Source organism: Lissotriton vulgaris, chromosome 9, assembly GCF_964263255.1.
Source record: "Lissotriton vulgaris chromosome 9, aLisVul1.2, whole genome shotgun sequence".
Lineage (NCBI taxonomy): Eukaryota > Metazoa > Chordata > Amphibia > Caudata > Salamandridae > Lissotriton > Lissotriton vulgaris.
The window spans coordinates 871,513,069-871,657,247 of NC_141697.1; the positions used below are offsets into that span (position 1 = coordinate 871,513,069).

At 46.3% G+C, this 144,179-nt stretch overlaps 1 protein-coding gene across 1 annotated transcript; it reads right to left on the reverse strand.

Annotated features, from left to right (window-relative positions):
* Positions 1-51,296: 51,296 nt before the first annotated feature.
* On the reverse strand, positions 51,297-105,223 carry LOC147692404 (olfactomedin-4-like). Its single transcript, XM_086938618.1, has 5 exons — positions 105,131-105,223; positions 99,487-99,639; positions 57,506-57,718; positions 55,544-55,694; positions 51,297-53,105 (listed from the first exon to the last, which is right to left on the reverse strand). Exons 1-5 carry the CDS (start codon positions 105,221-105,223, stop codon positions 52,267-52,269), a joined length of 1,449 nt encoding a protein of 482 aa, XP_086794744.1. The 3' UTR covers positions 51,297-52,266.
* Positions 105,224-144,179: the final 38,956 nt, after the last annotated feature.

Sequence of the window (144,179 nt, forward strand, 5' to 3'; positions counted from 1 at the left end):
CGCTCTCTCCAAGTAACCTCTCACTGTCTCTCTGGTCCTCTCTCTGCCCATCGCTGGCAGGGGTATAGTAACTCCCGGTTGACTCTGTAGTTTGTGTTTCTCTTTCTCCACCTTCTCCTCTGTCTTCAGAGGGTTCACTCATGCTTTCCCCACAGGTGGGCATTTCTACTTCTGCCCCTATGGGCATCTCCTCCTCCTCTGACTTGGGCCACTTGACAATCCTGTTGACACGTGCCATGCGGTCTTGGGACCACACCTTACCGTCGCTGAGGAGAGCAGCTCTGCCTCGAACTTCTTTGACTTGTAAGGGTTGGCTATACTTGCTCTCTCCTTTCTTTTGCAGTGTGGGAAGCTTGACTCGGACCCATTCTCCTTCTTCCAGCACAGTTTCTTTAGTGTTGCGTCGTCTGTCGTAATGGGCTGCATATATCCTTTGGGCCTTCTCTAGGTTGTGCTGGACCACAGCAGGGGACCACTTGCTGGTTATCGTTTTTTCTCTCCACACCACGTTGTCTCTGGTGAACGGGAGTCGGCCTCTCAACACTTGGAAGGGGCTGTACCCCACCACCGTGGGGGTGATCCTATACGCCCACAGCATGCTAGTGTATTTCGGCTTCCCAATCTTTTCCCTGCGTGATGGCCGCCTGTATGGAACCCATTAGCACACGGTTGAACCGCTCCACTTGGCCGTTACACGCCGGGTGGTAGATGGCCGTGTGTTTCGACTCTATCCCATTCCTCTTCATCAATCGTGTCCATTTGTCTGAGACGAACTGCGGTCCGTTGTCACTAAGTATTGTTTTGGGTATTCCTTCCCTTAAGAACAAAGAAGTCAGGAACTTCAGCACCGTTTCAGTGTCCATAGATTCTTGTACGTCGACTTCCGGCCATTTCGAATATTTGTCTATGACCACACACAAAGATTTATTTACTCCTCTGTTATCAAGCACTGGTCCTAGGAGGTCAATAGCTAAATTTTCCCAAGGGTTTTGAGGGTTCTCGAACTTTCCTAAAGCTGGTCTGAGAGGTCGGAGTATTTTGTCCGCTCCTTGGCATTGTTCACACTCTCTCACTTGCCTTTCTATTTGGGCATCCATGCCAGGCCACCAATACATTAGCTTCACTCGTGCTTTGGTCTTTACAATGCCCAAATGTCTTCGTGCAGTTGTTTCAATAACGTAGGCACGAGGGCTTCCGGTGGGACCACTCTTTCTTCTCTGTATAGAAAGACCCCCGAATCGCTCAGGGACAGCTCTTCCCTCATTTCGTAGAACTTCCGTACTCCCGCTGTGAGCCTCCTTTTGTCAGGCCATCCTGAGGTGAGGTGCCGTTTAACTTCCGATTTCTCCGCATCTTGTTCATATGCTGCTGCCCATTCTTGTCTGCTAATGGTCATCTCATTGTCAGCCATGCTTGCTACCATCTCCTCTTTGTCCGGTGCACTCTCCGGAGCGTCCTCCATGGCAGATGCTCTGCTGAGGTAATCGGCCACCCTGTTTTGAGTTCCTGGTAGATATTCCACATCATACGTGTAGTCTAATAACTTGAGCGTCATTTTTGCTATGCATGGGGTCGCAGTGTCGTGACCAGAAGACGTCAGGACCTTGACTAGGGGTTTGTGATCCGTTTGGAGCTTAAACCTGGTGCCCCAGATGAACTGTCGGAACTTGCCCATTGCCCAGGTGACCGCCAGCATCTCTTTTTCAATGACGCTGAATCTTTGTTCCGTCGGGGAGAGAGCGCGTGAAGCAAAACTGATGGTTTCAACTGACCCATCCGCCCTTTCCTGTGCTAACACTGCCCCTAGGCCTTTGTCGCTTGCGTCTGTCGTCAAGATGGTGTTGCCTGAGGGGACGTAACCTTGCAAAGGAATGGCTTCGCTGGTGCAGTTCTTTACTGTTTCGAATTCGCTTTGGGCTTCAGTGTCCCACTCGAACTTCGACTTGTCTCTGATGAGCTGTCGCATCCTGTAAGTTTTGGTGGCAAAGTGTCTCACAAATTTTCTATAGTACTCGGCCATTCCAAGGAATGACCGTACTTCTTCCTTGGTACTCGGGCCTTGGCCTCCTTGATGGCTCTCACGTTCTGTTCCTTTGGAGATATGCCATGTGTACCGATCTCGTGTCCCAAGTATGTGACTGAGGACATCCCTATTTTGCATTTGCTCCATTCTGCCGTGAGGCCTTTGTCTTGTAACACCTTGAGGACTTTGGTTAGCTTACTGTCATGATCTTCCCTGGTGGACCCCATCACCAGGATGTCGTCCTGGAAATACTGGACTCCTGGTATGTCTTTGAACAATCGATGCATCAACTTTTGAAAGACCGCGGCTGCTGATGCTAGACCAAAGGGCATGCGGCGGAATTGATAGCACCCAAAGGGTGTGATGAAGGAGGTGTACTTTCTACTTGTAGGATGCAGGTCGATTTGGTGGTACGCTGACGTGAGATCTATGGTTGAGAAAGGGGTAATTCCTTTAGTTCTCGCAAGCATCTCCTCGATTCTAGGTAGGGGGAACTTCTCGATGATGAGGCATTTGCTGAGTTCGCGGAGGTCCACGCAGAGACGGACTTTCCCATTTGGTTTCTTGGCTACTACTAGGGGAGACAACCACTCTGAACTGTCCACAGGTTCTATGATGCCTTGTTTTTCCAGTCTCTGGAGTTCCTGTTGTACGGCTTCACTGGTGGATATGGGGATTCTCCTGACCTTGTGGGTCACCGGTATCGCCCCCTCCTTGAGCATCATCTTTTGGACAAATTTGTCTAGTTTCCCTACTGTTCCTCCGAATACCTTGGGGTAGGCAGATTTCCATTCTTCTCCGTTGGTGATAGGCCATTCGTCCGTCAAAAGGATTTGTTCTTTGCCCCCAGGGTTTAGTACTATTCCTAGGTCTCCTGCATCTCTCCATCCGAGCACAGAAGGACCCTTCTCTGCTACGTACAATGTGCAGGTGGCTGATCTCCTTCTGAACTCGAACTTGAAATTTCGACAGCCCACCATGGGAATGGCGTTCTCGGTGTATGAGATTGCACGAATGTCCGGTGGCCATAGATCAGGCCCTACCACGGGTGCGAAATCTTCTTCCCATATGGATCTTTGCACTATCGTCCAGGGGGAACCTGAGTCAACAGCCACATGTACTTTTACTCCCCCGATGAGCATATCCGTGCGAGGTTTATCCCTGCGTTTACCTGCCACATCCAGTACTTGATCTTCAATACACAGTACCATTTCGCCATCCTCCTGATCGTCTTCCTCACTGATTTCAGACGTCGCTGATTCCACGCACTTGACCGTGGACTTCTTCCCCTTCTTGCGGCATACTTTCTCAAAATGGCCGACCAGGCCGCAGAACGCGCATCTGGCGCGAAATGCCGGACAACGTTTATCCTGAGCTGAGTGCGCTGCGCTGCCACACCTATAACATGAGAATTTGTTTTCTGCAGCAGGGCGCCCCGTTTGTTTCCCTGTCCATTTTGTTTCCCGCTTCTGTTCTCCATATAAACCTTTTTGTTTGTTGGTGGTCGAGGCCTCATCGATCTTGTTAACCATCTGCTTCTGAGTGCTTTCTCGTTTGGCTGCATCTGCACAGCGCTTCGACATCTCAGCTTTTTTCACCATGTCTATGACGTCCTTGAGCGATGTTTCATTCTGTGCCCACAGTTTGTCCTGGACCGATCTGTTGGTAGTATGCATAACTATCTGGTCCTTTATGTACTCATCTTGCAGTGCTCCATATTGGCACGTGATGGCCAGGCGTCGTAGTGCGGCCACGTAGTCATCTATGGATTCACCAGTTTCCTGTTTCCTTTGCTGGAAATTGTAACGGTCTATGGAAACACACACTGCTGGGCGAAAATGGTTGTCTAGGTCTTCTAGTGCATTTTTGAAGACATCGGTCTCTGTTGCACCCCGTTCCTTGGGCACGATGTTTGTGAACACCCTCACCCCTTCGGGACCTAGGTTGTGGAGCAATAACCTCTTTTTCCTCGCTGGTGCGTATGCTTCTCCATTTTCGTCCTCTAGTGCTTCTATGTAGTTCCTGAAGTACTCCCTCCAATCCTCCCATTTCATTTGGGGTTCCCCTGGTCTGGGTAGGAATGGGATGGGGGCCATCAGAGCTGAGGACTGGTTTGCCATCTTGGCTTCACCTCTAGGAGCTTCTGCTTGGGCTCTGGGGTTGTTGGGTGCCCCGGACGCTCCTGCTCCACCTGCGGTGTCTCCTTGACTTCTGGGGCTACCTGGAGCGTTATCCCCTATCCCTTGCGTTGGGTTGGTGGACTGTACCCCCTCCTCTGGCTTTTGGATGGCGCCTTTAGTTGCCAGCGTGCTGGGTTATAGGCTCCTTGCCCCGGGGACAGCACTGACCTGAGGATTGCTTATGGTCTGCCTCCTGCCGAGTGGTATGGGTGCGCTGCTGCCACGCTCTATGCTTCTGCGTCGTTGCTGCTTCGATGCTCTGTTCTCTGGGACTGGGGTGGTACTTGGTTCCCGGATCAGTACCCAGTTTGACTGTGCATGGACGATGGGGTGGTCCCAGCCTCGTCGCCAATATAATGTTCTCTCTTTCGTCCCCCACACAGTGCTCAGAGCCTCTATTGCTTTGGAACAGGTTTATTCCACAGTGAACAATAACTGCAAATCACATAGAGCGCCGAGCGTCTGTTTAGCTAAAGCTCAGGTCGCCAACTGCCGTACGTCGTTTCGCGCTCTTCTGTTTTCCCTCCTGCGCATGCGTGCCGGTCTCGCTCTCGTCTACAGCGTGACGCGTCATCGCGTTCACGCTCGTAGACTAGAGCGCAACACCACAATAGACACTTTCTTTTTAACAATACTCGTCTTTTTTGTCAGAACAAAGTGAAGAGAGGTCAGATCTGGATAGAGGTGTGTCCAGGATTGCTGTGGATAGATGTTCACCTTAACTCGCTGAATGTTGTTGCTATTAACTATTTTTTGGACACGTATGAGTGAGTCATCCTGGTGATGGTGAACACTTAAAAAATACTGCTTCTGACTTTCCAAGCTAAACCTGTTAACTGCACCAGCCACCATTGAAGTTCAGCAATGCAAATTGCTAACCACTAGTACTGCAACACCCTCCGATCGAAAATAATCGAGGTAGGGAATACAAATAAAACCCCAAGGGAAATAATGTTAGATTAAATTAAACGCTTTAAAATAGTTATAAACATAAATAAATATACATTCATGTAAAAAAAAGTTGCACATTTGCTATTTAATTCGAAAATAGTTTAATAACCAATTTTGAATGTAAAAATGTATGCCAAAATATATTTTCTTGAAAATAATTTAATTCATTTCAATGAATCCTATACATCGCATTCAATAAATATTATTTATGTTACATATTTTTTCTTAAAGTGTGAATAAAGGTTTTTATTTAAACTTCAGTGTAAATCATGCCCCTAGTGGTCTATATTCCATACAGTGTAACAAATCCACCAGTCTATAGCGGAGAAAGATTTGTTAGTGGTGTTTTCTTTGTTTTCAAATGCGGGATGCGAATTTTGGCACACATGGTGGTGCGTAGTTTGCCGACATCAAGCTAGCTATTTCTTTTAGTGGTTCTGGGTGAGGATGAGTGTGGTGATTATTATGACCCATTAGCTTATGTGTCTCACTGTAGCTTAGCTGTAAATTGTGCTGCGGAGTGCAAGATAAAGTGCAGATACAATTCCCAATTTTCTGCTGTGTTGGCAATGTATAGGAAACTAGGGAGAGTGGTAGCTGCCAGCGATTCTGACCAGGAGCAGCAGGTGAGACATGCATTCGCCCCTGCTGCACTGTTGGCCTCCACCTCCCGTGATCCTTTTGGGAGAAGAGATGCGCTCCAAGGCGCAAAGCAGTCCTGCAGCCTGCGTAGCAGCCAACGATTCTGACCAGGAGCAGAGGGTGAGACCTGCATTCGCCCTTGCGCTCAATGGTGCGACACAGCCCAGTGGCGCAGGACGGGACTGGGTCTGGCCACGCCTGTCGGAGCCCAGAAGAGGCTGCGCTGGGCCACCCTATGACAAGTAGCCCTCTTTAAGGACTCATCGCTCTGGACATCGGAAAGCACACCTGGTTTTGAAAATGGGTAAGCTAAGCAAAAAGCCCCAACTAATCATTCGGGGGGGGGGGTCAATAGTGAAGACATTAGATGCATTTCTTTCTAGGCCACTAATGTTCTCTCTCAGGAGATAGAGCTTACAGAGCAACGCCTTTCTCTGGAGCCCTCTCTTTCCCTGCACCAACACTTCCTGGAGGAGGGTAGATGGAGCTCTGACCTAATGCAAACTTCCCTTGACGCTCCCTCTGAAGCATCCATAACCGTTGGATTTGAACTCCCTTTTGACCCAACAAATAGCTTCATTGTGATTTCAAGTGAAGCTGAGCTTCATTGTTCATCTGAAACAATAAATCAACCATTGGCGAAGAGGAAAAAGGCTGGTAAGAGTCAAAAGCAAAAGCCTAAGAGAACCACTAGAGTGACAAAAGTGGAGCACCAATAGCACCCATAGAATTGGAAAACAGTGCGGGGCAACTTCCTCCCATTAATCCTCCACATTTGTTGAAAGATGAGGACATGTGCAAAAATTAGAAAACATGGTCACCCTCCTACTTGAGCCACTACTCCACAAACTAACGAAGCTAGAGGAAAGACTAGCCCTCCTGGACAAAACAGGAGTAAATGGTTCAGCCATTGTGGCATAATTTGCCTTGGGAGTGACCAGCAAGTGCAAGCGAGCCCCCCAGTTGACCCAAATGTAATTTACTTTCCAAATCCTGTGGTCTATACAATGTATGCTGTTTCTTATGTGCAGCCCCGACAGTCCCAGTAGTAGCTTAAGCCCCCACACAGTTAGAGAAACCAGCAGAGGACCCAAAGAGATTCCATCTAGAACAATTGTTTCTCAGAGACTGATTGATTTTAGAGGGGGGGTGGTGCAATGAAGGGCCTGGTTCAGAAGCCAGATGAAGATAGGTTGGGACCCAAAAACCAGTCACACCGGACATTGGACCTTCACCCCAGTAGCTTTCCTGCTTGTTGTAGTCTTGGCAAATGTACTGGTCTTAAGAGTGGGGCAAGGGGAATCAACGGCCCAGCGTATGGCTAAAAGTCTACATTGGTTCTCCACCCAAGTCAGCAATTTTGAAGGAAGAGGCGATAGCTTGTCAAACCACATCATTATGGCCTGGAGAGTGGGGTGGGTGGGCCCCGGGTGGGCCCCCTAAGGAAAATGTTGTTGGGGAGCTGTGTGGTAGTAAATTGTAACGATAAATATGTAGTTAGGTTTCTTTTAGCCCAGCTTCAGGAAGTTGTTTTCCCCAGGAACCAGATATCGGGCCTATCATTGGAGCACTTTTCTGGCCACACTTATACTTCTTAACAATGGGCCTAGGAAAGATTTGTTGTAGGGTTGGCTGTAAATGGAAACTTTGGAAGCATGAGTGGATGCGAGCTATGAGTAGAAAATAGATTTGACTCCCTCACAGATTTAGAGGCCTGTGATTGACTACCCATGGCTGCTCACAACTACTACGGGGGCGGTTCGAACCAATGTTACTGCTCAAGGGAGCTTAAAATCCCTAGACTGGCAGATAAGGGAGCAACAGGAAAATATAAAATTAGTCTCCTGGAACATCGCAGGCATTGGCTCAAACTTGGGAAATCCACACTCGCTAGTCTACTTGCAAAACCAAGACATTATATGCCTTCAGGAGACTTGGGCCACTGACCATGTATTTTTAGATGGGCATCACTCGTTTCAAACAGAAGCAACCACATCTCTCTCAGGAAGAGCCAGAGGGAGTTTACTATCTTTTATCTCAAACACTCTGTCAATAAAAATAAAGAAATTTGAGAACCAGAGTCCCCACTTACATCTCCTCCTAGCCGAGAGAGATAGTGATCAGGATTGGCTTTTGATAAATTACTATAATAACAACTTTGGGGGAATATGCAAACAGTGGTGGATTCACTAGATAAAGAGATTGCCAAAATTAGTAGACCCTCTGGTAAAAAAGGCTTCAAAATTATCTGGGTAAGTGATTTTAATGCACAGCTATGCAAATACAAACAGAATAAGGTCTGTGGCTTAGAACACACCTCGGGCAACCCAATTTACCACTTCACTCACCATGCATATAGAAACATCTTAAACAGGGTGCTATATGCTAGAAATTTTGAAATAATCAATAGAGCAGGTACATTAACTGGAGATCTTGAAAAGACTGCAAATCTACAGTTGACTTTGTATTAGCGTCTAATTCCCTTCACGAAAGGTGTATTCAAGTGGATACACAATTTTCCAAGTTTTAGCTATCACACAATTCTGTTTATTCAAGTTTCAAGTTTAAGTTTATTTGATTTAGTTCTCTGTTGAGAACAACAAATACTTGATACATGATATAAAAAGTTTAGACAGTAAGATGATAAAAAGTTTTCATTCTAATACAAAGTTACAAAGGATTTTAAAAATTTAAATAAATTGTAACATGCAAATTCATTTGGCGGAACCTTACAAAGCGAGATCAAGTCCTGAACTGAATTAATTCTACATTTTATATAAATTGGTTGTAGAAACCATTTTCTTGCTTTTACAACTGTCTCATTTGGGCAAGTAAACAACAAATGTTCCAAGTCTTGCTCCCCACCATTACATAAGTTACAGAGACTACTAGATGTTTCTTTTGGTAGCCACTTGTAAGTAAAATATTTTAGAGGAAGTGTCTCAAATCGGAGTAATATAATCGATCTCCCAACTCCATGCTTTAAGTTAAAATTAATATACTGCTGTGTTTTCCTGTAGACCGTAGTTTCAACATATTATTTATATGACAGTATGGCGCAGTGCTGAGAGTCAAGGTCAAAGCTTAGTCTTGGAGCAAGTTTTTTAGGAAAAGCTTCAGCTCAGCAGGAGTCCATGATTGTAGCAGATTAATGTTGACGTTAGATAATTTAAAAGCAGTTGAGACGTTCCTACAGAATACATATTTCAAAGTTCCTTGGTCAAATGTCTCTGTTTTGAGTAGGGATCGTAGCATTCCTTGTTCCGCATGGAGGAGGTAATATGCCAATCTGATAACATTACTAATTCCTCTGGCGTAGGAACTGACTGATGAGAATTCGAGGCCACTAGCTTGTACCGCGTCTGCTTGAGACATCTTTGTGAGTTTCCGTAGAATCTTCCCTTCTTTTAGATCTAGGTGTTTCCATTGACTTAATGTGATGTATTCAAGAGCGTATGAGGGTAAAATACCATCACTCCGCATTTTTTACTCCACATACTTTCACTCCTTATACCATTAGTCCGCAGGTACCTTTACTCCGCATTTTTTCATTCCGCATGCCTTCATATATTATATGCTTTTATCTCGCATGCTTTTATGACGAAAATCATTTTAAAAGCATGATTGGTAAAAGTATATGTTTTAAGGTAAGTTGTAAGGTAAGTATATGGGTTTAGGTTATGGGGTGCAGGGGTATTTAAGGGTTAAGGGGTACAGGGGTATTTTTAGGGTTCAGGGGTAGGTTTGCGTTTTGGGGTACAGGGGTATTTGTAGGGTTCAGGGGTAGGTTTGCGTTTTGGGGTACAGGGGTATTTTTAGGGTTCAGAGGTAGGTTTCCGTTTTGGGGTACAGGGGTATTATTAGGGTTCAGGGGTTATTTTGCGTTTTGGGGTACAGGGGTATTTTTAGGGTTCAGGGGTTGTTTTGGGTTTTGGGGTACTGGGGTATTTTTAGGGTTCAGGGGTTGTTTTGGGTTTTGGGGTACAGGGGTATTTTTAGGGTTCAGGGGTTGTTTTGGGTTTTGGGGTACAGGGGCATTTTTAGGGTTCAGGGGTTGTTTTGGGTTTTGGAGTACAGGTGTTTTTTTAGGGTTCAGAGGTTGTTTTGGGTTTTGGGGTACAGGGGTATTTTTAGGGTTCAGGGGTTGTTTTGGGTTTTGAGGTACAGGGGTATTTTTAGGGTTCAGGGGTTGTTTTGGGTTTTGGGGTACAGGTGTATTTTTAGGGTTCAGGGGTAGGTTTGGGTTTTGGGGTACAGGGGTATTTTTAGGGTTCAGGGGTAGGTTTGGGTTTTGGGGTACAGGGGTATTTTTAGGGTTCAGGGGTAGGTTTGGGTTTCGGGGTACAGGGGTATTTTTAGGGTTCAGGGGTAGGTTTGGGTTTTGGGGTACAGGGTTTTTTTAGGGTCCAGGGGTTGTTTTGGGTTTTGGGGTACAGGGGTATTTTTAGGGTTCAGGGGTAGGTTTGGGTTTTGGGGTACAGGGTATTTTTAGGGTTCAGGGGTTGTTTTGGGTTTTGGGGTACAGGGTTATTTTTAGGGTTCAGGGGTATGTTTGGGTTTTGGGGTACAGGGGTATTTTTAGGGTTCAGGGGTATGTTTGGGTTTTGGGGTACAGGGGTATTTTTAGGGTTCAGGGGTAGGTTTGGGTTTTGGGGTACAGGGGTATTTTTAGGGTCAGGATGGGTTAGTGTTTAAGGGTGCAGGGGTATTTAAAGGAACTAGGGTGGGATTAGTTTTTAGGGTGTATAGGGTAATTATTAATTTTAAAAAATTAAATATATCTATATTTATATATATATATATATATATATATATATATATATATATATATATATATATATATTTATATATATATATATGTATATATATGTGTAATATTAAAATAGTTCTAAATATAATGTAATTTAAAAGAAATAATGTTTCATTTTAATTAAAAATATATTTGTGTATATTTTTTTTATATATATATATATATATATATATATATATATTTATATATATATTTTTAAAAATAAAGTACTTTACAAAGCTATGACTTCACCACACATGCATTTGTGAAGTAATTGCATGCGGAGTGAAGTCATATGCGGTATCAAAATTTGAGGAATTATGGCTTGCGGAGTGATGGTATTTGCGTCCTAAAAAATGCGGAGTGATGGTATGCGGGATTTTTGTTTGCGGAATGGGATCACATATTCGCGTATGAGAGCACTGGCGGAATCTTGGCACATTATACCTGGAGTGGCGAAGAAAAATGTTGTTGACCGGACAAGGCCAATAAACGTGTAAGTGCCCCCCACATGAACGTCGACTTTTCGGTTTAGATTCTGTATATGGTGCACTTTTTGTAGGGACTTTGTAAAGATTCGGCCTAGATAGGTGTACTCGTTTGTCACTTCCAATGATTTGCCCCCTAGAGTCCAGTTGCATTTGACACTCCGTTTCCTTCCAGAGATTGGAACTATTTTTGTTTTTGTAATATTCGGTATTAGATCATTTTCCTCTGTGTAATTGTGGATGCTTGCAGACTTACGTCATCAGCATACATCATGGAATTAATTTAGTGAAGAGCAATTTTAGGTGGAAAGTTGCCAATCTGTTGAAAACATTCAGGAAGATCGCTGAGGTATAGGGAAAACAAAAAGGGAGCAAGGAGGCATTCCTGTCTAAGGCCATTTGGGGTCGAGTTTGGGCTTGTGAGACCCTTATCCCTCCCCATTTGGACCTGCCACCAAGTCCCAGTATGTAGTGATGTTATTTCATGGAGTAAGTGATCCGGGATTCCCATTTTGCTGAGTTTTCTCCTGGGCGTTCCTCTGTCTACCCTGTTGAATGCCGTGGTAAAGTCGACAAAAGCAGCATGCACAACCTGAGATTTTGAGGACACATATTTGCCTAGTATGGTTTGCAACACAGCAATGTTATCGGTGACCTAGTGCTTTGGTCTGAATCCGGCTTGATATAAAGGAATTAGACCGGATGAAAAGGCCGAGTCTTTAAGATGGTCTAATACTGCTGCTGCGAAAATCTTTCCTGTTGCGTCCAGGAGAACTATCTGCCTGTAGTTGCCGGGAGCAGCCCTGAACCCTTCTTGTTTATTGGGATAACAATGCACCCCTTCCAAGATTTAGGGATTTCCCCTGTTGTAAGTATATGGCAAAAGAGGGGAGATAAGAACTTGCTCCATGCTTTGGGATTGCTTTGGAGGACCTTGATCGGAATTTGGTCCGGACCCATTGCTCCCGATGTTTTTACCTTTTTTATGTATAACCCAATTGAGAAGGGACTTGGTGCTCCGATATCCAATGTATTTGCTCCAGGAGTTCTAGCCGGGCTATTAGTCTTTTCTGAGGTTGGATTTAATTTCCATAGATTGGCCTATTTCTTTAGCGATTATGTTCCAATATGCACGTTGGTTATTCTGTTTTGCAGCTATCTGGATGTCAACACAGTTTTTATCCTGGGTTATTTCCTTATTTTTAACTTTCTCTCTCCTGCACTTGTTTTTCAATTTGTTGATTTCTAGTTGTTTTGATACAGAGTACTCAAGAAACTGAGACCTTATCAGTCTATTTAATTGCTTTATATTAGTTTTTGAGTTCGTTTTTTGATTTGGTTCTTTTTTGGGCCCCGTTGATATAGTTTTTCCTGTAATTTTTGTACCAGTTTTTTTTATAACTATTTCGATGTTTTTAATTGGATTGGTAGAGTGAATTGTCAGTAATGGTTGTGTTGTGTCTATTACTTTAATAATTTTGTTGAGTGTCAATGAATTCCACTGAATCCGTCCTTGTGCCTGATTCACCATAACTGTACTATGAGTGTACATGATATGATGTGGTGATTCAAGTTGTGTCTTCTACTCTGTATCTGCTCGCAGGATTGCATGATCGCTTTCCTGTGTAAAGTTAATCTTGAGTTGTGAAACAGTACCGAACAAATCCGAGCTACAGATCATATAGTCCAGGATTGAGGCGCAGCAGTTCCCATGTCTTGGGGGTGATGCGGGGATATCTCCTTCTACATTGCCATTTAATATTAATCTGTTTAACATCGGTAGTGAGGCTAGTAGGATTTTTCCTCTTTTGTCAGCTTTGTTTTCTTTGGGAAATAGAGGAGTGGAAATTGCCAGAGATTCTTCTTTGTCCCAGTTTGCCCATTTTTCGAGTAACTCGTTTGATATTTTTCCATTGAAGTCGCCTGTGATAAAGAGTGACGGGTGGCCTTGTCCAACTACTATTTTTTCGATATCCTCGAGAATTTCTATTGCAAGTGCATCCTTTTTTGCTATGGGGGGATATAAACATTGAAGATAAGGAGATCTTTTGTGGTTTCTAGTAGGTCGTTCCCAGTTTTAATCTGATGCATTGAAAATTCTTTTCAATAGTTGGGATTGTTTCTTGGGCCCACTTGTAGTCTTCGTTAAGAAGAATTGCTATCCCTCCTTTCGCGTGTCCCCGGTCGACCTGCTCACCGGGGATATCGTATACGTAGTATTCTTCTTGGTCAAAATTTGCTATAGACCAGGTTTCTTGTAAATCCACAATCCCTGGTCAGTCTTTTGTTATTACAGCTAATTTTCCTTGTGTTTTCCAGCAAACCGGTGTTAAATAGGGTGTTTATTTTCCTTGTCCTGTTTATTGCTATTCAGATTCTCCATGATCCAGGCCCATGAGGAAACCCTCGTTGTTATTTCCGTCTTTGGAGTATTTTTTCTCCAGCTTCTCTTTTCTCCATTCTTTATGGAAACAAATATGTTTCCCCATAGGGATTTGGAGGATTATTCATGGCGTTGAGCTTTTGATTTGATTGCTGAGTTTTGACAGATTCTTCTGATATTTCCGACTTTAGGAATTCTCAATTTTGCACTGGTGTTAAATCATAACCGTATTTGTAGAAAGTCTCACTTTCCTTTAATATTATTCCTGGTATTACTGGAGACCAGAATTCAGCAGTTGCTGTTGTGGTTTAAAATTTTTCAGGTAACGTTACTACTTTTATTTCATTTCTAGCTAAGGAATGTACCGCCTGTTTCTTCTGTAGCAGATTGATGATTCGGTCGCGGTTAAGCGGAGCGTCCCCTAAAGGGAATAGGTCTGTGATTTCCAAATGGCTTGATGTGATCTTCTCTGCTTGTGTGTGCATCTTCCAAATGGTGTAGGTGCTTTGTGGGATATCCTTTAGTGCCGGCGTCTTTGGTCCATGATCCGCTACTGAGAAACTTGTCGCCTTTGGGTTAGGTTGGTTAGAGTTTACCCTTTGTATTTTGACTGGTGATTTCTGCTATTTTATCTTCGGGTTCTGCGCCATTTCTGATTTTACCTCTTGTTCTAGTGGTCGAATCGGAGTGGGGAGAATGTTCCGGAACCTTGTTCTCCGGACTTTCTTTTTCTCAATCCTTCTTAGTGCCCTTCTCTTTGTTTTTTTCTGGTTGGTCTTTTTTTGTTTACTTTCGTTGTTTGGAGTTTTTGGGCCGGGAGAGACAGCTGTCCCTAATCCAGTGGTATCTATTGCTTTTCGATGTGGTATTACTGGGACACTCATATTTGTTTGCGATTTAGCTTTATTTTTGGTGAGGATTGTGTAATATGCTATGAGCGATAGATGAATGACCGACTTATTATTCTCCTTGAAAATGTTTCTAAGGGAATAGATCTGGTTGAGATCTTGTTTATCCTTTCTTTCTTTAGGTGGATTCCGACTAGTTTGAGTTGCTATTTCTTTCTTCTGTGGAGAAAGTGCTTTCGTAATTTCACCTTTTGGCTTAAGGAAGTTTTCCATGTAATGTTTTTCACAGAATTCTGTTGTTGATGTTGATTTTAATTGGTCTTTCTTCCTTTTTTCTCCACCAGGTATTTTAACATTCCTAATTGAGTGTCATGCTTCTGGTCAGAGTCTTTCAATATTTTCCCTAAATGAGTAAGAGCTGATTCCAAGATATTTTGTAAGGTGAACAAAGATTAGGATACCGGGGTATATTCGTTAGAGAGTCCTGTAATCTTCAAGAGTCAAAAATCTGGTGATTGATTGAGAGATCCGTCTGGGTCGGTTAATTTTTGTCGAGTACTGTTCGGAATGTTCTGTGACTCCTTTTGAGGTCCCTCATAGAAGATCAGATCCTTAATGTTAATGTCTGGGCAAGTGATGTCGTGATCTTGAGTTTGTTGTAATTGAAGTGAATCTGGTATTATTGATTCCGAAATTGTGAGGTTAGTGGTTGGTTCGTCCAGGAGTCTTGGGGTACTTTTTTGGGTGCCTCTGGTGTTTCTTGGTTTTGATTTTAAGTTTCGTTGTTGGATTGTGCTCCGTTGTTTTTAACTTCGTTATTCCCCTTATTTTGATGGTCTTTTTATCGATCTTTTTGTGTTCTGCCCCTGTTTGTCTGCACCTGGTTTGATGAAGTATTTGCAATTCCGGAGATCGATGAAGACTAAATCGACTTCCCAGCGATCCTTCTGGTTGCCTGTTCCGTTCCCATTCTTTTCATAAAGATAGTTCTTGATCTTAATTTTTTTTAAGCCATTTTATAGTGTGGGAGATGACTTGATATATTTTTAATCAGTGAAAGAGGTTTTTCGCACCACAAGTCGGGCACCAGACGAGCTGTGGCGGATGCTGGAAAAATCATGAATTGACTGCTGCTGGCGGGTGAAATCAGATAGGTGGCGGTAGCCTGGATGTAACGCTCGTCAAATATTGGACACGGAAAGAGTTGTTCGCTATATCCTAACTGGCGGGCCTTGTCTGTCGGCTTGTCTGGATGCTGTCTCTCTTGCTGGGTTGGAGAGTATCCCTAGAGTTTCTTTTTCTTAGTGAGCGGGAGTGTCTTACTGGTTGTGTCCCCGCGATAGTTCTTCTGCTCCTGAGGATAGTTTCTACTACGCCCTTACTGGCCAAATCAGTCTGTGTCCCTCAGTGCTTCAGTTTCAGTGGAGTCTAGGAAAACAATGACAATACAAAAATAAAGCCAACCCTGATTAGGAAGAATGGCTATAAATTAAAGTGGAGTAAAATTGATAAGAAAAAAATGACCCCGCAAATTTTATCTAACATTATGGGGAATGTTATAAATTGCCTAGAGTCTGAGACCCCTCCTGTCCAACTGCTATTGCAGTTTGTGGACTTGCTTGGAAAAGGGAAACTGGCTCTGACCCGATGTAAATCGGTGTATGAAGCATCAGTGAGCCACTGGTTTGACCACGTTTGTACAATCAATCAATCAATCAATCAATCATGGATTTATAGAGCGCACTACTCACCTGTGAGGGTCTCAAGGTGATGGGGGGAGGGGGTTCAGGCAGCTCTGAGTTCATCCCAAGAGCCTGATCTTGAAGTCATTTCCAAAGGCAAGCAATGTTGGGCTTCATCTGATGCTGAGGGGGAGTTTGTTCCAGGTCTTAACCGCAATATAGGAGAAGGATCTGCCTCCCGTTCTGGCTCTATGGATGTGGGGGATTTTGGCCAGGGTTAGGTTAGCAGAGTGGAGGTTTCACTTGGGGACGTGGTAGTAGTTGAGGTATTGGGGTCCGGTGTTGTGGAGGGCTTTGTAGGCATGTGTGAGCAGCTTGAAGGTCACTCTCTTTTTGACGGGGAGCCAATGGAGGTCTAGAAGGTGCTGAGTGATGTGGTTGTTTCGTGGGATGCTGAAGACGAGTCTGGCTTCAGTATTCTGGACGGTCGAGAGTTTGTGAAGGAGAGATTTGTTGATTCCTGTGTAGAGAGCATTGCTATAGTCCAGCCTGCTGGTGATGAGTGGGTGGGAGAAGGTCTTCCTGGCTTCAGGGGGATCCATTTGAAGGTCTTGCGGAGTAACGGAGGATGTTGAAGCATGTATAGGATACAGCGTTGATCTGTCGGTTCATGGTGAGAGAGGAGTCGAGTATGATGCTGAGGTTGCAAGTCAAGTCAAGTCAAGTCATAAAATTTGTATAGCGCACTACATACCCGGAGGGTTTCAAGGCGCTTAGGAAGGGGAGGAAGATTATTTGTCAAATATCCACGTTTTAAGCTGCTTTCTGAACGCTAGGTGGTTCTGGGTGAGGCGAAGGTAAGCGGGGAGTGAGTTCCATGTTTTAGCAGCTAGGTATGAGAAGGATCTGCCTCCCATGGTGGTCTTGTTGATGCGAGGTACAGTGGCGAGGGCTTGGCTGGAAGAGCGTAGTTGGCGGGATGGGGTGTAGAAGGACAGTCGAGAGTTGAGGCAATCTGGTCCGATGTCGTAGAGAGATTTGTGTGCGTGGGTAAGCAGCCGGAAAGTGATCCTCTTATTGACGGGTAGCCAGTGGAGGTCTTTAAGGTGACCAGAGATGTGTTCATTGCGTGGGATGTCTAATATGAGTCTGGCTGAGGCGTTTTGGATTCGTTGGAGTTTCTTCTGGAGTTTTGCGGTAGTGCCCGCGTAGAGGGTATTTCCGTAGTCCAGTCGGCTCGTGACCAGAGCGTGGGTGACTGTCTTCCTTGTTTCGGAGGGGATCCAGCGAAATGTTTTTCTGAGCTTGCGAAGGATGTTGAAGCAGGAAGAGGATACGGCGCTGACTTGTCTGTTCATTGAGAGTGAAGAATCCAGGATGACGCCGAGGTTCCGTGCGTGGTCTGTCGGGATGGGTGCTTTTCCGAGGGCTTCCGGCCACCAGGAATCGTCCCATGCAGAGGGGGATGTACCTAAGATGAGGACTTCTGTTTTGTCTGAGTTCAGTTTCAGACGGCTTTGTTTCATCCATTCGGCAACTTCTTTCATTCCTTCGTGTAGGTTAGTTTTGGCGGTGCTGGGGTCATTGGTGAGAGAAAGGATTAGTTGAGTGTCGTCCGCGTAAGAGATGATGTTGAGGTTGTGTTGGCGTGCGATGGCCGCGAGGGGGCTCATGTATATGTTGAAGAGGGTGGGACTGAGTGAGGAACCTTGGGGTACGCCGCAGATGACTTCAGAGGCCTCGGACTTGAAAGGAGGAAGGCGGACTCTCTGGGTTCTTCCGGTGAGGAACGAGGTGATCCAATCAAGTGCTTTTCCTTGGATTCCGATGTTGTTGAGGCGTTGTAGAAGGGTGCTGTGGCAGACTGTATCGAATGCTGCAGAGAGGTCGAGGAGGATGAGGGCGACTGTGTCTCCATTGTCCAGTAGAGTTCGAATGTCGTCTGTTGCTGCGATGAGGGCGGTCTCAGTGCTGTGTTTTGCTCGGAAGCCAGATTGAGAGGGGTCGAGGGATTTGTTGGCTTCGAGGAAGGCGGCGAGCTGGTTGTTGACTGCTTTCTCGATGACTTTGGCCGGGAATGGAAGAAGCGAGATGGGGCGGTAATTTTTGAGTTCGGTGGGGTCCGCTGTTGGTTTTTTCAGAAGGGCGGTGAGTTTGGCGTGTTTCCAGTCTTCTGGGAAGGTAGCGGAGTTGAAGGAGCAGTTGATGACGTCTCAGAGGTGCGGTGCTATGACGGAGTCTGCTTTGTTGAAGATGTGGTGAGGGCAAGGGTCTCTGGGGGATCCTGAGTGGATGGAATTCATCAGGTGGATGGTGTCCTCAGTGGAGATTGGGTTCCAGGCGTTAAGGGTGTTCATGGGGGGAAGATGGTCAGCAGATGGTAGGGTGGGTTGGTTTCCGGGTTGGTTGTCAAAGCTGTTGTGGATGTCTGCAATCTTGTTGTGGAAAAAAGAGGCTAGGGAGTCGCAGAGGGTTTGAGAGGGGGTGATGTCGTTGGAGTTGGCCGAGGGATTGGAAAATTCCTTGACGATGTTGAAAAGTTCTTTGCTGTTGTGGGCGTTGTTGTCAAGTCGATCCTTGAATGCTGTTTTCTTGGCTTTTCGGATCAGTTGGTGGTGAGTGCGGGTGGCGCTTTTGAAGGCATTCTTGGTGCTGGTGGTTGGGTCTTTTTTCCAGGCCTTTTCAAGGGAGCGGCAGAGTTTCTTGGACTTCTTGAGATCATCGTTGAACCATGAGGCTTTCTTGCTGCCAGGTTTGCTTTGACGTTTTTTCAGTGGAGCTAAAGTGTCGGCGGTGTTGGATAACCATAGGGTGAGGTTGGCGGCGGCTTCGTTGGCGTTAGAAGAGAGGGCTGGGGAGTTTCGAAGGAGCGATGCAGAGATTTGGTCCGTGGTGATTTTGTTCCAGTTTCTTTGCAGGGTGGGTTGGGAGTGGTTGATGGGTTTCGGCTTGTTGTAGGTAAAGTGAACGCAGCTGTGGTCGGTCCAGAGGAGATCCGTAGTGTGGCTGAAGGAGACATGATTGCTGGATGTGAAGATGGGGTCGAGTGTGTGACCAGCGATGTGGGTGGGGGAAGTGACTAGTTGTGTAAGTCCGAGGTTGGCGAGGTTGTCCAAGAGGGTGGTGGTGTTGCGGTCGTTGGTCTTTTCAAGATGAAAGTTGAGGTCTCCCAGAAGGATGTAATCATTGGAGGGGAGCGTGTGTGGGGTGATAAAGTCCGTAATGTCTTCACTGAATTTTGCGCGGGGTCCTGGTGGTCTGTAGAGGAGGGTGCCTCTGAGTGTGGTCTTGGGGTCGATGTGGATCTGGAAGTGAAGGTGTTCGGAGTTGGCGAGATTGACGTCTGAGCTGGTTGAGATGCGAATAGATTTCTTATGGACGATAGCGATTCCTCCTCCTGTGTGGTTGGTTCGGTCTTTGCGAGTGATCTTATAGTCTTCAGGGATGGCAATGGTGATGTCTGGGGCGGAGGAAGCATTCATCCATGTTTCCGTAAGGAAGGCGATGTCCAGAGAGATGGTGTCTAGAAGATTCCATAGGTCAATGGCGTGCCTGTGGACCGATCGGGTGTTGAGAAGGAGGCATCGTAGGTGGTTGGGGTCGGGGATCTGTGGTGTGGTCGTAGCAGAGATGTGGTCGGTGCCGCTGAATTTGCAGGAGTAGCAGGAGAAAGGTCTATGGGTGTGTCCAGGAGCGGCTTGGACGCAGTTGGGAGCGCGACCGGGGTTGAGGGCTAGGAGGGTGGCGGCATCGTAGGTAACGTGGGGGGGCTGGGAGGGACGGGGGCCAGGGGGTCTGGCGCTGGGCGCGGTCCAGGCGCGGACGGGCGTAGACGGGCTTACCTTTGGCGCACCTTCGGCGCGGTTTGGGCACGGTCGCTGCGCGTGAACGCTGCGCGCGGGAACTCCTGTCATATATGGATAGTGGAAGGGGAGGGGCGAGGGCGGTTCAGCTGGGAGGCGGGTCGGGCTCACGAGGGCAACAATAATAAACAAAATGGAGGCGGAGGGGGGAGCACAGCCGAGCGCTAGAGGTAAACGCGCTAACAAAGTGAAAAACAGCGCAAAATTCACAATTCGAGTCTAAATCAAGCCAAGCGGCACACAGGCAGACAGCAGGCAATGTTATTCAGCAGTTCAAAAGCAAGGCAGCAGAAACGATACCATATGTCTCCAGGGGACACTGGGAGCGACCACCCTGCTCGAGGGAGAGGAGCGAGTCACGCTGTATGCAGGTAGGGGAGCGCTGTTTACGGTCAGTGGGAGGGCGGTTCAGCTGGGAGGCGGGTCGGTCTCACGAGGGCAACAATAATAAACAAAATGGAGGCGGAGGGGGGAGCACAGCCGAGCGCTAGAGGTAAACGCGCTAACAAAGAGAAAAACAGCGCAAAATTCACAATTCGAGTCTAAATCAAGCCAAGCCGCACACAGGCAGACAGCAGGCAATGTTATTCAGCAGTTCAAAAGCAAGGCAGCAGAAACGATACCATATGTCTCCAGGGGACACTGGGAGCGACCACCCTGCTCGAGGGAGTGGTCCGTGGGGGTGGGATGGTTTCCAAGGGCAGGGGCCAGCATGTATCGTCCCACGCAGTGGGGGTGGATCTGAGGATGAGGACTTCCATTTTCTCTGAGTTGAGGTTCAGGCAGCTGCTGCTCATCCAGGATGTGACATCCTTCATTCCTTCCTGGAAGCTGTGCCTGGTGATGTGAGGTTCCTTGGTGAGGGAGAGGATGAGCTGGGTGTCGTCGGCATAGATGCAATTCTGAGTCCTTGTTTTCTGATGATGGTTGCATAGGGCCAATGTAGATATTAAAGAGCCTGGGGCTGAGGGAGGATCCTTGGGGTACTCCACATCTAATCTCTGTGGATGTACAAAATCCCTAAAAGCTCTTCATTAAGCCCTGAAAATACAGCCCAGGGATAGTGTCCTGATAAAGTCCTTACGAAAGGAGCGCTGGTCCATTTGCTGCCCCTACCTCACCTTCCCTTTGACCCTCCATTTTGTCTGTAGCAGCTCCCTGACCCGCCCCTCCTCCCCGCTACCGCCTCCCAGCTACTGCCCCTCCCACGCTCCGCCCCCTCCACTCTCCATTTATGTCGAATGTCCACACGCGCAGCGTCCACGCACTACGGACACGCCGAAGGTGCGCCAAAGGTAAGCCCGTCTACGCCCGTCCGCGCCTGGACCGCGCCCAGCGCCAGACCCCCTGCCCCTCGCGCTCCCCAGCCCCCCGCATTACCTATGATGCCACCTCCCTCCTAGCCCTTGACCCCGGTCGCGCCCCCACCTGCGTCCAAGCCGCTCCTGGACACACCCATGGACCTTTCTCCTGCTACTCCTGCAGATTCAGCGGCACCGACAACATCTCCGCCACGACCACACCACAGAATCCCGATCCCAACCACCTACAATGCATCCTTCTCAACACTCGATCGGTGCACAGGCACGCCATTGACCTATGGAACCTACTAGACACCTTCTCTCCAGACGTCGCCTTCCTTACGGAAACATGGATGAATGCCTCCTCCGCACCAGACATTACCATTGCCATCCCTGAAGACTACAAAATCACCCGCAAAGACCGTACCAGCCACACAGGAGGAGGAATCGCTATCGTCCATAAGAAATCAATCCGCATCTCAACCAGCTCTGACGCCAACCTCGCCAACTCCGAACACCTTCACTTCCAGATCCACATCGACCCCAAGACCACACTCAGAGGCACCCTCCTCTACAGACCACCAGGACCCCGCGCAAAATTCAGTGAAGACATCGCGGACTTCGTCACTCCACACGCGCTCCCCTCCAAAGACTACATCCTTCTGGGAGACCTCAACTTTCACCTTGAAAAGATCAACGACCGCAACACCACCACCCTCTTGGACAACCTCGCCAACCTAGGACTTAAACAACTAGTCACTTCCCCCACCCACATCGCAGGTCACACACTAGACCCCATCTTCACATCCAGCAATCATGTCTCCTTCAGCCACACTACGGATCTCCTATGGACCGACCACAGCTGCGTTCACTTCACCTACAACAAGCCGAAACCCATCAACCACTCTCAACCTATCCTGCAAAGAAACTGGAAGAAAATCACCACGGACCAAATCTCCGCATCGCTCCTTCGAAACTCCCCAGCCCTCTCTTCTAACGCCAACGAAGCCGCCGCCAACCTCACCCTATGGTTATCCAACACCGCCGACACCTTAGCTCCACTGAAAAAACGTCAAAGCAAACCTGGCAGCAAGAAGGCCTCATGGTTCAACGACGATCTCAAGAAGTCCAAGAAACTCTGCCGCTCCCTCGAAAAGGCCTGGAAAAAAGACCCAACCACCAGCACCAAGGACGCCTTCAAAAGCGCCACCCGCACTCACCACCAACTAATCCGAAAAGCCAAGAAAACAGCATTCAAGGATCGACTTGACAACAACGCCCACAACAGCAAGGAACTTTTCAACATCGTCAAGGAATTTTCCAATCCCTCAGCCAACTCCAACGACATCACCCCCTCTCAAACCCTCTGCGACTCCCTAGCCTCTTTTTTCCACAACAAGATTGCAGACATCCACAACAGCTTTGACAACCAACCCGGAAACCAACCCACCCTACCATCTGCCGACCCTCTTCCCCCGCGAACACCCTTAACGCTTGGAACCCAATCTCCACTGAGGACACCATCCGCCTGATGAACTCCATCCACTCAGGATCCCCCACAGACCCATGCCCTCACCACATCTTCAACAAAGCAGACTCCGTCATAGCACCGCACCTCCGAGACGTCATCAACTGCTCCTTCAACTCCGCTACCTTTCCTGAAGACTGGAAACACGCTGAACTCACCGCCCTTCTGAAAAAACCAACAGCGGACCCCACCGAACTCAAAAATTACCGCCCCATCTCGCTTCTTCCATTCCCGGCCAAAGTCATCGAGAAAGCCGTCAACAACCAGCTCGCCGCCTTCCTCGAAACCAACAAATCCCTCGACCCCTCACAATCTGGCTTCCGAGCAAAACACAGCACTGAGACCGCCCTCATCGCAGCAACAGACGACATTCGAACTCTACTGGACAATGGAGACACAGTCGCCCTCATCCTCCTCGACCTCTCGGCAGCATTCGATACAGTCTGCCACAGCACCCTTCTACAACGCCTCAATAACATCGGAATTCAAGGAAAAGCACTTGAATGGATCACCTCGTTCCTCACCGGAAGAACCCAGAAAGTCCGCCTTCCTCCATTCAAGTCCGAGGCCTCTGAAGTCATTTGCGGCGTACCCCAAGGATCCTCACTCAGTCCCACCCTCTTCAACGTATACATGAGCCCCCTCGCGGCCATCGCACGCCAACACAACCTCAACATCATCTCTTACGCGGACGACACCCAACTGATCCTTTCTCTCACCAAGGACCCCAGCACCGCCAAAACTAACCTACACGAAGGAATGAAAGAAGTTGCTGAATGGATGAAACAAAGCTGTCTGAAACTGAACTCAGACAAAACAGAAGTCCTCATCTTAGGTACATCCCCCTCTGCATGGGACGACTCTTGGTGGCCGGAAGCCCTTGGAAAAGCACCCATCCCGACAGACCACGCACGGAACCTTGGCGTCATCCTGGACTCCTCACTCTCAATGAACAGACAAGTCAGCGCCGTATCCTCTTCCTGCTTCAACATTCTTCGCATGCTCAGAAAAACATTTCGCTGGATCCCCTCCGAAACAAGGAAAACAGTCACCCACGCTCTGGTCACGAGCCGACTGGACTACGGAAACACCCTCTACGCAGGCACCACCGCTAAACTCCAGAAGAAACTCCAACGAATCCAAAACGCCTCAGCCAGGCTCATATTAGACATCCCACGCAACGAACACATCTCTGGTCACCTTAAAGACCTCCACTGGCTACCCGTCAATAAGAGGATCACTTTCCGTCTGCTTACCCACGCACACAAATCACTCTACGACATCGGACCTGATTGCCTCAACTCTCGACTGTCCTTCTACACCCCCTCCCGCCAACTACGTTCTTCCGGCCAAGCCCTCGCCACGGTACCTCGCATTAACAAGACCACCATGGGAGGCAGATCCTTTTCATACCTGGCTGCTAAGACATGGAACTCACTCCCCGCTTACCTTCGCCTTACCCAGAACCACCTAGCGTTCAGAAAGCAGCTTAAAACGTGGATATTTGACAAATAATCCTCCTCCCCTCCTAAGCGCCTTGAAACCCTCTGGGTATGTAGTGCGCTATACAAATTTTTATGACTTGACTTGACTTGACAAAACAGCTAGGAAGACAAGAGAAAGGTGCTTGAAGGAGGTGGCCTGTTAAAATCTCAAACAAGCAGCTAGTACTAAAAATAGCAGAGATTTCTGGATGTTTATAAATGCCCCATTCTTCAAAATCCCAGCAACCCCACTCTGGACACTCGTGTTGGCAAAGAAGCATGGGTGGCCCACTTTGAGCAGATTTTTGTTTCAAATGATATTGCTCTGAATGATCCCCCTGCCCGCGAAGGAATATTTAACATTCTCTCTAGCAGAAGTAAGGAGTGGCTTGGGCACTTGTAACTCTGGGAAGGCTCCGGGCCCCGATGTGGTCCATATTGATTTCTTCTTAGAGCACCAAGATTTGTGGTCCCCCTTACTAACTAATGCATTTAATGCGATAGATAAAGCTGGTCCCTAGCTTTGTGAAGGACCAGTGTAATTGTAACAAAACACAAAAAAGGTGACAAAGAGAACCCTCAGAACTATCAACCGATCTCCCTGCTGGACACTATTGCAAAGCTTATGGGCTATCTGTTGTTACACAGGATGGAAGAGTGGGCAAAGGAGGAGAATATTCTGGTGCAGGGGCAGTATGGCTTCCAAAAAGGTAGGTGTACAAAAGACCAGTGTCTAAATTTAACCTTGACCATAGATACATTTACTAGAGTTAAGGGTGGCCAGACTCTGCTGGCTTTTATGGATATATCAGCAGCATTTGACTGCGTGACCCACTCCAGAATGGAATAATATGAAGTTAATGGGGATTGACCCAATAATACTTAATTTCATTCACCAATTGTACTCCCACTCAATAGTCTGTGTCCATTATGGCAAACATGGAAAGTGTACTCGTCCGTTTAAGATCACTAGGGGAGTCAGACAAGGGTGTGTCCTCGCCCTTCCTTATTTTCCATCACCCATAAAAGAACATCACACTTTCACACAGGATCATGTAAATTAGAGGTGGTAGATAACTTTCCATACCTAGGGGTGCTATTTGACAAAAACCAAACCTGGGCAAGCATAGTGAACTACAGGGTACTAGTGATGGAGAGGTGTATGGCAGTCATTATGTCGTTTACAAGGAATTTGGACACAATACCTGTAGACCCAATAAAAAAGATATACCAGGCAAATACACTATTGACTAAAACTTACGAGGCAGGTGTGTGGGGTATGGCTTCTATAACTTCTCTTCAAATTCTCGAGAACAGATTTTTCAAGGGACTTGTTTCCCTCCCCTACTCCTGCTCAAACTACTTCTTTCAATCCAAATTGGGGTTAACCTATGTGTCAGACAGCATTAGGTTAGCGCCGATTTTGTTATGGCACTTAATTTTGGCGAAGGGGCACGGTAAACATAACACAAACCATCATAAAAAATGTCTAAGACTGGATAATGTATATAAAAGCATGTGGCTGCAGTATGTAAGGTCAATTCTAACCGCTCTCGGGCTAGTGGATTTATTCAAGGACCCAAGTGCGTGTAAGAAGATCATGAAGCAGAAACTAAATGCTATCTACCTATCTAAGGCCGCCTATGACCGACAGGAAAGTAATTGTGCAAAAGAAACAGTCCTCTTATACAAGCTGACGCCCCCCACCCTAGAGGAAGTACTCCTATTTAGAGAGTATTGGATCATTACAGCGTAGATACATTCTGCTGAGATTCCGATGGAACTTAATCCCCCTGTTGTTGGATTTTCCAAGAAGGAGGTTTAGGCATACTGAATTGACACTGTGCCCTTGCGATAACAGCACATCGCAGTCTGGCCTACATATAATTTTCTTTTGTGGGCTTTAGAAGAAATAACGAGATAATTGTATCCTTCCGATTTTAAGACGGCATCAAATTTGGAAGTGCAGATAGCTTTATATTTTTTAAAGAACCTTACTGACCCTTTTATTTGTTTTTCGATAGTCACTTTCTTTTGGGCCTGCGTAAGGAGGAGGAAGTTCTTGGGATCTTAGGGGCATATTAGCAAGAACCTCCTTAAAATTATTGACGTTTTAGCGGCAGGAAACTACCGCTAAAACGGAGATAATGGGCTTGCTAATATGCGTTATAGAATTCCAATAGAAGCCCAGGTAAGATGTCCTGCACATCTAACCTGGGCTTCTATTGGAATTCTATAACGCATATTAGCAAGCCCATTATCGCCGTTTAAGCAGCAGTTTCCTGCCGCTAAAACGGCGATAGTTTTAGCGAGGTTCTTGCTAATATGCCCTAACGACTTATGTAAGATAACTACCAAGTAATCGAGCTGAATCCCAAGGATCCCAAGGATTGTCATATACTGTTACTATTTATCTTCAGAGAATGTTTTTTTAAATGGGTTGATTTTATTGTTTTTAAAGGTTTTATGGATGTAATTTTTATGTCTACTTGATTTTTTTATTGCACAAAAACCATGAATTGTCTGTGTACTGTTTTGCACATATGGGCAAAATGTAAGCGTTTCACAAGAGGTCTGTTATGTAAAGGAATTTGGGCCTAACATGTCCTATCATTGCTTTCTTTTTTGTACTTGTTCTTTTTATGATCTGTATTTTAAATTGATCGAATAAAATAATTGATTGATTGATTGAGTAGTGTTGTGCTGTTGTGCTTGTGTGTACCAAGTCAAGTTGTGAATATAAGTACATGTTCTATTGTACCGTTGTTGGGTGTGAGAGACAGCATTGTGTAAGACACACGTTGGTGGTGGCAACAGGATAAAAGTGAATCAACTGATTGGGCCCGTGACAGTTGTGGTTATAAAGGTGTTATATATGTTCAGACAGGATTGACTGGCTTTGTGCCACTGAAAGCAGCAAGAAGAGTCAGCTTTTAACGGATGTTGGGTTGAGGCCTTATAGGTTTCTATTGTTATTGTTTGTTCTGGCAAGTGAGAGTGATTACTGTGTAGCTGGTCATTGTAACATGAGTGATCACTGTACAATTGTAGGGCAGGGACAGGGAGACTGCTATTTATTTGTGGTTATGATAGGTGAGGGGACTCTTTTCTATTGGTGGTCATAGGAAAGGGGGTGTTAAATTGGGTTGGTCTAAACATTTTGCTTAGTTTGTTTGAGTTTGGAAGTAGATAGTGATATAATGCTAATCTGTGAGTGTTGAAAAAGTGGGTAGGGTTTGAGTGAGATATTGATGTGCATTTAGAATGTTCTATATGAGTTGTAGATGAAGTTGGCTGAATTGTTTTGCGTAACATCAGTCATTCAAACTGGCTTGCTTATACCCCCTCAGATAGATGAAATAGCAAGCTAACTCCAACTGAGGTTCAAACCCAAGATTTTCAGGTTATAAACAGTTCCTCAGAGATTCTATATTAACACCCTAAGCTATTTTATTAGCAAAAGCAAAAACACACACTCATCATCATCACATTTTCTTTATTCGACTAAAATGAATCATAAAAGATTATTAAACAAACGCAGCACAATACCAAATTTCATCCCAGAAAATTCAGATCTGTGTGACATCCATAAAAACCGGATTAACAACGTTCTGAGGATTACCTTCAATGGTGTCAAAGTGCAAATATTAAATTTAGGGCAAATTGCATAATTCACGTAAAATTCTCAGAAAAGGAAAACTGCAAAGGCATCCGTAAGAGCTCAATTAAAACAATTTTAAAATGACCTCCAATAATACATAAACATGATAGAACAGTTTAGTACAATATGCAAAGGTCACAAAAATGCAGACAAATTCTATAGCATCAGTACTGAAATGCTTTCCTCAATTTGATCACACACGGTATGAAATTAAGCACTGCCACACATGTAGGGGCTGAGGATAATGATTGAATAAATAGCAGAGCAGGTCTGGATTGCATATAAGTAGCTTGCTTAAGGAAAGGTATCAGATGTTTTTTTTATAAGAAATAAAGGTTCAAATCCACCAGATATTTTTCAAACCTTTTAATATATAGCAAATAAATATAAATGTGCCTGCTCATAGCTCTGCCTTAATCCCCTCGCAATTGTAAATGAATTACTGATTCTACCTCTAGAGATGTATCTTATGCTCACTGTCCCCTCACTGTGAGGCTGCCTTAAAAAAATAGATGACCTTATCCTTAGACCCTAGTAATGGACATAATGTTCAACAGTTTTGAATAATTTACTAAGTTGAAAGCAGAACTTAAGCCCATGAATGACAAGTATATATTGCCCTGCTTTGCCACTGTATACGTATTTATCAACAGGTAGAGGTTAAGGCACTGATCTAGGGTTCCAAGACCTACACAAAATTTAAGTAGAAGATCTGAAACGATGTGATTATCCTAGGTCCACTCCACACCTCCAAAGGATCTAAGAGTGCCCTGTCCATTATGTTTGCTGTGAAATGAATAAGTGATATTTGGCATAGCAGTACTGCTCACTTTTGCTGGCCTTCTTGGAAGTTATCACTATAACAGCATGGGGCCAAGACTGAGGAAGTTCACACTTGCCTACACTTCTCAAAACATTGGTCAATAAAGAAGCCCATAGAGATATATTATATTTAAATAAGTGTATTGGGACTCCGTCAGGACCAGGGCCTCAAACGTAGATCACCTGGTAATGGCCACCACCACAAGTTCTTTGTCTATTCCTGCAGGATGTGTCATGTTATGCTCCCCAGTCACTTTATCTTGTTCATTATTGATCAATGGTTGGTACATAGACTACTCATAAAATGACTCCCCCACTTTTCAGGGGGGGAAACAGCATCGAGGCCAGGCACCCCAACTTCTTTAAAATAGGGTAGATTTACAAACCACCAAAATGTGCAACTCTTTTCGTTTTGGCACTAGCTGCTAGTGCTGAATAACAAGCGTCCTCCCTTATGATGTTATTTCTATTTTCTAGCACCCTTTTAGGCCCTGTTGTACAAATGGGCCAATTCCATGCTCCTTGGTGCTGTTTTTAGAGCAGTGAGCAAGTCTCTACGAGTCTTAGAACAGTGTGAACCAAGCAATCTAATTAGCCTGGGCCTATGGTTCTTGAGATACTGTTTGAAACTCCCTAATTAACTCACATAGGGACCATAATAACTGCCAATATCTCCTTCATCTGCCTCTTCATTCAGTCAGCTAAATAACTCTGCCTTTTTATATGTCAGCTCATCAGTCAGTAAGCATGTTGTGTCATTATCATCACACTTCATTGAAATTTCTTTGTTTTTCCAAACACCAAGGCAAGTGGGGTAGGTTTTGGGTTCTTAGAGAGATGGCCCGTGGAAAAGGAAATCAACAATAAATTATGACCGCAAAAATTATTGTCGAGAACTTGAAAATCTGAAAAGTGCCCATTCATATCAGATGAAAACCACACATAATCAAAGTACTAGAACAACCCAAGCCAATGTGCTAAAGCAATAAAAACTGCTATGTATTAGGAACAGTTTTCATTTTTATTATTCAAGAAAAGGCAGTTACCTGTACATATTGTCCCCCCCTGTTCCCACCCACTTGTCTGCTCCATGGTACACATTACCAGAACCAGGGAAGTGCACAACTTTCGCTGGGAGGGGACATCAGTGGGGCTTCACAGTTGAAGAGACATTAAGTTAGGTACTGCAGTGCTTCTAACTTAGCACAGTAGGCTGCAGCTTATACATTCAAGTGGCAACTGGGGGATTTCCATCTTTAGCACCAGCAACTGCTCACATGGTTAGCTGTAAGCTTCCTTTTTTTTCTCGCCCGGGATTGGGGCTGGCCATGTCATTCAAAATTTGCAGCCAGAAACAGAAAAGGCAAAGACATATCTGTGATTGTGCAAAACGCACTCAGCAGTAAAGCAAGAAAAGTTTCAGCGTATCCTGTACACCGTCAGTGAAAAACGTAGGGTTATGGGCTAAACACGAATAGGCACAAAGTGGGTGCGGTTTGCCTTGATAGTGCTGAAATGGAAGGGATGGAGCACTAATACGACAACTACCAGAGACATTTTGCAGTCATAGTTAAGAGGGTGCAGATACATTACTCATAGGTTTACTCTGTGTCCTCTGATCCAAATAGATTCCATGTTACCAGTTGCTTCCGTTAAGCGATTTATCTTTGGGAGTTGTCAGCTAACATTGGGACTACTGTCCCAGTTTGTGGCCCAGGCTTTCCCAAAGCTTGCACCGGTTGTGGTTTCCGCAGAGTTTGGGGACAGGTTAGCGGGCCTCATCTTGTCGCTGCGGGTTGGAGGTGTCTGGCGGGTCATTTTACCAAGTACGAATAGGCTCTATTCAGTCAGCGGGGTATGAGTTTGCCATTGCCAAAAGGGTGATGTTACCCCATTATTGCGGAAATAGAGGATTAAGACCATTAAGACGGACAACTTTCAGAGCACATTTTGATTCTGAAGTTAAGAATGGTCTTTTAGATTGAGTACAAATAGGCTCTATCTTGTCAGCTGGAGTGCGAGTTTGCCATTCCCAATAGGGTGCTGGTACCCTAATATTGTTGGAATAGAGGGTTAGGATCACAAAAACTGACTACTATCAGAGCACATTTTGCTTTATAGTTAAGAAGGTACAGGTACACTGACCATAGGTTTACTCCATGTCTTCAGATCCACAGCGGCATGATACAGGTTGTTTCAGTTAAGCAAAATATCCTTGGGAGCGGTCAGCCAACAAGGGGACTAATGTCCCAATTTTGGCCTAAGAAGACAGATGGGTGTGGTGCTCCCTTACAAGGGGTAGGGAGAAGGGCACATTCCGACCAGGCTTGGCTGAAGGGTTTTCTGTTACACCCAGCTGGGAGATAGATTTATGGGCCAGTGTGTCTGGTCGCCCCTTACCTGACCCTTCAGCAGAGGGGTACTCTGGTTCATGCTGACAGCATGCCCCTTACCATTTTGGGGTTGAACGGGTAGGGAAGGCATGGTTAAATGTCAGGCTTGCGGGTCCTGGCAGGCAACTTTGTAAGCACTCTTTTGAAGGGTCAGCAAGCCCAGCGTTCTGGGCAGGCTTGTCAGTGGAGCGCATCATGCAGGCGGAATGAGGTGAAGCCTAAGGTTTTAAGAGGTACATCCTCCAACAGCCACCCAGGGGAGTGGCCGGATGACAGGTTTAGTGTTTTAAGTACAGGCGAATGGTGAATATACCATAGTTGCCTGAGGTTTGTGGGGGTGCAGTGTTATTAGGCAATTATGAGCAAGCCTTGGCCAGTTAGCTCAGTCGGTTGGAGCGTTGTGCTTATAATGTCAAAGTAGTGGGACCGATCCCCGTACGGGCCAGAATTTTGGATTAGTTGTATAGAATAGTGTGCAGTGCTCAACAAAGGGGGTTTTGCAACCTAACATTTCTTCAAGTTGCCCAGACCAATGGTCTGGGGGGAGGGCTTTCTGGGCGTCCTATGAGTGGGGGATGCAGGCATGCGCTGAAACAGCTTGCTGTAGAGGCTGCGACACAGACTAAGGGGGAGTGTCTTCCCTCCCAACAATTTTGGCCATACACCTGGGAGGCAATGACCTGACTTTCCTGGGTAGGAGGGCAATCAGGGGAAGCCATGGAGACCTTGCGCAGGAGGGTTAACGGCGCCATTGGTAAATTCACCAAACAAAGAGGTTTTGGCTTCATCCGGCAAGGGTTACTGCACACAAAGTCCATAGGGTGTTTTGATTAAGATGGGATACACCTGTCCAGAGAGGGAATGGACCTGTTCTTGCTTGATCTGGGGGAGGCCTTGGAATCAGTAGGGAGTAGGTAACTAGGCCTATCGTGGTGGGGGGCCTTGGGGTGACGGTGGCCACACCCAGTTCTGTGGCGGAATTACAGGGCGATCCAGAGGCTGTAAGGTACAGAGGGGTACCTTCTACACGAGCATCACAAGAGTGCAAAGGCCAAATATCCCCAAGGAGGTCCTCGCGTTGGACCCTGGAGGAGCAACGGCGCCCCGTTAGTCCTACGGGCGATTGAGGACCTGAGCAACCGGGGGTTGCCTGCAATGCTCTGCCCCCTTTCTGGGGGCGTGAGTAAAGGCGTGGAATGACAGTCCACCGGAGGGAGGGGCTATCCCCTCCCCCAAATTTAGCAAACACCGGTTGGCTAGGGCCACAGTGTAATTCAGCTCATCAGGTGGACAGGAGGTGAGGGGCTGCCTGCCCTGGGATCGCCCGTAAGATAACCCACCATGTTGGCATATTTGTTATGCAAATACACCTGCAGCAATTTTCTCCACAAAGAAGGTGTCTTGTCTGTTTATTTCTCCAGGATATGGCTGTGGGAGGGAAGGGGAGTGTTGCCTATATTGGCACTATGCTTTGAAGCAGCTGTAATTCGGTACGGTCCCTCTCCAGCCAAAGCGAGTCCCCCGCAGCAAACGCCGGTGCCCAGGCATGGTTCAGGGCTCAGCAGCAGAGCTCAGCTCTAAAGTGGGTGCTCTGGGCTCCAGCGGCCGATGCGGTCCGTGGGATTGAGTCCGCTGGTCATGGTGATCATAGTATTTAAAATTATTACCATGGTGCGAACAGTGCTTAGACAGTCCCACTGAAGCCTCTCACAATTACTTTATCTCAGGAATTGCAGCCACCCTCTCACACTGCCGCGTGTGCTGCAAGCTGGTGGCCCATTAAAGTCTGTGTCACAAGATCACCTGCTGATGTCTTGGTAGTAGCCATTTGGCACTGCCTCTCCTGATGTCACGGTCATGTATGTGTAACCAATCAGTTATGCCGCTCTGCGGTGTAGGGAATCGAATGAGATTGTTACATTGTAGCAACTGAGTTAGAGCTGCAGAGCAGCTCAGCCGGAGCCCCAAAGCAGTGCATATGGCTCGCTGACACTCCAGTTTCAGTTTAGCATTCCGATGGGGCATGATTAATAGCAGCGCTAGCACGACTTGACAGCCAAGGAGGCACTATGCTTATTATGCGTGGCTTTGCAATTCAGTGTGGTGATGCGGACCACCATACTCAAATGCATTAGCCTTATGCCTGATGCATGGTACTTGGCAGGCCTGGGCTGGGAGTGCCACAGTTTGCGGTTCCTTGGGTGGCCCCTCAGCTGTGGAGGAGCAGGGTGCAATCCAAGATCAAAGGGCGTAAATGAAAGCCACAACTTAGAGCTGCCCTAGTTCTAGGTTCCCCTTTCACCTGTAACTTTAAAGTGGTGCTGCAGCACCCTTCCTCAAGATCAGCTCGACTCCAGTCCATGTCTAGCCACATGGCAGTCAGGCTGTGTACAGCACTCTCTGGCCTCTGCTACAGTCAGCTGTCTCAGTCTGCACGCACTCATGTCATCTGCTTTCTATATATTTTAATTCATTAAATATTTATTTGATGATTTTGTAGATTTTGTTACTTTTTCTCTAAAGTTCATGAATGCCCTAAGGATACTTAGAACCACACTAACATACATAGATAATCTGTATTTTAATTACCTTGTGATAGGAGCAGTAAGAATATGTAGTAATGCTTGTTCCTCTGCAACGTACTCAAGTGCTTGAATTGTGTATCACAAAAGACAGTAGGCACTTCACATCTCTACCCTGCACAGTGCTTCTAGTTGTCATGCTAATGCAGGGATTCTGTCAATAATAGTAGGTAATAAACAAGCATTTGCAATGCAATCGGTCTCGCATTTGTGAGAGTTATTAGCGCTGTAAATGACAATGTCTTTTACCCCTGTGTTTTGATTTGGAGTGAAGTGGATGTATGTGGTGTGGAATTATGTGGGTTGGATTGGAATTGTTAGTTGTGGAATTGTGTGGCATGGAATGGATTTTTGTAAAGGAATTATGTGGCATGTTGTGCAGTGGAATTATGTGGTATTGAATGGACTGAAATTATATGGAGGGGGATTGTGTTGCATGGAGTGGAATTATGTGGAATGGTAGTTTGTGTTGTGGAGTAGTATGTAGTGGAGTTTAATTATGTGGTGTGCTGTTGACTTTTGTAGCATGATTTTGAATTATGTGCTGTGAATTGGATGTATGTTGGGTGTTGTGTAATTGTGTTGTGAGTTGAAATATGTGGTGTGTTGTTGAATTATGTGCTGTGGAATGGAAATGTGTGGAGTTGAATTGTGTGGTGTGGAAGTGTATGGCGGTGAACGAAAATATTCTGATTTGAATTATGTGGCATGGTGTGGAGTGCATTTGTGTGGATTGTGTTAACAAGTTTAAAAACGAAGAAACATACGTAAAAAGAAAGGCAGCCTACCATTGCACAAAAATTCCCCAAAATAAAACATGTTGCTTCCAACAAAAAAGTTCAGAAATGCACCTCGATCATCTGTGAGATATAAGAGACTCAGATGGGCTCTTTACATTCTGGGAAGCAGAGGAAGGAGCATAATTTGCATTTCGCCCACTGTGCTAAAACCTCAACTAAAACTTAATAAGCGCATGAAAGACCCTTAATTCCCTGTTTCTTTGTAAATGCTGGTTGCCTGTGAAACTGGATGTGTTGCTGTATCTCGAGGTATTTCAACAGTTTTCCTCACAACACTGAAAGCGGATGGACTTTGGCGATCTGTTTTTTCACAGCAACTTTAACAAGCAATGGCATAGCCAATAGGTCTCGCCTTTGGGACCTTATAAGTGTTTAGCCATGCAACAGTTTATGTTGTTGCACCAAGGATATTGTACTGCATAACTAAATACTTATAAGGTTCCAAAGGCGAGACCTATCGGCTATGCCAATGCTCGGCACACTAGTCCAAGCATCTCATGACATTCAGACTGAATGCGGACCACTTCTCTATTCCTCTTGAAGGTCCTGACTGCAGAATGTTTTGTGCTACTACAAGAAGACGTTTCTGATAGAAGCCTTTGATCTCCATTAGCTATGTAAAAACATGTGGTTCCCAAAATAAATTACCTACATTGATACAAGTTTAATTTAACGGAAGCACTGATGATTTTAGTGAATGTTTTTCTCAGAGTGTAGCCAAAGGTGTGCTTAAATATCGGTCCTATTTTATAGGTCTTCCATAGTACATTGCATATGAGCTTTAGGATAGGAGTGCCTTGTCAAAATTATGAAAATCATAAAGTAACAAAACAAGTTATGTAACCCGAAAATGTACAGGTCATAGAAAGTAAATGCTATAGAAGGAAACAAAAAGGGGAAGGGCACCGTTAGCACTCGAAATGAGAGACAAAAAATAGGTATTGTTTTGAGGGTGTGTGAAAGAACAACAGATCGTGTTCCTCAGGAGAACACCCCATTGTCTCGTAACAAATCAGTAGGCAGTCCGACTAGAGATTCTCATCGTTTTTGTTTGAGGTATTCAAACAATTAGTTTTGGTTCATTTTCTTGTGAAAGAAGCACTTTCATTGAGGAGACAGGGGGCTTACTCAACTTGAAGGACTTTGAAAATGATGCAATAATTTTAAATGTAATTCGAGCATCTAACTGGATCCAGTGGAGACCAAGGAGTATTGAGCAGACGTGATTTGAATACTTATCGCAAGACATGAGTCATGACAATTCCTTGCTGATCAATATGATTGTGATAGAACTGCCATCAACACTGTTCTCGATCTGCCTCTAAACACTGGTGCTAGAATGAAATCATTGAAATCTATAAGCTGCAAGCCTGTGTTCTTTACACCATGATCCTTACTCGGAGAGATGTGGTGCTTGGATGCTCGGAGGATTGTTGACATCTCTAACTTAGGAAGCATCAAGATTACATTACTGCTCGCTCGTAAATCATGGGGAGGCCATGCAAGTGAATGTCTGTGGTGTATGTTGGTTTACACAAACTGTAAAAGACAAAATTCCGACCAAAATGAAATTTATTCTTGGCAATTACTGCAAAATTTGCTAAGGAGACGGATAAGGTGGTTTTATTTAGCGTAATAATAGTTCATCCTCTTGGTTTTTTGGGACACAATGAAACTCAAGCATATTTAGAAATATCATTGAGATGAACTCAGCACAAACGGAATGCTTTTTAGGGGAGGCTGGGAGCATGGGAGACGTGCCACAGAGGGTGAGGCTATGTCAGATATGCTGAAAAATGCCTTATATTATGGCTGTGCAGTCTGTCCAAGCCTGAAAGCAAAACAGTGTATGAGTCTAATACTCTTAATAGACAAAGTGTGGGATGAAGCAGATGTGGAACGATGTGTAAACAATATTTATAGCTGTAAATTCAAGTTGTACACAAGATTAGCGCGACGTAACTGCTTTAGGAAATGGGTGTCCAGTGTAGTTAAAGGACGACCAGATACATGCCTGGTTTTCAAGTATTGACTAGTTTCAAGTTGGATGAAAAATATAGGTAGCAGCAGAGAAGCCAGTCCACAATCAGCGAACCTCTACCCTGAAGTATCTTTAAATTTTAAGTGGAAACGGCGCTGTTAAAAAAAAAGAAATAAATGCGCCTGGACAAAAGTGAAAGCTGTGGTATTATTGAATAAATAAATAAAGGTTTACCGTAAAAAGTGAAAGTGGCGGTATTACTAAATAAATAAAGGCAACAGGCGAAGCCCGATGTGGGTGCACCCGTGAGTGGTGCGCATGTGCTGGGGAGAGCTCCTTTTCAAAGCACATACTCGTGCATGTGGCGCGCCGCTGCGCACTCCCGCAAGCTGTATGCCGTCACAAGCACAAGTATGTGCTTTAAAAAAGAGCTGCACGACGGCTAAAGGTCTCCTATGCAACGCATGGGCACGGCATAGGCGAGACCAAAAAAAGGATGGAACGTTTTCAGTTTTTTAAGTGAGAAATTACATGTAGAAACTTTCAGAAATATGGTGGATTGTCATCTTGTTATTTGCGAGAACTAATGGAAAGGGGCGACCACTCGGTCCCCCCGAACGTATGGTGGAGTACCTCGATCCCCCCGGGAAGCCATCTTGGGCGGGAGGCGAGTCTCGGCTGGTATGCCCAAAGCGGCGTAGCCGGGGCGCGCTTTTTCCCGCCCAAGAGTGGGTTGTCCTAGACACTGAAGCCGCCAGCCACGCCCCCGGAGGCGGGCGGAGGCAGGTTTACGCCCGCCCGAAGAAGGATAAGAGGAGCGACAAGCCATGGAAGCATCCTCTTGTTCCTGTGCTCTGAAGCTGCACCTCCCCGCTGCACGTGAGCTCGAGACGGAACGAAGAGCCAATTTTGAGCGTTTTAATTCTTGTCTTTGTTTTTCCAGGAAACCAGCGTTGGAGAATGCCGGGCAAGAAGGCCGGAAAGCGGGTCGGAACCGATCAGATGCTCTGCATGCTCGTAAAAGACATGGCCGAGATGAAGAATCAGATGGCGGCAATGAACGGTGTAGGGGGCCCTAAGCGAGTCGTCGGACCAGCATTGCCGGTAGTAGTCCCTAACGGGAGAAGTAGAAGGGCCAAGAAGGGAGCAAATGGGGAAGAGGCCCCGGTTCCCGAGGCGCCGCCGGCGCACCCTGATGCACCGACTGAGGCGCCGATCCCGGTCCCGAAGGAGGGGCAACCAATCCCCATTGTAGTCACCCCGGTGAACGGGGAGGATATGCCTCCCGAGTTGGCTGCACAGCTGGCAGCGTGGTTGGGGAAAGGGAGTGAGGGGGCTACGGCAGATGACGCCAGGGCAGTAATGAGGCAGTTGCGGCAATCAAGAGAGGCCGCAAAGGCCCCATCTCCTTTTGTTCCCCTGCAGGCTCCAGTGGGTCAACCCGCAGCGGGCGGGAGTTCGGCGGCGACTACGGTTACAGCTTCTGGTACAGGTAAGCAGCTACTGCCGATTGCGGGGGAGGGGTCAGTACCCTCGCGAAGGGAGAAAGTGGCTCAGCATATTCCGATTGAAATCAAAGAGAGGATATGGGCTGAGAAATATGTAAACATGTTTTCGTTACTAACTGATCATTACGAGATTGAGCACGTGAAAGCTCAGAAAGAGTTTATGCACCCGAGTGTTTGGCGCGCCAAGATGGCCGCTTTTAGAGTCGATGAGACGATAGGAAATTGGGGCAGAGCGTTTGGCATATTCACTTCAATTATGGGGGAACGGAGGCCTGAACTGTTGGCCGAGTTACCCGTGTACCAGACACGTATTATGGAGTTTTCTCAGACATATGAGGGCAATCAGTGGTTTTGTTATGATATTATTTTTCGTAAGGCCAAAGAGTTCGACACATCTCTGACGTGGGATTGTTACGACTCCATTTCCTGGCAAAAAATGGAGAAATCAGGCATGACAAAGGCGCCATTGTTGGGGGGAAACGGGGGCGATTTTTCCCGCCATGCATCTGGGGCGCCCTTTCGGGCGGGTTCAAGTAACGAGCATCACTCAAGGCCGAATGGCAGTACAGGTAAAAAAGGGGTCTGCTGGAATTTTAACAGGGGAAAGTGTACAAGGCCCCAGGGGTCATGCAAGTTTAGGCACGACTGTGGGGGGTGTGGACAGTCCTCGCATCCCGAGACCATGTGCAGAGCCAAAACGGGTGATAACGGAAGTAGGGGAAGCGCCAAACAGGTCTGAAACAGTCCGAGGGGCGCCTTTACCTACCCCGGTTGATACCATGGCAATGATTCCTTGGCTCAATGAATACCCGGATCATGTCTCCGCTGGGGTGTTGCGAGACGGTTTTTCGTATGGTTTCCGCATCCCAGTGTGGAATTTTCAGGGTAAAGCACAATGTAGGAACCAACTGTCGGTCCTGCAGAATACGGCGGTGGTACAAGCGAAGATTGGGAAGGAGGTGACCCGGGGTCGGGTTGCCGGACCATTCGACATGCCACCAGTTGCTAATTTTGCTTGTTCACCCTTGGGAGTGGTCCCTAAGAAGGACCCGGGTGAGTTTAGATTGATACATAACTTGTCAGCCCCGAGAGGTCTTTCAGTGAACGATGCGATAGACCCGGAGGTGTGTTCGTGCGGTACGCATCTTTCGATGATGCCGTCGCCATGTTGAATCGCCTGGGGCCCGGAGCGCTGATGGCCAAATCAGACATCGAGTCAGCGTTCCGGTTGCTCCCGGTACACTCAGATGATCAGCGTCTCCTTGGTTTTATGTTTCAGGGACGTTATTACATGGATAAATGTATGCCAATGGGATGCTCTATATCTTGTGCTTATTTTGAGAAATTCAGTTGTTTTTTGCAATGGGCATTCACAAGAATGACGGGGTTTCAGCATGTTATGCATTATCTTGACGATTTTCTGTTCCTGGGGGCAGCCGGGGACACGGAATGTGCACAGGCTTTAAAAGAATTTTGTGGTCTGATGAGTCAGTTTGGTGTGCCATTGGCGCCAGGTAAGACTGTGGGGCCATCAACTTCGCTCGAGTTTCTTGGAATTGAGCTCGATTCCGAAGAGGGTTGCTTCCGGTTGCCCAAAGAAAAGGTGAGGAAATTCAGGGCCTCGCTTGAAACATGTATGAGGGAGACTAAGGTGAATTTGCATCAATTGCAGCACACTGTGGGTCAGTTGAATTTTGCCCTTAGAGTAATGCCAATGGCCCGCCCTTTTTCCCGCTCGATTGCACAAGCCATGGTCGGTCTTAAAGAGGGGCACCACCGCACGAGGCTCTCGGTAGAGATTCGCCAGGATATGCGCATTTGGTTGGCATTCCTGGCGGATTTCAATGGTTGGGTTGTCTGGAACAAGCCGGCGGTGTCCTCCGAGGAGTTGGGGCTGTGGACAGATTCGGCGGGGAGTATAGGCTTTGGCGCCATATTTGGTAATCACTGGTCGGCTCAAACGTGGCCGTCATGGTGGCACGAGTGTGGGCTTACAAGTAACATTGCTTTTCTTGAACTGTTCCCTATTCTGGTGGCCTTGAAAACATGGCCTGAGGGGTTTCGGGATCACTCTGTGGTGTTCTGGTCTGATAACATGACCGTGGTTGAGTGTATCAATAGTCAGGCTGCACGATGCAAATGGATTCTGAGATTGCTCAAGGAAATTGTCTTACTCTGTATGCAATTGAATGTGCTCTTTAGGGCGAGACATGTGCCAGGGGTGCTGAATCAGGCTGCTGATGCGCTTTCTCGTTTCCGTATGCAGGCCTTCTGGGGTTTTCTGCCCACAGCGGACCCGGTGGCGGCACCATTTCCCGAAGCTCTCTGGTCTCTCGGTGCCCCGAACTACAAAATCTCGTGGGAGAGAGTTTAGCACTAAGCATGGGCAAATTTTGCGGATCTCGCGTTCGCGAATTTTGCGGATTTGCGAACTCGCAATCCGCAAAATCCGCGAATTCCCGCGAATTTGCGGATTTTTTTTTTTTGTGTTCGCCCGTGTTTCTGCCAGTTCGCGAGGGTTTTTACAATTTCGCAATTTGCGAACTTACCTGTCGGGTCGCAAGTTTCGCGAACTTGTTGTTTCCACGTGTCCAGCCTGTTTGGGACACTCTTCTTCATCACTGCCACTCTCTGTCACCACTGCCACTCTCTGACTACTCATGCCACCCTCTGGCCCACCCATGCCACCCTCTGTTTCATCACAGCACCCTCTGGTTGTCCAGTCAGTGTACATTATAGTGGCAACGCAAGCACACCTTCCCTGCCTCAAGTGACCTGAATTAATTTGGGGCTGATTAATGTGTCACAGAATATTTTTTTAGCTGGCACCTGCTTCCTTAGTGCTTCCTGATTAGTGAACTTTTGCACTTGCTAAGTGCTTTCATTGTTGCAAAATTAGTTACAACACCTGCCCTGCCCCAACTGACAATAATGAATTAGGGGCTGATTAATGGATTTGAACTGCGAGCCTGGCTCCTGCTTGTCTCCCTTAGCTGTAATTCAGGACCTTTGTGGCATATGTGTAACTATTCTGAGGTTCAGAGCAGGGTCACATAATAGTTGCAACTGGCAACTGAACTCTGGAGGGGCCCCTCAGCAAGCACTACAGGAAATGGCTACTAATGATGAGCCTGAACTTTTGAACCTGGTAAGTAGTTTCAGTTTTGATTAGATCGTATTTCTGCAATTTTGCACTTATTCGCGGGGCGCGAAGTTGTACTGGGAAGCCGCGAACTCACGCGAACAGTGCGAGCAGTGCGAGCAAAATCCGCTGCTCGCGGATTTGCGGATTTTGCGGGAGATTCGCGAATCTCGCGGATTGCGAATTTCCCGAAAATCCGCCAAATCCGCGAGCGAAACGGATTTTCGGCCCATGCCTATTTAGCACCCAGGACAAGGAAGGCATATGAAGGGGCGTTCCGTTCCTATTGGTCCTTTTTGGGTTCTGCTAGGAGGGAACTTTGGGGCCAGGAGGAGTTTGTCGTAAAGTTTTTGCTGTCATTACATCAGGCAGGCAAATCGGTAGCCACGGCCCAGAGGCATCGGGCCGCCATTTCCTTCATGGCACGGGCTCATGGTATCCAGGACCCTACAGCGTCTTTTGTAGTACAGAAAGCGCTGCGTGGGTGGCAACGCCTTGAGGGTCGCAGAGTAGATGAAAGGCACCCGATAGGTCTGGAAAGGTTGGCCCTGTTACTGTCCGTACTCCCTGCGACATGTTCATCCCAGTCAGAAACAGTGTTATTCCGGGCCGCTTTTGCATTAGCATTCCATGGGGCTATGCGGGTAAGCGAACTGGTGGCAAAGAACAAGCAGGATACGGGGGGGGGGGGACTGTGCCGAGAGCACATCCAAGTTAAGGGGGAGACGATGATTGTCTCGTTTGCCAGGTCCAAGACCGATCAGGGTGCGATCGGGGACAGTGTAGTAGTACATCGGGCTCCCGGATCTCCCATGTGCCCTGTCGTATGCGTTGAGGAATATTTGGCGCAGAGGGCGGCATCATGGGGGGGGACCTTGCTGAGACACGCTGATGCAACCCCACTGACGAGGTTTCAGTTCCAGCGGGTGCTTGCAATGGCAATTTCGGCCGCGGGCTTGAACCCGGGCGAGTTTGGGACCCATTCCTTCCGTATAGGGGCTGCTACAGAGGCTACAGCCAGGGGTCTGAGTGTGGAAAAGGTGAAACAGTTGGGGCGTTGGTCCTCGAATTGTTACAAAAGGTATGTGCGGTTGCACATGTTGTGAAGCTGATATCATGTACTCACGCTTCTTGTTTTTGTTTGGTTTACAGTTTCGCAAGCTTACGAGGCGGGGCGGACTGTGCAGTCGACCCGACACCTGGGAACCAGCGGTCAAAGATCACCGGCTGAGGAAAAAGAGGTGTGGGTCGTGGGCCACTCATACGTGAGGCGTGCCGCGGACGTATTCAATGCAGGTGACATGATTCACATGGCTGGGGAATACGGGTACAGGGTGACCTTCTACGGAAGGGGCGGGCTCTGTATTGACCAGTTTCACACGTTTTTCGAGGGTTTGTTAGGGCGGACAAGGTCACCGCCATCTATAGTCATAGTGCATCTTGGGGGCAATGATTTGGTGACCACTGGTAGACGACTACTTCTCGAGGCGATACTATCTACAGTAAGTTGGTTGGCGAGAAGGGTTCCAGGGTGCACGATTGCATGGTCCCATATGATTCCACGTAAGGTGTGGCGGGGGGCTAATTCAGTGTCTGCTATAAATCATTCTGTGAAGAAGGTAAATAACAAACTGGGTAGACTGTTCCGTACAAGTACATTGCATTCGATTCCTCATGGGTGTATCAGGGGGGACCATATGTATCTGGAAGACGGGGTCCATTTGTCCCGGGTGGGGAATTCTTTACTCATAGGAGACTTCGTAGCCTGGTTAAAGAGTTTACAGCATGACCTTTAGGTAGGAGTTTTTGTGGGGGGTCCGGATAGCCGGTCAACTATCCGGCCTGTGGCGGTAAGGTCATGATCGGTGAGCAGTAATTGGAAGATCCCTAGGGGGGGTCGTCACCCATTACGGATGGGAGCGCCCGGGGGGAGGTGGCCATTGGCCCCTCAACGGGGAGGCGGTCCCTTCTAAGGATGGGACGCCGAAAGGAAAGGGAAGGCGGTCAAGGCCCCTCCCTGGATAGGAGGGGCTACGGGCCCCTCCTGGGAATTTCCCGGGGCCAGGACATCTGCGACGGCAGATGTGGTAAGTTGTGTGGGGTGGGGAGGGGGGTCTACGCTACCTTCTAGACACCTCACACGAGTCCTCGGACGACCAATAAGATGGCGTCGAGTTAATTGGGGCCCCCGTCAAGAAAAGGGAAATTTGTATGTGCACATGAGGTGCAGTCCTCTGTGCGGCCGCCCCTCACAAGTGAGGGGGGAGTTCTGGTTTAGGGATCTGACACCGGTTACGACCTTGCCGTTGGCCCTTAACGTTAGGATGTACAATTTCAATTTAAAAATGCATTTGTAGGATGTTAGTATCGGCTAGGAGAACCTTTGTATTAGAAATGTGTTAAGGTCAGCCAAAACATCGTAATGTGGAAATGAAATTGTACATGATATGAAACTGTTATTTTAATGTTTTACTTTTGTTTCATATTTTAATAAATACGGCCGGGAGGGTAACTCCCTCCCGCCTTCCAAAAGTTCAGAAATGTTTCCGTATTCCCATTCTTGGGGATTGTGTTGAGAGGGGGTGGCGGGTATCTCAGCCATAGGAAAGTGTGTGAGAAAAAAGCTACGCTATTTCACAAACCACTGATATCACATCACCACCAGTAAGTGCTTACATTCGTTGCAAACCCATCACAGCCTTACTGATGCGTCAGCTTCTGTTGACATTGATTACTTGAAATCTGATTCCTACAGGGATACTGTAGCAGCATTTCAATTTGATTTATTGAGTTAACTGTAACAGTAACCTTCACAGACAGTGAATTGGCAGCGGTGAAGTCTGTTTTTCAAACTTGGGTATATATTTCTATGAACCTCTGTCAGTTAAGACCGACTATAAACATTTTCCAATTTTCAGTTTTATTGTCTCTGGAATGTAAAGTACAGGTACCGGCACCACAGTGCAATAGGTGTACCGCCGCCTTACTGGTACCCAATATTTATGTTTGAAACTAGAGTTGTGCAGTGGCAAACAGGTGATTAATCTAAGAAATAGGCACCAGCGCTGTCTGTGAGGTAGGAAGCAGACAGTGAGAACAGTGCGTATCCAAACTGTTTTTTTTAAAAACACTCAGGCTTTCTTTCCAAACCCACAGAATGTCCATATAAGTATTTAGTCAGATACGTTCTTGTCAGGGATTCCCTTTCTAAAACTAGCAGTGACATCACAATTACTTACAGATTTCTGGATATTTGTGGGTACTTATTGGCGCAGAGAGGCAGCTTCACGGCTCATCAGTTAACTGACGACTATCTACATTTTCAAGGCTGCGTTTCTCCAAACAAGATGCCTTGCTCGTCGCTCATAGCTCATCTTCCGCTCAATGTGCTGCTGCTTCTGTCTGTTCGTGTCAAGCAAGGATAGAGGGAATATAAACACTGGTGTCCTGGAGGAGGCGCTGCTTTAGGTCAAAAGGGAGTCACACACAGACAGTCACTGAAGAAGGTGGAGGTTGATACAGTATCCATACAAACACTACTCAGCCACAAAGGGGCTTTTCAGTTGCTTGAGGGATTAAAGAGAACTGGTATTAGTTGGCATACAAAGTGCACTTGTCCCCAACACCATTCGCCATCTCATAGAAACGCTTTGAGTCAGTTTTGGCCTTCACAGTGTAAACGTTTATTAACTTACAGCTCCGGCCAATTACTCCATTGGCCTCTCTTTTACTTATTTGTGACCATCCTTTAATATATTTTTGTTCAAAACACCACAGCACTCCAAATAACTGTAAAGATTATACATTTTCATATTATACATTTTCATGCTTGACTTTCGGGCTGTGCCAGCAGGCCACAACCAAGATAGCCTGCTCTCCTTTAGGCTGACCGCCCCCCGGTCAACAGAGCCGCAGGTAAATAATCTGCCACCTCTTGTGACAACCACTGGCTTCCTGGGTAGAGCCAGAGAGTCCGGAGCCACCAGCAGGTCAGCACCCCTATCTCGCCAGCCCAGAGCCCTGATAGACTTACTTCAAGACCTGTTCTGGGGCCAAAAGTGCCACCGACAAACGGAGTCCCTGTCATTTCTCTTGCCCAGGACCCCGCCTAACCTAAGCGCTGCCTTCAGGGATGGGTGGGTGGGAAACTCCGACGCGACCTCCGACCCCAAGCCAGGAAAGTGGACAAAGAGGGCGAAGGTACCGCCCCCTTGGCTTTTAAACCCCCGCAAAACGCGAAATACTTCCTGGGTCATCCTACGCCTCCCCTGACGCGCTTCCGGTCTGCTTGTTGTTGTGTCCCCCTACCGGGTCTACCGACCCGGAAGGGATTCCTTACTCTGCCAGGGCCCTTTGCTGCCACTAAAGGCGCCACGCCCCCTAGGTGGGGTGGGGCCCCTCATAGTTGGCATACAAAGTGCACTTGTCCCCATCACCATTCCCCATCTCATAGAAACACCTGAGTCAGTTTTGGTCTTCACAGTGTAAACGTTTATTAACTTACAGCTCCGGCCAATTACTCCATTGGCCTCTCTTTACTTATTTGTGACCATCCTTTAATATATTTTTGTTCAAAACACCACAGCACTCCAAATAACTGTAAAGATTATAAATTTTCATATTATACATTTTCATGCTTGACCTTCGGGCTGTGCCAGCAGGCCACAACCAAGATAGCCTGCTCTCCTTTAGGCTGACCGCCCACCCGGTCAACAGAGCCGCAGGTAAATAATCTGCCACCTCTTGTGACAACCACTGGCTTCCTGGGTAGAGCCAGAGAGTCCGGAGCCACCAGCAGGTCAGCACCCCTCTCTCGCCAGCCCGGAGCCCTGATAGACTTACTTCAAGACCTGTTCTGGGGCCAAAAGTGCCACCGACAAACGGAGTCCCTGTCATTTCTCTTGCCCAGAACCCCGCCACAGGGCGAGGCGCTCACTGGCGGACTCGACCTCCCGCCCCCCTCTGCAATGTATCACCTCTGCAATGGCTCCCATCACCGTCTGTATTAACAACTCACTACCTGCCTTGGACAAGTGTACCCCTTCCGCCGCGTACAATTCTACCCTTGATGTTTGTATCAACTTGTGCCTGATGGTCCGGATGCTGGATCTCTTCAAAATTTCTGCCACTGACTGATTCAGCCTCCTCACTGACTTATTCACAGCCTTTGGAGGTGCTCCCTCCGCCCATACTTGCCGTGGTATAACTTCAGACCACAATAATATCGCATTGGGCAACAAGTTCCTGACCGCTGCCAGAACTGAGAACAGTGTCTCCTTGACGCCCCTCCTTCCTGCCGGAATCATATCATTGCCTCCTGAATGTATCACTATTAGATCGGGGATAGGCATGCCCTTGGCCATAGCACCCCGCAAATCGTCAGGGACCCCCCCTAAACTTTGTCCGCCTATTCCCACCCAATGGTGGTCAATTCCTTTTGCCTTCTGTGCTCTCTCCTCACGTGAATCTTTGAAGGCCAGCCCTGCCCTGCGAATAAAAGAGTGGCGACACCAGCAGATTTGAGCCCTCTGGGATGCTGCACCTAGAGCAAATTGAAGATGGAAATAATCAACGTGAGGCGGCAGAAACGGGCAGAAATACCGAGTACTTACACTAACTTGGGGCGTACATACTGCTCAAAGCATGATGATTTCTATCGGCCCACCCTCTTAATAGTTTCATCTGGGAGGCCTAAGGACGCTGCCGTCGTTGCTGCGCCGATGCGGAGCAAATGGGATGTGAAATGAGTCGTGTCTACCCCCAGGCCTACCAGAGGAAGCTTGCACACCCTAGTGAACTGAAATCTGGTGAGGGGAACCCCATCATCATGCAATAGTACTCTGTTGTCGCCCCCCTTTGGTCTGATGTGCAGAAATTCTTTGCCAGGCTTACCGGGCAACATGTCGCCCCTACCATTGATCTTAACTGGACCCAGATCCCCTTGCCTAACGGGTCGGTTTTTGATCTTCGCACCCTGGCCTGAAGAGAGTCCCCGGTCAGAATCAAATCCTCATATCGTATGCCCCTCCTTTGTCTGCTTTTGAGGCTGGTAGCAATTCTGAGATCCTGAATGCCCCGAAAAAGGCTAGTGAGTATGCCACTATAAATAGTTGTGTCTCGTACGGTGTAAAGCAAATTCTGGGCAGTATTTCCAGGATGTTTGTTAACCTGTTCACATCTATGGGTCTCCTACTGTCTTTTACCCCTGGTGTCAGTCACTCCCAAGCCTTCATAGCTTTTCTCACCCTCGGGTCCTTTGTCGGGTCTGCCACTCCCCCTAATCCGGCATAAAATGCTATCGCCGACAGTTGCCTTCTCACCATTGCTGATGTCTTCCCACTCGCTTTCTGATGGACTATAAATTCTAAGACACTTAAAGGTGAGAACACCTCCATTATCTCTGCCTCTTTTAAACAAGCCGGATATGTCTGCCATGACCTCTCATACACACTCTTGGTCTTGGGGGCCAGGGACGCTGTTATCAACTCAGGGTCTGTGGGGCACCAAGCTTCCATAGTTCCACCGGGAAGTCCGTCATCTCTATGTCTGCTTGCGGCCATCGGGTGCGAAAGTCTGCCAACTTAAAACGGGACAAAGTGCCAGCGACTGTGTTGTCTACCCCTGGTACGTGTCTGGCAGTAAAATGAACATTGCGCTGTAGACATTGCAACACTAGTTCCTTCAACAGGCGCAGCACCCATGTGCATTTTGCTCTCTGATTGTTAATTGCCATTACCACTGACATGCTGTCAGACCAAAACACGATATGCCTGTTCGCCAGAATGTCCCCCCACAAATGCAAAGCCAAAATGATTGGGAACAATTCTAAAAAGGTAATATTTCGTGTGAGGCCTGACAATACCCATTCTTCCGGCCAGTGCTGCATGCACCACCTGTGCCCCAACACAGCCCCAAAACCAACACTGCCCGCTGCATCTGTGAACAGTTCCAACTCTACGCTGGGGCGACTCGGCATTTGCCAGACCACTGTCCCATTGAAATTTTCCAGGAAATCTTTCCAAATAGTTAGGTCGTTCCTTACTTCCGCTGAGAGCCTAGTATGATGATGTTTGGCGCGCAGCCCTGACATTGCCCTTGCTATACTTCTAGAAAAAGCCCAGCCCATTGGTATAACTGTCAGTGCGAAGTTCAACTGTCCCATCAATACTTGTAATTGATGCAGCGTCACCTTCCGGGCCAACAAACAGGTCTCAATGGCTGCCTTGAAAGCTGCCACTTTCTCCTGTGGCAGCCTACATAGCCCTTCTCTAGGGTCAATCTCAATGCCTAGGAATGTTAAACGAGTAGTTGGCCCCTCCGTCTTCTCTGTGGCCAGTGGCACGCCAAGTGCTCTTGCCAGATGCTGGAAGCCCAGCAGGGCCTTCCTGCATGCTAGGGAGCCTTGCGGTCCTAGGAACAAGAAATCATCTAAGTAGTGTACCACCTCATATGATGTAATTTAAGTTAGGAATCGCTGAACGGCCCACTCCAAGAACCTGCTGAAAGTCTCAAACACTGCGCATGCGATCGAGCAACCCATTGGCATGCAAAGGTCGATGAAATACTCCTCCCTGAAGGTGAAACCTAAGAACTTGATGTACTGGCAGGAGACGGAAGGCTGTTTCGATGTCTGATTTAACCATCAACGGTCCTTCACCCAGCACCTGCAACCTCTGCAAGCACTGAGCGTTGGTTGCGCGGGGAGCAGTGGACGGGGTAGCCGATGATGGGATGCGAAAGCCGGACAGAAAACCATTATGTAAAAACTGGGCATCTTGCAATTTGTCATTCTTGCTAAGGAGGTGTGTTAACACGTGCAGTCTAATGGGCGTCGGCAAGCCTCTAGGGTGCTTGTGGGAGCCGTCCTTTAGCTTGGGTAGGGGTATGTTGCTCTTTTGGCCTCCCCAATTTCTTAAAACATCTCATTTCTGGGTGCACCGGTCTGCCACAAAAGGAGCAACAGTGCTTGAATCTGCATGCTGTGCCACGGGTGCACTCATTCTTATTGAACTGCCAGCAGGCCAGTTTTTTATCTCCTGCCCCCTTGTCACCTCAAAAGGACTGATTGGGAAAAGGGTGACTGGACTTTTTCGCGGGTACTGTAGAGTAAAATACTGTGTGCCATACATTAATTTCGCGCTGGTCCCATGCTACCTCTGGGTGCACTGCCTTCATTTGTCTAAACTTGGTGTCATATTGAAGCCATCCTGTCCCTGGGAATTCAGACGCCGCTCAATGAATTAAGGATATGTAGCTAATTAATTGGGGTGCCACGGCTTTTAAACCCCCCGCCAAACGCGAAATACTTCCTGGGTCATCCTACGCCTCCTCTGACGCGCTACCGGTCTGCTTGTTGTTGTGTCCCCCTTTCGGGTCTACCGACCCGGAAGGGATTCCTTACTCTGCCAGGTCCCTTTGCTGCCACTAAAGGCGCCACGCCCCCTAGGTGGGGTGGCGCCCCTCAGTGTCTTCTCTTCCGTACACCAGCTTTCGGAGTTTTCTTTTTTACATGCTGTTGAACTTTTAGCAAAGTGTCTATTACACTTGTACACGCTGCCCTTTTCAAATGGATGGCATGGACTGGTTGGTGGTGGGGGAGAAACAGACATGAGGGCGGGGTAGTGAGATGAAGCAGCAAATGGGCAAGTTGGAGATGAGATAAACTGGGGTTTTTAAAAGTGGCCACACTGAATGGTGCTAGGGAGCTACAATGAGCAGGGTGGGGTGGGGGAGCAAGGGAAACAGCATGTGGACACATAGAAAAAAAGTGCCACAGACACAAAATGTATAAACAAAAGTGGAAGCATGCAAGTCCTGCAGGGATATTCCATGGGAGTTACTTTTGAGAAGAAGGTGGGTCATGCGACAACCATTAACTACTTAGAGGGTACATTTTTTTATGACACTGACAAAAGCTAATCTAAAGCAGCTGATGAAAAAGTTTATTGTTTGATTAATTAAAATGTTACAATATATAGTCAGTAATTCTTGATTATATTCTAAAGCAGGGGACAGGCTCTAAACCCATTGACTGAATACAGTATGTCTCTCGAGACAGCGCATGCACGCTGCCAAGGCTCGTCCTAAGAAAATATGGGTGAACCCTTCAGTTCATGACAGCCCGTAATTTCTTATGAAAAGAGCCATCCTTCAATGATTTTGAATAGAAGTACATAGAGGAACTGTTACTTTTCCAGAAAGAAATAAGGGGAAATGCTGCTTCTCACAGGGTAGACACTCGAAGTACACTAACTTGATCCACTCTAAAGCTACACTTACAGGTTGCTTAGCAAATGTGTATTTTGCCATTTCAATGGAATGGATGTTGAAAAGGTTTCCCTCTGAAGAGATGGCTTGACTAGTCTACAATGCACTCTCTTTTGCATTTGTTAGAGAGCAGGGATTCCATTCTCTATTTCAGGCTTTCAGAGTACTTCAGCTTGTAGAAGGAAAGAAGCTGGGCTCACACCCTCTATTTTCTGCAGCATTGCATGCAGTCTGCCATTTCTAGAGGTTGGCTATTGCTGTTTTTTGGCTCCTTCTTTATAACAGATCAGACATCATAGATACAACAATTGTATCTCAGGAGGATTTGGGGAAGGATTTGACATTACTAGCAAAACTCCAACCTCAAACAGAGTAGAGTAGAGGCAGAATTCCCACCAATAAAAAAGCAAAGTTTTTTCAGCACTCCTGGACATCAATGACCAATGTAGAGGGAGATGTTTGAAGGTGTCCTTAACCCCTTCGATGCTCATGACAAGCTCAGCTCGTCACGAGGCACGGTTGAGCTGTGCTGATGACGAGCTGAGCTCGTCATGAAACTATAGGGTTCTAGATCTATCAGCACAGGAGGGGAAAACCATTAGCAGCCAAGGTGTTAATGACAGAGCTGCCACAGCTGCATTTTTAAACCCCCCTCATCCTATGCTCAGTAGATAAACACCCTATCACATTAAAGACTCTTGTTCTGCGTGTGTTGGACATGTCCTTTCCTGGAAGTGGGGATCCTTAGCCATGACTCACATATGTGACACACATGACATGGCAGATAACCCACAGTAATTTTTTTTTCTCCCAAATCTGCTCCTGCCATGCAGATGAGGTAACATTTTGTGGAAAAATATGAACTTTGATGACAGACAACTCAAACTTTGGCATCACACTGCCATCAGTGTGACAGATGAGCCAAAAGTTTGGTAGCCAGTCTACTAAACCCTAAATGGGTGTGCATAACAGGCCATATTCATTTAGGTTCTTTTAATTTGTTCAGGGGCATTTTCCAAACAACTCTTAAGGACGCAGTCCAACATTTAAAAATCATAAAAAACACTCTAAATAAACATATATAAAAATCTAACTTCAATGATGATGTGCTATGATCAAGCATAGGTTAATTAAATCTGAACCATTTCATACTTTGAAGTAATGAGAATTAATCTGCAGGATATTGAACATTTTATTTGGAATTTTACAGTGCCAAAAAGTTTAGAGGGCAGCAAAATGCCTTTAGGACTCTTAGAGCCTCATTTATGAAAAGGGACGCATCGCCGCGTGAAAACAGCGATGTGTCACTTTTCACTGCGCCCTCCTTGCGACACCAATGATGCGTCATATTTACAGTATGACAGCATCATGGCGCAAGGAGTTACAATACGTCAGTATTTCTGACGTATCTGTATGGCGCAAAAGTGACGCATTGCTGGAGTGTGCCATAAAAGTGACGCAACTCCAGGAATGAGTCATGCTGTAAGGCAAGCGTAAGAAATTGACGCATTTGTGTCCTAGAAGTGGCGCAGTGAAATATTATAGATTTCACTGCGTCACTTCTATGACCCTTTCTTGCGTCAGAACGCCCCCCCCTGCATACATTATACCTGGCGTAGGTATAATGTATTGCAGGGTTTACAAAGTGACGCATCTACCTAGATGCGTCACTTTGTAAATATGGTGCAACAAGGCATATTTTTTACGCTGCTGGTGCGTTACAAAAAGGAGGCACCGGCGGCATAAAAGTTACGCACGGCCTCATAAATGAGACCCTTAGTGTCTCCTGCCAGGTACTGGTCAGTTGTTTTCTTGTATTTCCAGCAGTTGAAATGTCCCAGTGCAACACACTGGATCTGCAGGTTTACCGTGGATCTCTTAGGTTGATGGGGCCAAAACCTGCTGTTTTTCCCTAAATGGTATTAAAATGGGGCTCATAATGGGTTCCTTAGTTAGGGGTAGTGTCCGGGGAGAAGTTGGTGTCATAAGTAACCTGATAGCCGTCATTGTACATATAGAGCTTTTGGTCGTTGGGGTTGTAGCTCAGACTCTGCACTGTCTCCATCATCTTGTCAAGCATTATGCTCAGTTTCCCTTCTTTGCTGGTCTTTGTGTCATACATGTAGAATATCTCCTCTCGTCTGGTGTTAACCGGCCTGGTAGCATAAAGAACTCCACAGATCATAAAGGCATTGGTAACCCCAGGTTTATACTGAGTTGTGGTCCAGCTGTTCTCCACGAACAAGGATGAGTTCAGCTTTCCGATGATAATATTACCTGCACTTTCCTCTGTGGAGTAAAGGACCCAGAGGCCGTCTTCATCGGCCGCGAAGTCAAAATCCTGCCAGGTGACTGCAGCATAGGAGAAACGATTGTTGTACACAGCATTGACGAAGGTCTTGCGCTCCACTGCACTGGTTTCCAAATTCAACTTGCACATGTCCCTGCTGTTGTAGCAGTTGTAGTAAAGGGAATTGTTAAAAGCAATCATACCACCACCCTGACCGCAGCTGCTGTAGTCATACGTGCTACGGATGACTAATCTTGAAAGTGACTTGTCTGTTGGACTTTTGTACAGGAGCAGGTCATCATAGGACTGGTAATGGCGGAAGGATTCCATCATCCGTGCATCTCCGTTCAATGGGGCCACCCAGTACATGTCCTTATTAGGGGCCTCAGTGTAGGAGTCCTTACCCCAGCCGCCATATTTGAAGCTGAAGCCTCGCCAGTTGAGCTGCACGACAAAGGGTTTGCTGACATTTGTTAATCCACCATGGTTGCAGGAACCTGTTGTAGGGGGCAAACAAGGAAGAAAATTCAGCCTGGTGTGGTGTGACCTTCTGTTTTTATGGTTTGCTATGGCAGTACATGGTATGTAAAGTAAGATTTAAAATTATCCCTAGATTAATGTTTGTCTGCATGGTTTATACATTAAAGATTTCCTTCATGTTATTTATTACTGTGAACTGGTGAGACACAACATTGTGTTAAGTTAATTTGTGTAAAACGTAATGCATTCTTACTCTAAAGACCAGGGGCCTTATTTATTAAAACTGCTGCATCGCTGTGTGAAAACAGGGATGCAACAGTTTTCACTGCGCCTTTGTTGCGGGACGATGGATGGATCATATTTCTGTATGACGGATCATGTCACAAGGAATGACAGATGCGTCAGTATTAGTGACGTATCTGTTAGGGTTAAACTGAGCATTGCTGGAGTTGTGTCAGAAGCGTGACGCAACTCCAGCAATGCAGGGAGGGAGGGCTATGAATATAGCACTGCATCACCCTTACGCCTGTTATGAGGCAGGCGTAAGGATTTGACGAAGTGGAGTCCTAGAATTGGTGCCTTGAAATCTGATAGGGGAAACCTGGTCTTAAACAGACGCATCAAGGGGAAATGCTTCATTTCTTCTAGTTTTTGCTGTTTCCATGTGTACTGCATTGTGCAGCTCACATGGAAACAGCTAAACACCATTGATTGTTTATGTGCAGGAAGGTGTCCCTTCCTGAACACATTTTTTACTACAGTTTTGGCATTTTTCAAAGAGGTAGCTGATTTTTCCAATATTTTGTGCTCTCAATCTACTTCCAGCTTGTGGTGGAAACCAATGTAAAACTTCAAAGTGATACAGCTATAGATTTCTGAAAAGTAGACAAAATTCTAAATTTGGCAAGGAGTCATGTGTGTAGATCATTCAATGTTTTCCCAATGAAAATAACTAGAAATATAGAAATACTGAAAATGAGTAGGAAAAATGGCCATTTGTTCCATTGTTTTCATCTGTAACCTTTTGTCATGATGGTCGATTTACATGTAGCATTATGTCCGCTAGATTCTTCTTGTTGTGGGGGTATATAGGGTTTGTAGGTTCTCCAAGAACCCAAGGTACCCAGAGACAACAACTGACCTGCACCATACAATGGTTTTTCATTGTACTGAGTATAGACCAATTCATATGGTGAAATATTTAGAATGAAAAAAACGTTATCAAGGAAAATCATGTATTTCATAAATGGGCACAAGATATGGAGTTGAGGAGAAGTGTTTTTATTTGTACATCTCTAATTTGTGGGAATCTGTACTAGCATATGATTCAGAGGGTATTTTTATTTCTTAAACACTAGATTTCATTTGGAAGGCTCATGTTTCTGCTGGGGAGACATGACTGTGCCCATTGTGGGAAGCCCCAACAATATATTTTATGTTAAATATATAACCTGGTGCAGACTGGGTGTAATCACCCCATCCATCCCCCCGGGGGAGCAGAAACAGTGCTGTCCCGTCTATTGGGGGGTTGCACATGGCCATGCCCTAGTGGGCAGCTTCCACTTCTATATTTTTACTTTCAAAAATCCCTGATACCTAGACAGGGTAATTAGCCCCATCTGCCCCCAGGAGGGCAGCAAGACTGTCTGGCTTTTTTTGTTTTTGGTGGGGGCATGGCCATGCCAATCATGGGCAGCCCCATCTCTATATTTTTATTTAAAAAAAATAACCTGATGTCTAGTGGGTTTTCTGCCTGCCACATGGGTGCATATTGGGGGTAATTACCCCAATCTGCTCCCCTGGCGGGGCAGAAAGATTGTTGCCATATCCATTTGGGTTGGGGACAAGCCCATGTCTTGGTAGGCAGACCTAAACCCTATATTTATATAACAAAAAGTACGCAGAAAGACTGACATTTTTTAGGTGGGTTTTGGGGAGCACAAGCCCTTGCTTAAGGGGCCACTCCACCTATCCATGGTGGCTAATGGATGGCTTCATGTTTTGGGGTCACTCTCATGTGGTGATCCCCAAGAAAAAATCCACTGGGCAGAGGTACCACTGGAAAGGGGAGATATTCACCTTTCCAACGATACCTCTCCCAAGAGAATCAATACTTGAGGCTGAGATATTGCCTCCACACTGGACCAGTGAAAGTAAAATGAGCCAATCTGTTCATTTTACTTTCACTTTAAGAACTAATGTCCTGCACACCAATCATCATTACAAATAAAAAAAACATTCAGGCTGCTTGGGAAGCTCTTCCCGAGCAGCCCGAGCTGCAGAAGTAAAAGTAAACACTTTAATACAAAGCACCAGAAGGGCCTTTTTAATGCTCCCCAGTGACTGTAAATGGCTGACAGACACATTGGTGAGGGAATGCGCTGACGGCCGCACTTAATGGGTTAATATGGTAGGTAACTATGCAGTAAGATTGAAAAGCAGTCTCATTACTCACCGTAGGTGGGAGGTGAAGGAGTGGGCTTGCCTTGGTTTGTCTCGCAGTCCTGGAGTCGCTTCCGCAGGGCCATAATTTCTCGCCGCACTGCTAGCACGTTGTTTTTGTCGTAAGATTCCAGCTGATTCACCATCAAGGAGATGTTTTTTATCTGCAAGAAAAGAACATTTAAATGCCATCACAATAGACTAAAGCAATCGATTTGTGGTGGGGTGCCAATGGCGCAACCAAATGTGTTTTTGTATGTACTCATAAAATGTTTGCATTTATTCATAAAAACGTTTGTATCTATTAATACAAATTTCTATTGGACTGTCAATGCCTGAAAAGGATTCAATGGGCTTTAGAGAAGGTACATGAAAAACTGCATTCATTTCATGAAGCAATTGAATTAATAAAGGTAGGCGTGATGAATGGAGGCGGTAGCTAGTGTGGGTGTGTACACACAGCTTTGGGAGTGGACATCGCTTGTAAAGATGAGTATGAGTGGTGTGTTTGCTAGGTAAAGATAGGAATTCAATATTAGTACGAAGCTCTGTAGGTTATGGGGGGAGATCAGCGGTGGCATGCATTCCCAATGAGGAGTGTCTCAGGGCCCGATTCACAGAACTAAATTAAGACAAAATCCTAAACTTACTACTTTTGGTGTTCACAGAACATACTTACTACTTTTGGTATTCACAGAATGCACTTACTACTTTTGGTATTCACAGAATGGATTTACGACTCCTAAATGATTCTAGTGTAATGTAGATTTCTTCCAGGCCTAGTAGAAAGGCATCTCTTCAGGTCCTCTACTGAAGATCACCTGTTCCCGTCGCCAGACCCAGACAATGAATGATTTGACTTGAATAACATTTAACAGTGTTAACGTGGTGCTACATTTACCTGATAACCAGCTCGCATTAACTTATTTTTATGTAGACGTCATAATGCATTGAATTTGAGTTTCGGTTGTTGTGTTGTAATCTACAGTTTTAAGAGATTTTCAGCATGTTTTGAAGTTGCCAACAAATTGATGCACAGGATGACAGGGCCTGGAAAGAAAATCTCCCTTTAGCTCTGTGTAAAGATTTGCTTGTTGGAAAGAACCTTTCTCCTCCTTAGTCTTTGTGCTTGAGCCCTAAATGTCTTCTAAGTTCCTCTCCACAAAGCCCACCTGCTCATTGTACCCTCTAAGAACTGGTAGAAGTCATATGAGTCCTTCTGCATGAGGGATGGTTTCCAGTTTTCTAGTGAGATTGCCAACATTATGATAAGATACATAGGCCCTCATTAGGATTGCGGTTTTTCCGCATCCTCCGGGCCGGCGGAAGTGTCCGCCGGCCCGGAGGATGCGGAAAAACCGCTGCGGACACTTCAAAGACCCCCGCCAGATTAGGATGGCTGGGGGGTCAGGAAGACCGTCCGCCGCTTTTCCGCCGCGGTCGCCTTACGACCGCGGCGCAAAAGCTCTAATATGGAGGCGGTGTCTAACAGACACCACCAGCCATATTAGGATGGGGGAAAACTGATGCCTTTCCGCGGCAGCTTCTCCGCCGTGGAAAGGCATACGGAGATTTCTTTGGGGGTCCGTTGCGGGCCCCCAGGGTGACGGGGGGAGTGGGGGGTGCACATGGGGGGTACCTATGGTACCCCCCTGCATTTGCGAGCACAAAGCAGCAGGCACCGGCCGGTGCCTGCCGCTTTGTGCATGCAAATGCGAAGCATGCATTTTTAACCTTGCGGCGGGTGCTGCTTCAAGCAGCACCCACCGCAATGTTAAATATTGAGGATTTGACCGCCAGGATGGCGGTCACATCCTAATCTGCACGGAGGGACCGCCGCTGCCCCTGCGGACGGTCCCTCCTACTCTGGGGTGGCGGACGGACGCAGATCTGTCCGCCATCCTAATGAGCACCTTAGTTGGTAGACCACGGAAATTGTGCCTTGAATAGAAAAAAGCTGAAAAGCGTAGAGTACCTCGGTGTAGAGTGTCTCCACAATGACGTTGCTGCCATCCATGGACGCCCTCAGCTGTGTCACAAGTGACTCAATCTCCCGGATTTCGACCTTCAGCAACTCGAAATCCAGCTCAGTGTATGAGACACCACCCAACTCCATCACCTCCACCCTGCGGGTCAAGTTCTGGAGCCGCTGCAGGTACAAGTTAAAGCTGCTCCGGTAGCTCTGTATCTATAGGTGCAAAAATATGGGACAGGTCACATAAATGAGAGAGAAGGCACAATCTAGTGCATGGAAACCCTATTAGTAATCAAGAACTCGGAAAGTAGGTCTCAACAAAGTATATAGTTCTTTGAATATTTACAGAGATCTATATTTCCTCCATAATCCCACCCACCCCCGTGTTTTATTAATTACCTTGCTGCTCAAGGGGTGAACATGATATCTACTGTAAAATGTAATCAACTCAAACCAATTAAGCGGCAACAGAGACAGCATGGCAACCGCATGCGCTGTTCATTCTGCTCATGACTGCCACATATCAGCAATCAGTTCATAGGGCCTAATTTAGAGTTAGACAACAGGTACTCCTTCACAAATGTGACGGATATCCTGTCCACCTTATTACACGTGCATTATGTCCAGGACCACTGCAATTTTACAAGTCTGTGGAATTTTACCGCATAATTATGGATTAATCACATTTGCTACATAATTCAGCATCTGCTGCATAATATGCTGCATAATATGCAGATTTTAACAAAATAAAATGTCTTTTGAGCCCAAACGGATCAAAAATGACTATAAGCACAGGGACACATGTTACTACCCAAGCCAAGGTCCTTCACAACGTTTGGCTGATCACTCCTTGCTGTATATGGGTGTATAACTGCACTAATTAGGTGAAACTTTTACCCCAGTAGTGTTAACATGTAGAAACAAGCATTGGCGTAGCCAATAGGTCTCGCCTTTGGGACCTTATAAGTCTTTAGCATATGTAGCACAAAAGACTTATCAATGTACATTTTAATACAATGGGGAGACAGTATACAAGACTTTGCACGTCCACGTCTCTCACTAAGCTTTGTTAATCTGATATGCGATAAAGTTTCAGACAAAAGCGATATCCAAAATAAAAATCCTTATTGTTTTTTGAATGGTTGAGAGGTGAAGGATTAAATCAGGTATTTGTTTTACACGTTAATGTTTTGGAAGTTGCTGCATATTATCAGTGGCGGTTTCTCTTTGAGGGCGTTGGGGCTCCGCCCCCTTTACATTCACGCTCAAAAGAAAGCTTCAAAGCAATACTAAACTACTTTAAAAAAAAACATATTCACAATACACATTGAATTTTCTTACTGGGACCTGCTGTACACTCCAACTCACCGTATTTGTTGCTGTGATGATGACAGTGATGAGATGCCTCCCCAAATATGCTCTTCTGGTTTGGCACAAACTCTCGAGTATTTGCCGGGCTGAAAATCTCACAGCCCTGTAAGGTCATCAGCTCGGCAAATACACTGCCTTCGTGACTAGGCTCCACCCCCTGATGACATGGGGGTAAAGTTAGCCCTTGGCATTTATGTCTCAAGCCCTGTGACACTAGTGTAGAGACGCAGTCTAGTGTTTGCACGTCACGTCAGAGCGTGACGTTCCGGTGCCAGATTGAGCTGCGCGCGCACCCTGAGGGCATTGGCGCGAAGGAGTCGGTACGAGCAGGATAGGCTCGGCGCTCTATAGGGAAGACTAAAGATAATAAAGCATTGAAAGCACAGCAGAGTGAGCGTGATTATTGGGGGTGACCAGGCACACTACAATGGCGACGAGAGTGGGATGCCAGACCCCCTACCCCCCACAGTGAGAAACCACACCGAGGGAACCAGCAAGACACCGGTGGCAGAGCAGCACATGCCAGGCAGAACCACAGCGCCCAGAGAACCAGAGGGCCGAGGAAGACGACGCTTACCCAGCAGGTACCCTATAGAGCGCGGCAGAGCCCCAGAACGTCCTGAGGCACAGGAAGGTCACCACAGCAAGGGACAGACCCCGGGTGGCAGGAAAAGCGCGCCAGGACCAGGCACAACTTTGAGGTCTAGAGGAGCGCGCTGGATACCTCACCAAAGCGCGAGGGGGCTGACGCAGGTAGTCCCCAGACCCACATCGGCAAGGAAGAGCAAGACAGTACACCAGGGAGTCCTCGAGGCCAAGCAAGCGCGCAACCCCAGATCAAGAGCGAAAGGATGAGTGCGCAGGCAGGATACGCGACGGAGCCAGTGCAGTTCTTACCCAGACCGGGAGAACCACTGATGAAGTGGGAGGACTGGAGGGAATACATTGACAACTTCATTGGAGTCTTAGAAGACGAAAACGAAGAAGTTTTCAAACCCTCGAGAAAGAAACGAATCCTACTGTTGAACTTAGGCCCAGAAGGGCTGCGAGTATATAAAAGCCTGGTGCCGAAGCAAAGAGCAAGCACTGACGACGACGTATACGCACATGCAATAGATGACCTCAATGAACACTTCAGGCCGGCAGTGTGTGTGTCAGTGGATAGATTCAACTTTCAACAAAGGAAGCAGCGCCAGGGAGAGACGATAGAAGAGTATGTGGCGGCACTGAGGCGTCTCGCAGCCACGTGCAAATACGACAACTGGGAGGAAGAATTCATCAAGGACCAGGTGATAATGCACACCACGTGCACGTCCGTGCAAGACAAACTATGGGCCGGCGGAGACACCACCTTAAAAGACGTAATGGTCATCGTCAAAAGGGCGGAGTTGGCAAGAAGGTGTGCAGATGCGACGAAGAAAGAGGCCGCGCCTAGCACCATGGTGAATAGAATTGGTGCAGAAGAGCCCCGCAAAGAATTCCAAAACAGGAAGACAGGAAACAAGGGGCAAGGCAAGGGATACGGCAACGCGAGTCACCAAGGGAAGCAAGGAGGAGGAAACAAGAAGACATGTTACAGATGCGGAAGCTGGTCGCACGAGGCACACGACAGGAAGTGCCCGGCATTTCCCGCCAAATGCTCATACTGTGGCATCATAGGACACTACGAGAAGGTGTGCAGGAAAAAAGCCTCCAAGAGCATGGTCAAATACGTAGGCCACAACGAAGACGACCAGGAAGATACAGCCGAGGAAGAGGAGGTCGTCACGGTGCTTTGTATATACGACCAAATGCAGGGTGAAGATGGGCAAGTCCTAAGCATTGACAGCAAGAGAACAATGAAACCCGTCCTCGAAATGACGATAGGAGGCATCACGATCAGCGTGGTGGCTGACACCGGATCACCTTACACCATCATCCAGAGAGCTGTATGGGAAGAAAAATTTGCGCCGCACCTAGGCCCAGAACTGGAAAACCTCGACATTCGTCCAGTCACCTACAATGGGGACCGCATTCCCATGGCGGGGTTCAGACCCCTAAACTTTGAATTCCGCGGCCGAGTCGCCGTCTGCAAACTCTATGTATCGGAGAAAGGTCCCTCAGTGCTGGGTTGGTTAGACCAAGGAGACCTAGGGATCAAGCTAGACCCGGGAGGCAAGGAACAAATACTGCTGACAAAACCCGAAGATTGGCCGGACAAAGACAAGTGGAAGAATGGGTTCCCCAAGGTATTTGGTGGGACAGTGGGCAAGCTGGAAAAGTTCGCACACAAGATCATTCTAAAGGAAAACGCAGTACCAGTCGCCCATAAAGCAAGGAACGTCCCATTAGCAGTACGTGAAGCAGTGCGGGAGGAACTCCAGGACCTGGAAAGGAAGGGGATCATCGAGCCCATCACGTGCGCGGAGTGGCTCGCGCCCTTGGTAGTAGTTAAGAAACCCAGCGGCAAGGTCAGGCTATGTGTCGACCTGCGTGAGCTAAACAAGAACATTGTGGTGGAAAGATTTCCCCTACCCAGGATAGAGGAGATGCTAGCCAGCACCAGGGGCGTCAAATGGTACTCCACCATCGACTTGACCTCCGCATACCACCAAATCGCACTACACCCGGAAAGCCGCCGTCTCACGTCGTTCATCCCCCCATTCGGATGCTATCAATTCCGCCGCATGCCATTTGGGCTGGCCTCTGCGGCAGCAGTATTTCAAAAATTGATGTACCAACTCTTTCAAAACACCAGGGGAGTCCAATATTTCCAGGACGACATCTTAGTGATGGGGCAGGACAAACACGACCACGATATGAAGCTGGGGGAGGTGCTGCGCATCCTGGAACGGAAAGGCCTCACAGCGGAGTGGTCTAAGTGCCGGATAGGGATGGAGTCAGTGACGTACCTGGGGCACGAGATTGGAGTACGAGGAGTGACCCCAAAGGCAGACAACGTGAAAGCTATATGTGAGGCGCCCCCTCCGACCACCAAAGACGAAGTCAGATCTTTCATCGGCATGGCAGAATACTACGGAAAATTCGTCCAGCACTTCGCCTCCAAAACTCACCATATGAGGCAACTGACACGAGAAAACACAGAATTCCACTGGTCAGAGGAGGCCCAAGGAGAGTTCGAGGTGATCAAGAAAGAGATAGTGGGAGCAATCCCGCTCCAAGGATACGATCCACAAGGGAAAACAGTGTTAACCACGGACGCCAGCGACAAAGGTCTAGGCGCCGTCCTCATGCAAGACCGAGGACAAGGGCAGATGGACACAATTAGTTTCGCATCACGCACGCTGAGCGACACAGAAAAGAAGTACAGCGTGATAGAAAAGGAGATGTTGGCGGTGGTGTGGGCCACAACCAGATTCAGACAGTTCTTATGGGGCAACCGGTTCCAACTAAGAACGGACCACAAGCCTTTACTGAAGGTACTGACGTCGATCGGACACGCAGAAGCAACCCCCCGGATCTCCAAGATGTCGCTGAAACTCCTGGAATTTAGGTATGATGTGGAATACATCCCCGGAAGTAAGAACAGAGTGGCAGACTACTTGAGCAGGGCGGCAGCCATGGAACCGAGTGAGGAGGACAAGGCAGGAACAGAAGAATGGGTGGCGCTCACAGCCGACCAAGAGTCCACCATCAGCCTCTAAGAGTGGAAACAAGCGTATGAGGAAGACCAATCCCTAAAGGAAGTAAAAGCACACATCACCCAAGGTTGGCCCGACAAGAGGTTGATCAAAGGAGACCTAAGACCCTACTTCGAGATCAGAGAAGAGCTGTCGATGGACGACAGGGGCATATTCGTACACAGGGGGGAAAAGGTGATTCCCCCGTCTAACATCATCGGTAGACTTTTGGACCTGCTCCACGAGGGACACCTAGGCATAAGCAAACTGAGACTGAGGGCCAGACAAGACTACTGGTGGCCAGGAATGGATCTGAGAGCTGAGAGGCACGTCAGAAACTGCACTCGATGCCAAGGCGCCGACAAGGTTCTCAAACCCCTACGCCCTGCAATGGGAACTTTTGACCACCCAAAAAACCCATGGGAAGAGCTGTCAGTGGACATATTGGGCCCGATTCTGGACACCCGAGGGGTCCAGAAGTACGTGTGTGTCTTGGTGGACAGGTATTCGAAGTGGCCAGAACTAAAAATAGAAGAAACCATGGATGCAGAGACGGTCATAAAGTTCCTGGCGGATACTTTTGTGAGGAAAGGAATTCCAAAGGCCATTCTCAGTGACAATGGGCCCCAATTCCGATCAGAGAAATGGAACAATTTCATGCAAAGGAACGGCATTTTGACGAGACACACATCCATCTACCACCCCGCCGGGAACGGACTAGTAGAGCGTTTTAACAGAGTGGTAATGGGGGCGGTACAAGCGGCAATATCGGACAACAAGGATTGGGAAGTGGAAGTATGGCACATGATGTGGGCATACAGAATCACCCCAACAAGCACAGGATACAGTCCCTTCCAGTTACTGAGAGGACGCGAACCATTCACCCAAGACAACAGAGTGTGGAAGGAGAAAACGATAACAAGTGAATGGTCCCCGGCGGTGGTGAGAGAAAGCACAAGCAATCTACACCAAACACTATAATAACAGGAGAAACGTGAAGAACACCGGATTAGAAAAGGGAGAATGGGTAAGTGTAAAGCTGCCCACATTGCAGAAAAAAGGAGAAAGCAAGTACAGTGAGCCCATGCAGGTACAGGAAATCATGGGCAGAGCGGCCCTACTAAGTGATGGAAATGTATGGTCGCAGGACCGCATGGCGAGATGCAACAAGGTTTTGAACTGGGACCATGGCGGAATGGACATAGAAGATGAGGGACAGGATAGTGACCAGCAAGGCCAGTCAGAGACAGACCCAGAGACCAACGGAGAAGGTGATCAGGAGCGAACGGCTGGAGAAAGTTCGAGCGAGGAGGAAAGAAGCCCCGCGGTGCCAGTGAGTACAGGAAGGAGTGAAGAAGGCACCCCCAAGACCCCGGTAAGACTGACCCAAAGGGGTAGAGCGGTGATCAGGCCCGCCAGATTTAGAGACTATGATATGAACAGTGGACTATAAGTAAATAATTGTTATATTGATAAAAAAGGGGAGATATGTAGAGACGCAGTCTAGTGTTTGCACGTCACGTCAGAGCGTGACGTGCCGGTGCCAGATTGAGCTGCGCGCGCACCCTGAGGGCATTGGTGCGAAGGAGTCGGTACGAGCAGGATAGGCTCGGCGCTCTATAGGGAAGACTAAAGATAATAAAGCATTGAAAGCACAGCAGAGTGAGCGTGATTATTGGGGGTGACCAGGCACACTACAACTAGGTCTCCATGTCAATCAGGGAGTGGAGCCACTGTCACCACACCCTTTTCCAACTTGACAGACAGACTGCAGGGAGGAAGCCAAGAAATCGAGTCTGCGCAGTTTGCCATCGGTTTTGAAGGCATACTGCGCAGATTCAAGGGGTCTCTTGCTTCCCGCGCTGCAGTTAGACGCCATTTGAGCTCTGGCATGTCCTCAGATTTATTGTCAGCAACAGATTCATGGAGACGTGGAATAAAGGATCAAGTTTTACACACTGGAGGTGCGTGTTTTTATAAGGAGGAGTCTGAATCGCCGACTCGTCTATCTTGAAGCTTCCCTCTGTGTCATAGGTGAGGTACCAAAAATGTCAACTGGTCGATTTGATTTGTTGAAATTATTGGAGGCCTGGCCTGCTAAAATGAATGCCTGTTTTGGTGCGTGCGTAATAAATCCCTCCTTCATGCTGTTCGGGTTATCAAAGACAGACAGGAGCTGTTTTTCTTGAACTATGTTTGTGGGATTTGCAGATATGCTTGAGGAGTTCCTATTCTGAACTCTATAAAAATTCAGGTCCATGAGCCGAATGACATAAATACATCACTTGGTTAAATATTTGTCGCTCCCCAAAGAGCATAATCGTTTATTGCACTGTTGCGCTCCAATCAACATGGAGTTAAAATGGGAGGCTAGGTAAAGCAAGTATATTGAAAACATTTTCCACATAGACAGAGCTCAAAGTTTAACCCTTTATTTAGCCACTTTGCATCGAGACACATTAGGTAAGAAAAATAATTGTTCTGCGCTTTTAATTTAGAGCACCCGGATATCTGATTACGTTCGCCTTTCTCTGATGGGGCAATGCAACAAGTAAACTGTGTTTATTTTTATCTCTTGCTCAGCACTATTTGTCAAATGCAAATGCACGCCTTGGAAGTCTTTGGCGCGGATGTGACATCAACAGCCGTTATTCTAAATGGACACATGCTAATGTCACTTAGTTATTTTCTTGTAGCCTGCAGCCAGTTTGTGTGAATAGCTGGAAAGCCCAGGAATGAAAGCTCCATCCTTCAGTGTCTCAGCAATATGTGTATTGGGTTGAATGTACCTGGGCGAGCCAAAGTTTGGGATTTTATTTTATTTGAGTTTGAGCAATAGTTTGTCCCATTTTATTTTCAATCTCTCTGATTAGGACCTTAAAGTAATATCAGATTGAAAATTCAACTTCCATTTTTTTTTTAGGGCTTTTTTTATAAGGCTTCTATACAGACTTTAGATTTGTGTAGTTGATGTTCTTTATTGACTTTTAAAATACTTTAATTTTGTCTTCTCCAAGAGCAGCTTGGGTACCTCAGTCTCCTGCCACTGCCTTGTAAGATGCTGTGAGCGCTTTCTGCACGGGCAGAACCCCACACCAGTTTGTGGGTGCAAGTTGTGCGTGTGCATATTAAAATAAAAACGATTTGTTTTTATTTAGGTCTGCTTGTTGCATTTTTTAAGTGCTGAACAGTCGGCATGCATGCGTAACTGCACTCAGTGTGTATCCTGCAGATTTTGGGATTGATGTGTGTTTACATGCCCTACTTGTTCAGCATATTGGGATCAGTATTAGTTTGTAGTGGATTTTTTAGAGTATATATTGTGACAATGCTATTTGTGCTCATAATAATATTGGTTTATTTAGTTTGTGCGCACACACACACTGTATACAGTATATTTGCATGTGACCTGTGCATAAGTACAGTATGTGTGTATATTAATAATGTAGTTATTTTGATGCCCTGCCTGTATATTTTATAGGGTTTGTACAGTCTGTGTGGCATAATGTGCATGCACATTGTGTTTTCCCTATTTATGTGTTCATTGTATGTACAGTATAGTGTGATTACATGTCAATGTTCCTAATTTTTCTAGTGTATATTGTAAATGAAGCTAGAATATAGTGTAAGCACACTCCATCAAGCTGCATCATTTTATCTCATTTTGTATAAATAACATTTGCACAGGAAACAGCGACTAACTTTCCCAAAAATGGCATGCCCCCCTAAAGTGACCCCCCACCCAGAGCCTAGCCTAGCCCAGCCCTACCAGTCTCACAGTTCACCAGCCACCATTATACCAGCAGCAAAACATGTAGCATACCTTCTATAGCTAATGACTTGAACCCTGTTCTCCACTTTCAAAGTTTCAGCATGCCCTCTTCATGCCAACCACCCTTAACCACATGGCTGCTGGGCGTTTTCCCCCCCAGTGCTGGAAAATGCCATTTTAGTGGCACTATGACGAGCTCAGCTCGTCATCAGCACACGACACCCGTGGGTGATGACGAGCTGAGCTCGTCATCAGCATCGAAAGGGTTAAAAACAAGCACTGGTAAAAAGGCACACATGCAGAGGACGTGAAAGTCGAACCCTTGGCGATTGGGAGAGTTATTATGAAGAATGAGGGAGTAAAATAGGGTTTCACACTCATAGTAAAAAGAAAAAAATTTAGGGAAGTAGAAAACCATTTCCCTTTTTTCCAACAATAGTTTTCAGATTTTAGAAAAGACTGACATGCCTGTCCCTTTGTGTCTTGAACAATCAGGGTAGCAATGGAGCTCTAGGGCGAACCAACTGCATTACTCCCATTCAGAGGCAAAAAGGGGGGATTCGTTGACAGGACAACGGATGTATGATGGGAAGAGAAATAAAACAGAATTTATGTCATTAAGTCCTGCAGAAATAGACTTTAGGAAGGTCTAGCAAGCACACCTCCTATTTAAGAAAGAAACGTGAAACATGGTTATACTGCAATAACATCTAAATACGTTTCAATGGCAGCGCATAGCTTGAATCTAGGTGGCTGTGGTCATTGGGCCCAATGCTAGCGGTATCAGTGGATTTAGAAAACTGAAACTTAATCTACTGCAGGAACCTGTGTGACAGATATAACTAACCAGTGTTAATAGTATGTGACTCATGTCCCAGATCGAAGATGGGTAATAAACTGGAAAAATGTTTGCCTCCATCAAGGAAATCATTAGTGACTAATAGCACCACCCGCCCTTAAATAATATTTTAAATTTGCTTTGGAAGCAAATCATTATTAAATATCAGCTGCATATTTTGAGTCTGCCAATCTCCAATCCTCAAAGTTTGCAGACTTACAGTGCTTCAATAATGGGTTTGTAGAAAAAATAATAATTAGGGAATGATTAATATCCTTTCCTGCAATGAAAGATGTAAATTTGACAGGCCAAAACCTGAAGCACTTTAGATCAGTGGCGGCTTGTGAGATTTGAAAGTGGTAGGCATAAAACAATTGTGGTGCTTCACTGTGGCGAGCAGGCCTGAACCACCTACAGGGGGTACGGGGGAGTTCTCCCCCCAAGAAAATTTTGAAAAAAGAGTGGGCAAATGGGGCATTTGTAAGCAAATTTGAGAAAGCAGGAAGGTGTCAACCACTCTGAGGTCTGATGACAAGGCACCCGAGCCAGACTGCAGGAAAAGCACTGCAAACAGTACGTGTCCTTGACCAAACCAACTTAAACAGGCAGCACCAACATGATGTCCCCCACTCTGCGGCACAATACTGCATCACTGCTAGAGAGACTCTGCATTTTGGTTTTCAGCGGGGGTCTATGGCACATCCCAGCTATTACATGTATCACTACTTACACAAATGTATTGATTCATACCACCCTTCTGTATCCTATTACCTCTGTGCCTAACTACACCTCACAACTGATCCTTTTTTCCATACCTGTTCCTGGTGCCATTTTCTTCTCTTTTTGCAATCACAAAAGCAATCAATTTCTCTACATTCCCACAATAATCTATATTAAAACTAAATTACCCGTTACAAAATGAGACGCTTTCATAATTATTACTTGATCACAATTCATATAAGCAATAATGTGTTACAGTTCATCAAAATATTGTATACACCACTTTAACACTCTTATTACAAGGAAAGAATGGTAATTATAAGGTTGCTTCTTGTCAAGCAGGTTATGTGCTCAGGTTCTATAACAGCAAGATTTTGACTTTGGTGAGCCATAAACTGATTCTGCACCTGCACCCCACCCCAAACACCACACCTCACATGTCTACCAATCCTCTGCGCCAACAATAGAATGCTGTGATCAACAGTTACCAGAAGGGATTATCTTACGTCAGCCCCAGTGAGAGACTGAGGCCCCTTGGCAGAACAAAAAATGTGTTATTTCAAATGAAGTGATTCCAAGAAATAAGCTCCCCTCATTTAAAAAAAAGTATAGATATTGTTTAAACATTATAATCTTACTTGCCAACAATTCACCACATCAGGGTTTGTAATTCAGCTACAGTAACACGGTCTATAAAAAACCTATATCAGCCAAAACCTAAGACAAATGACAATGCTACACTCAATTCTCAATGCTGTGAAACACGGCTTAGGTATGTGAGAAGGCAAACAAGTATTTATAAAAGGAAAACATTCATTTGAAATCAGAACACTCCAACTACACCTACACACAAACGTGTAGGCGTACGAAGATAAAGTCTACAAGAACAGTAATTTGGGGGAAGGGGGTTAAATTCAGGTGTCCGTAAAGTGATTGTTGTGCAGTGCAACAAAAATAATCTTTGGTCCTTCTTTGCTGGATTGCATTTAACACCTTTGTTCTTTCACCCCACGCTCACTTTTTTTATTGCCATTAGTTTCCAGATATTTTTAAGTAAGGTTACCTTGATCAGCACATACGTGAAAATATACTGCTAGTATGGTGAATAAGCGGTCATTCATATGTACATTGAAAATTATTGGTGAGAGTTTGGGGACCTGATGGACTCCATGAGCTATAAATTCAGCTATTTTGGGTGTTTCTTATATTGCGGCCACATTAGAGGATGTTATGTAATACACATGAACCTCCTGGATGTAAGTAATTATGGCTTCAAAGTAAAGTATTAACTGGGTTGTTGTACTAATCGTTTTATAAAACTACCCACTTCACATTCTGATTAGATGAGTATTAAAGAGGCCTACAGTACATGAAAGTGCAGGATATGAGTATATAGCAGATGGGTATGGTGCAAGCTCAAACCTTTTCATAAAAAGAGATTTGCCTGGCAGGCTGAACAGTAACTCCCTGTTATCCCGCCTCATTAGACACTGCTGTTTGTACGATGCCTCATGTTTAACCGGTTCTGCGAAGGAGGCACAACAGGTCCCACGCCGGCGCTGACCAGAAATCCTGGTCAACCCCTTGCCACTTCAATAACCTTGAAGCCATACCTACCCAAAACTAGCGTGATCTTGAGAAGGGAATCCCCCCTCTCACAGTTAGATACACTTTAGGGCGTGTAGACACATAGCCTGCACTACACATCCCCTAATTTTAATCACACACACTTTTTACTTGTCCTGAAGAAAGCCAGATTACTGATAAGGCACTGGCTGAAACATGTTGACACATCAAAGGACGTAGGAGGTCGTAACCCGCCTCTAACGTCCCACAGCCTTATTTTTAACCACTGGCGGAGGCCCATTTAATAAAGTGTTGTTACCCTCCGGGTACTGGGACCCCCGCCAAGCCGTTTTAAACTCACTTACTTAACACCCTTCACCGCACACACAGTGACATACCTGCTCCGCTGTAATCAGGCGTCGTAGCACACCCGGGACACGCTAGGTGTCACTGGGTGGGCCCGATGATGAAGCATGCCACCAACTAGGTTGGTGGGTGAGGGCTTTCAAAAGACACCCAGCAGGTGCCATCTCCTTCTGACAAAATAATACTGAGTCACCATTATGATTATAATATAATATCATATCAACCCCATTCCAGCTAGTCCTTTTTGATTATTTGATCATGTTTAACTTGCTCATCATTCTTAGATTGCAGTCATCCCCATGGAAAGCGCTCGACTGCTTCTTGGAGCCACATCGTTATTTCAATTACAAAAAAACATTACCACAAAAGCTTAACACCAGGACTGTGGCCCTTTAGTAGAACTCGTTAAAGTGGCAAAATAATCTCAAGGCTCGTGACATCACTTTGTAACGTGTGTTTGTGAATACACAAGACTTTCTTCAAATCCAAATTCCCCCATATTACCTAACTGTGGTATTCTGGGTGAATCACTTTAGCTCATTCCTCCCACGGATTCCATACCTGACAGTTTTTTACCTACACATTGTTTTATAATGAAAATTTTTACCCACAAGCTGAATTGTCTGTCAGCTAACACCCAGCTGAATGGTACTCATTTTGTCAACCCCTGGATGGGGAAAGGTCGAGTTGGTGCAGCTAGGATTTAAACATGTGAGCTCTGCATCCCACCCCATAGAGGTGAAACGAGGAGGCGAGCTCAGTCAAGGTTCAAGTTGACTGTTACACACAGACGTCTTCTGCAGGTGCATTAAACCACTGAGCTATCCCATCAGCTTTTGGTTTCCAGCAGCCTGCCACAGACCCAGTCATCAGTGAAGAGAATCACGCAGTTCTCTGCTCTCTGTGACACATCTCTAACAATCGCAAATAAAGAACATGGGGAGAACAGTCACGGGCGGGTGGAAGGAATTTATATATCATTTAAAAAAGTAAAACGTACCTTTCTCCGCAACCGCGCTGCCGCCTCAGCTCCTGCCGCTCTGAAGTCCTGGCGCGTTGAAGGCAGCCTCCCTCCTCCTGCTCCCCTAAGCCAATAACAACGCTGCAATGGCAGTGTTGTGATTGGTGAGGCGCAGCGGAGAGTGCCCCAGCCAGGCCATTTTCTCTGTGTAGGCTGCAGCGTACACTGAGAAAAAGCGGGGAGTGCGCAGGACTGGGTTGTTCGGCCCTGGGGTCGACCAAACAGTCAATAACCACAACAGTGGGTAAGCCACACCCCCCTACTCTCCAGCGGGACTGCCCACACACCCTCCCACAACCAGGCACTTCTGCTTTCTCGCAATGCGAGAAGCAGAAACGTAAAATGGTAGTTTTACCATTTTATGTTTCTGCCTTCTCGCACTGCGAAAAAGCAGTGGGGCGACGCCCCCATGGTGCAGCCGCCAATGCTTTAGATCAGGGGTACTCATAGTATGGCCCGCGGGCCGGTGGCGGCCCGGCAAGCCTTCCTGGGCGTCCCGCGGACATTGCAGACACCTTTGTTTAAAATTAAATAGTGTTCGCAAATACAGCCGCAGCAGCTCGGACTCAGACTGTGCTCTGTGGAGGCCCGGGTGATTCCAGTGATTGTCAGAGGGGAGCTGCAGGGGCCTAAGAGGTGAAATTCAACAAAGCCTAATTAACATGTAAATGGTCTTTTAAAGACCCATGAAGCACTTGGTGCGGCTGTGTGCGCGCGGCCGGGGAAGCAGTCTCAGCCCGGGCTGAGGGCTGACACACACACACAGGTGAGAGGACAGAGAGGGAGGGATGGAGACACAGAGGGAGGGAGAAGGGAGACACAGAGAGAGGGCAGGAGGGAGGGAAACAGAGAGTGGGAGACAGGGAGGGAGACACAGAGGGAGGGAGGGAAACAGAGAGTGGGAGACAGGGAGGGAGGCACAGAGGGAGGGAGGGAGACACAGAGGGAGGGAGGAGGGAGACACAGAGGAAGGGAGAGAAACAGAGTGGGAGACTGGGAGGGAGACACAGTGGGAGGGAGGGAGACAAGGAGGGAGACACAGATGGTGGGAGGGAAACAGAGAGTGGGAGACAGGGAGGGAGACACAGTGGGAGGGAGGGAGACACAGAGGGAGGGAGGGAGGGAGGGAGACACGGACGGATGGAGGGAGGGAGGGAGACACAGAGGGAGGGAAACAGAGTGGGAGACAGGGAGGGAGATACAGAGGGAGAGTGGGAGACTGAGAGGGAGACACAGAGGGAGAGTGGGAGACTGGAAGGGAGACACAGAGGGAGAGGGAGACACAGAGGGAGACACAGAGGGAGAGTGGGAGACTGGGAGGGAGATACAGAGGGAGAGTGGGAGACAGGGAGGGAGACACAGAGGGAGAGTGGGAGACAGGGAGGGAGGCACAGAGGGACAGTGGGAGACTGGGAGGGAGACACAGAGGGAGAGGGAGACACAGAGGGAGACACAGAGGGAGAGTGGGAGACTGGGAGGGAGACACAGAGGGAGAGTGGGAGACTGGGAGGGAGACACAGAGGGAGAGAGGGAGACATAGAGGGAGGGAGGGAGAGAGACACAGAGGGAGGGAGACACAGAAGGAGGGAGGGAGGGAGGCACAGAGGGAGGGAGGGAAAGAGAGAGTGGGAGACAGGGAGGGAGACACAGAGGGAGAGTGGGAGACAGGGAGGGAGACACTGAGGGAGAGTGGGAGACAGGGAGGGAGACCCAGAGGGAGAGAGGGAGAAAGGGAGGGAGACACAGAGGGAGAGTGGGAGACTGGGAGGGAGACACAGAGGGAGAGTGGGAGACTGGAAGGGAGACACAGAGGGAGAGGGAGACACAGAGGGAGAGTGGGAGACAGGGAGGGAGATACAGAAGGAGAGTGGGAGACAGGGAGGGAGACACAGAGGGAGAGTGGGAGACAGGGAGGGAGATACAGAGGGAGAGTGGGAGGCAGGGAGGGAGACACAGAGGGAGAGTGGGAAACAGGGAGGGAGACACAGAGGGAGAGTGGGAGACAGGTAGGGAGACACACCGGGAGGGAGGGAGACACAGAGGGAGGGAGGGAGACACAGAGGGAGGGAGAGAGAGGGAGGGAGACACAGAGAGAGAGGGTGGGAGGGAGAGAGAGCGAGAGAGAGAGAGAGGGAGAGAGAAAGAAGGAGGGAGAGAGAGAGAGAAAGATGTGTGTATGCTGGGTCTGGTGGCTCAGTGGACGAAGGTGTCTGCTGCAGGGACCTGTGTTTAACCTCATGGTCACAATTTTTGTGTGCTTTAGCCCCACCCCCTCCCCCTCTGACCCCGCCCCCACCGGTGCGGCCCTCAGCCACAAACCACACTGTAAATTTAGCCCCCGAGAGAAAGTTTGTGAGTACCCATGCTTTAGATTGACTGCGCCTCTAAAAATGAGAAATCAAGGCCAGCATTTATAAATAGGGTAAGAAAGTGTTCTTTTGAATAGAACAGAAATGAGGACTGAAATCCATCTGCAAATCCATCATCTTCAAAAATGGAAGAAATACGACTTTCAAGTCCTCTCTATGTCACATCATTTGCACTGAGCAGGATTCTCCCGCTCATCACATTCCATAGCACAACTGACTCACTGCCGGCGAGGCAAATCCTGCGTTCTCCAGGTGTGGGCATACATCAGTCCATTCACCCTTTTTTCAAGTCTGTGCACTCAAGGGTTCCACGTGCACCGCTGTCTCCTTCCAACAATCTTCAGCAAACCAAAGGCTTGGAAGCATGAGGGGAGGCCTGTACATTACATCTCTCACATGCACTGCCCACTCCTTGGCAACACAGCCCTGCCCCCCGTCCCCTTTCATTCTCTGTGCATGCTGCAGAGTTACTGTGCACTGCTGACGGCTGTGCTCCGATGTGCATGCTGCTGCTGTCTTAAAACAAGCTTTTGCAATGCAATCGGTCTCGCCTTTGGGACCTTATATGTATTTAGCTATGCAGCACATTAGCCTGGGTGCTGAAACATCTACTGTTCTTTAACATGGAGGGAAAGTAAGCACCAAACTGCATGACACACCAGATATGGGAACACATGAAGAGAGATATTTCCTTTCAACTGTAAATGCTATAGTCCAAAGCTCTGTTGTTAATATAAAAGCAGGGCCTTCGGTGGTCATATCACTGAAAATGCAAGATTTGAAAAAAATATTATTGTCTACCGGTGCTCGAGGAAGACAATTTCAATGGACAGGAATTTAGAGAATGCTAAAGGGATTCTGGTATTTTACTGACCTCTGCTGGTCGTTTTCTATCAAAAAAGTTAAATAGAGGCAGTTGCCAGAAAAATAAAAAAAAGAAAGTCCCTCAGCGGAAAGCAATTATGGTATTTTACTAACCTCTGCTGGTAGTTTTCTATCAAGACAGTTAAATAGGGATGTATGTCGTTACTACGCATGCTTTTACAATGCATGCCTTTACCACGCAACTTTTACAACGCAAGTCGTTACAACGACTTGCGTTGGGGGCGCTGGATAGTGAATAGTTTAACTTACTATTCCAACTCCAATCCCCGTGGATAGTAGGGAAGGCATTGGATAGTAAATTAAACCATTCCCTATCCTACAGCGCCCCCCATCGCAAGTCGTTGTAACAACTTGCGTTGTAAAAGTTGCATGGTAAAGGTAGTGCGTGGTAAAAGTTGCGTTGTAAACGCTGTTCCCCGTTAAATAGAGGCAGTTGAACAGAAAAAAAGTCCCTAAGCGGAAGCAGACAAGTCCTAGGGCTGATCTCCAGAGCCAACAAAGTACATACACATATGAATATATACTAAAGTATATACTAAAGTATATTTGCTAAAGTATATACTAAAGTATATATGCTAAAGTATATACTAAAGTATATACAAGAGGCCTCGAATGCTTGACCTAATGAAGTTCCAAGCTATGAGGTCACTATTGATGAAATCGTTCCCCCTGGCACATAAATTATTTATACAATTCTGTAATAAGACCTTACGACCAAATTGTTTTGTAACAAGTGGCACGGTAATGTCTCCAGCGATGACTTATGCCCATCCTGCAAAACTTGTCCAGAATCCATTGTGCACCTTTTTTTTGTCCCCAATTCAGTCAGTCAGTCAAAACTTTATTCGGAGACATGTAAATCATGTCCATAAAAGTACATACATATAATACATGTTAAAAGAAAATACACTTTACAATCGCAATCCGCAAAAAAAATACAGTATGATACATATAACGAATCAAATAACACACTTTAAAAAGTTTCCAATGAATACATTATTTTAGAAATTATTTTAAAAATTCATGCTTTTCCTAGAACTAATTGCCTTGAGTAAATAACTAGCCGTATAAAAACAGATGTCAGGGTGATGCAAATTAAAAATTAATTTCATTGCCGCTTTGATGGTTCTTGCTCCAAATTTAATAAATAAAGGTTTTAAAAAGAATTTACGATATTCACTATACAGGTTACATATAAGTAGAAAGTGCTCTGTGCTTTGTTCTGAAATGTTGTCGCACCGACATGGACCTGTAGGGCGCATCTTAATCTCAGGGAATGCAACCAATAGGTGGACCGTACCCATCCTCATCCTGGTAAGAACAAACCGATGTTACCTTTAGTTACCTGGAAGAGGTAAGGGTGTAGGCCCACAAATTCGTTCAATTGGTTGTAACGTATACAGGTGGAAAGTTTAAGATCATCCGTGGCTCGTCTTTCTGCACAGTGATTTAAAAAGATTGATTTCAGACTGTCTTTAGAAAGATCCGAAGCAGAACAGTGATCTAATGTAACGTTTAACCCAAACACATTAGAGAAGGATTCAATTGTGTATTTAATCCATGGGATTTTGAGAAAATAGTCTAGACGTAAACAATCCTCAATGATAGCCCTATTAAATAAGGTTTTGTCTTTCATCCAGACCGAACGCCATAGTATCAGAGGTCTCAACAGTAATAGGTCATTTAGATAATGTAGTCCTAGTTCTTTGTGGACCAAATTATTAGCAGTGGATGTCGGGAGACACAATAATTTTTTCAGAAATTTATTCTCTTCTACCTGTAAAGGTTCTACCCTGGATACCCCCCATACCCCTGCTCCGTAGAGAGCAGCCGAAAGACACCTAGCTTCAAAGATCTTAAGCATTTCTTTGGGCCTTCTACTACCTAATTTGCTTGCAAAAGCAAATATTCCGTTGGCGCTCCTGATCATTTTGTCGCGCACCACCTTATGCTCGACATCCCAACGACCATTTTTGGAAAAGGTAACCCCCAGGTAGCAGAAATTTTCCACACACTGCACCACCTGGCCATCAATAAGAAACCTATAGGGTTTTTTAGTTTTAACATTTCTAGCTCCACACTCCATCACATATGTCTTGCTCTTGTTAATGACTAACTTTCTTTTTTCAATAAAGGCCACAAAGTTGTCCATCAAAAGCTGTAGACCCCGAGGAGGCCTAGAAAGCAACACAGCGTCGTCCGCATAGAGTAACACGGGGATGGTACTTGTGTTTACTCTAGGGGCGTCCGCTGGTGCTTTCTTAAGGATCGAGTCTACTTCATTAATAAACAGAGTGAAAAGCAGGGGTGCCAAAACACACCCTTGTCTGATACCTCTCCTGACCCTGAATTTGTCTGTACATTCGCCCGAAGGCCCGTACCGAACACTCGAGCTAAGCCTCTCGTACAAACGGGCCAGAAAATATATAATTTCCCTAGGTGCTCCCATTTCTAGCAAGGTAGTCCATAGTATGGCATGATCAACCAGGTCAAAAGCGCTGCTCAGATCAGCGAAACAGAGGTAGAGTGAACCATTTTTTGCTCGGGTGTATTTCCCTATCAGGAGTTCCAGGTTTAAACATTGTTCAATACAACCTCTTCCTTTCCTGAACCCATATTGGCAGTCTGTCATTATCTGATTAGACTCTGCCCATTCTTCTAATCGGACGAGGAGTACACAGCTCATAATCTTGACGGACGAATCCAGCAATGAAATTGGCCGGTAGTTTTTAACATTTCCTCGGTCCCCTTTCTTGTGAATGGGGACTATTATTGATTCAGACCAGGTACACGGGATAGTATAGCGAACAGCAGCATTAAAAACTTTGACTAGTACTGGCCCCCAAGTCTCAGGTGCGGATTTAAACACATCAACTGGAACACCGTCGGGTCCCTGGGCCTTTCCGCCCTTACTAGCCCTGATACTACTTAGAACCTCCTGTAAGGTGATATCTAGGCTAAGTACTGGCCAAGAGCAACTTGTCGGCAACATTACCATATTGGAATTAAAAATGCCGGAGAAATGCTGTACCCATGATTCCTTACCTACGTTTGAGGTTAACACGGGGAATTTATCATCTTTTAAAAAAGGGCTGTTTACTACTGTCCAAAAAAGAGTACAATTTTTCGAGACAGCCGCTAGATCAAATCTCTATCTGGAATTATACAAACTTTCCAAAACCTAGTTTCAATAACAAGACAGTTATGATCACTAACCATATAGTCTACAACCTTGACATCAGAACTAAAATGAGCTAGTTCGGAAGACATACAAATAAAATCAATTACAGTGTTCGCCCCCTCCCTACAAAAGTTGGCAAGCTATCACCCTTCCCATCCTGCTCAATCTCTAGAACCTCCATATCATAGGCGAGTAGGAAGGAGTTCAAAGTTTCTCCATATGTATTGTGTGGGAAATGTGTAGCTGGCTCTCCAACACGGTTCAAAGTGCCACACAACTTTTGATTAGAGAGAGGGCAAACAGAAATATTAAAATCTCCAACATATATGAGCTCAAAAACTGTATTAGAAGCTTTCATCAATTGTTTGATTGCGATGTCTAATTCTAAAATAACCATGTGTCTGCTAGCATCAAAAACATTATTATACATATTAATCAGTAGAATGTTTTTGTCTGCCTCATCAGCTAACCACAGCAGTTGGGAATTATTGCCCACGGTGATATGCTCCTTCACCCTAATTCGCATTTTCGCAGAAATCAGAATTAGCAAACCACCTTTGGCCCTCCCTGAGGTAGTTGCCACTGCTGGTAGCTCATATGCTACAAAACCATCAAGGCCCTTAAAGTTTAGACACCAGGTCTCTTGTAAACATAAGATATCAAATGTTCTGATTAGTTCTAGCCACCCTAATACTTCAAATTTAGAAGCTAGTCCTGCTATGTTCCAACTAGCAACATGGCAAGATGTTGATGCCCCCTCTAAGATATTGCAAGGTGTACCCACAGACTTAAGCAGTGTACTACCTATAGTATTTGGGGACTGATTTAGGTCTACTCCTGCGGATGCTTCGGCAATCTCGTGTCTGACCTCTTGTCAATCGCAGTTATTAAGACCAGACAGGGCATCAAACCTGTTTTGTAATAGCAGGCTTGGTACTAGGGGAGAAGCCCAACGGTTATGCATATTCAAGTTGTTGTCCCATCCTAATGCTGGCGTTTTTGGTAGGGTTACATTTTGCTGTTCCCCATAAAAGAATTTTAATGTTAGGGGAACCACCGTACCTCTTCTACGCTGAGGCGGAAGAATATGCGTTAGGACATTTGGGAGTACTCCAGGGTGTGCAAAGGTCACCGCCACACAATCCCCTTTAAATCTTTTGGGGCGATTCCCAATCCAGGGAACGCGTTTAACTGCTTTAATATCGTGTGCCAGTTGCTGTATCCCTCCAGGTGCTAACCTCATATTACCTGAGAGCCAATGGAGGGCCTTACTAGTCAGAGAGCTAGATGACTCGGTAGTGCCGTCGTCCAGAAGGGGAACATTAGCTAACACCAGCACAACAGGTGAGGCTTCCTCAATAAACTGCAGTGGGTCTATACCGTGAACTTGTGCTTGTGGTAAATTTACTATCAACGGGCGCCCTTCTGCTGTTGTTACGTGTTGATTATCTTTTGGGGCCGGCATATGGACTTGATTAGTCAGCACACCAGATGTCCCTTCTCCAACTTGGTTAACCCCTTCGGTAGTATTTCTTGTTGTTAATAAGATATTAAGACTGCCTATTTCCTCCGTCAACTTTGTTTGCACACCTCCAAGTCTTTTTACTTCAGCCTGCAATTTATCAATTTTAGAGATCAGAGGTTTTACAATTTCATTAAGTTTACCCTCTAAAACCTCAAGCAGTTTACTAAACATTTCGTCATCCCCTCTGTTTCTTAAAATCCCTTCCCCTACAGCCTTTTGGGGAGCTTTCGAGGAGCCTGGGGATAATGTTCTTTTCCTTTTCACTCTTGGCCTTGGACCGCCCTGTTTCCGCTGATTCTTCACACAGGTGCGCACAGGCCGGGGTGTGTGCTCAATCGGTGGTAAATCGTCCTCCACAGGACCAGTTACAGTTTCTGGGTCTGAATCTATAACATTGTCAAAGTCTACATCCAGAATAACAGGGGATGGTAACGTGATCAATGGCTGGCTACCAGACTCAATAATAGGTGATGCATTTGATGAAACCCTGGTTTCCACCAACACGAAAGGGCTATCGTCAGTCGACAGAGGTAAAGTAGGGCTTAACCTGCGCAGATCTGGTGACTGGCTTAGCCCAAGTGATTCCCTCCTTTGTTCGTTTATTTTCTTTACTGTTTGCACAACAGAGTTATCCATGGTGTTTGCGGGCAGAGCGGCAGGTTTCTTTTTGGACATCATCTGTATATAATGCAGTTAACAAACAACACAGGGACGACAACAGAGTCTTACTTGTAGGAGCGTCTCTGAAGGAACAGGGGGTCGGGCCCTGCCCCTGCCTCTTCCTGCCGATGCCGTAGACGGCCCGCCCTTTGCCCGGGCTTAGCCCGGCGTCCCGCACGCTTCCCGCGCGGCGGTACGTTAGGTCAGTTATGTAGAATATGTGACAACCTGGGGGCGGGGCTCTCAGGGTGCGCAGACCAGCTGACTCGGGTCACGCAGAGACTCCTGGACAAGCGAGTTCCTGCAGCGTACACACCTGAGGCTGATGACCCTCTCCCCTCGCCTGTGCAGGCAATCCAGGCAGCAAACTTTCAGGCAAGGCGCTACGGCGGGTCCAAGTCCACAAAGAAGCAATGCGGACGAAGCAGCAGAGTCCCAGAGCGTCCAAAGCAGATTCAGGCAAGGCGTTTCCCACGGGTGCCACGGAGGGAGGGCACTTATCCCGGTTACCAGCCTGGGGGCGGGGCTCTCAGGGTGCGCAGACCAGCTGACTCGGGTCACGCAGGGACTCCTGGACAAGCGAGTCCCTGCAGCGCACACACCTGAGGCTGATGACCCTCTCCCCTCGCCTGTGCAGGCAATCCAGGCAGCAAACTTTCAGGCAAGGCGCTACGGCGGGTCCAAGTCCACAAAGAAGCAATGCGGACGAAGCAGCAGAGTCCCAGAGCGTCCCGCAGCAGATTCAGGCAAGGCGTTGTCCCCAATTCAAATCTTTGAGGGGAAAGTGGATTATCCCATTGTGTAGATTTGTTGGCCTAAGACACTACCTTGAGGTGATGAGAACTTTGCTTACTAACACACGCAGGGCAGTAGTTTTCGGTTTGGCCAAATATTGGTATGCACTATGGACCCAGCGATTTAAATGTATTTTATGAATTGTTTATATCTGTTTTACATTTTTATATTGTATTTTATGGCAGCCTTGAGCTTTTACTAGAATGTTTTTAAACCTTTTTCTTTATATTGTTCTAACCTAGTTTTGTGCTGTGTACTTTTTAAGATCCTTGTGATTGAAATAAATATACATGACTGACTGAAAAATCTATCTATATAAATACAAATGTAAATGTTTGTTTGTTCAAAATAGTAAATCTCCGAAAGTTCTTCACCGATTGCTTTGAAGTTTTGACACAAAGTTGCATTCAAATACATGTGTGTTTTTATATACACAACATTGGATTCGAATACGCGCGTGTTTTTAACTGAAATCCCGAACAGACACATAAAAATTGTCAATGTTCGTTTGTTCAAAATTTTAAATCACGAAAGTTCTTAACCGATTACTTTGAAATTTTGACACAACGTTGGATTTGATTAAGCGCGTGTTTATATATACACAACGTTAGATTCTAATACGCGCGTGTCCAATACGCGCGTGTTTTTAATCGAAAGGCCGAAAAGACCCTATTGATTTGCTTGCTGCGCAAAAACTACAAGTGACGCATACAGACAATAGTCTACATAGATTAGGATGGGCAGTTGGTGTCAGGATGGCAGACCATGAAGTGGGTGGGGGGTGGGGGGAGGAGTTGGTTCACTTTGCAACATTAAGAAAGGATGCATAGAGACAATATCTACATATATTAGGATGGACAGTTGGCGTCAGGATGGCAGACCGGGAAGTGAGTGGAGGGAGGGGGAGGAGTTGGTTCACTTTGCAACATTAAGAAAGGACGCATAGAGACAATATCTAAATATATTAGGATGGACAGTTGGTGTCAGGATGGCAGACCGGGAAATGGGTGGAGGGAGGGGGGAGGAGTTGGTTCACTTTGCAACATTAGCGCGTGTTTATACATATAGAATGGCAGACCGGGAAGTGGGTGGAGGGAGGGGGGAGGAGTTGGTTCACTTTGCAACATTAAGAAAGGACGCATAGAGACAATAGTCTACATATATTAGGATGGAGAGTTGGTGTCAGGATAGCAGACCGGGAAGTGGGTGGAGTGAGGGGGGAGGAGTTGGTTCACTTTGCAACATTAGCACGTGTTTATATATACACAATGTTGGATTTGAATACGCGTGTGTCCAATACTCGCATGTTTTTAATCGAAAGGCCGAATAGACCCTATCGATTTGGTCGCTGTGCAACAAATACAAGGGACACATAGAGAAAATAGTCTACATATATTAGGATGGACAATTGGTGTCAGGATGGCAGACTGGGAAGTGGCTGGAGTGAGGGGGGAGGAGTTGGTTCACTTTGCAACATTAAGAAAGGACGCATAGAGACAATAGTCTACATAGATTCGGATGGACAGTTGGTGTCAGGGTGGCAGACCGGGAAGTGGGTGGAGAGAGGAGGGAGAAGTTGGTTCACTTTGCAACATTAGCGCGTGTTTATATATACACAACGTTGGATTCGCATACGCGCGTGTACAATACGCGCGTGTTTTTAATCGAAAGGCCGAACAGACCCTATCGATTTGCTTGCTGCGCAACAACTACAAGGGAAGCATACAGACAATAATCACAAAAACATATTGTATACCCACAAGCATTGTGAAATTAAACATATCAGAAACATGCGCTTACTCTTTTCTTTCTCTTCCATTTAACCAGACTGAGCCACGGCAACGGGTGGCCGGGTACAGCTAGTGAAGAAATAATTAAGTAAAACTATCACACAGTGTGCCGCAATTTGCTTCATAATTAGCCTTTTCTTGCTGCATAAATTAATTAACCCTGCAGCATAATTTGGTCCTTGCCTACCACATCATTCTAGTGACCCTGATTATATCCGAATGCACTTGTAACATGGCAGATGGGATGGAGTATCTGTCTTCCAAACTCTAAATCATGACCATAGCCTTTAATTCGTCAGCAATATCTCATGATAACCAGAAAGTAACCTGTGACTGTTAATTTAACATATTGAAAGGAGTTTGAGTACTAACTCATTTTAAGGATGGGAAGGGGCAACCTCTTTTACTAGGCCAAAGTAACCTCTGTGCTCAATTTCCAATTCAATTTCAAGCTTTATTTAGTATATAATATACAACCATAAAACAATTCTAAAAAGTTCATCACTATTGGTCATAATAATTGTTTATACAATACAACCATAATCGTTCTAAAAAAGTTCATCATTATTGGTCATAATAATTGTTTACAAATTACGCAAAATACAGAACATAATTACACACATAAATCGAAAAAGATCGTGAAATGGTTCAAATGCTTTACAGGTATTAAAATGGGGACAGTTTAAAAATATTTCATAAACAATACATCGACCTATACTAAAGAAACTTGTTTTTTTCATATGTTAGGGCTTCCAAATAGGAATTGTCTTTTCTTCTTCTGATTGCCATTTGCACAAAAGCAATTTCTGCATTACAAACTTTTTCATTTTCGGGCTACAAATATAATTAAAAACAGGTTTATAAAAATACAATTTATTATCAATAAATAAGGATTGTAAAACGTGCATCCTAATATCTCTATAAAATTACTAAAAAGCATAAAGTGTAATGTAGTCTGTGGTGACTTTCCATCACAAGGGCAGTTTGGAGGGTTACAATTCCATTTGCCCGTTGTAGGGAATGAAGGGCCCGATTCACAGAACTAACTTAAGACAAAATCCTAAACTTACTACCATTTTGGTATTCACTGAAGGCACTTACTAATTTTGGTATTCACAGAAGGCACTTACTCATTTCCGAATTCACAGAAGTTAGGAGTCCTAACTTTAGGACTCCTAAATGCCTTTTGTGAATACCGTGAGTCTTAAAGTTAGGATTTTTAGCAGTTTAGGAGTAGTAAAGTTAGGACTCCTAAATGCCTTCTGTGAATACCGAAAGTCTTAAAGGTAGGATTTTTCTTAGTTTCGGAGTCCTAAAGTTAGGAGTCCTAACTTACTGCTGCCTGCTGGGTGGCTGAGAAGGCTGCACCTCTGCTAGGGGACCCTGCCTGGGCCCTGTCCTCTGCCCCAGGTATCTCTCAGGGCTGGGGATACTGCCCTGCCAGGCTTAGACAACTCAGTGCTAAGTGAGCGCTTGATTCCAGTGAGGAAGCTCTGAAGAGGGCTCCTGTTGGAGGACTGTAGTTGTGGGGGCAGAGAGAGCAATTGCGCTGTTGCGAGAGCACGGAGTCAACTCCCTACGTAGTTGTGGAGAGGAGTGGGCCCCCGCTGAAGTAGCGCACATGGAGCGCTTCAACCTTCCTATGGTACCAGATAGATTTGAGTCCCTGGCGAGGCAGCTTTTCTTTTGTGCCCGATATATTCTTCATGCTAACGTCCTCGCATTCGTGCCCTGACTGTATTAGGTGTAGGGTAGTACATTGCCAGGGTTATGGCACCCCATGTACAATATCATGATTGTGTTGCCCTGAGGTAAATGTACATGGAGTGTTCTCGTATCAGAAGAGATACTATAATGTGTGCAACTTACTAGGGTCACTATGGTGCACTGCTGATTATATGTAGGCATAAAGTGGTTTAGGACTAATGTGATTAATACCTATTGTGATGAAGCATAATGTGTTTATGCTAGGTGCCTTTACCAGTAGTTACTGGTTGTTTTCTCTAACTGTGAGATATGTTGTTCATGACAGTGGCCTGATTGGCCATGTAATGTATGTAATCCCCTGTAAAGTAATACCTAGTGCCAGGTGGCACAGTATACCTATGTGATTACGTCCTAATGTGTTCATGAGTAATACAAAGACTATTTTTTACATAACCTTGTGTGGAGTTTCTTTTATGGTGTGCCTAGTGTGCCGCTGCTGTGTGAGTGTGTTGCGCAAGCGCTTAACACATTTCCTCTGGTGTAAGCCTGACTGCTCATGCCAAGCTACCAAGGGGGTGAGCATGGGTTATCTTCAGTGTGTAACTCCTTTGCCCTAACTAGATTGGTGGTTTCTGCCTGGCTGAAGCACTTGCCCGAGCCAATCAGGAATCCCATTTCTAACACTCTTTCCTGGGGTTAAATATATGTTCAAAGTGTGTTAACCAATCTTCAGGCGATACTAGGGTCTCGATCTTGGTGACTGACATTTCTTTAAAAAATGGATGATCTATTGTCATCCGATATAGAATGGTATCCTATGTCTCAGCCGCCTGGACCAGTTTTTCCCATGCCAGTCCCCGGATTTCTATTTTTCTTATGCTTAATGTTTGCTTATAAGTTTTTCGTAAAGGACATATCTTTTCCTTGTCCCTAGGTGTAGCCTTTAATGCTTCTTTTAGCTCCTGGTTTAATTTTGAGCACTGTTGATCAACCGCAATGTTATGAAATGTGGTTATAATATGTGAATTTAAGAAGGATCCCTCTAAAGACATATTTATATTTTCTTGTTTTTTTGGGGTTATATTTAGCCATGAATACTGAAGGGTTAACACCTGACCATTTTATGGAACCTCTGTGCTCATTTCTATCCGTTGTGCTCTAATATCTCACACCCTTCTCAAAACCTAACCTCCTAATAGAAGAGCAGACTTCAGTCAGTCTAGGGACTTTTGCATAATTTTTAGGTCTTGCTAGTGTTGCAGCGCGAATGCGTTGGCATCGCTTTGCGAGGCATGCTGTATACACTATAGTGTGGAAGCTTCGTGGTAGCTCCCCCCACTCTCTGGCCCATCTTCTTCATTGTTCTAGGTTATAAATGATGCCTTCCGATTGATTTTAAGCTTGTTAGTCCCTCCCCGTTACAGCCATGTCAGTCATTTGTATCCTTCCATGGCTATTGGCCCCTTTACTGCTCCGACTACTTTCTTCCCATCCCTCCCTACCCCCCTCCCGCAGTCCTGACTTCTTGGGGCCCCCCGCCCTCCTCCCAGTTGTGCTCTTGCCTTCTCACACCTGCCCCCACTCTCCTTTCCAATGCAATAGGATACACGTATATTCGAGTCATATTGCATTGCAAATGCTTGTTTAATTCAAGGCCACACTTCACCTCTTTGAGACAATAGCGTTATGAACATCTCTGCCCTGCTCTGAATACCTTAATCCTTTCCCCCCTCCACGTGATCTGGGAGCGCTGTTCGTAGTCATGGTTCGGTCACACTCCCCTGTGTCTTTTGTGAGAGGGAAGCCAGGGGACTCGTAGATAAGAATGGGTTCATTCTTAAGTGTGAAATGGCATTGGGTAAACAGTTTGTTTACTAATCTTGATTACGTGGATGCACATGTGGAATGTATGCAGTTATGCACACTCCTCAAGCTAACGATACCCGAGACAGTAAAGCACTCCGTGCTTGGGTTGGTGCACTATAACAGTGCGTTGGCCTGTCGCTGATGCCGCCCAGAACCTGTAATCTTGCGGATACCAATTTGCATGCAGGAAGCAGGGCTTCATTCCAGGAATTGCTGTGAGCACGGTTCAGCTGCGAGGCGGCCAGTGTTTTTAATTTATTGCTTATTTGTTGCTCTTTAGCTTGCCTGCTCAATGAGGTTACCTATGTTCAGTCATACAGTGTGGAGAAATGTTGTGATTGTTATGCAAATAAGCATCCACATGGAGCACTGTTTCTGCTATTTTCTCTCGCGCTGAGTGAGTGCATAGTAATGACCGGTTACTCACCGGTAATATTCATTACTCCGAGTCGTAGCCCTCCCCGTCCCAGTCCTAACTACATGAGCATAGCTCCTCCCACCAGAAACTCCCAAGCAACTTGAAACCCATCCCTTCCCTCCAGGCAACACCCATACCCTGAGGCATATAACCCTGTGACCTGCCAATCAACAACCTGTACCCAACAAGCACAAGAAGCCGAAACAGGGAGGGAGGGATGGGAACCTGGACTGGGACGGGGAGGGCTACGACTCGGAGTAATGAATATTACCGGTGAGTAACCGGTCATTACCTCCTCGTCAGCCCTCCCCATCCCAGTCCTAACTACATGAGCAGATACCAAAGCAATAATCGGCTTCACTCAGTAGCAAAAAACAGACTTTATTAAAGCACAGAAAGACACACCACCGGAGTAGAACGCAACACAGCGTCCCCAAACCCAGCAGAATCAGTCCCCCCAACCACCAAACGATAATGGGACATAAAGGTGTGCGGAGAACTCCAAGTAGCAGCCCTGCAGATTTCAGCCATGGAAGCCCCCTGAAAACAAGCCCAGGAAGCCGCCACCCCCCCAGTCGACCTTCCCTGAACAGACCCTGGAGCCAACACACCACAGGCCTCATACGCAGCACCCACAGCCCATCGTAGCCAACGACTGAGGGTAGCCCCAGAAGGCTTAAGACCCTGACCAGCCAGGCCAAAGGTCACAAAAAGGGATTCCACCTTACGAAACGGCCCAGTACGCAACAAATAGATCTCAAGAGCCCTCCGAACATCCAAACAGTGCAGCCGCACCTCAACCTCTGAAAGAGGATCAGGACATAAAACAGGCAAAACCAGATCCGCAGAGCAGTGAAAAGAGGAAGGGACCTTGGGAACAAAGGAAGGATCAGGCCGCAGTACCACCCGATCAGGAAAGAAACGTAAAAAAGGGGCCGAACGAAGCAAGGAGCCCAACTCCCCAATCCGCCTAGCCGACTATGTAGATTGTAGCCGCCAAGAACAGCACCTTGATCGTCAGAAACCTCAAAGACACCTCCAGTAGAGGCTCAAAGGGAGCCCCCTGCAAAGCCCCCAAAACCAGAGGCAGATCCCAACTAGGAGCAAAGGACCGAATGACAGGCTTCTGAAGGAAGCAACTCCGCAACAAACGGGACACCAGGGGAACCACCGGGTCACAGACCGAACCCCGAAAGGCCCGAACAGCAGCCCACTGAGCCCTCAGGGAGGACACAGCCAGACCCAAGTCAAAGCCGTCCTTCAAAAAGTCCAAGACCAGTACCAGATCCACCTCCAAAGCAGACCACCCACGTGCCGTACACCAAGACTGAAAAGAAACCCAATGCCGGGCATAGGATTTGAGAGTCGAAGGGCGCCTGGACCTCTGAATAAATTCCGCCACAGAAGGAGAACACCCCAACGCCACAAGGTTCATCCTCTCAACAGCCAACCCGCCAGTCTCAGGCGGACCAGACACTCCAGAGACAGAGGGGGAAATGACAAGGGACAAGGGACCACCAGCAACCTCCAGCAAGGCCCCACTGCCAACTTCAACAACAGAGGGAACGAAGGCCGCCTGGACCAATCCGGAGCCACCAGGATCACCGAAGCCCGATCCAATTTGACCTTCAGCAGAACACGCGGCAGCAGGGCAATAGGGGGAAAGGCATACATCAGGCCCCCCTCCCACCGGAAGGACAGGGCATCCATTCTCCAAACCTCGGCAGAGCGAACCAGAGAACAAAACGTCTCCCTCAAGGCGTTCCCCGGGGCCGCAAACAGGTCTACCACCGGGACCCCGAACCGGGCCATCAGGCAACAAAAGACTTCCTGAGACAGGCACATGTCCGACAGGGAGGGAAACACCCTGCTCAGGCGATCCGCCTCCGAGTTCAAAATCCCAGGCAGATGTAAAGCCCTCAGAGACAACAAGTGAGACTCCGCCAACAGGCCTATCCTCTGAGCCAACAAATTGACGGAAGCCACCCTCGCGCTCCCCTGGCGGTTGATATAACACACCACCACCGTGTTGTCCGACCGCACCATCACATCCCTCTGGAGGACCCAAGGCAGAAAATGAGACAACGCCAATTGAACCGCCTTCAATTCCCGCCAATTTGAGGACATCTCCGCCTCCGGCACAGACCAAAGACCCTGCACAGACTCCAGACCCAAGACCGCACCCCAACCCAGTTCGCTGGCGTCGGTCGTCAGGACCAACCTCACTTGGGACACAAAGGGCGAGCCCTGTAAGAGGTTCCGATCCACCAGCCACCAGGACAACTCCCGGGCGATGTACACACTCCCCGGAACCAACAGCTCGTAATTCAGAGAGGCCGGATCCCAATGCTCCAGAAGATGATTCACAAGGGGGTATAAGTGTAAGCGGGCCCAAGGAACAATCATCACAGTTGCTGACATCAGCCCCTGAACACGCAACCACTGGCGAGCCGTGGAAGACCGAGCCCCCAACACCTTCTTCAGTTCGTGCACAAGAGTCAGTCTGCGGGGTTCCGACAGGAAGACCTTCCCCAACCTGGTGTTGAACACCCCCCCAATGAACAACAGTTCCTGAGTGGGGTGAAGATGGGATTTTTCCAAGTTCAGAATCCACCCGAACCGTTGAAGGAGACTGCAAACCTCCCGGGAATGTGACTGAGCCTGAAGGAAAGAAGAGGAAGAAATCAGCCAATCGTCCAAGTAAGGGAAAACCTGTATACCCTTAGCATGCAACAAACCCACCAAGGGCGCCAACACTTTAGTAAACACCCTCGGAGAGGCAGACAGGCCAAAGGGCAATACCTGGAACTGGTAGTGATCCACCCCTACACAGAAACGCAGGAACCTCTGGGAATCTGCGTGCACTGGCACATGAAAATAGGTGTCCCGTAGATCGAGAGAAGCCAGGAAATCTCCCACCGACAGGAAGGGAAGAATCAACTGCAGAGTCACCATTTTGAAGGACCGATGAGGGATACACAAGTTCACCGCCTTCAGATCCAGGACCGGACGGAAGTCCCCATTTGGCTTTTGGATCAAAAACAGGATTGAGTAAACCCCCCGACCCTGTTGTCTCACAGGCACCCTCACCACAGCACCCTTTGACACCAAGTCCCGAACTCCGTCCAATAGAGCACGACATCTTGCCAGAGACCTGGGAACAGGGGTAGCTTTGAACACATCCACCGGAGGAGTCCCAAATTCTATTCTGTAGCCCATCCGTACCACCTGTAGAACCCACAGATCCCGAACGAACTCCTCCCAGACAGGTAAAAAAGAGGTGAGGCGACCCCCAACCGGCACCTCCAAGGAATCCATCACATAGTCACGACTTGGAGGGACCTGCAGAAGAGGAAGCACCTTGTTGACCCCGGGACTTGTGGAAGGAAGGGACACCCCGGCCACGTCCCATACCACGAAAGGGCTGAGCAGCCATCTTAGATTGAAACGCCTGCCCAAAAGCCCGCTTATAACCCGCAAACTTCCCTTTCTGAGAAGAGCGGACCGGAGCCAACAATTTCTTGTCCTCAGCTGTCTTTTTAATCAAAGCTTCCAACGGCTCCCCAAACAGCTTAGAGCCCGTGAAGGGAATCTTCATCATGGCCGCCTTCTGAGCAGCTTCCGCCTTCCAAGACTTAAGCCACAACTGCCTCCTAGCAGCAACCGAGGCCCCAGCAGCCGCCGCCGCAGCACTAAGGGAGTCGAAGGACAAGTCAGCCATGAAACGCAACTGCTGTTCCAACATGGACAAAGACTCAGAGGGATCCTCTTCCTGCATGAGCTGCGCAGAAATACCCTGACAGTCCTTAAGAAGCGACTGAACAAGATAGCTGGTGTAAGCAGCAGACCGAACAGCCAGATTGGAGGCTGCAAAGGACCGCTTCAAGGCCCCCTCGACACGCTTGTCCCCAGGATCAGAAGGCACCGCATCTTCAGACACCACCAGGCTCTGAGACGCCATACCAGCCAGCAGAGAATCCACTTTCACCACAGCCGGAAACTCCTCCGCGAAGCCCTGCAAGGGATACCTCTTAGCCAGAAACCGGGGAAAGGCATGCCTGTCAACATCCTTCCACTCCCCCTCCAGCACCTTCCTCACAGACGTATGAATGGGGAGGCTTTCCAGATCTTTCTTCAGGTAATTGGCGAAGAAGTCTTCAGACTCTCCACCCTCCACAGGATCAGGGAATCCCAGATTGTCTCGAACATGCTGCATAACACAGCGAAGGTCAGCCCCTTGGACAAAACGACCCTTCACTTCCTCATCAGAGTCAACGTCCGGATCTACCTCAGCCGAGGCATCCAATTTCTGTCTCTTAGGCCCCTTGGGATCATGAGCCACAAAGGCCGCCGCCACAGCAGCCTCAATCATTTTTTGAATATTCGCCATGGAAGGAGCAGTGGAAGAACCAGCGACCACCTCCCCATCCTCACAGCCGAGTTCACGCACGTCTGCACCTCTACCCTCCATGTTGTAAACAGGAGAACAGAAATCCAGACCCCAAGATATACCCAGACCAATCAAAGCAAAAATCCCCAAGGGCCAACCAGGGAAAGCCACCTAGACCTGGAGCCAATCCCTACACAGGACCGAAGGCCGGCCTTCAAACCGCCCTATCAGAGAAGACTACCAATCTACAAAAGGAAAAGACTGAACAGGGCCCAACTGTAAGGATACAAAGAAACCCAGAAGACCCCGTCCCAGGAACCAGTGAACCCAGAGGTAAGAATTCCCCAACTCCCCAGCAGAACTCCACAGCAGGGCAGCAAGAGGCCAAGACACGAAATCAAGCCCCATGCAAATCCCTCCAGTAAAAAACGGCAATAAAGCAAAATTGGACCGCCAGTAGAGGGAGCTCCAACAACAGAAACGCGGGGAAGAGAACACTAACCCAGGAAACAAACATCAAAGTCGGACTGAACCTAAATATCGGGACCCCACGGACCAAACAAAGGCAGTGCCCCCCCCCTCCCCGCAACCCCAGACTCCACCAAGGATTGCAGGAAGCATAAAGAAAAAGGGGAAAAACACGGGCTCGAAGAAACGAGCCCCGAGAGTTACAGACAGAGAAGCCAATCCGGCACGCCCTCGGCGCGCTGAAAAAGCCAGCCACACACCCCCCTCCCTCCCCGGGTGTACCGGCTAGAGCAGGGAACGAACCCGGAAGAGGGGAGGCTGCAGCAGGGAGTCACCACCCCACAGCAGGCAGTCCGGACCCCCAACCCCACGGTCCCGCTACAGCAGGGACTCAAAGCAAATGCCTACAAGTAAAAGAAAAACAGGCACAATAGGGGTAAAAAACGGGCGCTCAGCATCCCGTTCCACACTTACCAGATAGGAGGCCAATTCCAGTGCCCCCCTCGACGAAGACTGCTCGGAAGTGATTCCGCAGAAAAAACAAACAGGTTGTTGATTGGCAGGTCACAGGGTTATATGCCTCAGGGTATGGGTGTGGCCTGGAGGGAAGGGATGGGTTTCAAGTTGCTTGGGAGTTTCTGGTGGGAGGAGCTATGCTCATGTAGTTAGGACTGGGACGGGGAGGGATGACGAGGAGGTAATGGATGGTATCTAGTATTTATTGACTGTGATTTAGTTCTTCTGTTCTCTTCTACAAGCCGATTTGGTAGCAGTGGGGAGACCTATTTAAAGTCATAGTTTGTTGAGCCCCAGGAGGTCCATGTTCAGGAAAATCTCGTTTTGAGATAATACCATCGGCAATTGCTTCTCCCACATCCAGTAAAATTATAATAACAGTATAAGGCGATTGTTTATTCATGTTAAGGTAAATGTAATAAAACACCACACGGACTTGACACTTAATTCGACTGTCCACTTCTATAACATCTAGAGGCACAGTGATGAGATTCCCGAGTGCAATCTGAAAAAGACACAGTTAGTGATCTCAATTGGCTTTAGAGTGATAGTGACACAGAGGGGGAATTAAATTGCGCACCCAAGAGCACACAGAGTGTCAAGCATTGAGTTGTAACTTGACCTTTGTGCCAAACACATATTCATGTAAAATGCATTTTTATAGAGGTTGTTAAGCTCATCAAGATGCATTCTGACTAGGTCAGCTAGAGTCTGCAGCTACTGCAAAGTGTTTCTGGGGGATGTTTATAGGACACAGTTAATGCAGGGCACAGAAGCATGTTTCGTGAGAAAATAACTCTTATCTGGAGTTAGTGAAAACATATGAATATGTTTTTGTGCAGCCAAAAATAGGCTCATGAAGGGCATTTAAAGGGGACAAAGAGGGACGAAATCCCCTGTGGCATTATGAACCACATCATCCAGTGTTGGTTAGATGACCAGGTTGGAGCCCAACTACTAACCGACAACTTGGGATGGGTTGCAGCAAACCTTACCCAAAAGTAAAATACCAGAATCACTTTAGCATTCTCTGAGGTCCAGTCCATAGAAATTATCTTCCGCGAGCCCACGTCGACAATAATACTTTTTTAAAATCTTGTATTTTTAGTGATCTGACCACCGAAGGCCCTCATTTTATATTAAAAACAGAGCTTTGGACAATACCATTTCCCGCTGTAAAGCAATATTTCTCTGCATGTGTTCCCATACCTGGTGTGTCACACAGTTTGGTGCTTACATTCCCTCCTTGTTAAAGATCAGTAGATCTTTCAGCACCCAGGCTACTGGGCTGCATAGCTAAATACATTTAAGGTCCCAAAGGCGACACCGATTGTATTGCAAATGCTTGTTTGTTTCCTTGTTCCTACAAATAGCAGTAAATGCTACGACTTTCCAGTAAAGTGTAATAAACTTGCTGGATCATATAAATGACACTTCGTTCAAACCCCTTCAGTATTTCCAGTGAGCCCATGTGACTGCTGCATGTGGCATTCACTCATGCTATACGAAATGTGTATATGACCTGCACACCCCTGTTCTAAATCTTAGTGCTCTTTGTTTTAAACAAATCGGTGCAGACCTGCTTCCTGACTAACCCCAATCAGGTTCCTGCAAAACTGAACCCTCAGACACAACTATGTATTTTGCAAGAATGCACTGTTCGAACTTGCACAGGTGCAATCCATTTACTTCATTTTTTCATGTTTTCACATATATTCCAACATTTTTTCATTATTTTCTCAACATCTAAAAAGGTAATGTAATCCATACATCAATTGATACTTTGCTGACAATGTTTATCCCAAAAACATAAGTGAAATGACAAAAAACTGTATACTAGTTCATTAATTGTTTACTAATAATTTTCAAAAGTGTCTCATAATATCAACCTTTTTACACACATATTCACAATTCAAGTTCATTGAAAATATGGTTCATTTTCTTCTGACAAATGCCAAACTAGTGCAGTTATAGCGAAATAATTGTGTTACACATCGCGACGACTCCCAATGCATTTCAATGCTTCAGCATCTTCGTCAGGGGACAAGCTATATCAAAAAAACGTTTTGTGTAATGAGACTAGATCATTATGTATACATGTTTTTCAATTAAAGTTTCACGTATTTAATTGTGCTCATGCATTACGTGATAGGCGAACATATCCCATGAATGATCATGCAATTATATAATTTCGTGATATCTAGGCAAACCAGTGAACTAATTATTAAAACTTTGCTAATGTTTGCGGTTATACCCTATACATGCCATCAAGAGTGGTATAGTGCTTCCAACGTGTGTATCCGTGTACCACTACCAGAAATTATAGGAAATCTACAAAAGGAAGAAAAGATTACAAAAGGAAAACATACCCTCAATGCGGGTGTGATATCTCCTGATTGAATTTCGTTTTGGAAATGACAGTATCTGAAAACCAACGAGACTACTGTAAATGTGACACGGGACCAGTGCTGTTGTGGACAAAACAATACTACGTGGGTTCATCACTTACTTTCTCTTGTATTTAAAAAACTCGATAGTCTTGAGTTTAAGGTTCGGCCTGCAAAACAAAAGCCGCCCTTACTATTTGCGCATATTAATCAGTGCTAATCTTAAAAAGGGGCTATTCGGATGACGCAGAACACGGAGGAGCAGGGAGGCCGACCAAAAACTTTCAGGTGATGAAGCTCTGCTATTCAAACATATACATCGTTTGAAAAAAAAGGATATATAAGTGTGGGATCTCAAAAATTCAGAAAAGGACCCAAGACTGCACCACATAGACTCCGATTGAGAGAGAAGTCCGGTGGCTCCTCCGTTGTTTCTTTACTGTGTACCTTGAATTGACAAACAGGTCACAGTGCAAATTGAAGAAACTTATGATGCATATATATCTGATGATGCATATATATCTTATTGACTAAGAGGTCTTCTTAATGGCTAAAAGAGAAACTTCTAATAATATCAGATTCATTGTGAATCGTCAAAGTGTCCTGAAGAAGGTGTAAACAATATAAACGAACACCGAAACGCAGCGTCGACCTTTGTACTTTGACCCCCTTTTTTTTAAGATTTATTTCACCTTTGTGAATATTTTATTGGATTTTATTTAGATTGTAACCCTCATAGGGAGGTATTTTAATAAATTGTGTTTATACCTTTCAATTTTACTGTTGTGTGTTTACCTGTTATACTTTGTTTATTAATTATAATGTCTTGTGGAGTTATATAAATGGACAGTGCTTGATATTCTAACTACTACCATATCATGTTGTGATGACTTAACGATCTTTAGAAATTAGTTTTTCCCTAGTATAATCTAGTTCCAGTCAGCATTCCTGACCCTATTTAGTTCACCATAAATCATAGGTTTTTCCTTTTTTCACAGTACTCTACCCCTACCTGTGTTTAATTACTATGGGAACCTTCCATATATTTTGGTGTCCACAATAGGAGGCCTGAGTCACAGGGTGGGGGTATTGGGGGGGACAGCTGCCTTTTTTTCCAAGCGGAGCACAATGCAATACAAAATTGTACTTTATGTCTATAAAGAAACAGAGTTGTGGCCAACAAAATGCCAACCTTCACTCTCTCTTACTCTGTTCCCCACCTCTGCCGCACCAACATTGCTGCCTCCCCTGGCAGCTGTCCAAGACCCATCTTTGCCACTTTCACCTAGCAGCCCGGCCATGGATGATGGAAGAATACATCACTGTGAACATCCCTCAGTCTCGGGTAAGGATATCCTTACCCAACATAATGACTATTGACGGGGGCAAAACGTTTATGTTTGTTTAATTAGCGCTTGTGTTTTCAGTTGATCCTCAATAATTGCTTCAAACTAAAGAGGATCACCTGAAACACAACCGCTTGCAGCTTGTTTTCAGCCCATCCTCACCCCTCCCCTCCAGCCCCTCTGTTTTGTTTACTTTTTCAGCAACCAAGCCGAGCACAGTCCTTAATTCACCCCTGCTGTTGCTGCTCCGTCTCTTGTTTTGGTCCCCCGCCTCCTCCCAGCTGTTTCTGATAGCTTACCCGCCCCTTGCCACACCACGCCTCCCTCTGTCCTTCTTTAATTACCCCAACATTCCTCCCTCATGTTTCTTTTTTTTTTATTATTATTATTATTGTGAAGGCTTTTTTAAAGGCACAGAAGTGGACTGCTCAGAGCACAGCGGAAAAGTCTCTGGTGCTCCACACAATAAAAAAAATTGCATATCTGGTGCATAAAACCTTCTTGTTCCTTTAAATACCAGGAACTATGCGGTAAAGTGCTTTTATTTCTACTCCGTTCCATGTAAAATTGCAGCTAATGCAATGCGGAAGATAAGGGCGAGGAGTGGACGGAACAATGCACCAGTAGATGACATTCGTGGAGCCTGAAGTACTGTGAAATTACTACTGGGGCTGGCGGGCACAGGCCTCGCCACGGCTCTCTTTAGAAACAAAAATAGAAGGCGACTGGTTTAGCGCTCAGTACACAATACTATCTAATGGTGTTCACGGAAACACACCCCGCCCTCTATTTGTGGCTTCCTGTGGGACACGCACGACATATATGTCAGATGTTTTCCCCTCCCCACAACCAGTGTCCTCTTCGCTAAACCCAGATATTTGTTCCTTAAACTTTATATCCCAAAGCTTTTAAATGATGTGGCTGGCAAAGGAATAATTATGAAACAACAGTGGGTTCTTTGCAGTTTGTGTAACAATGATAACATGTTTCTGGAAGCTCAAAGGGAGCTGAATGCTTTATGTGCTGTCTTTGCAATTTTTCACAATTAACAAACATAGTCTGGTGCCGAATAAACAAACATGCAAACGTATCCAGTTTTACCTTTCCGCCAGGTCCAGATTTGTTTCTCCCACCGGTGGACCCTATTTGTATATTTACTATACACAGTGCATATGTGGATTGGGGCAATGACCCTGCACCCTTGCAGAGGCTGGCAGTAGCTGCGCCTCTTTTACTGCCAGCCTTGCTTCTAATAAGCAAGGACTATAAGTACAAGGTGCATGTTTACTCACCGCTTGCATGTTTTCAAAACACATCAATAAAAGGCATGTCATTTACAAAGCCAATAGCTTAAACTCTCAGAAATGCGAGACCTATTGCATTGCAAATGCTTGTTTTAATTTGTGTATTAGCACAACTACCATGTGGCCTCTCAGTGGCATAGCAAGGGGAGGGCGGGGGGGGGGCATTCAACTCCGGGTGGCAGAATTTTAGGGGCAGCTGCCTCCCCCACCCACTCTTACCTGCAGCCGCCGATGCTAACGCAGAAATTGCCAGCACCCCCCGCTCTTACATTCGGACGCTGCAGGTGGCAAACGCAGAGACCGCCAAGGACCGCACAAGCTCTAGCTACGCCACTGTGGCCTCTGGCATGTGTGGTTACTTCAGCCAGATCTAAATTTTTTAGCCACCTCAAGTTTAAATTCTGGCACTTGCAGTTTTGCTTCCACCATTCAGATATGGACTTAAATATCCTCATATGTAAAATGCTTTTGGTCAATGTCTAGGTCGGGAAGTAGGTATCATACCTGATATGGGGTCACTTTGAAGCTACAGACATGTGCATGTTAGCTGGTAGTGTACAAGCGCCTGGATACCCGTAGGGTGACAGTTTGCACTATATAAATACCGAATCAAATCTAGTCTGCCCTTTCTGTTGACTATATGTGTTTTGTCTTTGCCTATGGGTACTTCTATGTGTTGTGAGTGTGCATAGGTCCCTGAATCTGTGTTGGTCTTTGCAGGTGTGGCCAGCACAGGTAAGAGCGGCGGGGCAGTGGGGAGGGGTGGGTGCAGGGTGGGGCGAGGAGGTGAGCGCAAGTAAGTGGTTTTATTCTTTTTTTCATTTCCTTTTACCTATCCCGTCACCTGTCAGCTTCCGATTCCCCCAGCCCCACCTCGCCCCTGCCCCTCCCCAACACCCCTCCGTTCTTACCTGTGCTGGCCATGCCTGGGTCTTTGCATGAAAACCTCTAACTTCCTTGCTCTTTCCTCATACCTATATGTCTGCGTGCATGTGTCAGCATGGGTTTGTGCCTGTTTAGATGCACTGTAGGAAAGCGATATCCACCGTTCTTATCAATACTAGTACTGTTTCCAATTCAGAAATGCATGGTTTACATCTCTATGAAAATAATATAATGTAGGTTCTCAATGATTTTTAAAGAAAAAATGAACGCCAACTCATTCATACTACACAAAATGAGACAATATTGGGCATATTTACAAGGGGATTGCGATACCGAAATGTCACTTTTTCCAATGTTCTGTTGGCGCAAGCCCTGCCCCATATTTACAAAGTGGCATTAAGCCACTTTGTGTGACTTAACACCAGTTTGTAAATATGGTACCCTTTCACACAGATATCTGCGTAAAAGGGGCGTGCAATGGGTGTTGCTGTTGGCGATCCACCACAGCACCCATTGGTTTTTGCTGCTGCCCCAGATTTACAAGGACCTCTAAATCACAGGCAGCACCAAAACGGCATTCAAAGCAGGCATTAGATTGGCTCAACTAGGAGAAATACTATTATTTCTCCTCATTTTTACTCCTTCTATGTGTGCTGCATTCTGCAGCACACATAGAGCAAATCACCTTCAAATATTTTTTCTTTTTTTTTTTCTCTTTTTCTTGTACTTCTCCGTACCCACCTTCCAGGTGCTGCTTTTCCCCATTATGCCTCCCACCCACTCCTCTGTTACAACCCCACTGCCACTCACTGTGTTTTTTAATTAGCACTTTTGCACCAAAAAATCTTTATGGTTTTTTTGTTTACCAATCCAAATAGCACCTGCCATCATGGATCTGTAAACAAAAAATGAAAGCAAATGGTGCCTGCATCATTCTGCTCGTACAAGCATGTGGTCTGACACATGTGCACATCCTTGGAATGACGCAATCACGATTGCACCTTTTTAAATTATTTTTTTACTTTGATGATTCTTAACTGTGTCCTGAGGCTGTGCCACAGCCTAAAACAGTTGGTAAGCCTATATGTCCAACAGGCAAGACCTACTGAGTTTGCCAATGATTGTTTAAAGGAAGGCAGCTATTTTGTCTCATCCCTGAAGTCTCTAATATATCATCTAGGGCTGCCCAGCAATATGATATTTGATAACGATAAAGATGTACCTAGCAGACGTTCAGCAAAAACTGCTTTGATGCGTAAATCAGGAGATGTGGTACCTGAGCCAAATGAACCACATCTGCATTTATTTCGAAAGTTGCTTTGAATAATCAGATGTTGGGGGCTAGCCGACCAATGGGTGGTATGCCGACCAGTAGATCTAGGACATTGGTGCAGTCCAGCGACTGCACCTCTATATGTGGTCTATAATTGGGCTATTGCGACAGCCCACTATGTAATGCAGAAATGTTAAGTAACCAGCGACCATTTTGTCTTTGGTGACATGGTGGCTGGTCATAGGAAAGCAATTGTTCCACCTGGCCACTCCTTTATCTGATGGTTGGCAATCTAGTTGGTCAATTTTGTCTTTTTGTCTTTCTCTGGGCTGCCTTTATCGAGGAACAGGTAGCAGGGAAGGGGATTGTGCAAATGGTGTTGCTTTGAAGCAAGTACAGAGGCAGTTGGCCACAAAGTTGGCAGGGGTTAGCGAATGTTATTTTGGTTGACAAGGGCAATCCAGGCTGAAGAGGACCAAGTAGACAAGCTCACGCCTGGAAGAGGCAGAAAGTTTAACGTTCATAAGGAAGTTAAGTTAGTTAGAGGTGAATAGATGCAGTAAACCTGAATTTAGAGGTTAAAGATCTCAAGTGCGGAAGATCAGCGCAGGAGAAAGTAGAGACTCGCAGATTTAAAGTTGTTGACCGGAGGGACATTGGGAGGGGGGGGGGGGGAGTTTAACATAGGTGAGCACCTGTGTATAGTTAGGTTTTAATTTTGTAAGGCGGAGGACCCAGGGTTGTTTATGTGATGTGCACCTGTTTCAATAAAGCAACCTTTTCCACACAATCTTGTGTCTGTGGCCTGTCACTGTGATGCGCCCCCTCTTGCCCCAATGATAGCTTACTAAATATTACAAATGGGGGCACCAATTATGTCTCAACCACTGAAGGAGCAGCACACATTCCATTCCTGCAGGGTGGTGGGGGCATTTCTCTCACCTTTGTAAGCTCCTGTTGGACGCTGATGTTCAGATGGTAGGCCGTGAACTCCAGGGACTCCATTCGAGGCATGGGGAAGGTGTTATCTGGGAGTATCACCTTGCAGAGGCAGTTGCCACTGTCATCCACTGAACCGCTGACATTCTGTCCATCCTGCAGCAGAGAGAAGAAAATATAAACAGATGTCAGACATGTTGGCTCAGTTCAGCAGATCATTCCAATGACTACTGGTTGCTTCCGGGGGGGGGGGGGGGGGGGGGGTTTAGGGGTTTAGGGATAACAGAAACAAGCTTAGACAATCATACGGTTTTGCTTTGTGTTTAGTGTTCATAGTGAAATGTAGTACTTTAAAAAGCATGAAGATTTGGTTTGTTAAAAATTGTGGGGCAGATTTACAAGAAAGGGACTTAATGCGTTCTGCAAGCCATTTGGCTGCACCGCACTGAGTCACTTTAAAAGCACAGGGATGCAACATATCCATAGTGCAAGGATGCCTGCATCGTGGGAAGATTGTATTTGTATAAGAAAGGAACCCTTCCTGAACAAAAACAATCTGAAATGCCGTTTTTCAACTTCAATGTGTGCTGCATTAGCACTCATAGAAGTTGAAAAAGTCATTATTTTGATGAATGTTTATGTGCAGGAAGGGAACCCTTCCTGAACAAAAACAATCATTAGGGGTGATTTTCTCTTTCTATGCATGCTGCAGAATGCAGCACACATAGAAAGAGGAAAAGAAAATGAGGAGAAACAAATAAATTTCTCCTCATTGCGCCTCCTTACACCTTCCCTGGGGAGGCGTAGCATTCACACAGATTACCAGATTTACGATTCCTCGTAAATCTGGAAATGTGTCTGGTTCCATGGGTGTTGCGTGGGAACACCCACAGCAACACCCATGGAAAACTACTTTTGCGCAAAGGGCTGCCTGCAAAGGGGCGATATTTACAAGGACAGGAAAAGTCACGCAGGGTGGCTTCTCCTGTCCTTGTAAATATGGGGCAGTAAAATGCGCCACCGGTACGACACAAAAGGTGACGTACCGGTGGCGCAAGGGGCTTGTAAATCTGCCCCTGTGTTTCTGACAGCAAGTTAGTTGCAAAGGGGGTATTGTACATGCTTGTATTCATAAAGAATCTTAGTAAAACTTATGCATGACACTTTTTACAATGATTACAATGATTTTTGGCAGGCACGCTATTTCAGTACAGGAGACAAAAACAACTCCAGGAGAAACAGTTTCATAAATATTATATCAGTAAATAAATGTCCAGAATACGTGCCTCTTAGTTAGATATCTCAATGCAGAAAACTGTTCTCTTGTGATGTTTCTAGCATCATGTTTTTAGGCTGGCCTGCTACTGCAGCCTTCAGTGTTTTGTCCTTTGCCCTGCTGCCTAAAGTCAGCTACTCTTTGTGCCCTTAGTTTGCGTTCTACATATCTCAAATACTCTGTTATGGAAAATGCACTTTTTTGGCAGAGGCACTCATCATGGACCGAGAAGAGGCTACAATTACTGGCAGAAAATGCCATTTTAAGTCGGGTGACAATGTACTGTTTCTCTCCCCGTTATGGTCCGTGGAGACTGAATGATGCCCAGTCCTGGTGCTCATGCTGTTTATTATACAGCTGTTGGGTGAGCTATCTGAGCACAACCGCTTTGCTGATAACAAATGAGGTGCAAATTGAGTCAATCAGCAATGATGCTGCGCCCTGCACCTCTATGCAGCTACAAAGCATCTCGAGCTGTGTGCAGTCACAGGTCTCTGGGCCTGTGTTTAGAGCTACCTTGGAAATAAGGATCCCTTACAAGCTATGCTTAGCGTGAAAGGGGTGGGCAGTGGGTGTTGCGGTGGGCGTTCCACCACAACACCTATTGATTTTGACACTGCCCCCTATTTACAAAAGCAGAGTAAATAGGAGGCAGAACCAAAATTAAGACCAAGGAAAACCTGGTCTTAACTTGGTTAAACGAGGAGAAAAGAGTTATTTCTCTTCGTTTTTGCTTTTTCCACGTGTGCTGCCTTGTGAAGCATACATGGAAAAAGCAAAATGCCATGGATTGTTTATGAGCAGCACACATAAAAGTGACAAAATGACATTTAAAGATTGTTTATGTGCAAGAAGGGACACTTTCCTACACATTAACAATCTTCACCTGCATGCAGCCACCTGCGTTGGTGCTACACTGCTAAGTGTAGCGCCAGCGCAGGCTGAAATGTAAGGCTGCACCATATCCTTGTTAATATGGTGCAGCCTTGCATTTCTGAAGCGGCGGACTGAGGCGTGAGGCGTTAAGCCATGACAGCTAAGGCCTCACTCCGCCACTTCTTTGTAAATATGCCCCTTAATTTGAAAGGGGTGTGCAAAGGGTGCAGCAGTGGGCGTTTGACCACAACATCCATTGCATTTTGATGCTGCCCCAGATTTACAAGGATGTGTAAATCTAAGGTAGCGCCAAAAACTAATGTCAATCATGATTGGAAATCTGCTCCTTCTATTTGTTCTGCTGTGCTGCCAAATGCAGCACACATAGAAAAAGCAAATACGAGGAGAAATAAACGTATTCCTCCTCGTTGCACCATTCTAACACCTGCTATTGCATGGTGTTAGTTTTTGGTGCTGCCTCAGATTTACACATCCTTGTAAATCTGGGGCAGCATCAAATGCAATGGATGTTGTGGTCAACCACCCTAAGCAACACTCTTGCACGCCCTTTCCGCACAAAATAATCATTCCCTGAAATGCAGGCTCCCTTGCACTATGGTTCAAGGGTGCCTGTGTTGGTGCTATGGTAACAAAAGAGTGAGCATCCCAATATACCCTTGAGGGTTTGGGCAATAGATATGGTAGGGTGAAAATACCTTCAAGGGATTTTAATACTATTGGATTTTTAGCAACATTTCAAACAACAACTAGCGGACTTACACACTTGGTACCAATAGTGCAAAACGGACACACGCTTTTTCTATCTCATTAGTAAATCAATTGTAAATAGGTAGAATATCGCTCACAATTGTTATAAAGAAGTTTTCCTTGACTGACATACATGACATGTACTTCTTATAACATTGTTATCTATTTTGTTCCCTTCTAATTTCATTTGAAGTATTAAATACAAATTTTTCATATACACCCTCTTTTGCTCTCATTCTCATTTACATCACCTATGGTGGCTTATTAATATTGATCAAATATTTGTTGTTGCAGTTTTGCACTATCGGTACCAAATTGTTGTTTGAAATTTTGCTAAAAATCCAATAGTATTAAAATCCCTTGAAGGTATTTTCACCCTACCATATCCTTTGTTGGCGCTAGCCAGCTAATTTTAGTGCCAGCACTGGGGAAAACACAGGGTTGCACCATGTTGTTGTAAATACGGAGCATCCCTGCATTTTGTAAATGTCTGAGTTCCGGGCTGCCAATTTTGGCACAGTTCCGCGCTCTGACATTTCCTTGTAAATATGCCCCATAGTGTGGCTATTTTAGTTATGCAAAGGGAAGCATCACTCATTTGAATGCTCTCAAGTCCGATAGAATATATGACCGGAGCATGTGAAGCATAAGTTATGCAGGGTGTTCTGAGTGGGTGCTGCTAATGGAAACGCGAATCAGGGTAGGAAGGGGGTGGATGTGTGCCTCTGTGTTTTTATTTCCTTTTTTTTCACCTGAAGGTGTGAAGCTTTAAACTAGAGTTCTTGAGGCCACCCACAGAACAGAGGGGCATATTACCAAGCAATAGCGATAATAATCGCTATTGCTTGGTTAGCGGGAAAAAAATATCGCCGAGCACCGAGGATTTTTACCGCTGAGATACCTCAAAAGCTGTAAAAATCCTGCGAAATGCATGAATATCGCTGAAAAATCAGCGATATTCATGAATTATCGTGACAATGCTCTTAGCCATGTTATCCACCTTCCATTGGATAACATGGCTAAGAACTGCTTTTAGCAGACGTAGCTTTTGGAGATATTCGCGCTTAGCGCAAATATTTCCAAAAGTTGTTAATAGGAGTTAGAGATGTTAGCGACTGTTTTCAGTCGCTAACATCTTGGCACGCCCACTTTGCATGTCATTAGCGATAATTATCGCTGACATGCAAAGTGGGCCCCTAAATGCCCGCTATCGCCTACAAGCCGTCGCTAACTGGTGTTAGCGACAGCTTGGTAATAGGGCGATAAAATGATCGTCGCATTAGCGGGAAAAAGCCCCGCTAATGCGGCAATAATGCTCTTGGTAATATGCCCCCGAGTTCCTTGGGCAGACTCACTCTACAGCTCAGATGTTGTGAGTCCCGTGCTCAACAGCTCGGGGTAAGGTGGATGCCCCCCTCCAAGAAACTGGAAATGGAGGCGGCAGACCCGGAAGTAAAGTAGCTCAGGTGGGCTCCATCCAACATTCATTGAGTATGAGTATCACGTAAGACAGTGATGTCTATAGTGGTGTAGCTCAGGCAAGAGTGCAATCCTCTTTTACTTACAGGACTGAGACCATGAAACGAGCCATGGTGCAAGGGTGCCTGCGCCGGTGCATGGCAGCAGTTTGTGCACCAGCGCAGGAGGAAGCACGGGGTGCAATATATTTTTGTAAATATGTTGCATCCCTGTGCTTCGAAACTAAAGCAGCGCGGCGCAGCAAAATGATTTGCTGCACCGCACTGCGTTAGTCTCTAGTAGATCTGCCCACCAGTGTCCAAGGCACTGTTAGGGATTGTTTTATAAAATACTTAAATACATTGAGAGTTCGGGCTTACTATCACATTTTACCTTTTGTTCACCCTCAACTAGCACCTGATTTCAGGTTCTTAGATGAAGCAAAATAAAAATAATAATTCAATCGTGAAAAAACAACAAGTATCAGTACAAAACACACTTGAAATACAGTAGAATGAAGAGAGTGTACCAGGCACAGTTAACACACAAGTCTATTATAAGGTATTAATGTAGCTGTGCAAGATTAGTATCCAAGGCCATTTTAAAGTATTTTCCCAGTTTTGAAAGAAACCCAAATACTGCAGGAATACTTTGGTCCTAAAAAATGATGTTGCATTCTTGAGCTATAAGCAGCCAGGTTCCTAAAAATGAAACCTGCTAGCCACTACGAACTGAAACTGACAGGTGACAGTGATAGGGCAAGATTCATGTTGTCTACCTTGGAGGCATGACAGGCTTGGCCCGGAGGCAGAGCGTAAAGCTGTTGAATGCACACAGATCTCTCGAGCTGGCGCATTAACCAAAGTCCCGCCTTACTGCAATGGAAGTGTCTCGAGCTCGAACTCGCGCGAGAAAACGGGGAACGCACTTAAAAAACCTCAGGCGCGGAGATGAGTAAATACCAGTTTGAATAAAAGGTGAGCGCCTTTATTCAAAGATGCAGCTGCGAGTATTCTATTCAGCCAGGGTGTGTCATTCCATTCTATCATTAGAAAGAGAAAACTACAAGTCCCAGACCCCAAAGGAAAACAAACTGTGTCGGACGAGGTACTTAGGTATGATAAAGAAACACTTTAGCTCTGGAAAGTGCAGTCAGATGAAGACTGCAACCAAACATATAGGACCAGGGTGAAAGTGGAAAGAGTCGAGAAAGGTGTAATGATAACGCACGTGAAGGTGTGCGGCGCCTCTAGATTGAGTAATACTCACGACAAGTCTCTGAAGGAGGAACACGACGAGGAGGTACGGCAGCATCTTGCTCACCCAAACTGCCCTCTGACTCGCTCTGCCCGCTGCACGCATCCCTCGCCCTTTTATAGCCCTTTGTGTCCAGGAAGGGATGTGCTGAAATGTCCCCCTAGAGATAGAAAAAAAAATTAGCTCTCTTCAGTAAGTCTCGTGCAAACACAGGTTAAGAAATCCCCTTCCTGTAAAAGAGATAAAGCTGCCCTGCCCTGAGGGGATCAGGCCTGGGGCATTTCTGGAGGAGTTGCATGTCCTCAATCAAAGCCTCTTTCTCCTTCCACATCCACTCCCTTCTGCAAACATTGGTGCCTGAGTTACAAGATGCTGGAATTTCCCCCAGGACATTGTTTTGTTGCAATATTAATTGTAATATGCCTAATGTGCACGAGCACATTTGTAGGCTTAAATGCCACCGGTGAATTTTGTTAATCCTTGTGGTGTGGCACGTGTGGCATGTATAGACACTGTTTATGGTAAGGAATGGAAACCAACCGTGGGTCCGATTTATGAGGGTTTTGTGTCACGGGGGGGGTTGCATTCCTAGTTAAAGAGGCCCAAGCCCGTAGATACGGGGAAGGCCACCGCCCTGAGAAAACCCTTGCAAACCTACATACATCACAGACCTCTGTGATGAGACTGCAGGAAGGACCACATCCCCCAGGAAATCATCACTAGAGTCTCTACTTTCTACTCTCAGCTGTACACTGCTGGTGCTGCGACACCCTACAAACTCATAGACCAATACTTCGACTCGATTGAGCTACTACGGCTCAGCGACGAGCACGGCGAGTACCTTGGCGAGCCAATAGCTATTGAGGAGATAGGCAAAGTTCACCCAGACCAGTCAGGTTTCATACCGGGCTGCACCATATCGCACAACCTGTGCACCATCTTCTCTGTAAGGCACCAGTTCAAGCCCGCCTTGCCTACAGCGGCAGCACTGCTAGACACCACCAAGGCATTTGATACCCTAGAATGGCCCTTTCTCTTCTCCCTTCCTAATCGCCTGGGCTTCAGCCACGCCTTTACCTTAAAGATTAATCTACTCTATACGATGCCATCGGCACGCATTAAGATCAATGGACAGGTCACAAAACCCATTACCAGAGGCACAAGGCAGGGCTGTCTGTTATCTCCAATGATTTTCACCATTGCCATGGAGCCCCTCGCTGCACGACTACGTCAACACCATACTCAACGTGGCATGGTCTTCTCAACTCGCTGTCTGGTGACCTCCATGTATGCGGATGACGTTGCATCATATATCCGCGAGCCACAAGAAAAGTTAGCTCCAATGACGGGAGAGGGGATACATTTTGGTTGCTAATCTGGGGTACAAATAAACTGGGGCAAATCTGTTTTCTTACCTCTCACCGGGACACTGTCCTTCCCCAAGGACTACCAATATTATGGGCTACGGGTCTGTTGTGTATCCTATGCACGAGTCAGCGCGAGTATATGCTCAGCGCGAGTATTTGCTCGCGCACCCTTTCACATAGACTCGTGCCGACTCGTGCCAGTGTTATCATTCAAGCACATGTCTCGAGTGTTATTGTTGTTTGATTGTGCATCACTCGAGACCATGTACAGTTTGTAGTGAATGTATTCTATGCTGCAACTGTAATGTGGAGTCAGTTACCGCTGATCTCCGGAGATTTGAGCTGTATGCAGGGAGTGCTTCTCTTTGTACAAATAAACTTATTCCTTCATAAATTGCTGTGGATATTTACTCTACAATTTGGCGACGAGGGTGGGATGCACTGAACCTTCCGAGAAGCATTTCCTGTCTTATTTTATGCAAATTTTACGATTTTTTTCATTTTCTGTTGGAACTTCGGAAAGTTACTAAATTCCATTATTGATTCCTCTACCTGTTTGACAAGCGACGAACAGCCATCCGAAGGTAAAATTAAGCGACAAACAGCCATCCGAAGGGTAGAATTAATTTATCTCCCTTTTCTATGCGTTGCAGTGCGCTGGTGAATCCTTTCTACACGCTCTGGTAAAAGATTTTAAATGGAAGCGATTTCTGCACCTCTTCTGAGACGCTGCTTTTGATTGGTTACTCCGCTTTAAGTGAAACCAAAGAGGTGACTTCGTTTCTTTTCCCCGGCTGTGTTTATTACAGTTTAAATAAACGGGAAGACTTGAAAAAAACCGAGTGGAAATTAGAAAGGCAGAAAGGCAGATTGGGATTTAAAATACAGAAAAAACTGCTATTATCTTCAATGAACACAGAAAAACGTTCTGATTCTTCAGGAATTGTTTGAAGATTTTATTTTTCTTCAATTACCAAGTACTTCATTTTTTTTTTCTGATCATTACCACCAAGTACTTTATTCTTGTTATTTATGTTCAGTGTAAATTAACTTATTTATTTGCTAAATTTCTTCACTATGTGTGCTCAAGGTTATACTCTTTCTCCTCCACAAAGTTATTGGTCAGCTGGTAGTTCTCCTTGTATGCCTTGGATCGAATGGAAAGCTTATTTTTTAAATTATATTGAGACATTAGATGCCAATGGTAAAATGAAAGCTCCAGAAAAAAAAGGTATTTTCTTACACTGTTTGGGACCTGAAGGATTAAAAGCCTTCAATCAACTTCCCACTTCACAAGCAAGTGGTGACATGAATGTTTTTGATAAGGCCGTATATGATTTTGATAAATACTGCTCTCCTAAAGTATGCATAGGAATTTCTAGATTTAAGTTTTTCCAGAGAAAACAGTTAAGTGAAGAATCTGTGGATAATTTTGTTTCTTCTCTTAAAACCTTAGCATTAGATTGTAAATTTGGTAATTTACAAGAAGATCTCATCAGAGATCAGGTGGTTATGCACTCCAGTAATGAAACTATACAGGAAAGACTATGGATAAATGGTGATGAAAACTTAGATTTTGTAGTATCTATTGTAAGAAAAGCTGAACTTTCTTGTAGGAGCGCATTGCAGGTTAAAGGCAAAGATACTTCAGTTAGTAAAGACGTTGTTGCAAAAATTAATCATAAATATGATAGTAAAAATAAGGACTCTTCTAAAAAGAAACAAGTATTTTCTCATAAAGAAAATCTTGAAGATTCAAGAAGTAACCTTAAGTGTTTTAGGTGTAACAGCAAGTCACATTTGGCAAACAACAAAACTTGCCTGGGTTTAAAACAGAAATGTTCCAATTGTGGCTTAAAAGGTCACTTTACCTCTGCTTGCAGAAGAGGTAAAGTTAACCAAAAAGTGAAGTGTATCGAACTAAGTGAAAACAGTGATGATGAGGATTTCACTAATGACTCTAATAACTGTTCTTTTGTTTTAAACATAAAAGACTCCGTAATTTTGAATGTGAATGACAACACCATTAAGAAGAAACCATTATGTGATATGGTTATTGGAGGGGTAAAAATTAACATGTACGCTGATTCAGGATCACCCTACTCTATAGTGTGTGAATCTGTCTGGAAAAAATTATTTGTACCTAGACTAGGCAGTCACTTAGAAGACAGTGATATCAATCCTGAGGGATATTCAGGTGGAAGGATAGATATTTTAGGGTTCAGAACCTTAGTTTTCAGGTTTAAGAACAGAAAGTGTATAGCAAAATTATATGTTTCAAAAAAGGGTCCGTCAGTGCTTAGCTGGTTTGACTTTGGCAAACTTGACATTGTTCTGGATCCTAATAGTCCTAATCCAGTGATGTTAATTGATGAACAGAATGGCATTTCCTCATTAATGTTAAAAAAGTTCCCTAATGTTTTTTCTAAAGGCATTGGGAGGTTAACTAACTTTAAACATGAGATTCGCTTAAAGGATAATGCTTGCTCTAAAATACACAAAGCTAGAAATATTCCTTTTGCTGTCAGAGAGGAAGTTAAAAATGAATTAGATGGTTTGGTGGAAGGTGGCATAATAGATAGAATTGAATCATCTGAATGGGTTTCGCCCATAGTGGTTGCCAGACGGGCCAATGGCAAGGTGAGACTATGCATTGACCTTCGCCATCTTAATAACAATATTGTTGTAGATCAATTCCCTCTTCCTCGTATTTCTGAAATGTCTGTTGTTGGGGGGTCGAATATTTTTTCAACTATCGACTTATCTGCTGCTTACCATCAGATAGAGCTAAATGAAAAAAGCAAAGATCTAACTGCATTTATTACACCTTTTGGGTGCTTCAGGTTCAACAGGATGCCTTTTGGTTTGGCGTCTGCAGCAGCAATTTTTCAGAGAGTTATGCAAGACATTTTAAAAGATTGTAAAAATGCTATCTGTTTTCAAGATGACATTTTGGTATTCAATGATGATAAGGATAAGCACATTACTGCTTTAGAGGAAGTTTTGAATGCACTTAATACACATGGCCTTACCATTAAGCATGAGAAATGCAAATTTGGTGTTCATTCTGTAAATTATTTAGGTCATGAACTATGTGCAGAAGGTGTCAAACCAAAACCTTCACTTTTAGAAGCAATTAAGTCTGCTCCTCATCCTCAATCTAAAGATGATGTAAGATCCTTCTTAGGTTTAGTTGAGTTCTACGCAAGGTATGTGCCTGATTTCTCATGCAGAACATATAATATCAGACAGTTAATTAAAAATAGAGTTGTTTTTGAATGGACAAGTGAATGTGAGAAGGAGTTTTGTGATGTGAAAGGTGCTATCTGTTCAGCAAGTGCACTTTCTTGTTTTGATCCTTCTCTGCAAAACATTATTACTACTGATGCTAGCGCAAAAGGACTGGGTGCTGTGTTTACTCAAAAAACCAAGGAGGGAAAAGAAGTTATTATTGCGCATGCCTCCAGAGCTCTTACCCCTGCTGAGGAAAAGTACTCCACAATAGAAAGAGAAACATTAGCGTGCATTTGGGCTTTAGAACATTTCAGAGTATTTGTATGGGGCAAGGAATGTACTCTAAGGAGTGATCACAAACCGTTGGTACGTCTTCTCACCACAGAAGGCATGTTGAGAGCTTCAGCCCGCATTGCACGCATGTCCATGCGTTTACAAGACTTTATTTATAATATACAATACTTACCTGGCAAAGAGAATGTTTCTGCTGATTTTTTTTATCTAGGATGCCTCTACCAATTCAGGAGGATTTACACAATGAATGGGACAATTTTCAGATTGCCATGATTCATGATGAGGGTCCTATTTCTATTGATCAGACTCTGTGGAAAGAGAAATTTGAAGTTGATGAAAATTTAAAGAATGTTGCTAGTTATATCACTGGTACTTGGCCTGACAAGAAGTGTTTGAACTCTGAGTTGAAAAGTCTCTGGGAAGTGAGGTCAGAACTTTCATGTTGTGAGAACATCATCAAAAGAGGTGAGCGTATTGTTCCACCTATGGGTGTGAGGAAAGTTATAGTGTTACAGGGTCATGAAGGTCATAGTGGGATGGATAGGACTAAGCAACAAGTTAAACATTTATTTTGGTGGCCAGGGATGGATATGTTTATTGAACTGTTAGTTAGGAATTGTGTAGTATGTGCTAATTCAGATAAGTCTTTAGTTACCTTAAAACCCAATATGGGTACGCATACCATTCCCAACAACCCTTGGGAAACCATTGCCATAGACATCATGGGTCCTATTGGTTGCGAATCTAAGTATGTCATTGCAGCCATTGACATTTTTTCTAAATGGCCAATTATCAAAATTGTCCAAAAAATAGATACAGATTCGGTTCTTTGTTTTTTAGATAAAGTTTTTATTGAAGAAGGTCTTCCGGTAAGAATTATTTCAGACAATGGTGTACAATTCAATTCAAAGAAAGCTCATGATTATTTCTCAAGGCTTGGAATTGCTCATTTCACTACTTCTTTATACAATCCTAGTGGTAATGGAGTAATAGAGAGATTCAATAGGGGTTTGAAGAGTGCTATACTGTTTACTGGTAATGATGACAAAAAATGGGAAATTGAAATTTTTAAAAAAGTGTGGATGTACAGGACAACCATGAATTCCATGACTGGATATTCTCCTTTTGAGATCATGAGGGGAAGAATCCCTAGAACTAAGGTGAATCCTTCGTGGTTGGTCAAATCTACTTCTTCAAGTGTAGATCTGAGTATAGTTAAGGAAAATCTTATTCGCACTCATTGCTCTAATAAAAAGTACTTTGATGAGAAATGTGGTTCAAAAAAGGATCCGAAAGTGGAAGTTGGTATGATGGTGAAGGTTAAAAAACCATGGAAGGTCAAGAAAGGTGAAAGTTCATTTATGGGTCCTTTTGAAGTGCTAGAGGTATTAAAAAACTCTGTGAGGTTATCTAACAATAAAGTTTGGAATCTGAGTAGAATTGCTATTCTTAAAGCTGACAAGGATGTTTATTGTAAAGAACCTGTTCCTGAACATCCTGATCTTTCTTTTTTGGATGAGGATTCCAGTGAAGGTATAGTTCGTGATGACACAGATGCTTTACCCTGTTGTTCTAGCAGTTGTTATACCAATCAGAATACTGCACATACAGTACCTTCTTGTTCAGGTAATAGCACTTCCAGTCAGGATGTCGCTGTTCAACATGGTGTTCCTTTACCCAAAAGAGTTACTAAGAAACCAAAGTGGTTGTCTGATTTTGTGGCTTATATGACAGGAAAAATGTAATTTTCAGTGTTTTTTTTTTTTGTTTTTTTTTTCTTTCTTTTTCCCTTTTATAAGGAGGGAAGGTGTGTTGTGTATCCTATGCACGAGTCAGCGCGAGTATATGCTCAGCGCGAGTATTTGCTCGCGCACCCTTTCACATAGACTCGTGCCGACTCGTGCCAGTGTTATCATTCAAGCACATGTCTCGAGTGTTATTATTGTTTGATTGTGCATCACTCGAGACCATGTACAGTTTGTAGTGAATGTATTCTATGCTGCAACTGTAATGTGGAGTTAGTTACCGCTGATCTCCGGAGATTTGAGCTGTATGCAGGGAGTGCTTCTCTTTGTACAAATTAACTTATTCCTTCATAAATTGCTGTGGATATTTACTCTACAGGGTCCGACCAAGTATCTCGGCATATGGCTAAGCAGAGACATTGAAGAACTTTGGAAAGCGAACTTCGACAAAGCTATAGAGTGGCTTGAAACTAAGATACTGGTATGGAAAAATCTCCCACTCTTCCTGACAGGCCAAATCATGATCGCCAAAATGATTGTGTTGCCCAAATTTTTATATCTATTTTTAAATATACCGATCCCACTCGACCTCACAATTTTCTAAAAGGCTACGCTCTAACATGATCAATTTGATCTGGACAGGCCGCCAAACCCACATTGCCTATGCATTCCTAACGCTACCCTTCTCTTGTGGTGGAATGGAGGCCCCAGGCTTCAAACTTTACGCAAAATGTGCTCAAACCAGCTTCCTTCACTTCTGGCTGCACCCAATGCCCTTTCAGCCACACGTGGTGGTTGACACAGACCTGACCTCCCCGTGGCCTCTACAACCGGCTTTGTTCCTACCATACTGAACTTCTCGAGCCGTAATCAACACATTTAAGTGTGTGTGCGCTAGGCATGGGAGGGGATCCGCAAACACACAGGGGGCAAGAACCTATACATGCCGGCAATGCTACTTGCGAATAACCCTTCAAAAACATCAACATTACATTCCCGGATGTTCCCCAGTCAAATGCGACACTTGAATATATACACTCAGCTACATCCCCACCCAAACTCGTCTCACTAGGCTATATGCGCTCACATCAACGGCTTCCCCTTCCTGATACTGAGCGTTCTTGCTGTGCATGGGCGGCCGACTTAACTGAAGGTCCCTCACCAACACAGTGGCAATACTGCTGTGACCAAACAAAACGTCTCTCTCCCAACTATCGGCTGCGACTCATTCACTTTAAATTTCTGCACCGGCTCTCCCGCGCCCCAATAGCACTACACAGAATGGGTCTGTCCGAAAACACTAAATGCAGGAGCTGTGCGACACTGGATGCAACATTCACAAGGTTGGCCTGGGCATGCCATAAAGTAGTGGAATACTGGCAAGAGGGGTGCACAATCATAAGCAACATAACTTCCGAACCCATTACACCGGACCAACTCACCTTCTTACTGGGACAGGTCTAAGATGTTACCGATGCCAGTCAAAGACTGACCGCAATGCTGATGGCTTTGCCAAGCACCGAGTGGCGATACACTGGGGCCGCAGACTGGCGCCACAGTCCAAACACTGACTAGCTTATGCAGCATACTGCCAGACACACCTAAGCAAATACTGGCACTTCATACCTGTAGCGAACAGACCGCACAACATTTGGCCCCCCTGATCTCTTATCTCCACCAGGCTGCCGGCTCTGAGGAGCCTCTCGACCTACCCCCAGCCCCCGCAGCCCATGTGACAGATGACGCCCCAAACAGTCAGCCCTGCTAAAACACAACTAGTCGACATCACACCATACACATAAGTCAGTGAAACTGCCTGCCTACAAGTCAAATGTATACTATGGACATTCTAGTGTCTAAAGTGCTGATGAAGCGTCATTATTTACAATATCCACATGTCAAATTATATAACCGAATGCACAACTGTATCATGCCTTAAGTTCAATAAAGCTTTTGAAAAATAAAAAAATAAAAAACCGCATTGTACCTCTTTATCAGGCTCAACCACCCTTGGTTGTGAAACCCGCAACATTCCAGGAGACAAATTTACAGAGCCCAGAGCGTGAGGTCATTAGTGGTACACAATACATATTTTTATCTCTGTACATTCAAGTGGGGCTTTGGACAAAAGGAGGCACGCTTTATCTACAGATGATGACCCAGAGACAAAGACTGGGGTAGTTGACCTCTCTGGTATAAGTTGGGGGGATAGTCAGGCTATCACATCACTCTGTGCCAAAAATGTACACCAATTGGGTGAGTGGTTACCGAGTCCAAGCTTGGCTTAGCAGCGGGTCTAGAACAAGGGGGGGCCTATAACAAATGCTAAGGGAAGCACCTCTATCATACTATGACCTGGAGGGGAAGAGTTAACAGTGGGTGGGAGATTCTGTACAACTGACTAATTTCTATAATTTATTACATTACAATCATTGGCATCAGGCTTTGGGTGGTTACCTACCCAAGGAATCTGTCAGACCATATTCATTTGGTTACACAGCGTATGTTTGTCACCTAGCCTCCCTCTGATCCAGTGAGTGACTTTGTTCAAACGTTACTCGTGTTTATACAAAGCGGTCTCAGAGGTGGGGCCCCTTTAGGAAAGACAAGGGTATAGCTTCTGGTAGAACTGAGTAAAAAATGTTTTTAGAGGTACTGTTGGCAAGAGAGTAACATCATTACTAGCCTGCACAAAATGGGCAGGGGCAAGACATGGTGAAGCATTACTTGATTCATTCAGTTTTAACAACAGAAACACGCATTGGCAAAGCAATAGGTCTCTGCAATTCAAGAGCTATTGGCTTTGTCTTTTTATTTTTTACTGTCAAAAAGAAGTACAGTCATACAGTCAAACAAGAAAAAAGAACAAAGCATTGTAAAAAGCAAACGCCAAGCAAGCAAAGAACAAGAGAAACAAAAACCAAAAGCCAAAAGCAGTGGCAGCTCTCCTGAGCCATTTCAAATCCATATGTCCACATAACAATCAACAAGCTTTAACCAAATGTTTTACACCTCTTCTAAACAGCCCCATATGGACCTATACTTTTGCAATGCTTGAATACCCCTTACTTTGGCCAACGCTTTTTCCCTTTCCCCAGTTTTTTTAAGGATTAGCCACCATTCCATCTCCATAGGGGGTTTAGGAGAGATCCAGGCTCTAGCTATCGTCAACCAAGCAGCAACCAGCATAATTGTCAGCATGGGCCTATTCCAACCACAGTCATCCTAGTACCCTAGCATCTTTTCAGTTATTGAAAGTGTGAGGTCCCTGCCCAGTCTATATTTAATTTCTGCTAATATCTAATCCAAGAACAACTTTAGGGCAGGACTCATAACAAACACATGAACAATACCAGCCGCATATAGCCCACATTTAGGGCAGTTTTGTCGTGTCCCTCCCCATACAGTCCCACCTTGAGACATCTGGCAATCCTTTCTTGTGTATAGTAAAGCAAGCAGAGTGTCCGAAGTTGCTGTAGCCATAGGTTCACAGAATGTACGGATCAGGCAATAGTGTCCAGAGCTATCTTCATGTTTGCAATAGTGATATTTTCCCCCAAAATCTCACTCCACTTGGCCGCCAATTTCTCACATGTCTCTGCCCTGAATTGACAAAGAATTCGATACACCATACTGATGGTCGCCTGCTGGTTCTGAGTATACATACACTCCCACATATCTGACCAGGCAACCTTCTGGATTTCTAAGCTTCTAACAAAATAATCCCCTACCTGTAGATATTTTAAAAACAGGCATTGAGGGATATCAAATATTGCCCAGAGATTCTCAAATGTCATAAAACCATTACAGATGAATGCTACCAGTGCGGTCGCAACACTGCAAACTGTTCACAAGTGGTCACTAGGTGACCCTCTAGATCATTGAATACAATTTAAAGACTCTATGGCCAAAATAAACCACATGAAAGCAAATATACTTGTAAATGTAAATCTTTACATGTAATTTGTGGAATCAAAGTTAATTTAACGGGGGCGTGGCTTAGCGGGCGTTGATGGCGGACGCAGCTTTCTAGAGCTCCCGCCAGCCCGACGATTATCCAACCGATTATCCTTGCCCCCAGACCCAAACAGTGCACTGCCTGTGGGGCGATTGTGGCGGACCGTGCTGGGGGCCATCCGACCCTGGGAGCGACGCTCCAGGACCGTCCAGGGCGGCGAAACCGGCCGGAGCAGCGAGCGGCCTAGTCCCGGACGACAAAGCCGGGGCCTCGATTTGGGCGCACCCGGACCGGAGGGCTCGCGCAGGAGCCGGCAGCACCATCCTTCTGTCCAGGCCTGGGGCTGCCTGGCATCAGCGACACACCGAGGAGACCCCTGGCTGCTCTTGCAGTGGCGGTGGCGGAGACTGGTGCCCAGAGGCCGCCGAGGAGGAGCAGCGGTCGACCTGGCCTTGGTGAAGCCGGGGCCTTGAGTTTGGTGGCCCCCGCCCGATGACACCAGCATCTGTCCTCGGGACAGGAGTGCAGGAGCAGCGAGGCCCGAGGAGCAACGAGGTCGGTGGTGCGCCTGTACCGGACTGCTGAGATCACCGTAGCTGTGCGCGCCGGGGCAGTGGACTGAGGGCCGGTAGGACAGACCGGAGTGGATCGCGTCCGTGCCGGGAGGGACGTGCCTGCAGCCCTGGTGTGGACCTGGTGCCGACCCTGCGGAGGTGACCGACGAACTGTGAGTGCCTCCCCCCTGGGGAACCCGCCCCCTCGCATTGAAGTGACGGCTAGAGGGGCGGAAGGGCCCAGTGGGACTAGCTTGGATTTGAATTGGGACCCTGGGCAGGCTGCCGGACCAAACTGCGGGCCTAGGATACCCCCGGACTGTCGTGGGGGCTCACGAGGTGGACACATCAAGGCTGTGGCGGTGAACCCATAGGGTGAGGTGTCTCTGGTAGATCTCATTCACGCTGGGGCTCGTCCTGTGGGGGTCTGCGGGGGCTTGTTGAGGGGCCCTTTCCCCCCCACCCGGAATAGACGGCGGCGGTGTGTATGTTGCGTGTATCGGCTGAAGCGGTGCCTGGACAGTGATCCTCCCTTGGCAGATGTTGGGGGTGTGGGTTACCCCACCAAAGGATCCGCCAACGCTTTAGGGGCGGCGATACCGGAGCAGGACTTGGCCATGAACGGGGGGGGGGGGGCCCGCTAGGCAGGGGCCCATCGACAAGTTCACGGAACCGAATGGCGGCCCGGTGCACAAGGCGGTCAGGGGTCGGGGCCGGACACTGTGGCGCTCATGGCGGCGATAACCCAATCCAGGGACATGCTGGACGCCAAGATTGGGGCTGGTGGGGCGGATGTGACCCTCCTGAGACAGGACCTACGCAACGCTGTGGCGCGAATTACAGAGACCGAGTCCAGGATCTCAGTGGTGGAAGATGATGTCGGGACCCTGAAGCAGAAAATGGCGGCGATGGAGAGTATTCAAAAGGGTCTGGCGCTTCGTGTGGAGGATGCCGAAGGACAGGCGCGCAGGAATAACCTCCGCTTTGTAGGTTTTCCGGAGGGCTGTGAAAAGGGCAGCATGGAACGCTTTCTTTCCCAATGGCTGGAGAGCTGGCTCCCCCCGGATACCTTGTCCCGCTGCTTTGTGATTGAGCGCGCTCACCGGGCCCTGACGCAGAAGCCGCCAGTGGGAGAGCGGCCCAGGCCGGTGATCGCCAGAATCCTGAACTTCCATGATAGAGACACTATACTGCGGGAGGCGAGGGCCAAGGATTCCCTTTTATTTGAAAACCACAAGATCATGATCTTACCCGACTACACCAAGATGGTACAACAACAGAGGCACTCCTTTCTGGCCACCAAGGCGAAACTTCGGGGCCTGAAGATTCAGTACTCCTAGCTCTATCCGGCCCGCCTACGAGTAGTCTTTCAATCCCGGACTCACTTTTTTGATACCCCGGAGGACGTCTTCAGGTGGACGGATGAAACGGTGAGAGTCCGGCCCCACGCTCAACCGGGCCTTGATCCGGGCCACACGAGTGATTCGTCACAAAACCGGAGTGATCAGAACGCCCAAAGCAAACGGAATAGAAAGTCCAGATCTCGGAAGCGTACTGCCTCTATCACTGGGTCTCGGACTGCTGCGCCCACTGACTCGGACCACTCTGGAGGGGATGGCTGAGGGGCTACGGGTGGTCCTGCCCACCTACGGATACCAGCTGCCCTAGCTGAGGGGAGAGATCCTCCTGTGCTTCGCATTATGGACAACTGAACGCTGAGTAAACTGTCACACTTGTTTGGTTCTTCCAACGATTGCTGTAACTATGAGATGGGTTCGGGGTGCTCCGATACAGGGGCTACCTGCCTCCTACGTGAGTGGGAGATTTTAGGGGGACGGGGGGAGTTCTTAGTTTAGTGGGTGTTTGGGATCCATTGGGATGGTTGGCCTTGGGCGCTCTGTTTTGGGCCCGAGGCTGCCCATGCCGCGACAGGTACTTCAGTGTTCAATGAGGTATTGGGGGGGGCGGGGTAGGCAGTTGAGGGACTTGTGTGGGGGTCAGGTGGGGACAGGGGGGCTGGGGATGGCGGGGAGGTTGGGGTGGCCGAGGGGTGTGGGAGGGCAGTGGGGGGGTAGTTAAGTTTGAAACAGTGTCTGCGCTACTTTGGCAATTGTCTTGTTTGTGTGTGTGGCTCCGAGAGCCCAGGCTTCTGCATTTTCTCCCCATTGACAATGGTTGACGCCCAAAGGTCAGGCCTCCCACAGGCGATGTTATGAGTAGTGCGTTGGAATGTCCGTGGGATGCTAGATAAAATAAAGCGTGGGGCGGTGCTGTGGCTGGGGAAAAGGGAAGGGGCCGATGTTCTCCTCCTACTGGAGACGCACCTCCAGGGCACCAAGACCCTCAATTTGCAAAGATATGGCTATCAACAAGTATTCCATGCGGGCTTTGCGAGGGGGTCCCGGGGAGTGGCGGTATTGGTACATCGCAGGCTCTCTTATGTACACGAGAAGCAATGGATCGATGCCCATGGTAGATATGTGTTTGTTAAAGGTATGGTTGGGGATGAGCCGATGGTCTTTGGCAGTGTGTATGCTCCGCCCCCATTGCAAGAGGCACTCATTGAAAAGTTGATTGAGGTGTGGGCTGATATCCCGGAGGTTCTGGCGATTGTGGGAGGTGACTGGAATGATGTGATGGATTGACGGATGGATCGCTATAGGCTCGGTAGGGAACTCCAGGCGGCAGCACTGACGAAACTTAATGGCCTAGCGCAGGGCATGGGTTGGATTGACTCCTGGCGCTATCAGCACCCTCTGAGTCGCGAATATTCATATGTTTCGGCAGTACACAAGTCCTTCTCCAGATTAGATTACTTGTTCGTACCCCTCCCCTGGCTGACGAGGGTCGCTTCCACAGCTGTGCTTCTTCGTGGTCTCTCGGATCACTCCCCTGTGTCCTTAGATCTGCGGTTAGACAAGAGGCGACAGCCCTTTCGATGGCGCCAGTCTGCGTGGCACCTGCAACAGGATAGCTATCGCACACACCTACGGGAAGCCATTTCTAACTATTGGGCGGAGAACGACGGACCGGAGGTGGACGCCGCCACCCAGTGGGAGGCACTGAAGCCAGTGCTCCGGGGGGTGGACATTGCTTGGTGTGCAGGGGCCCGCAGGACCCGTCGGAGGGAGGTGGAGGAGGCGGCGGGACGGGTTCGAGACCTGGAGAGAGACTGCACCATGGGCGACACAGATGAGGTCGTGGGGCGGCTCCTGATGGCGCAGCAAGAGTACTCATCCCTGGTACTCGATGAGGCGCGCCAGCTCTGGCTGGCCACACAGAGTGGGATATATCAATGGGGGGATAAGTCCAGCACCATGCTTTACAGACTCTGCCAACACACCTTCTGGGCTCAGACCCTGCCGGGTATTCCGGATGAGCGGGGGGACCAGATGTCGGCCCCTGAAGACATAGCGGCCAGCTTCGCACAGTATTATGTGGACCTATATGCCCCCCGGGAGGTCCTCCCTGCGGAGGACGTTGATAAATTCTTGGCGGACCTCCCGACGCGTGCGCTCTCGGATGAGGGCCGTGATCGGCTGGAACTCCCCCTGTCCCTGGAGGAGCTGGGCACTGCACTTGGGGAACTGAATACAGGTAAGGCCCCGGGACCCAATGGATTCCCATGTGAATTCATGAAAACCTTTCATCTCCAACTGGAGGGGCGTTATAGACTGGCACTAGAGGCAGCCAAGGATTGTGGTTGCCTCCCAGCGGATTGGAGACATGCCGAAATTGTAGTTTTTAGTAAGCCCGGGAGACCCCCTGAACATCACTCCTCATACAGGCCAATTTCTCTTTTAAACTTTGAGGCGAAGATACTGGCTAAGGCCCTGGCCAACCGCCTCCTCCCGTATATCACCGACCTGATTCACCCGGATCAGGCGGGGTTTATTCCCCCTATGGCGACAAGACACAACATCCGCCGCGCGCAGGTGGTGGTGGAGACGGCCTGTGCCACTGGGATCCCAACGGCACTCCTTCTAGCAGACATTGATAGGGCATTCGATTCTCTCAGCTGGGTGTACCTCCGGGCGCTTCTGTCCCGCCTCAATCTTGGGCCTGTTTTCCTCTCATATCTGAGCCTGCTCTATACGGACCTGACAGCGTCGGTGAGAGTGGCGGGGGCGGTGACAAAACCCTTTCCCATTGGGCGGGGCACCAGGCAGGTTTGCCCTCTCTCACCCTACTTATTCGCATTGGCCATGGAACCCCTGGCAACGTGGGTGCGGATGGACGCGCAGCTATGGGGCCTAGAGTGGGAGATGGGCCCGTCCGATCGCATTGCATTGTATGCCGATGACGCCCTCTACTTCCTCACGGCCCTCAATAGGTCCGGGCCCAGAGTCCTGGAGATAATGCGAATCTTCGGGGAAATTTCGGGCTTGCATCTAAACGTGCAAAAGTCTAAGCTGTGGGTGCTGGGGGATAGCGAGGGACTGGGTGCATGGGCGTCGACGCTGCAGACGGCGGCAGGTGGGCTCAAATACCTGGGCGTCTTTATTACAGACGTTCTGAATGTGGCATGGGAGCACAATGTGGTGCCCGTTTGGGATAGAATATGATCAGACATGAGAACTTGGTCCAGAATGCCACTGAACATCTATGGCCGATCGGCGATCTTTAAAATGGTGGCCCTCCCGCGCCTCCTATACCAACTGCCAAACCACCCATGCCCTATAGCACCGCAGTGGTTTCGTCAAGTGAACACTGCACTGAGTCAGTTCCTCTGGGCCGGGGGAGTGGCGAGGGTGGCTCTCCGTACTTGCTTCCTGTCCACGTACTGCGGGGGCCTGGCCACCTCAGATATTTTATCATACTATCAGGCGGCACACTTATTGGTGCTTAATGACTGGTGGTATGGGGATCGGAGTGACCCGACTTACACCCTGGAACGATACCTGATGGACCCGGACACGGTACACACCATTCTGTACTCGGCGGTTATCAGGAAGAAGCTCCCCATAGTCACCCAGGTGGTCTTCCGAGTGTGGCGTGCAGCTCTGCGCCGCATGGGGTGGTGGAACAAGTTGACGAGGGAGACCCCGCTGTGGCAGAACGGACGACTACCGGCGCTGGCATCCTTACGGGGATTCAGGGGCTGGGACGCAATAGGCATCTCAACGCTAGGCCACATCATGAAGGGTACTATCCTTAAATCTTTCCAGACCTTGAGTGCGGAATATGCCATGCACAAAACCCAATTCTTTAAATACCTACAACTGCGACATGCATTGTCCCCCTCTCTGGTGGGCTTAGAGTCCCTGCCCGAGTTCAGCCCCCAGGAGGCTAAGGTGTTTATGGGGGAATTGGAGGAAAAGAAAATTTGTAATATATATCAGACCCTGGTCACACACTGCTCCTCCTCCCTAGATAGACTACGCTACACGTGGGAGGGGGATGTGGGAGCTCTGGAAGAGGAGGATTGGAGGGAGGCCATGGAGGCCCCGAGGGGGGCGGCCATTGCGATGCAGCTACGCTTTATTCAATTTAAGTACTTACATAGGGCATATTTTACCAGAGAACGACTGTGGAAAGCAGGTCTGATTGCCTCCCCTGAGTGCCTGAGGTGCAGACGGGCGGTTGGGACATTTGTCCACACTGTGTGGTCGTGTGCAAATCTGGCGAGATACTGGAGGGGTGTCTGGGACTGCTTGGCTGAGATCTTGGGCTGGGACCTTCCCCGAACACCGCAGCTCGGCCTGCTACATGTCATGGAACAGATGGGGGGCAACATCTACAAACGCCACCTACTGGTTTTGGGCCTCACTGTAGCTAAACGAGATATAACCAGGGCCTGGAAGGACCCCAGGGCCCCCTTGCTGGAAGTTTGGAGACGGGGGTTGGACTTTTGCATGGGGCTGGAGCGTCCTGTCTTTGAGGCCAGGGGATGCTCTAGGAAACATTTTAAGATATGGAAAAGATGGGCGGACTATAGAGGACTGTGGCTGGAGCCACCGGTGCCCCAAGACACTGGAGAGGATCTTTGACTATTGGACCCTGGGCGGCCGAGAGCACACACTTTATTGTATTTTCTTGCTTTATGCCTTGAGACTTGCAGACACTGTATAGGGAAATGGGTGGGACTCGGGGAGGGTGGTAGGGAGTTGGGAGTTGGGGGGGCGGGTGCATAATTTATTATTGCTTGTACTGACTGTATATCCTCTTTCATGTCTGAGCTCACTAGTCCTGCGATGTAATGCGGGACAGTGTCCCCCTTGGTGTTTTGTCGGTACTACAATAAAAATTTTGTTCTGAAAAAAAAAAAAGTTAATTTAACATCACTTTTTGATTGAATTCACTTGTAGAACAAAGTTAGATCCATAGCACATTTGTGTTCAAAGAATTCACATATATACAGATGATCAATTCCTAACAATAAATATTGTAGGGGCCCGATGCATTTTGGGACCTGAGAGTCCCTTCTTCAGGGGCCAATCTATAAGGAAAGCAATAAGCAAATGTCACTTGACACAATTGCATGAACACACAGCGGGATAAAAAACAGCAGGAAGTTACACGGAGGTGCACAAGGGATCATGATTAGGTAATAATGTCACCATCAATCATTGCAATAAAAGACAAACAACAGCGTATAGCCCATGTAGATGACACCTATAAATTCAGCGTGTCCAGGACCGTGGTGATAATGGTGCAAAAAAGGAAAGTCAATAGAACCCTTCACCTCATGCGTAACAAAAAGTAAACAGCAATATGTGTAAATCTAAACCCCAAGTCAACTCCAATATTGACCCTGTGCTATTAAGCGTACCTGACAGTCCAGTGAAATCAACTTCTGTAACGAAAATACAAATGCCACTGGTCATGAATAGTAAACAACAAAAAGGGGTTTGCTTAAGCGCAGTAAGGCTGCGCCAACAATATAATCAACAAAACAAATGCCAATACTGCACAAACTTTTTTAATACCTACAACAAGATAAGCAATGAATACCTTATCTCTATTGACCACTCGTTCAGTCTAGAACTGTATCTCAAAACTTTTTATTTTATTTTACTCAAAAATTAGAATTTAGTTAATTTCTGTACATTTTCAAAGGCCTTCAATATTTGACCCTTTATTTGAATCAAAAATAGGCCATCCAACACTTTAACAAGGGGAGGGGGAGGAGAACTCCTTATTCTAAAACTTGTGTGTGCATATCTACAAGAATGTGATAAGAAAGTATAAAAGATAAAAGATCAAACATACATACTTTCAATCTGAAGCTGAACAATCACTAGCATACAATGATTCATTCGCACAATCCATTCAGTCATCATCGACAATTCAAAAAAGGAAAAGGGGAAAAAAATGAAAAGGACGATGTGTGAATGTCCCTGTACTTATTCTGTTTTAAAAAGGCGGGGCACAAAACACAATGAAAGTTATTCTCAAAACATTGCTTCTTCATAAGAATACAGATAGGCCAACATACAAATTTTCAAATCATCACCATTAACTAATGATTGGCCTAGAAAGAAAGAAAAGGTCGACGCGTTTCGAATCCCCAATATTGGTGGGATTCTCCTCAGGACCATATATGAACACAAAAATGAACAAACCATACTGTCGGTTACATTCTAAAGCAGTCCTCAACTTCACATTCGGTCAAACTTTCACTCGGCAATACCTGGTAAACTTGTGCAGTTTTTTCTTTGGGGGAGCTGTGGAAGACAAGGTCATAACTGTAAGCTTTGTTGAAAATCCTGCGGAGGGTTTTCTTCATAGACATGAAATGTAGAGGAACTCACTTGTTGTAGTAGAGGGTGAAATCTCACAGGAAAGCTTCAAAGTGTTTGCTCCCTGATGGAATTCTTTTATCGCAGTTGTCTAGGTTCGCTGTTAGTCTGCTTGATTTTGAATGGGTATTTCCATCTGCAAATATCTGTAAATTAAATGGGAAGTCACTTACATGTACCTTGATTCATCCCGTCTTACATTGCATTTTTCCAGATAATGGGGGAATGGTCGGATGCAATTGCCTGAAAAAAACGGAAAAATAAATGGTTTGCGCATGTGACTTTTGGAACTTGCGTTGTCTGTTCGGTCTCTAACTGGGAGTCTAAGCCTTTTACCGATACAACAATGTGGAATCTTTTGCATTTAGCTGATGTACTGTTCCCCAAGCTCACCAATCTGCCGTGCGGTCAATAAGGCAATTGGGAAACATGGCTTTCAAAAAAGCAAAAATTAATTAATTAAACCGGATGTAGCGCGGTCCCTGCAGTGGCCGTGCTACCGTTTGCGGTATTTAAACAAACATCTTATATGTTACTCCTGATTGAAGAAATGCAGTGACATACCTTTTGGATTAATCTTGGATGAATCGACACGCCGTACAGTTCCTTCCGGGCCGGTGCTCCTTATCTGAGTGCTTCCTGTTGAAGGATTTCTGGGAGATGTAGTTTTTTTGACAGTCCATGACGAATTTATAATGAAAGAAAGGGTGGTTCCACGTAATTTTTCATGTTATACTCGGGGCATCAAATATTGGAGATGCGATTGTAAATGTTGCCATGCCTTCACTGCATTCTTTAGCAATCCATCATTACATCCAAAGAGTAGGTGTCGGTTTTGCATGAACCAATGGTTGGATATATGTCGCAACAATGTGACCCACACTACTTAGACCTTAATGTAGTTGCCGCATATGTTTTCTGAAAAATGGAGTAACCTATACAGCTATAGGTTGTAGAGCTCCGACATTTCGTATAACCCATTTGTAGCAGTAATACTTTTTAGAATAAGAAGGCCCTCTCTTTTTCGAAGTTTCGCCTCTTTGGTCCAGTTCAACTTTAGAAATGACTGTCCATTTCAGATCATTTTCTCTATGGGCATTCTCAATCCAATGTTGGACTAGAGGAGCTGTGAGTACTTTTTTCTTGATCCTAGACTTATGCTGTGAAATTCTTTGGCGGGCTTCTTGGTTGGTCTTGCCGATGTACAGCTTATTACAAGGGCATATAATCCCATATATCAGATTCCTTGTTTTACAGTTTGTAAAATGGTTGTGTTTCCAAGATACACCTTCATGTTGGAATAATGATCCTTTTATTGTGGATGTACAACATAGGCACGTACCACATTTGTGGTGGCCCATAATTGGGGGTAAATTGACATAGTCGCGCAGGGTAGGACTTCGAGTTCTTGGTAGTGCGGCCCGCACAATTTGATTTGCAATGCTTGTGTCTTTCCTAAACGCAAATAGTGGTGCTTCTGCAAACTGTGCGTCAAGCTCTTTCAATAGGTGCCAATTTTGATGAATTACTTTGTTTTAGCCAATTGGACGAAGGACAGTATGTTGATACGCATACTATGCGAGTTTGAATTGTAGGCTCCTTCCGTTTTAGCAGCTCTTCCCGAATTGTACGCTTCTTCCGTTTTAGCAGCTATTCCCGTGGTGTCCACCACGCTCTTTTTATGGCATGTTTCAGGAGTTTTGAAGGGTATCTTCTATTCAGTAGTTTTTCTTTTAGGGCATTCCCATGTTCCATATATTCATCTTTGAATGGACAATTTCGTCAGATGCAAAGAAATTGACCTATCGGTAAATTTTGTTTCAAGCTCTTGGGATGATTGCTGGAGTAGTGGAGAGCTTTGTTTCTGTCAGATTTCTTTTTGTACAACGTTGTTACTAATTCTCCATTGGAACAATACACTTCGACATCTAGAAATGCCATTCTAGTTTTAGAGGCCTGTATGCTAAACTTGATGTCCTCTGTCCGGTTATTTTGCCATCCATGAAAAGCTTTCAGTTCTTCCTCATTACCTGTCCAGGTTAGGAGAACGTCATCGATAAAGCGAATCCATCCGCCCATCCATTGTCTGAAGGGATTGTTTTTATAAATGAAGGTCTCTTTATATTGGCTTATGTATAGGACCGCTAATTCTGGGGCAAAAGGACAGCCCATAGCGACTCCTTTGATCTGGTAAAAGAAGTCGTCTTTAAATTTAAAATAGTTTTTTTTAAGGGCCATGTTGGCTAGCTCCAAAATAAATTCAGTTGGTATCTTCATCGGTCGTTCTCTAATATTCAGGAAAATTTCCAACACCTCTAGTGCCTGGTCTTGTGGAATTTGTGTATACAAGGATACAACGTCCATACTGACAAGGAGATCTTGATTTTCAGTAACTGGTAGTGTTTGAAGCTTGTTTATAAAGTCCGTTGTGTCCTGGAGAAAGGATTTCACTTTAGTCATGAATGTTATGAGAAAGAAGTCTATGAATTTCGATATAGGTTCAAAAAGTGACTCGCAGCCGGAAATGATCGGTCTTCCCGGGGGTGTTTTTTCGTCTTTATGTACTTTGGGTAGTACATAAAACAGTGGTGTTCGTGGGTGTTTGTTTTGTAGGTATTCAAACTCCTTTTTACCAAGGAAGCCTTGTTCAAATCCTTTATTTAGTGTGGAAAACAATTCATTTTGTAGTTCTAAAGTGGGGTCTTTATCAATTTTGCAGTAGCAATAAATATCCATTAGCTGTCTATTAGCCTCGGCAATATACTCGGTTCTGATTGGTGAGCTTGGGGAACAGAAAATCAGCTAAATGCAAAAGATTCCACATTGTTGTATCGGTAAAAGGCTTAGACTCCCTGTTAGAGACCGAACAGACAACGCAAGTTCCAAAAGTCACATGCGCAAACCATTTATTTTTCCGCTTTTTCAGGCAATTGCATCCGACCATTTCCCCATTATCTGGAAAAATGCAATGTAAGACGGGATGAATCAAGGTACAAGTAAGTGACTTCCCGTTTAATTTACAGATATTTGCAGATGGAAATACCCATTCAAAATCAAGCATTCTAACAGCAAACCTAGACAAATGCGATAAAAGAATTCGATCAGGGAGCAAACACTTTAAAGCTCTCCAGTGAGATTTCACCCTCTACTACAACAAGTGAGTTCCTCTATATTTCATGTCTATGAAGAAAACCCTCCGCAGGATTTTCAATAGAGCTTACAGTTATGACCTTGTCTTCCACAGCTCCCCCAAAGAAAAAACTGCACAAGTTTACCAGGTATTGCAGAGTGAAAGTTTGACCGAATGTGAAGTTGAGGACTGCTTGAGAATGTAACTGACAGTATGGTTTGTTCATTTTTGTGTCTTTCAGATTGAGTTCATATATGGTCCTGAGGAGAATCCCACCAGTATTGGGGATTCGAAACGCGTCAACCTTTTCTTTCTTTCTAGGCCAATCTTTAGTTAATGGTGATGATTTGAAAATTTGTATGAAGGCCTATCTGTATTCTTATGAACAAGCAATGTTTTGAGAATAACTTTCATTGTGTTTTGTGCCCCGCCTTATTAAAACAGAATAAGTACAGGGACATTCACACATAGTCCTTTTCACTTTTTTCCCCTTTTCCTTTTTTGAATTGTCGATGATGACTGAATGGATTGTGCGAATGAATCATTGTATGCTAGTGATTGTTGAGCTTGAGATTGAAAGTATGTGTGTTTGATCTTTTATCTTTTATATTTCTTATCACATTCTTGTAGATATGCACACACACGTTTTAGAATAAGGAGTTCTCCTCCCCGTCCCCTTGTTAAAGTATTGGATGGCCTATTTTTGACTAAAATAAAGTGTCAAATATTGAAGGCCTTTGAAAATGTACATAAATTAACTACATTCTAATTTTTGAGTAAAATAAAATAAAAAGTTTTGAGATACAGTTCTAGACTGAACGAGTGGTCAATAGAGATAAGGTATTCATTGCTTATCTTGTTGTAGGTATTGAAAAAGTTTGTGCAGTATTGGCATTTGTTTTGTTGATTATACTGGTCATGAATAAGCAGCGCTATACTATGGTTGTGTAATAATGAACACCTACATGTCAATATTCTATTCTATGTACGCACCTGAGTGGCCGCCTCCGGAGAGGCAGACAGTCGAGTCTTTAAATTCTTTGTCAACAAAAATCTGTTCTGGTATGATTCTGTGAGGGGCATAAAGGATTTGAATCATGCTGAAAATATAAACGCGTAGCGGAGCTGGTAAGCTCGTGGTATCTGCTTGGGTTAGGTAATGCACTCACCTAAAAGGAAATCCTCAGCTGCGAACACCTCGCTATGTTAAAATTTTGTTGTTTGCGCAAGTCCCCTGTCGAAAGGGAATAACCATTACTCTGGAGCCTTCGTGAAAAAGGCATTGGTTTAGAGCTACAGTGAAAAGAAGGTGAATACTCGGTCTAAAGCTTAACTCACCGGTAAACATGCAGGGATAGAAGCAGCCTTAGTGTCACCTGTATGGAGAACGCTGGGACCGGTCCCGTGTTACTCATTATCAAGCCGGCGCTGCCGGGAACTACATGAAAAGTAAAAAAGGACTCCCGCTGCTATTAAGCCAGCGCCATCTTGGAGTGGTGTCTGAACTGGTGTAGTAATGCTGCATAGAGTTGTCAGGAAAACTAGCAATTCGACTAAGAGAACTGGTGCTAATGATTGCAAACCAGTGTTCAAAAGCTATCTAAGTGATAGCACACGAACTGACTGTGCGGCGCATTGATAAGAAACAAATTTCACATTATGGGAAATAGATTCTTTGACATTAAAGTGACTGAAAGAGAAGGTGAAAAGCACAAACGAACATATAAATGGTATGATGTGGGAGAAAGTGATAATAAATTCACCGAAAGAGTGATTAAGAAATTAAGAAAAATGAGTTATGAAAAAGATAACGCACAAACATGGTAAATTTCCAATAAGGTACTGTGGTTACAAGATGTCAGCCTATGACCTGCAAACACCCATGCAGGGACAAAGATAATCAAAACATAACAATACATGCCAATACATACAAAATGTACATTAATATACAAACGAGACACCAAGAATAATAAGGTACTGTGGTTACAAGATGTCAGCCTATGACCTACAAACGCCCATGCAGGGACAGAAAGATAATCAAAACATAACAATACATTCCAATACATACAAAATGTACAGTAATATACAAACTAGACACCAAGAATGAGGTGCATTAACATATGGACAATGATCATGTTGAAAAGGATCACAAACGATCACAAGCGAATGATACTTAGGATCCTTAGTATAAGGCCTGACACATTTCTGGAAATACAAAAAGGTATTGGTAGGGCGCACTACTCGTGTTAATATATGATTGATCCGTTGTTCAGTGCTCTGGAGTATCACTCTCTGACAAGGGAGTGTAACGGATAACAAGGTAGGTTGCATACCCATCAACGTGGGATATGTCCCCCTGGCTCCGTTGATGCCTTCAATGCGAAGGTTTATCCTTTTAGAATAAAAGCTGGAAACATTTGTGTTGATTCACAGTATGTTGTTTATTTCGGGATCTCGTTGTATTTCACAAGATTTCTTATAATGCATGTAATGGTTCATACATATTTCAGATATCCACTTTATAATTCCCATTGCATTTCGGCATAAAACATGCCTTCATCCGGGGATATTTCGCATTGCTTGGCGTAGCGTCTACCCACGAATGACCCGGAAGTTAACATGCCTTCATCCGGGGATATTTCGCATTGCTTGGCGTAGCGTCTACCCACGAATGACCCGGAAGTTAAGCTCAGCTTAACTTCCGTGCCCAGTGTGTAGCGGGCCCCAAAAACACAATGCCCCTAGGGCCAGCCGCACACTGGGCATGAGATGGGCTAAACCAACAATTTTTTTTAAAATGCGAGGAGGGGCCCGCCACGTGCCCAGTGTGCGGTGGGCCCGTAAAACATAATGCCCCCGTGGCCCGCCGCACGCTGGGCACACGGTGCCCCCCCCAACACAGCTTCCTTCTAAATCCTTACCTGGGCCGATGGTGAGGTGATGAGGTGAGCAGCAGTCCTGAGAATGAGGGAACAGCACAGCAGGGTAGGTGAGGAATGTAAATATACACCACCTCGCCTGCCTGCTATGCGGACCCTCCTTCTAGTGGACCCGTGTTGAGAGCCACCGGGCCAATAGAAGGGGGGTCTGAAGATATCTGGGTTTCGTGGGCAATTACAAAAGTGACAATTTCACGGGTACTTTTGTAAAAATGGTGCATTTTTTCAAAAGTCACGAATTCTCTGCACTTTTGTAAAAATCGCTGCTTTTTTACAAAAGCGCCTATATCGCGGCAAAACCGCATAATCCTGGAGGGTCTGATTAGTGGACTGGCATTGGCATTGGGGAGTGCACAAAGTAAACAACACCAGAATTGCAGAAAAAGAAAGCAACATATTGAAACAAGGCACGATGGAAGAGAAGATGATTAAAAGGAGAACAAAATAAGAAATGGTAGTAAATTAAATTTAAAAAAAAAAACAAAGGAGAACTAAAGGAGAAAAACACAAGGAAAACAATAAAGATAGAATGGTTACAGAGTACACACTACTGCTAGGAGCCTCCACCAGAGTCAGTGCAAACACCTTGACGTTGAAGGATGGGTTATCTGACTGCAGTGGAAAGATGTGGCAGCCCACCATTAATAAGGTGCCTCATCATACTGGCTTGTACTGGGTGTGACGTTGTGCAGGATTGGGAGGGAGGCTTTTCCTGAAGTAACACTTGCCTGTATTGTCTGCGATCGACTCCTTTGCACCTTCTTCACTGGCTGCTTACCACAGGGGCAGTGACGGCTCCTCTTCCTTGATGCCTGGCCACATTGGTCTAACATGCAATGTTTTTGAATGTGAAGGTCACCATGTGGCCTCTCAGCTGAATACAGTTAACATATCAACAACGCACCCCCAGTGAAACAAATGACAGGGAATTGGCTTCATGCAGAGGCCAGAGTTTTGCATCTGTTCTAGAATATTAATGCCAGGCATAGTGGCTCTGTCAATGCTTTTTATGAACAGCAATCTGAGGGTGAGGTGGATGTGAGAGGGCACGAAAGGCAGTGGATTAAGCCTTTCATCACATTTATCGGTAACCTGAAAGTTAAAGTTCTGATTCCTGCTTTGTGTCTCATCTTTAAGATGCTGATAACAGTTACAAACAGAGCTTCCTCTGTGGGAGCGAATGGCGCATAAAACAGTTAACATTATTGCAGAAATCAAATTGGACATAAAATACACTATTTTACTAGGTTTCTAAGATTAATAATTAAAAATTGTCCTGCATCTGATTAGGGTAATCTGAACACTCCATTTTTATTCTATACAAAGTAGCCCTCGAAACTGCATGGTTGCATCTGCAGGTTGCTTTAACAAAGGCATGCCAGATAACATCATAAATATTTGCTATTTAAAATACATTTTATATAGCAATAAAAATGTATGCGATGATCAAAATACGAGGTTATGAGATTGTGTCTGCTTGGCGGGCCTTTATCCTACACTTCACAGCATATAATACAGGCAGAGTACATTATGATTCTATTCTATTGTATAGAAAAAAATGTGCACATAGTAATAATTTATAAACGTGTGCACACATTGTTTTCTGTAGAATAGACTCTGACACCCAAAACCAGATACCTAGAGATGCCATCCTTACATGCAGAAGTACGTGATATGACATATTTACCAGATGCATTCAATGATGTTATCTAGAGTGCATATTCTGATGTTCTTTGAAGTTTGATTGGTTCCGATGCTTCGTCCATTACCACCCCCTTTTGTACTGCTTTTGGCCGCCATAAGTGTGGTAGGGTATGCTCAGACGTGAGTCCCTTGCTCACTTTGCCGCTGGATTCAAGCAAGCCGGGCTGAAGACGGCTGGAATGCCAGAAACCGGTCCTCGGAAGCTTGTTTCCGGCCCAGGGAAGGCATGGCTTGGCAGTTCGGGCTGGACTGTTCCCATGAGGCACAGGGTCAGACTGATTTGCATATAGCCATGTCTGAACTGGGGTGGCAGAGTGGGCTAAAGAACGGTGATGGATTAAACCCAGATCTTTTGACTGGGTGTGAGTGTTTGATTGGTTCAGATGCTCCATCCATTACCACCCCCTTTTGTACCGCTTTTGGCCGGCATAAGTGTGGCAGGGTATGCTCAGACGTGAGTCCCTTGCTCACTTTGCCACTGGATTCAAGCAAGCCGGGCTGAAGACGGCTGGAATGTCAGAAACCGGTCCTCGGATGCTTGTTTCCGGTCCAGGGAAGGTATGGCTTGGCAGTTCGGGCTGGACTGTTCCCATGAGGCACAGGGTCAGACTGATTTGCATATAACCATGTCTGAACTGGGGTGGCAGAGTGGGCTAAAGAACGGTGATGGATTAAACCCAGATCTTTTGACTGGGTGTTTGTTTGATTGGTTCAGATGCTCAGTCCATTACCACCCCCTTTTGTACCGCTTTTGGCCGCCATACGTGTGGCAGGGTATGCTCAGACGTGAGTCCCTTGCTAACTTTGCCACTGGATTCAAGCAAGCCGAGTTGAAGACGGCTGGAATGCCAGAAACCGGTCCTCGGAAGCTTGTTTCCGGTCCAGGGAAGGCATGGCTTGGCAGTTCGGGCTGGACTGTTCCCATGAGGCACAGGGTCAGACTGATTTGCATATAGCCATGTCTGAACTGGGGAGGCAGAGTGGGCTAAAGAACGGTGATGGAATAAACCCAGATCTTTTGACTGGGTGTGAGTGTTTGATTGGTTCAGATGCTCCGTCCATTACCACCCCCTTTTGTACCGCTTTTGGCCTCCATAAGTGTGGCAGGGTATGCTCAGACGTGAGTCCCTTGCTCACTTTGCCACTGGATTCAAGCAAGCCGGGCTGAAGACGGCTGGAATGCCAGAAACCATTCCTCGGAAGCTTGTTTCCGGTCCAGGGAAGGCATGGCTTGGCAGTTCGGGCTGGACTGTTCCCATGAGGCACAGGGTCAGACTGATTTGCATATAGCCATGTCTGAACTGGGGTGGCAGAGTGGGCTAAAGAACGGTGATGGATTAAACCCAGATCTTTTGACTGGGTGTGAGTGTTTGATTGGTTCAGATGCTCCGTCCATTACCACCCCCTTTTGTACCGTTCTTTGAAGCAAGGCACGCATTGCAGCACAACGGCAATTGTGTAAGCAGTTAAAAACAAGCATTATTATGGTTACAGATGTAAAAGACAGAGAACGTCTTTTAAGACCCAACACTCTATTAACAGCTACCAAAGGGTCAAATGTACCGTAAACAACCAGAGCGATATATAGGCGACAGGTGGAAAAAATTGGGTGGATGACATAAACACACTTAAAAAAATGGTACAGATTAAAAAGAAGAAGAGGCAATGTAAAACATTGGGCAGCAATACAGTAACGAATGGATAAGCCATTAAATCAGAGACAAGTAATGAAAATATGAAGAAGCAGAAGAAACTCCCCAAACACCGAAACGAAATGCAGTGCATGGTGGTACACACACATAACCATAGACCTCCCAAGTGCTATACATGTGGAACGTTGAAAGAAGCTGGGGGTTATATTAACATGAGCTTAAGAGCATATGTTACAATTCCCCTGGTTTGAGGCTCAGGTTTACTGTTACTTGCAGGCGCCCAAGATTGCTAACAAAGGTGGTGAGAGTAAGCACCCTAATAACGAAAACAAGAACACACTGCCCTTTGTTAATCTGCCTATAAATGAATTACATTGTCTGCTTTTTAGTGTGGAAGTTGACTCCAAATGTGCAATGAGCAATCTTTTGGAAACAAGTAGGTATATACCTGTAAAAGAACTGGAAAACTTGACTTTCAAGAACAGGCGCAGTTCAGAGCAGGCAATCTTGTTATTGAAAGTGTAAACTAAATGAACAATAAATGTGGTGTGTGGATTTAGAAACAGATCTATAAACAGCAGCACTAGGGGATGCTATGGTGGGGAGCTATTGACGTAAGTTTAGGAGAACCCAGGGCTTTCCGTGGAATGAAAAAACTGGGGGTCTCTCAAAGCGGTGTGGCCAATATATTTAAAGGGCATGATTTAAAACAAAAACAAAAAATCTGACCTAAGCATAGTATGGTGCCCGTCTGGAATTTAGTTTCTGTCATTGCACCCAGATACTCATACACTTATATCGTATAAATTGTATGGCGTCTGCTGGGTAAGTAAATCCTTATAACCAATTAACATATATGTATTTTCACTGGACACCTGAACACTGTCTTATGTAAAACGGTCAAATGTATTACACAATGGCTCCTGTGAACTTTACACTCATGAAATTGATTAAGATTAAAAACAGTTAATATTTTAACTCAAGTGCATCAATTTAATTATAATGCAACTCATTTCTTTTAAGTATCTTAATAACAATACTCTGTGTTCAAGAAAAATTCAAAATCAACATTGAAAAAACTCAGAACAATAATACACTATTAGATCACATCAATTTAATACATTTCAAAAAGTTGTTGATTTGGCGTTTTGGTGGTTTATTGGTTTTTCTCCACCTTCTTCAGGACAAACAATTATAATAAAAGTATTGATTTATCTAAAAAGAACTAAAAACAGTCTTTGTACATAGTCAATTCACTATTTTAAATTTGACAGATCTATATATTCAGGTTCAGTGTTTATGTCTTTTCTACGTTGTAGCAATTTTTATTTATATTAAAATTAATCCCATTCATTCTTCATAACTATATTTAGTAACAACAAAAGAATTGGACCCCAATAAATTATTGTACGAGTAACAAACTTCCAAATACCCTTATTTTTAGTAACAACATTAATTTTTAGGTCTCGCCTTCGCAGTGTGCATGACTTACAAAGCAAATTACCTTTTGCCGTCGCTCCGGCTTTTCAGCCAAGCACGTGCACGCATTCCATTGCCTTCAATGGCAACGCATGCACGTCCGGAGATTCACTCGCGGGAGCGCGCGGCCCATCTGGTCACAATTATCGCTCCCACAAGTGAATCGCATCTGCCCCCCTCCCCCGCTCGGCGCTCGTGTTTGTTGCTTGTTTATGTTGCACTCAATTTATGTTGCTCCCATTTATGGTAGCTTTAGCATAATTTCCAATTTTGTCTAAGATTCACAATCGCATTTCTTATTTAAAGTTCGGAAATAGTCTTTTCTGTAACTTTTAGGATAAGGCGAACTTTTGCCTTGTGTTTTACGCTCAGACACGGATAGCCCCCACCGCCTCTATTTAAGGCCCGGAGACCGGCGAGCCTCCATTATTTACAGCTCAGAAGCGGTCTTGCCTTGTCGCTTTAACGGTCCCAGACCATCATTTCCACTTGTTTTCATGGTTCGGCGAGTCATTTCCCAATCCCCGTAAAGCCCAGGGGTGCGCTTCCCAGGGATGTTTTATTGCTCCAGGACACACTTTCTCCTGTCCCCACACGGCGGCGGGATATACCTCCTGGTGCTCCGGGGGCGCCCGCGCACCCCCCAAGTGCTCCCCGCGCCGCAAAAGTGCGCGCGGAGAGCAGGAAGCATGCCCGCGAGGACGGTGCTCAATGAATAATGAAGCATGTCCCTGTGATTGACTTGAACGTTTCCTCAACGCCTCTGAGGGGAACTCAAGCACCCGATCCCTCCCCGCCACCTTCCACCGTACCCTAATAATCCACCAAGCACCCGGAAGCCTGCACCCCTTCAGAGAGAGCCCTTTCTGAGGAAAGCCCCGCTCACTGTGTGAGCCCAGGAGGGAGCGACAGCCCTTCCCTTGTCATCCCGGCATAATTCATGGCAAAAGCAGATGTAGCTACAAAGTGCACATTTTGATAATACATTTTTATTAGTAGACAATAACAATCTTAAGAGGCATTGCATAGTTTCATACACACTGTATCCCCAATTCCATCACAGTCTCTCTCTCTCTCTCTCTCTCTCTCTCTCTCTCTCTCAGTGAGTCAGTCTCTCTCTCTCTCTTCATTCAGTCCCTCTCAGTCTGTCAGTCTCTCTCAGTCAGTCAGTCTGTCAGTAAGTCAGTCTGTCAGTCTCTCTCTCTCTTTCTCTGTCAGTCTGTCAGTCAGTCGGTCTCTCTCTCTCTCTCTCTGTCAGTCTATCTATCTCTCAGTCAGTCAGTCAGTCAGTCTCTCTCTCAGTCAGTCAGTCTCTCTCTGCCTCAGTCAGTTTCTCAGCCAGTCAGTCTCCCGGTCAGTCAGTATTCAGTCTCTGAGTCTGTCAGTCTCTACTCTCTCTCCACTCTCTCTCTCTTTCCATTCTCTCTCTCAACTCTATGTCCACTGTCTCTCTCTCCACTGTCTCTCCACTGTCTCTCTCTCCACTGTCTCTCGCTCCACTCTCTCACTCTCTCTCCACTCTCTCTCCACTGTCTCCCTCTACTCTCTCTCTACTCTCTCTCCACTCTCTCTCTCTCCACTCTTTCTCTCTCTCTCAACCACACTCTCTCTCTCTCCACTCTCTCTCCACTCTTTCTCTCTCCACTCTCTCTCTCTCTCCACTCTCTCTCTCCACTCTATCTCTCCACTCTCTCCACTCTCTCTCTTTCTTCTCTCTGTCTCTCTACTATCTCTCTCTACTCTCTCTCCACTCTCTCTCCACTCTATCTCTCCACTCTCTCCACTCTCTCTCTTTCTTCTCTCTGTCTCTCTACTATCTCTCTCTACTCTCTCTCCACTCTCTCTCTCCTCTCTCTCCATTCTCAACACTCTCTCTCTCTCCACTTTCTCTCTCCACTGTCACTCTCTCCACTCTCTCTCTCCACTGTCTATCGCCACTCTCTCTCCACTCTCTCTCTCTACTCTCTCCACTCTCTCTCTCCACTGTCTCTCTCCACTGTCTCTCCACTCTCTCTCTCACTCTCTCACTACTCTCTCTCCACTCTCTCTCTCTCCACTCTCTCTCTCAACTCTCTCTCTCCACTGTTTCTCTCTACTCTCTCTCCGCTCTCTCTCCACTCTCTCTCCACTCTCTCCCTCCACTCTCTCTCTCCAATCTGTCTCCACTCTCCCTCCTCTGTCTCTCTCTCCACTCTCTCTTTCTCCACTCTCTCTCTCTCCACTCTCTCTCTCCACTATCTCTCTCTCCACTCTCTCTCTCTCCCTCTTTCTCCACTGTCTCCCTCCACTCCCTCTCTACTCTCTCTCTACTCTCTCTCTCTCCACTGTCTCTCTACTCTCTCTACTCTCTCCACTCTCTCTCACTCTCTCTCCACTTTCTCTCTCCACTCTCTCTCTACACTCTCTCTCTACACTGTCTCTCTCTCCTGTCTCTCTCTCCACTGTCTCTCTCTCCACTCTCTCTCTCCACTCTCTTTCTCTCCACTCTCTCTCTCCATCCTCTCTCTCTCTACCCTTTCTCTCTCCACCCTCTCTCTCTACTCTCTCTCTCTACTCTATCTCTCCATTCTCTCCACTCTCTCTATCTCCACTCTCTCTCTCCACTCTCTCTCACACCACTCTCTGCCCACTCTCTCCCACTCTCTCTCACAAAGTAGTGTGCATTGCCATGGGCGTCCGCAGAAATGTTTCCAGGGGGGCACATTTTTAACTTCATCACCATCCCCCTTGCACCATTCTCCTCTCTGCCTTGCACCCTTCTCGCCCTCCTCTGCACCCTTCTCCCCCTCCCCCTTGCACCCTTCTCCACCTTGCATCATTCTCCCCTCTGCCTTGCACCCTTCTCCCCTCTGCCTTGCACCCTTCTCCCCTCTGCCTTGCACCCTTCTCCCCTCTGCCTTGCACCCTTCCCTCCTCTACCTTGCACCCTTCTCCCCCTCTGCCTTGCACCCTTATCTACCTTGCACCCTTCTCCCCTCTGCCTTGCACCCTTCTCCCCCCGCCTTGCACCCTTCTCCCCCTCCCCGTTGCACCCTTTCTTCCCTCTGCCTTACACCCTTCTCTACCTTGCACCCTTCTCCTCTCTGCCCTTCTCCTCTCTGCCTTGCACCCTTCTCCCCTCTGCCTTGCACCCTTCTCCTCTCTGCCTTGCACCCTTCTCCCCCTCTGCCTTGCACCCTTCTCTACCTTGCACCCTTCTCCCCTCTGCCTTGCAGCCTTCTCCACTCAACCTTGCACCCTTCTCCTCTCTACCTTGCACACTTATCCTCTCTGCCTTACACCCTTCTCCCCTCCACATTGCAACCTTCTCCCCTCCCCCTTGCATTCTTCTCCCCTCCCCCTTGCACTCTTCTCCCCTCTACCTTGCATCCTTCTCCTCTCTACCTTGCACCCTTCTCCCCTCTGCCCTGCACCCTTTTCCCCTCTGCCTTGCACCCTTCTCCTCTCTACCTTGCACCCTTCTCCCTTCCGCCTTGCACCCTTCTCCGCTCTGACTTGCACCCTTCTCTCTCCCTTGCACTCCTCTCCCCTCCGCCTTGCACCCTTCTCCCCTCCGCCTTGCACCCTTCTCCTCTCTACCTTGCACCCTTCTCCCCTCTGCCTTGCACCTTTCTCCCCTCCGCCTTGCACCCATCTCCTCTCAGCCTTGCACCATCTCCTCTCTGCCTTGCACCCTTCTCCCCTCTGCCTTGCACCCTTCTCTACTTGTACCCTTCTCCTCTCTACCTTGACCCTTCTGTTTGCCTTGCACCCTTCTCGCCCCCCCCCCTTGCTCCCCCCTGCGGATGCCCACATGGTGTGTTCTAACAAGAGTGCTTACCTGAGGGCACCATTTTGCTGCCTCATCCCTCCTCATATGAGCTTTGCCCTGGAGAATGCTGACTCTGAGGGCCCCCGCTCCAACTCTTGTCAGGGTCCTGAGCAGTGCCTTGTGCTTCCTCCTGCTCTCTGGGGCCCCCACCCCATCCTCTTTCCGGGCCTGGCTGGCTCTGACTGAAGAGAAACATTATGAAGTGGTCTTTCTTCCTCTCTCTAAGTGCAGATATACATACAAGGGTAAGGGAAAGGTATCACCCTCCTAATACCATGGAGGATGTACCGGGCCTTAGTTTTGATGAGGATGCCATCACCGAAGCCCTAGGAACAGCTCCACCCCTATTGAATAACCCAACTGCCTCTGCTTCGGGCACGTCCAATGACGACTGGGTGACTCTTACGGAGCTGAAAAAAGAATTGATAAGGATCACCATACACAGGGTGATGATGACAGAATACCTTAGAAACAACATAGCCCCACAGGGACTAATTGTTAATATTATACCAAGATTGTTCCTGGAAGACAAACAATTCAAAATGGACTGGTGCCAGGTGTCTTGGAAATACACCAAAGATTTACTGTTCTTGATAACCCAAACAGCGAAACGTCTCGCAGATGCCTTGTTAGAGAAAATCTCGGCCATAGAGGCCACGATGAAGGGTGCCGTCAATAAAAATAACAAAACCGCCTTCACCACAAAACTGGCCGACATCAACCAGGAAATGGCAGACCACCATGAATATCTTTTGAAACAGAAAACAGATAAGTTACAGAAAGACATTTCAAAATTTGATAAAGAGAAGGTTTATCCTTATCTTAAGGATGACTTCAAGAGTAAAAAGAACAACTACTCCTCAGACGATAACTCGGATGAGAATAACAGACGAGGATCCACGAGCAGCGACTCTAGTGGAGGGCAAGCTTCTAGAAACAACCGGATCCAACATCGACCCAATTGGCAACAAGGATACCAACAAGGTCCAATGTTTCATGGTCCTCCTCACATGACATCCCCATGGCAATATCCCTTCTTCCCACAGGGCCCACCACAATTCTACCCTCTTAATCCGCCACTTTTTCAAGGCAGAGGTTGGGGCAGAGGAAGAGGGCGCAAACGAGGAGGACAGAAAGGAGTCCAGTGGCCAGACCAACCGACACCACAGACCATGATGGAAACCCGGAGCTCCACCACCAGAGGGAGGAGAGTCTAATTGTCAACCTTTCCTCGAGAACCCTGACCCCTGCTGAAACTAGCGTTTTGGAGAAAGGACTGGGATTTGTCCCCACACCCATCCCAGACAGCTTCCAGGAGATGATTGAAATCAAGAATCTTTTCAGGAAGGTACGGTTACGAGCCTTCTTTGATGGAAAACCCGAACCTACCAACCAGGACACCGGCCTCAAGAAACCTTCTACTTTTACCCCCACGGATGGGATGGTCCCTCCAGAGGTCCTGACCTTTGAGCGAGCGATCCTGACGAGTCTAAAACAGAAACCACACATCAAACAATTCCACAACCTGACGAACGCTGAAAGACAAGCCTCGGCCACCTTGGGCAACGATGACACTATTGTTATTAAACAAGCAGACAAAGGGGGAGCCACAGTCATACAGGATCGCCACGACTATGATCTCGAATGTAGACGGCAACTATCTAACACCACCCACTATAGGCCCCTCACTGTGGACCCGACCAAACGCTTGGCCACCACCATCATGAGTTTAGTGATCGAAGGCGAAACGAATGAGTGGATTACGAGGAAGGAAGCTGATTTCCTCATAACACCAGAACCAATTACACCATACTTCTACACGCTTCCTAAAATCCACAAAGGTATCACTCCAGTCCCCGGCAGACCTATTGTCTCCGGAAAAGGATCACTACTGGAACCTTTGTCCCAGTTTTGTGACGTCTTTCTGCAACCAGTAGTAAAGAAAATTCCCTCCTACCTCCAGGGCACCAGAGATGTCCTTCGCTTGATCAATGATGTGGCAGGGAGAACGGATGTAGACCTCTTATTGACCTTAGACGTGGAAGCCTTATACACGAACATCCCCCAACAGGCAACCTTAGAGGCAGTGGAATCCACCCTGAGATTGGAAGAATGGACATCCCCCACCCCGATCTCCTTTATCATGGAACTAGCCAACATAGCCCTTACGGAGAATTTTTTCAAGTATGAATCGCAGCTATACCACTAAGGGTGAGCGGGAAATCCGTTACGCTCGTGGATTTTGCGGATTTTTGGGAAATCCGCAATCCGCGAATTTTGCGGATTTCCCGCAAAATCCGCAAAAAAAAGTCCACGAACGTAACGGGTTCAAAAGTTGAACCCCCACTCATGCAACTATTTTACAATGGCGCCAGCAAGCTGCCAGCGCCGTTGTAAAATAGTTACAAAGTTAGCTTGCACAGGAACCACTAGATAAAACGAAGCAGGTGCTGCTTTATTTTATCTAAGTGCAAGCTAACTTTGTAACTATTTTACAACCGCGCTGGCAGCTTGCTGGCGCCATTGTAAAATAGTTGCATGGCTGGGCACAGGTCTGCAGCTCACTCAAGGGACCCCTGCGCCCTTCGGGGCGATTGCATAGTAACACACACATGGTCGCTCAAACTAGTTGATGCTCAAATTCAGTGACTCATTCATTAGCCCAAAAACAATCGTGAGCGTCGTCGAGGCTGGACAGGTGTGCCTTCTTCCCAAATCTACCGTGGAAAATCAGCTGTGATGCTGGATAGGCTTTGCATCCTTGACTTTCACGAGCGCAATACCCGTGCTGTTCCTGTGACCAGGAGCTTCTTTCTCTTCATCTGCTGAACTGATCTTTCTCTGACCTTTTATTCACACAAGAGGCACATACCCTACTGGGCACATTGTGTTCGCACGGGTTTCTGCAAGTTCGCACACGTTTTGTACAATTTCGCAATTTGTGAAATTGTACAAAACCCTCGCGAACTTGCAGAAACCCGTGCGAACATAAAAAAAAAAAAAAAATCAGCGCGGATTCGCAGATTTTGCGGATTTTCGCAATCCGCAAATTCGCAAATCCGCAAATTCGCAGATTGCCAATCCGCAAAATCCGCTCATGCCTATATACCACCAGATCCGTGGAACTTCTATGGGTTCAACCTTCGCACCGAGTGTGGCTTGTATATACATGGCCGCCTTCGAGAAACATTACATCTATTCTCCTGAACACAACCCATTCCTTGAGAACCTCACCCTATGGCGTTGTTACATTGACGATATCCTGATTTTTTGGAAAGGAGACCGGACCAGTTGCAATGCCTTCTGTACATGGATCAACCACCAGGATCCTTTCCTAAAATTCACAGAGACCATCGCTGATAATTCAATACCTTTCCTGGACCTCACAATCATACTGGGCCCTACAGGAATCTCCACTACCCTCTACAAAAAAGAGACTGATAGGAACATCCTCCTGCTCTATAACAGCCATCACACCAAGGCACTGAGGGATAACCTACCGTTTGGCCAATTTCTCAGGCTCCGCAGAAATTGCACCGCGACCTCTGATTACCAACGGGAGGCGAACATCTTACAACACAAACTCCAGGAGAGGGGTTATCCGACGAGACTACTGAAACGATCGGCGAAGGGAGCTCTCAGTCTCAACAACAACAGAGAATCTCTCCTTGAAACCCACACAAAGGAGAAAGAGGATATCATTACCTGCGTAACATCTTATACGAAAAATTCCTCTTTCATCAAGAAAACAGTGAACACTCACTGGGGTATTCTGAACTCTGTGAATTTGGACATCCCCCGTCCTCAATTCGCCTTCAGAAGAACCGCCAATCTGAAGGACCAATTGGTCCACACCCGACCTAAGAAGACAAGCACTCGCCCACAGAACACTCTTTGGGATCTGCCCCCAGTCACGGGACATTACCGATGTGGCAATGGTGTGGTTTGTCCTCAAACTGCACAAACAAAAACAGTCCAACTCTCAGACACCTTTACGTGGCACTTGAATAGACACACTAACTGCAACAGCAGCAAGTGCATCTATATGCTGACCTGTCCCTGTGGTCTGAAGTACATTGGAATGACGACACGCACGGTCCAGGTACGCATTATGGAACACAACAGCAATATCCGATGCACTAAAACTCATACCCGCCTTTATGAACATTGCAAGCAACAAGGTCACGCAGCTGAGGACATTCAGTGGGTTGTATTGGAATGGCATCCATCATCAAACCAACAGGCCCTCTATAGAATTGAACAGAGATGGGTACACCGCCTACATCTAGACACTGAGGGACTAAATGACTCCGTCCCCTGGAATATGCTAACTAGATAGACTGAAGCTAGGAAGACATATTTCCCTACTCCAATGTCGACCACTCTCCCATTCGGTGCACCCATACGGTATGAATTCTATATACTGAAAGTACATACCGACATGTTCATACCCTAGTTGTTCAGATAAACCTTGTTATACTGCCCTAGTATGGGTTCCCACATCATAGCTTTGATATGATGAGAGAAGGGCTTATAAATCTGCATTATACCTTTCAATACTTTTCGGCCCGCCCATGCCTTTTGATCTATGACTCATCCAAGATAGTATTGTAACTATACACCAAGATTTGTTGACCTACCTCCAATCCCGACATCGCAGCTATGCTGTATCTAGAGATGAACCTGCCACTTTACATACATGACCCCTATCACCGGGGGTCCCCACAAACATTTGTGTCCCCTATAGCTTCTCCGCCCCTGCGACAATAACGACCTTTATGATCGGGATTGCGATTATCATGGATGAATCTCCATACCATCATGCTACTGGTTCCAGTCCTGAACACCCACCGGGAGGGACAGTAAATCACAAATATATGCACCCTTAAGAGTCCCTTACCCCACTCTAAGATGGCGCGCTACCTTGAAACGTCGAAACCTACACGGCACCACCTACACCAGCCCAACATGGTTGCACAACAACCAATCCAAGTACAGGCCGCATAACCACGATCTGCTCTCACAGATCATTGTGATCGTCCCTGCCACCACTATGGACCAAACATTAAACTAATACGCTCCAATTTCCCTGCCTTGTACGCCCGACATGAGGGATATGACTACACATTACAGTTAGTCTATAGGCTTTGGGACCCCACTCCAAGATGGCGCGCAAATCTGATACCATGACGCATACACGTCATTCCCACACACCAGGATTTTAGATCTGTTTAGCCGTGTTGCTAAGCAACCACAAACAGGACACGCCCCCGCATCACGCTATCGAGCCCGGCCATTTAACGGCGCTTGGAACCACACAACACCGACAGCTGCTCTACGTGCCGAGCCACGTCGGTGTGTGGGATTAGGTGTAGAGGTAACTCCGTCGCGCTAATGAGGTAAGGGGGCCGTCGTGGTGGGCATGAACTCCTGACGCCAGTCGGGCTCAATG

What these genes read in the sequence shown, in the direction of transcription:
- LOC147692404 (XM_086938618.1), bottom strand. Translation starts at nt 105,223, where the DNA reads ATGCGTGCAGCGGGCAGAGCGAGTCAGAGGGCAGTTTGGGTGAGCAAG. An exon ending in TCCAACAGGAGCTTACAAAG is followed by an intron (nt 57,719 to 99,486) that starts GTGAGAGAAATG and finishes TTGCACCTATAG; the next exon opens with ATACAGAGCTACCGGAGCAG. An exon ending in TGGAGACACTCTACACCGAG is followed by an intron (nt 55,695 to 57,505) that starts GTACTCTACGCT and finishes CTTTTCTTGCAG; the next exon opens with ATAAAAAACATCTCCTTGAT.